Source organism: Argopecten irradians, chromosome 4 (assembly GCF_041381155.1).
Source record: "Argopecten irradians isolate NY chromosome 4, Ai_NY, whole genome shotgun sequence".
Classification (NCBI taxonomy): Eukaryota; Metazoa; Mollusca; class Bivalvia; order Pectinida; family Pectinidae; genus Argopecten; species Argopecten irradians.
In genome coordinates this window covers 20,591,052-20,735,230 of record NC_091137.1, presented here as the reverse complement: position 1 = coordinate 20,735,230, position 144,179 = coordinate 20,591,052, and the positions used below count along the sequence as shown (strand labels likewise).

The 144,179-nt window shown below is 36.1% G+C and overlaps 4 protein-coding genes across 4 annotated transcripts; 1 reads left to right on the top strand and 3 right to left on the bottom strand.

Moving 5' to 3' along the window:
- Nucleotides 1–1,258: 1,258 nt before the first annotated feature.
- LOC138320909 (protein GPR107-like) lies at nt 1,259–23,566 on the bottom strand. Its single transcript, XM_069264213.1, has 15 exons — nt 23,417–23,566; nt 19,180–19,302; nt 17,233–17,283; nt 16,979–17,082; nt 15,812–16,322; nt 14,113–14,214; nt 13,853–13,986; nt 13,553–13,628; nt 11,541–11,614; nt 11,133–11,250; nt 10,712–10,842; nt 6,735–6,828; nt 5,771–5,818; nt 5,040–5,200; nt 1,259–3,665 (listed from the first exon to the last, which is right to left on the bottom strand). Exons 1-15 carry the CDS (start codon nt 23,561–23,563, stop codon nt 3,563–3,565), a joined length of 1,977 nt encoding a protein of 658 aa, XP_069120314.1. The 5' UTR covers nt 23,564–23,566; the 3' UTR covers nt 1,259–3,562.
- Nucleotides 23,567–28,782: 5,216 nt separating this feature from the next.
- On the bottom strand, nt 28,783–43,903 carry LOC138322156 (peroxidase-like). The gene is made up of 14 exons (XM_069266207.1): nt 43,612–43,903; nt 40,627–40,756; nt 39,358–39,578; nt 39,009–39,191; nt 38,098–38,149; nt 36,998–37,101; nt 36,692–36,799; nt 33,517–33,606; nt 32,458–32,950; nt 31,888–32,115; nt 31,283–31,452; nt 30,479–30,581; nt 29,352–29,419; nt 28,783–28,993 (listed from the first exon to the last, which is right to left on the bottom strand). The coding sequence occupies exons 1-14, from the start codon at nt 43,901–43,903 to the stop codon at nt 28,983–28,985; spliced, it is 2,253 nt and encodes a 750-aa protein (XP_069122308.1). The 3' UTR covers nt 28,783–28,982.
- A 42,589-nt stretch (nt 43,904–86,492) lies between these two features.
- On the bottom strand, nt 86,493–108,539 carry LOC138320907 (uncharacterized). Its single transcript, XM_069264210.1, has 9 exons — nt 108,468–108,539; nt 106,488–106,535; nt 104,122–105,369; nt 103,346–103,538; nt 101,550–101,676; nt 101,236–101,355; nt 97,837–97,924; nt 95,696–95,831; nt 86,493–91,282 (listed from the first exon to the last, which is right to left on the bottom strand). Exons 2-9 carry the CDS (start codon nt 106,509–106,511, stop codon nt 90,243–90,245), a joined length of 2,976 nt encoding a protein of 991 aa, XP_069120311.1. The 5' UTR covers nt 106,512–106,535; nt 108,468–108,539; the 3' UTR covers nt 86,493–90,242.
- Nucleotides 108,540–108,732: 193 nt separating this feature from the next.
- Nucleotides 108,733–142,666, top strand: LOC138320906 (integrator complex subunit 5-like). The gene is made up of 22 exons (XM_069264209.1): nt 108,733–108,811; nt 117,786–117,996; nt 118,861–118,964; nt 119,351–119,505; nt 119,791–119,883; nt 122,800–123,001; nt 123,538–123,655; nt 124,117–124,192; nt 126,964–127,055; nt 129,822–129,880; nt 130,395–130,531; nt 131,524–131,632; nt 135,648–135,832; nt 136,277–136,473; nt 136,695–136,813; nt 139,371–139,568; nt 140,418–140,683; nt 140,967–141,037; nt 141,291–141,439; nt 141,908–142,012; nt 142,150–142,192; nt 142,502–142,666. The coding sequence occupies exons 1-22, from the start codon at nt 108,770–108,772 to the stop codon at nt 142,594–142,596; spliced, it is 2,826 nt and encodes a 941-aa protein (XP_069120310.1). The 5' UTR covers nt 108,733–108,769; the 3' UTR covers nt 142,597–142,666.
- The last annotated feature ends 1,513 nt before the right edge of the window (nt 142,667–144,179 follow it).

Below are 144,179 nucleotides of genomic sequence, written 5' to 3'. Positions count from 1 at the left end.
GGAAAGTCTCATTTAAAAAAAGTCCATTATAAGTGCCTTTTGAAAAGTACTTGTAACAAGCCTAATTGTCAAAATCAAAGTTGGCTACCTGTCAGCTATTGTTTTTCCTTGGATCGAAAATGGAATATACAAGGTACACAACTTCAAATTTTAGGAAGAAATACATATAACTTAACTTAGTTTAACTTAGTTTATTCTGAACGCAGACACGGTATGTGCCTTATATTCAGATCGTAGTGCATACTCATTTATACAAATGACATAATAAAGTTTCTCTTCTGTTTCTTACGGTCAAATTTACTTGTGTTCTATGACCATCAATATCTTTATATAAATGAGGGCTACTAGGACTTTTTACTTTTTTTTTCCCAAAGTCATTGTTTTACATTTGTCTGGGTGGAACTTCAACAGCCATTTATCTGACCAATATTGAAGATTGTCTAGGTCTTAGTTGGAGATTTCCTTTCACCCTGGTGTCCTTGTACACTTATGTATCATCAGAAAACAGTAGCGCATTGGAATCAACAATATTTAATGTAAGTCATTTATATACAAAACAAATAACAACAGTCCAAGTACACTGCCTTGTGGTATCCTGCTAGTGTCTGGCTTCAATTTAGATGTGTAACCATTTACAGTAACTTGCTGTCTTCTATTAAACAGAGTCTTCTATCCATCTTACTAAATCAATTGAAAACCCATATGATTTCAATTTGCTTTCAATGTGGAAAAGTGTCAAAAGCCTTCATGAAGTCAAGATATATTACCTCAATACCTTCATCAATTATTTTTGTCCATTCATCCATGATTTTCAGGAGCTGGAGTTCTGTGGACCTGCCTTTAACAAATCAAAATTACTGTCTGCTTAAAAGATTGTTCTTCATGAGATGATCCATCACGCGATTTCATATAAAACCTGTCATTTGTTATCTCCCCCTCGAATGAAAGGAAACATTTAAGCTTCTTTCATATGTTATAGTTCAGACCATTATTTCTAAACTGTTAGTCAAGGATATACTTAGTGGCCTAAAACCAATGTGTAAGTGCACATGTACCAATTGATATGTCAAAAGTGATCTTGACCTAACCGTCAAAGGGCAGATTATTACAGTAATTTATAGTTTGTGCCATTATATTTCTGAAGCACCAAAGATATGATTAAGAAACGAGATACCTGCACACACCTATAAGCTAATAAGGGGAGACAATTGCTTTTGTTTTGGTTAGTTTGAAACAAATGCTTACCACACAAGAGTAATAACCATTTGATACATTTTATTACATAAAACAAATTACATGTATTTACATGTATTACAGATTATCGCATTCAGTCATATACAGTTTGGTAAGATACTTCATTTTCAGTACGTTAGAGTAAAATTTGGTCCATTCTCTCAATCATTATTCTCTAATAATTCTCTCAAATTTTCTCTCGCTCTTCCCATCAGTATTTGGTCTATATAATACTGAGTTATCTGCCCCTTCGTATCTAAGCAAAGCATAGTAACTTAAAAGTACGAATGAGGCTTTTAGCGTACGTACACTTTTCGATGTTGACATAAGATTTCTGCTATATAGACAAATCTCATACAGTAGCATTAACTCAATCAAATATATCATAAATACAATGAATCATCACAAACACTTTAACTTGTACATAATACTTGTATGTCTACATACAATAATGTTATCACATTCAATCACATTACTAACTCATGTATACAATTATTGTATTTCCATCACATATCTAATAGCATCAATCATCTTATTATAATAATAAAATTGTTTTTCTAATTATCATTAATTAATGTAACAAAAAATAGATGAAATGTATTATGATTCATTAAGTTACATACAATGTATATTAATTGGCTTTATCAACAAATGCTTCCTTTATGATTTATTTGTCACTACTTTCCTATTCCTAAAAACTTCCTGATTTGACTAGAAAGCCTTCAATAAACGATACCCGAGTCATCGATATACATAGGGTGATCGGGTGGTGTAGTGGTTAAGCCACTCGCCTTTCACCTAGCCGGCCGGGGTTCGATCCCCGGCACGGACGTGAAAAGGTTAGGGGTCACCTGCCCAATCACGTGGGTTTTCTCCGGGCACTCAGGTTTCCTCCCACACTAAGATCCCTCGCGCGCTTACATCCGGGCCATCGAGAGTGATTTACATAAGTTGTATAGCTTGTTTCGTAATCGATGTAAAATAAATAAAGTTTATATTTATATCGATATACATAATGTACATACAGTACTTGTAGAATAAATTTCCAAATTTTCAACTCTGCATGCACACAATAAGACGCACAGATTTAATATTGATAGCCTAAAATTAAGATAGATTATCAGACAAGTACTGGAGCTCTATATATACCACTTAATAATATACCATTTAAATTTAATTTCAAGTAACAGTGGTAAAAAAAAATAATAATTTGATTTGCTGCAGTTTCCTACCTATACAGAGTACACTGAACTACATGCAATGTTTATAACTAGTTCTCTATAATCACCATTAATACTACACAAAGGTTTAATTCATACATATTTATTCAAATGTATTAATATCCAATAATTTACAAAAAAGTTAATCTTATAATTGACCCAGTTAAAAGTAAATTCAACTGGCATTTCCACCATTTTCCACCACGGTTCTATGGATTTGGTTTTATACTACTAACAGCCAGAGTTATTTAAGGATGTGCCAGGTTTAGATGGTGGAGTACCCCTAAGAAAAAACACTGATCAGTAAGTTGTGGAGGTCTTGTGGTGATATGTCAGGAAATCTTAGCCATCGCGACCCAGGTAATATGGAAGCATGATGCATAATTTTACATTGTATCTGGAGTCAGAAATTATTTGAAATGTGAAGCACTTATTGTTTTATATATAATTGACTTCAGATATTCTTTTCATTCAAAAAATTGTTTACTCATTCATTCAGTCTGTCATTCACGCATTCACACTGATTTATTTATCCATTCAAAACTCTAGGTCATTACACACAAGCAAGCATAAAGACAATGCACATTCCCGCTATCCCTCTATACAGATCTCCCACTCTGTCCAGACATCACAGTTGGCTGATACAAGACAAACACACTGAAGATACATCGGATTTGTTCCTGTCCACAGAGAAAGGCTATACAAGGAGACTCATATCACAGTATGGTCTCAAACCATTATTTCCCCATGATATATCAATAAATTAACAACATTTACATAATCCCAAATGGGGAAAAGCTGCACCAGAGAATCATCTATATGGAAATATAAAAGTCTTCTCTAGGTACACAAGTACATTGTATGTCTTTAACAGCAGACATATATAAATCATCATCTCCTTTGTCAGAGATTTCTCACTGTTTTCAGATTCAATACTTAATTTATCTCTCTTTTTTTTTAAAAATACAGTTTACAACTGATTTTTCATTGCAATGCATTTATGACAGTTCAACCAATCTCTTGCAGCTTCAGTTCAGTAAAATACACATTTAGGAAATCTCTTATTTGGAGTCGGGGTTCTAATAGTACCCAGGACCGGGATCGGGGTTCTAATCATACTCATGGCTACTTTCTCGTTGTTTAGGCTGAGTACTAGATTCTTCTTTCTGATTTACTCGTTTTACTGTGTCCAGGGCAGCAGACTCTGTTACTCTGTTAAAACAGTATGAATATGTAAACTCTATTATTCAAGTAGATATAGATATAGCATTTAAAATAAAATCCAGGAGTAAGATTTGAAGCAAGGTTTTTGGAAAAAAATTTTGCACATGATGAATCACCATGACTATAGTCAATCCTAATTCTTGGCCTGAGAGGACCTAACAAGAGGCTCAGAAGCACAGGGACCTGGCACGATTTTTTTTTAACTAACAGTATACATATATATATTATAGTATCGAGGGTATGAACTCGATGGCCGAAAAAAAACGGACCTAATTTTTTTAAAACCGTTCTATAATTATTTTAAAAAATCTGTTCTATACAACATTGGCCAAGTACGGATATCTTACCTTGTGACGGTTAAAGTAAGTGAGCTACACAATGTTTAAATGGAGTTCATCTACAAAGTACAGGTCATGAAACACTCCAAAGGAGATTGTGGATGGAACACAGTTATGGGTACAACTGTTTACCACCACAAGCGTAGATTTTGTGATTTTGGCTTGGTTAATGAGGTACCCATTAGAGCCGCGAGACGACATTTCGACTGGACAGGGAGATGTCTACCTGGCATATTTTTCATAAATTTCCCCATTCATCAAGCCATAACTTTGTCAATATTTGGCCAATTTTGTTCATCAAGCACTCAATGGAAAGATAAATTATTTCTCTTTAAGGTAAGATATCCGTCAATGTTGTATAGAACCCATTCATTAAAATAATCACGGTTTAAAAAAAATAGGTCCGTTTCTCTCGACCGCCGAGTTCATACCCTTGATACTATAATATATATATACTATTGGTTAAAAAATTTCGTGCCAGGTCCCTGTGCTCAGAAGGCATGTATGTTCATCTGGCTTTTCAAAACCAGAAATGTTATACAAGAGAATATTTATTTCATACAAGACTCAAAAGTATTCGCTATATTCCCTCTTTTGGGCTCCACCCCTCTGGCCCTGAGAGGTACACACCATAATTAATTCAAAATTGGTTCCCTTTCTCTCCTCCAGCATCAGAGAGGTCAGTCACCATTTATACCAAATCTGATCTCCTTCTTCCAAAAATGTTTGACAAAAGGTTATAATCCATTCAGTGCATATGACTAGCAGTGAATTAAAGGAGTTGTCTTTACATGTACTTCCCTTTTTATGCCCAACCCCTATGGCCCCTGGGGTCCAGAGTCATTGTTTAAGCAAACTTTGATTTCCCTCCTAAAAACAATTCTGACAAAGTATTGTTGAAATCCATTCAGTAATTCATGTCTAGTAGCAATTTAAAAGAAATGTTGAAAGTTGGACAGACGACAGATGAGGCCCCAAGACATAAGCTTAGAAGCCCTCCTTGCCAGGTGAGGTATAAACTTACACTTCGTCCATCTCCAGCTCGTCATCACTGTCCTGGGGCACCTGTAGGTATGGGTTATTGGACGCCGGGCGGAACTTACAACCAGTCACTATGAAAAACAGGAAGGAGGTTGTCTCCCGGAACAGGTCATAAACCCACTCATATTGGAATGGTACAGTAATCTACAAAATCAACATATATCTATACAGTAGTAGTCTCAACAGTATGGAGATCCAATACAAAACTAAAGTCTTTTTATATCTAATTTTGGTATTTATGGGTGATAGAGATACAAATGTAAAAGAAATGCTATTATCTATATGATTTACTTTTTAAAGATAAACTATTAAAAATAAATCTTTCTTGATGACATATACAATCAAATTATCATCCATATGATATTTATAAACATTTTTAATATATGCGTTTGAAGTAAACATACCTTTACAAGATAAGCTATTATCTGTACAAAGACAAAGTAAACCTACCTTTACAAGATATGCTATTAACTGTACAAGATAAACCTACCTTTACAAGATAAGCTATTATCTGTACAAAGTAAACCTACCTTTATAAGATATGCTATTATCTGTACAAAGTAAACCTACCTTTACAAGATATGCTATTAACTGTACAAGATATGCTATTATTAACTGTACAAGATAAACCTACCTTTACAAGATAAGCTATTATCTGTACAAAGTAAACCTACCTTTATAAGATATGCTATTAACTGTACAAAGTATTCCTACCTTTATAAGATATGCTATTATCCGTGTGAAGTAAATGTAACACACCACCTGTAATTGCAGAGAAGAGATTATTAAATTCATATCTTGAGATTTTATGAAACTAGACCCTAAGTACCAAATTTTGCTGACCAAGTCTTACGAAAATTAAAATAAAATTAAAATTAAGACACTTCTATGGCTCTTTTCATTAAATCTCAATTGACATCAATACTGATTTCAGAACTTATATACCGGTACACGTACTTCCATTCAAATCTGTCAATAATACAAACACTCTGATATCCCATGTACTTCTAACAAGAGGCCCAGAGGGCCTGTATCGCTCACCTGGTTTGTAATGCCAAGTAATATTCTGAATACAGGTTCATTGTTTCTCTTCTAAAGGAATTTAAATATTTTACCTCTATTTCCACTATCAGGCCCGCCCCTCCTGACCCTGGGGGGTTAGAGCCAAAATTTCAACAAACTCTATTACCCTTTCCCCAAGGATGTGTCAAGCCAAATTTGGTTACAATCCATGCAGAACTCTATGACTAGTAGCGATTTAAAGGAATTACCTCTATTTCTCCTATTGGGCCCGCCCCTCCTGCCCCTTGAAGGTCAGAGCCAAAATTTATACAAACTCTATTCCCCTTCCCCAAAGAATGTTTCAGGCCAAATTTGGTTACAATCCATGCAAAACTCTATGACTAGTAGTAATTTAAAGGAAATGTTGATGGATGCACGAAGAACCAGGTGAGCTAAAAAAAAAATAACTATGTACTCTGAAATGTGTGGGAAAAAAAGTTTCTGGTTTTTCTAGTATCATAGGCTTTAACAGTTAGTAGTTATTGTTTACAAACATAACATTTGATATCTGTTACATTGTTACAAAAGAAGAGTGGTAGACATAATTACAACAAACGTCCTCTCTTTACATGTACATTAAGTGAGAGAGTTAGTGGATGAGTTTATGTTAACTTACCATGATATAAAACTGTCTAAATAACTTAAGTTTTTGTAGACTGATGGCGGCTTTGCCATCTGTTCTAGCACTTTGCTGCAGGTGACGTATAGACCTGAAAATAAGAACAGAAGTCTAAACTGATGTTAATAAACCTCATTATCATGGACAGGAAATAAAATGTTATGTATGAATTATGAAAGCAAAAATACAAAATAAAAGGGATGAAGAGAGCATCACATGACAGGAGGTGAATGATGACAATGAGTGTGACCTTAACCTTACAAAATAACAAGGATGAAGAGAGCATCACATGACAGGAGGTGAATGATGACAATGAGTGTGACCTTAACCTTACAAAATAACAAGGATGAGGAGAGCATCACATGACAGGAGGTGAATGATGACAATGAGTGTGACCTTAACCTTACAAAATAACAAGGATGAAGAGAGCATCACATGACAGGAGGTGAATGATGACAATGAGTGTGTGACCTTAACCTTACAAAATAACAAGGATGAAGAGAGCATCACATGACAGGAGGTGAATGATGACAATGAGTGTGACCTTAACCTTACAAAATAACAAGGATGAAGAGAGCATCACATGACAGGAGGTGAATGATGACAATGAGTGTGACCTTAACCTTACAAAATAACAAGGATGAAGAGAGCATCACATGACAGGAGATGAATGATGACAATGTGTGTGACCTTAACCTTACAAAATAACAAGGATGAAGAGAGCATCACATGACAGGAGGATGAATGATGACAATGAGTGTGACCTTAACCTTACAAAATAACAAGGATGAGGAGAGCATCACATGACAGGAGTGAATGATGACAATGAGTGTGACCTTAACCTTACAAAATAACAAGGATGAAGAGAGCATCACATGACAGGAGATGAATGATGACAATGAGTGTGACCTTAACCTTACAAAATAACAAGGATGAAGAGAGCATCACATGACAGGAGATGAATGATGACAATGAGTGTGACCTTAACCTTACAAAATAACAAGGATGAAGAGAGCATCACATGACAGGAGGTGATGAATGATGACAATGTGTGTGACCTTAACCTTACAAAATAACAAGGATGAAGAGAGCATCACATGACAGGAGGTGAATGATGCAATGAGTGTGTGTACCTAACCTTACAATAACAAGTATAAGGAGCATACATGACAGGAGGGAAGAGACAGAGTTACTTAGGGGCAAAATAACAAGGATGAGGAGAGCAACACAAAATGACAAGGTGAAGATGCATCACATGCAATGAGTGTGACCTTACCTTACAAAATAACAAGGATGAGGAGCATCACATGACAGGAGGTGATGATGCAATGAGTGTGACCTTAACTTACAAAATAAAAGGATGAGAGACATCACATGACAGGAGGTGAATGATGTCAATGAGTGTGACCTTAACCTTACAAAATAACAAGGATGATCACATGACAGGAGGTGAATGATGACAATGAGTGTGACCTTAACCTTACAAAATAACAAGGATGAGAGAGCATCACATGACAGAGGTGAATGATGCCAATGAGTGTGACCTTAACCTTACAAAATAACAAGGATGAGGAGAGCATCACATGACAGGAGGTGAATGATGACAATGAGTGTGACCTTAACCTTACAAAATAACAAGGATGAGGAGAGCATCACATGACAGGAGGTGAATGATGACAATGAGTGTGACCTTAACCTTACAAAATAACAAGGATGAAGAGAGCATCACATGACAGGAGGTGAATGATGCCAATGAGTGTGACCTTAACCTTACAAAATAACAAGGATGAAGAGAGCATCACATGACAGGAGGTGAATGATGACAATGAGTGTGACCTTAACCTTACAAAATAACAAGGATGAGGAGAGCATCACATGACAGGAGGTGAATGATGACAATGAGTGTGACCTTAACCTTACAAAATAACAAGGATGAGGAGAGCATCACATGACAGGAGGTGAATGATGACAATGAGTGTGACCTTAACCTTACAAAATAACAAGGATGATGAGAGAGCATCACATGACAGGAGGTGAATGATGACAATGAGTGTGACCTTAACCTTACAAAATAACAAGGATGAGGAGAGCATCACATGACAGGAGGTGAATGATGACAATGAGTGTGACCTTAACCTTACAAAATACAAGGATGAGAGAGCATCACATGACAGGAGGTGAATGATGAAATGAGTGTGACCTTAACCTTACAAAATAACAAGGATGAAGAGAGCATCACATGACAGGAGGTGAATGATGACAATGAGTGTGACCTTAACCTTACAAAATAACAAGGATGAGGAGAGCATCACATGACAGGAGGTGAATGATGACAATGAGTGTGACCTTAACCTTACAAAATAACAAGGATGAAGAGAGCATCACATGACAGGAGGTGAATGATGACAATGAGTGTGACCTTAACCTTACAAAATAACAAGGATGAGGAGAGCATCACATGACAGGAGGTGAATGATGACAATGAGTGTGACCTTAACCTTACAAAATAACAAGGATGAGGAGAGCATCACATGACAGGAGGTGAATGATGACAATGAGTGTGACCTTAACCTTACAAAATAACAAGGATGAGGAGAGCATCACATGACAGGAGGTGAATGATGACAATGAGTGTGACCTTAACCTTACAAAATAACAAGGATGAAGAGAGCATCACATGACAGGAGGTGAATGATGCCAATGAGTGTGACCTTAACCTTACAAAATAACAAGGATGAAGAGAGCATCACATGACAGGAGGTGAATGATGACAATGAGTGTGACCTTAACCTTACAAAATAACAAGGATGAAGAGAGCATCACATGACAGGAGGTGAATGATGACAATGAGTGTGACCTTGGACCTTACCTTAACTTACAAATAACAAGGATGAAGAGAGCATCACATGACAGGAGGTGAATGATGACAATGAGTGTGACCTTAACCTTACAAAATAACAAGGATGAAGAGAGCATCACATGACAGGAGGTGAATGATGTCAATGAGTGTGACCTTAACCTTACAAAATAACAAGGATGAAGAGAGCATCACATGACAGGAGGTGAATGATGTCAATGAGTGTGACCTTAACCTTACAAAATAACAAGGATGAAGAGAGCATCACATGACAGGAGGTGAATGATGACAATGAGTGTGACCTTAACCTTACAAAATAACAAGGATGAGGAGAGCATCACATGACAGGAGGTGAATGATGACAATGAGTGTGACCTTAACCTTACAAAATAACAAGGATGAGGAGAGCATCACATGACAGGAGGTGAATGATGACAATGAGTGTGACCTTAACCTTACAAAATAACAAGGATGAGGGAGAGCATCACATGACAGGAGGTGAATGATGACAATGAGTGTGACCTTAACCTTACAAAATAACAAGGATGAGGAGAGCATCACATGACAGGAGGTGAATGATGACAATGAGTGTGACCTTAACCTTACAAAATAACAAGGATGAGGAGAGCATCACATGACAGGAGGTGAATGATGACAATGAGTGTGACCTTAACCTTACAAAATAACAAGGATGAGGAGAGCATCACATGACAGGAGGTGAATGATGACAATGAGTGTGACCTTAACCTTACAAAATAACAAGGATGAGGAGAGCATCACATGACAGGAGGTGAATGATGACAATGAGTGTGACCTTAACCTTACAAAATAACAAGGATGAGGAGAGCATCACATGACAGGAGGTGAATGATGACAATGAGTGTGACCTTAACCTTACAAAATAACAAGGATGAAGAGAGCATCACATGACAGGAGGTGAATGATGACAATGAGTGTGACCTTAACCTTACAAAATAACAAGGATGAAGAGAGCATCACATGACAGGAGGTGAATGATGACAATGAGAGTGACCTTAACCTTACAAAATAAAAGGGATGAAGAGAGCATCACATGACAGGAGGTGAATGATGAAAGTGGGTATGACCTTGACCTTACCACACAACAGGGAAGAGGATAGCACCACAACACAGCAGGTCGATGATGATGAACACTTCCTTCCACATGGTGTAAACAGATTGACCCTCCTGACTCTCCTCTACTATGATGAAGGCTACGTTATCCAGAACCTACAAAACATTACAGTGATACTAAAACAACTGTCAGAAGATTGCAGCAGTGACCAATTACTACACATACATTGTATGTACTACTACTCAGTAAAAACAAGTCTGCTGGAATTCTTGTCTGTATATATAGAGAGCGACTGTAGAGGCTAAAGTGGTCAGTACTTTTTTTAATTGTTTTTTATTTTACAGTTATTATCCAGTGTTATACACAGGTCCATTGTGAGATTAACACTATAAGAACCATTTTGCTCTGTACTGACGGTCTACATTGATGTACATACTATACATACCTGTAGTGGTAAGATGATAAGAAACAGCTTCTTTTCTTTGACAGACAAGATGTGTTTGACAAAAGCCCAGCCTGCCCCGATGAGTAAGATGGTGGAGAAGAGCAGAGCCCCTTTGGTCCTTTAAATAGAGATATATTTTAAACCAAATTCATCAGTGAATACTAAAGTTTCAGAAGTCAAAATAACTTGTACATGTCTAATAATAACTTATAGTAAAGTAAGTAAAATATGGTAATGTTCCCCAGGCCTACTTTATTTTGAGGTTAATATGACAGGAATAATATGAATAGTTAATCTTGACAGAAATATCCAGGTCGAATCAACAAACTTAGACATGGCAATTTTTATGGCCACTGTATGTTTGAAGAGACATTCACCAAACAAAGCCATCACTATACATGTACTTACAGATAGACAATGTAGTAGAGAACTGCCCAAGCTTCTCTATGAAATCCTTCCACGGAGATAAAATGGCTGTTGATCTAGAAAATAATAATGTTAATACATGTACAGCTTATTTTATAGAAACTTACTGTCATAATAACTTCACATGGACATGAAATATGTTTCATTCCAAAATATTTGATTAAATCAAGAAGGTTTAAACAGTAGAAATGTTTCTTATACAACAGCCTATTGTAAACCACGAAGATTTAACTACGATTGGGCAGCAGGAGCAGCAAAGCCAATCATATGGATTAAGGTATGATTTTTCTTTATACACCACATACCACACACTTATTATTTCATCAAGAAAATAACTGAACAGATACCGACTTACTACATCATACTGTAAAGGATAGTAAGCAGGACAGCCTATTGAAAACTAACATATTTTTGTGTGCAATATAATTTAGCATATTCTATAAGCTAATAGAAATCATGAAAATCCTGGAATGTGAAGCATTAATACAGTACAACTGCATGACTCTAAATAAAATAGTGAAACTAAATCACTGTGAAAACATGAAATTAAGTTGACCTGATAAAAGATTGGTGTACAGTATATATTCTTATTTAACTGATAGTATAGTGCTATCTTATTGAATCATACTGAATCAAGGAAAGCTAGTAAGACAGCCTATTTACTCCTTTTTACTGAAAATATCTTACTGAATTGTACTATTCATACTATAAAGCAGGCCAGATCAACTGATCACATGATACTGACAAATGATGTTTTAATCAAATATTATGATTAACAAGTGTAGTAACCACCAATTACATAGTCTAGGTGAAGACCCTAATCCTTGTCCACAGGGTTTAGTATAGAAACAATCCAGATGTACATTTCTTTTCAATTATTTAGCAAAAGAACTTGGAAACGTAACAGACTTGGTATTAATAGTTTTATCCAATGAACGATTTACATTTTGAAAACTTTTGAAAAAAAACAAAAAAATGAAAACAATCCTTGTCCACAAAAAAAAATAGTTTCTATCCGCTTTGATGTCACACAGCCCGGGGATACTATCCTACTTTCTAGATTGTGATTTGTCAGACCAATCAGTGAACACCTGAAAAAATAGTTTCTTACAACAGGGGGCGGGGATTGTGATTTGTCAAAATCTTGATGTATGAATTTTCTAACCTTCTATCAATTACAATCAGAATTTAGAAACATATGTTTCTGGTACAAATAACCATAGTTATGACGTGAAAGGTCCATGCGTGTTTTATAGATATATAAAAAATCCTGTAACCTGAATATATAAATATTTTTAAGCATCAATTTTAATATCTAGGTGTCAAGTAGTATAAAACGTATTCATACATGTAGAAAAAGACAAACATAAAACTAATTTGTTCATAAATTAATGAAAGATGAGTAATTAATGTAGGCTTTCTACATTTGTATACGTAATGGTCGTTGATCTATATGTGATTACCTTATTCGAATACAACATTGTAAAAAAGAACTATCTTAACTAGACCCTAAACAGAAAATTATCATAGCGAAACTCGATGATTTGCATCACAAACACTTGAAACAGTGCTTTTTCAATATTTACAGCAATTCATTTTGGCTTACATATATTCTATCTCAACGATCTCATGTGTTTAAAGAAACAGAGTAATAGAGATGTGAAGTTTCAGATAACATGTGTTTTAAAATAATGGTATAATTCATAATATAATTTTATTGAAATTGATAGTTTATATAGCTGTTCATGATAGCTAGCCAAATATGCTTGTGGTAAGTCCCAAACAATGCTAATATTCATTAATAAATATTTCGGTCAAACTCCATCTACTCGAAATATAATATGCTGATCAAATGTTTGCTATCAATCTTGTAATGATCACTGATTGGCAAACCAATCAAAAAGGTTTTACCACCGAGCAGTGTGGAACATCAAAGGGATAGAAACTATTTATAGGTTTTGCTAAATAATAAGCAGTATCGCTATAATACTTACCGAACGAAACAGACATGAAAGACTCTTCACCATGATCACAGACAACATGAGGTAATGGATCTTGTACACATCATCACTGGAAAAAACCAGATATTTATCAAATGATCACAAAAATCAATAGATATTTTTAATTAACTACACTGAATATTTGTAAAACATTACATTTCAGATACATCATTGGCAATTCTTCTTCAAATGGTATTAAAATGCTATCAAGTCATGAGATTTCATTCCTGAATGTAAATATCTGAAGTTCTTTTTTTACCATGTCCCCTGTTTTACCCCTACAAGTATACGTACCTGCCCCTCTTCAGAATTGTTGACCAGACAATGGCTGTCAGAACGTATAAAACAAAGAGACCAAAGAAGAGTTTAGGTATGGGCACCTCTCCAGCAGATAGGTAGTTGTTTGCATTAGCTTCTGTGATCTTCAGCTGTAGCAAAGAGAAATTCATTAATTTGTTATGGTGTTAGTGCCATCGTGTTACACGTGTAGTACAGAACATTCCAAGTTATACAATTGATCTAAAGTAAAGCATCTGAAAGATTGTGTTACTGACCATCAGATGGACATCGGTCAACTCCTTTGGGTAGTTGTAACAGTTGTGGAAATACAGGTTGTACAGACCTTCCTCCTCCTCTGTATCTATAGCAACACCAAACTGTCAAATAAAATACAGAAAATCAACAGTACATACACCAACAATACTTTCAAACTTCCCTAAACCAATATTAATCATGGTCGGTGCATAGAATATCGGCCGGTTTAGGGAGAGTTCTGTTTAGAGAAGTGAACCGAATATCGATCATTACGATCGGGATTTTATTGATCGTAAGTCGTTTTCTACACTACACTGTACTGCCTAGTGTTCGTTATAACTGACCAATATTAATTTTTAATGTAACTGTTATCACAAAAGAGAAAATCATACGATTAAAAGGAATGGATTACAACAATCTTGACTTTGTTACTGCTTATAAATGTAGTTAGCTGTGTGAATATTCTTGGGGATGTTCTCGTCTGAACTAACCTACATACAGCCGAACGCTTCCGGTTACGTCAAGAATCAAATTAAATATGGTCTAATTACACGATGATCAGTCGATGCCGGGCATTATATGACAAAACAATACATTGCTTCGGCTTCTTTATACAGATAATTTACGTTATCCGACAACTAGGTAGCCTACATAAGTAAATAAATAACCTGTGTGAGACTCTCAAAATTGAATACGAAACTTTCTGTTTATTACTAGCTCTGCTTGTTTTCCTACAGTAAACAAACTGCCAGTGCACATGGTAGACCTTCGTTAAATATCTTAACAATAGACATGATTAAATAATTACACCACCATCTCTGGTATAATTACCGTGTACATATACCTATAGCCTTCACACCTGTATACATGCCCCAGGACATGGCATACAACTATTGATACAGGTACGTGTGTATTTCACAGTCGGTTGATCAGACCTCAATGCCAAGTATCAGTGTCGCTCAGGTAAGGCCAGTTTTCAGAAGTGTATTTTAGTTACATTTGACTATTCCGATCTCAAAATCAATCCAGTATTCGGAATTGGAAGGGATCAGTTTTGGGAAGTTTTATTTAAATTCATTCTGTACAAGACATCCATGTTTGGTTTCTAGAGGTGATCGGTTTTGAGAAGGTTCGGTTTCTCGAAGTTACACTGTAGCATACAGTCTCCATACATAATGGCTTCATAAAACTTTCCTACTGGGCCTCCTTTTAACGGGACACTACATAACAGCGAAGAATTGGTATTTCTTAAAATGGAGCCACAATTTATACTTTTATCCTGGAGCCAGCATCAGATTTGTCACAATTCATCACTACATAGTTCTCATACCTTTTGTTGTATTTGGCATTAATTGAAGGCAGAAGTTGCATGTAATTTACAATATCACCATATGTGGCAATGTTACTGATCTATTACTGAGCAAAAGTTTATCTGAAAAACAAACCTATTTGTAAAATATTGACATCTTTGACATTTTTTGATGTAAGAGTGACCTTGATACTAGGAACTTTTTAACCTCTGCAAAAAAAATAAATTCATTGAAAAAATCTAATACAAGGCCAAGTTTCTGAAAGATTAGTTGTCTAAATTCTGAGTGAAAGATGATATGCTGGTAGCATTTCTGTGCTGTATCCTAAGCCAAAATCAGACATGCATATACTATAAATATATTTCTTTCACATTATCATTAGTCAGTCATTACAAGTTAAAATCCTTACAAAGGCAGTATATTCTCCATCCTTTTTCTTGTACATCTTGATTTTCTTCTGCACTGCCACTGACCCGCTCTTAGCTGTTGTATTATCTGTGTGATCTGTTGCGGCAGATCTCGCAGGACCCTGTGTATCAGTGGCAACTGGTTTCACTGATTCCTGTGTATCAATTGAAGCTGGTTTCGCAGGTCCCTTTGCATCAATTGAAGCTGGGGTCACAGGTTCCTGTGTATCTGTTGATCCCTGTTTCATCTCTTCTTTGTTTTCTTTTGAGACAGCCTTTACATCCTCTTTAGGCTTGGGTGTAGGACTACTACTTGGTAAGCTACTTAAGGTGCTTGATGAGGGTGGAGGTCCAGCATCCCGTTTAGTCTTAGTACCAACAAGATGCTGGTCTCCCAGGCGGACCTTAGGCTCACTAGACATTACAGAAGGCTCTAGTCGACTGTTGATGAGATCTGCATTGTCTGTGATTAACAGTGTCTCAATTCCTTTCCCTCTCCTTACTAAGGTCATCCTACAGAAAATAAATCATATTAGACTTTGATTTACCATCTCTAAATACGTGGAGTCATATACCGTAAAGCCGGATATTTTAGGATGGTAAAAAAAAATCCTAATTTTTAATATAAACTGGTAAAATCAAATTTTGAGGAATCAAAATTTAACAATTTTACTACAAGAGTATAATATAATTCATCTACTGTACTTATTATTATTTCACTGATCAATTATTTTCACAACCATGTTAATTTCATGCCAAACTGCGAAAAATATATAGTGTGAAAATAGCAATCTAAGCTTTACAATATTGAGATATCTACCAGATGTTTCTGATTTTAGTAACACTCGGATTTTAGTAACACATTGAGGTCACAATTATTACCAGCAGATTTCTTGTTTTCAGGGTCAACTAATATGATTCTGCTTTAAAACTTGAATTGGCATATATGGTTCTGTTAAGTCAGTAAAACACGCAAGCTAGCCATGGTCAGACAAGGGATCCATACTGATCTGGTCATATACCTCAACAAAAAATATTTTATTCTCCAAAACCTTTCTGTTACTCCTATCATCACAGTTACAATATAAAATTAATTCTTCACATTAACTGTACAGGCTAAAACCATCTTACACATCAAAGCATTAGGCTAAAACCATCTGTAAACTTACTCAAGTTTCCTGAAGTTCATCTTTAAGAAGACGATGGAGACGGAGCTGTCGGTGTAATCCTTGGACGGTGGTGATTTCAGGATACATTTTCCCTGGTTATCTTCCTGTAAAACAGAAACAAGATCTGACATAACATTTCCTTCCTGTAGAGGAGCATAAGGCTGTGCTCAAGTGATTATATTGTGTTGTTTTTCTAACATCATTTCTCACTATGAACTTTGTATAAATAACTTTTTTTATTTGATAATACATACCATGTAACTTGAAATGCCTTTGCTGCCACTCTTGTCTAGAGTAAACCCAAACTGAAACATTTCCATTAGACAATGATATACGTCAACCATAAAGAAATGTCTTCAAAAGTGATTCATTTAGTGTTTATGTTCATGGATTTTGATTTCAGGATCATGTCAGGATCATTTTCAATTTCTTTCAACAAATTTTATTTCAAACAAGAGGCCCAAGGGCCTTTAAATATAGGAACTTAATTATACATAGTGTCATGGTTGTCATCTTCGATTTGGGATCAACCAGAGATGTAACAATACTTTGTCTGGACCATGTCAGGATCATTTCATGCAAGTTTCAGCCAAATCCCTTCGGTAGAACTTGAGAATAAGTTCAAAATGTGTTTTCAAGATGGCGGCTGTGACGGCCATCTTGGATTTCGGATTGACCCGAAAAATAACAACACTTTGTCTGGACCATGTCAGGATCATTTCATGCAAGTTTCAGCGAAATTGCACCGGTAGAACTTGAGAAGAAGTTCAAAATGTGTTTTCAAGATGGAGACTGTGGCGGCCATCTTGGATTTCAGATCGACCCGAAAAATAACAACACTTTGTCGGGACCATGTCAGGATCATTTCATGCAAGTTTCAGCCAAATCGCACTGGTAGAACTTGAGAAGAAGTTCAAAATGTGTTTTCAAGATGGCGGCTGTGGCGGCCATCTTGGATTTCGGATCGACCCGAAAAATAACAAGACTTTGTCGGGACCATGTCAGGATCATTTCATGCAAGTTTCAGCGAAATCGCACTGGTAGAACTTGAGAAAGTTCAAAATGTGTTTTCAAGATGGCGCCTGTGGCGGCCATCTTGGATTTCGGATCGACCCGAATAATAACAACACTTTGTAGGGACCATGTCAGGATCATTTCATGCAAGTTTCAGCCAAATCGCACCGGTAGAACTTGAGAAGAAGTTTAAAATGTGTTTTCAAGATGGCGGCTGTGGCGGCCATCTTGGATTTCGGATCGACCCGAAAAATAACAACACTTTGTCGGGACCATGTCAGGATCATTTCATGCAAGTTTCAGCCAAATCGCACCGGTAGAACTTGAGAAGAAGTTCAAAATGTGTTTTCAAGATGGCGCCTGTGGCGGCCATCTTGGATTTCGGATCGACCCGAAAAATAACAACACTTTGTCGGGACCATGTCAGGATCATTTCATGCAAGTTTCAGCCAAATCGCACCGGTAGAACTTGAGAAGAAGTTTAAAATGTGTTTTCAAGATGGCGGCTGTGGCGGCCATCTTGGATTTCGGATCGACCCGAAAAATAACAACACTTTGTCGGGACCATGTCAGGATCATTTCATGCAAGTTTCAGCCAAATCGCACCGGTAGAACTTGAGAAGAAGTTCAAAATGTGTTTTCAAGATGGCGCCTGTGGCGGCCATCTTGGATTTCGGATCGACCCGAAAAATAACAACACTTTGTCGGGACCATGTCAGGATCATTTCATGCAAGTTTCAGCCAAATCGCACCGGTAGAACTTGAGAAGAAGTTTAAAATGTGTTTTCAAGATGGCGGCTGTGGCGGCCATCTTGGATTTCGGATCGACCCGAAAAATAACAACACTTTGTCGGGACCATCTCAGGATCATTTCAGGTAAGTTTCAGCTCAATCCCACTGGTCAAACTTGAGAAGAAGTTCAAAATGTGAAAAGTTAACGCACGGCGGACGGCGCACGGCGGACGGCGCACGGCGCACGGCGGCGGCGCACGGCGCACGGCGACGGCGCACGACGACGGACGAAACATGATGACTATAGGTCATCCTGACCCTTCGGGTCAGATGACCTAATAAATCTTATTTCATAAAATGTTTTCTGTGCATATGAATATCTGAAAATAAATAAATCAATTTAAAATTGAAATTTTGAATCAAATTGATGCATTGAATCTTGTACGAATAGTTACCACCGCATCTTTGTAATCAAAATCATCAGGTCTAACAACAGCAAATGCAGTCATATTGACAACCAAAGTTCCTTTCTTCAGGAACCCGAAAGTACTTAGGGGTATCTCTCGACGATCATCTGCCTAAAATGTTATAAAATCAAGAATAAATTATACACAGTCTATATATATATATACTTAGCATATATAGCTCAGAATATATTATGTCATAGATATGCTTCATAATCTTTCAATACTGAGTATGCAGAATTGTTGGGTTTTTTTTCCGCGAGTCTGCTAATTCTGACTTACAGCTTGTATACAGTACGTGTGAGCTACAAACAGTTCACAATTGTCTCACATAGAATCATCTTGTAGTTTACCTAGGCCTTCACATTTTAACTTAACATTCCTTGATCTTCCATACTTGTTCTTGTTGATATAGTTTGCTTTAGCTGATACTGCATTAATTGTGTCAATGATTATATGGGGGAATATATGCACAAGTCAACATATCTAGATATTTTGTCAAGACCAAGCAATATAATTCCAAAGGAAATTGTGATATCAGCAGCAATTTTGTATGATTTTAAAAATTCAGTCAAAATTAATAACTCAAATATTTTGATCATACATTTCCAAATACAACAAAGTATTGAGGCCTAAGGTATTAAAAATTTTGACAAGCCCCGCAGGAATATTAAAAGTGCAGAACACATTTAGATAAACCGATACCCCGGTACTCAAAAATATGTTTTTATCACTGATAGTGAACTGTTTCACTATCAGCAGGTGCCTCAAAACATTCATTATATCCATGTCTGTTATAAAGGAGAGAAGAAAATGTAGCAGACAGGATGGGGTTCAAACCCAAATTTCCAAACACTAGACTGGCCCCAAGATCAAAAACAGTCGTATTTTTATAGACTTAGCAAATCACAGATGATGTTACAAAAAGGTTGTGATTTTTGATTGGCTAAGCAAAATTTTAAGTCTGAGACTGTTTCATGATCCTGGAATCAGATGCTCTACCGATAAAGCTCATGTATGCAGCCATATAATAACTCTTGTGGCATGACAAGATTGGATGTAATATTGAAAACCAATGCCTAATTTGTGTCTATGAAAAATTTCCTTCCATTTTTGATCTATGACTTCATAAATCCAAAATATATTGAAAATAATTCTTAAATAGACAGGACTCAGGAAACGTCATCAGGATATGCTTTGAAATTATATAATTATTGTGAGTAGTTTTAGATGACCACAGTTGAATTATTTCTTTCTGTCATATATATACATGACTGGCTGACCAGTCGATATATTCTATCAATGAAATTATACAATGATATTGCTAAACACAAAACATACATAAAAACATCCATTGTTGAAGAATGTTACAGATTAGGCCTATGTAGGTTACAATGGATGATTGATAACAGGAAAGCTACAGGGTAATTGCCCTTTAAATTGTTTTTAAAACACAATGAAAATTTCAATGACAGGAAAAGTCTACTTACCATAATTTAATCTCTGGAAAAAATGTACATACAGCTATATATATGGTTATAATCCTATATTTATATGTACAAAATGTATATAACTGTGTCTCAGGTTTTGCCTTTTTCAATTCAAATTAAATATTCAACACTAAAGATTTATTTAGCCAGTGAGTGGTGGACGTGTGGAACTCCTTAAAGTGAATAGTCGGGCAAAGAAAACCAGTTTAAATGCGTTCATTGGCCTTCCAAAAGTTCTCACATATTAATACGACGGCCAAGTTCTGCTTACGTTTCCCAGTTCTGACCATTAAAGTAAAGGAAAGTTGAAAGCATTGAAAGCGAGGTTGCATGCAAATGTAACCACGGTCATAGTCAGCCGGGAGGACGTTTTAGGATTCCTATAATTTAAATTAATTTCTTCGCACGCAGACAGATTTTGGCGAGAGATTTTATTTTTCTATTTCATAAGAAATTATACTGGATACATTCACACCATTTTTACCGACTTTAGCCATCCTTGCCAGACTGTTCACTTTACCATGCATGCTAAACATGAAGCCCCATCCTAATAACACTTTCTAAGTTGCCAAGGTACACTTTACCATTATTTTTTCCCCCTAGTTTTTTATATGGCACAACCAGACAGTAACCAGTTACAAGAACAATTAAGATGTGCATTAATTACAATGTAACTGCAGTCAACTAACTGATGGTTTCTATAAGAAAAGGTAACAGGTAAAATACATCTTTAAACCTTGGCCCTTGGCAGTTCTAAGATGATCAACTAATCTGCCAAGTAAATCTTAATTTATCTATTTCTTTTCAATTAAGGCTTAAATTTGCCAAATAGAAATAACTTATACAAATATAACCTGTTTATTATTATTAATTCACAATTTATTATCTTTAATAAATTGTGATTTTGTCGCATATGTCATAAAATTGGACCAAGTACTGTGTGTAGATCATTGGTGACCCAGTAGCTCAGTCGGTAGAGCATTTGGCTCTAGTGTTTGGAGCTCCCAGGTTCAATCCCAGTCTGGCTGCTACATTATTCCAACATTGTTAGACTAGAGGTATAGCATGATGAGACACATTTGAAACATTACCTTGTGTCTATAACCTCCAACTTCTGATTGGAAATCTAGATTTACCCTATGCTGACGGTTACATTATTGAAGTTGGGATCGTTGCTATATAAAACATTTACCTCTTCCTCTTTTTCATAAATAAACAAATGTTTTGCCCAAATCAGCTGTGAAATGCATCTAAACCAAATATTTACAACTCCTAACGCAAGCTTTCATGACCCAGACTAATCATCATGCATGCAGGGTGATAATGATGTGTGCAGTAAACAGATAAACAAATTGCAAAGCCACTGAAACACTTAATTTGATCTGCCTTCACTTTAACTTGTATTCTGTCTACTTGAATTCACATTTTTGTTTTTTGCAGTAACCAAACCACCATATTTAAAACTAGGAAAATTTTTTTACTGAAAATACCATTTTATTATGGAAGCTTCAAATTATGGTTCTACTATACAAAGGGTATAATCAATACCTAAATTGTAAATATACATTAATGTTATCTTGGTTAGAGCTAAAAAAATTACAGTATCACATTTTTCTTTCAGCCTTTATCTGATGTTGCTTTTTAGCATCAAAGAAATTTTTTATGCTTTCAGAAATAAGAGTCAACAATCAGCAAAATAATGTCTGATAAACTTAAAGAAACCGCTGATCGGTCGATTCCATTATGTTATGGAAAGCTACTTCATTTTCTTCTCTGCTGTTAAAAATTGGCAAGCTTGTCACCCCTGCTTCAAGCATTAGGAGTATGCATAGCAGAGGATATGCAAAATTGTGAATTATTGTGTCTTCAGTGGATGAAGATTTGAAGAAAGTAGGGAAGAATATAGCGGAATTGGACTGGGTAGATTATCTGTGACCATGTAGATCATGATCAGTCGGTAGAGTATTTGGCTATAGTGTTAGGAGGTACCAGGTTTGATTCCTAGTTTGGCTGCTGCATTTTCTCCTCTCCTGTTACACATATTAACTTTTCTGTAATGCAATTATTGTGTCTTCAGTGAAAGATTTGAAGAAAGTAGGGAAGGATATAGGGGAATTGAACTGGATCGATTATCGGTGACCATGTATAACTCAGTCGGTAGAGCATTTGGCTAGTATTTGGTGGTCCCAGGTTTGATTCCTGGTTTGGCTGCTGCATATTCTCCTCTCCTGTTACACATTTAAATTTTCCAAAATCCAAAGACAGACACCATCCCGAAAGTGGTAAAAAAACTGTTTAACTGAAATCATAGAAGTCAGTAACGCAATCAAATTTAATTGGTTGGATCACAGGCGTCTGCGTCTGGTTTGAAAACAAATATAAGAGCCTACCCCTACTATATAGTAGGGGTAGGACATTTCATTTGTTCAAACCCAGATGCAGACTCCTGTGGTTGGATACTTCGATCATAGAATTAATTCTCACAACTTTGAGGGGGCTGTTCCCAAGATCAATTCAGAAATAGTAACTTCAAAAAATTATCAACATGGCAAACAATTGCCATGTGTGCTGCAGTCAAAAATTGTCATTTTTTTTAGTATTTTATGTTATTTTTGTTTCAAAACTGTCATGGACAAGATCAGAAATTAATTCGTTAACGAAACCGGGGATATTCCCAATTAATCACAAATCCTTTTAAACAAAAAGCAAATCGGTGTTATTGAAATTCAAAATATCACCTTCAAATCCAAGTCAAAAATACGCCCATGAGATGGCGATATAAATAGTGTTATGACAAGCACAAGTGTCAACATCACTCTCTTCGTGTCCATGTTGACGACTGCATTACTTTTACTGATGTCATACAGAATATGATTGGTCAGCATTGAAATTAACGACCAATCAACGTTCCTTTAACAAAATATAGGGGACATAACTCCTTTGATAAGGAGGTATTTGTGGGTAACACTCAATAATTGGCTTAACACTTTTTTGAGTTTTTTACATATTACTTATCAGAAGTGTGCGGAATTTCATGACAAACCGCATTGTATTTATTAATCAGAATATAGTTTGTTCGTTCTTTGTAGATTATGAGTTGTACAAAATCTTTTTAAAAGTACGTCAGTAGTCAGTACTTAGTGCGTTGCTATAAAAAGAAATATGCGACTCAATCCGAATAAAATACGTTTTAAGAATTTTCATACATTGTGCAAAACAATTTTTTTTCAACCATGCGGATATATTTATTGTATTTATATATTCATGAGTCATCCATTTATTAATTTGGTTGGGGTTTTTTATATACATTTTCGCAATCATAATTTTGAAGAATTTGTTACTGTATAGATCTACACTACATGATGCGTGACAAAAGGGATTCTTATTCTTATGAAAAGATTTTTTCGTTTTTGTGTGTGTTTTTTATGTCTTTTTTAAATCTACTTTTCGCAATTATTACTTGAAATAAATGTTTTTTGGAGAATTATAAATAATTTTTTATGTTATATTTTCTGTGTTAATTAGACATATATGCACACGATTAAACACCAATTATTGTTCAAATGATGAATATCATTTATGCTCTGTCGGCGGTGGAGCATCTTTAAGGCTTAGTTCAAAAAAATCATTTCTATGATAATAACAAGCAAATTCGTGCAATTTCCGTCCCCCGCTTTCAGGACATATTGTAGGTAAATATTATTGAGGTAAGGTTTAACCTTGGTTGAAACATAAAAAAATAAACTGAAGTCTTATTCAGAAGGAAGACATTTAACTTTGTTACCATTTAACTTTGTTACCAAGTTTGAAGAAAATCGGTTAATATTTATTACAGTTATTGTACGGAAGTGGCAGAAAATGACTTTTTTCCCCCATTAAATCAAAGGGCCATAACTCTGCTAATTAAGATCTGCCAAAAATGGCGATCAAACTTGGCTAAGCGTTTAACTTTGTTACCAAGTTTTATCAATATTAGTTTTAACATTTGTTAGTTATTACACACAAACTGCAGAAAAATGACATTTGTAGTAAATTAAAGGGCCATAACTCTGGTAAATAACATCCACTGAAAAAGTTGATCGAACCTGGCCAGGCACTTAAGGAATTCAACCTTGTTACCAAGTTTGAAAAAAAACGGTAAATATTTATTACAATTATTGTACGGAAGTGACAGAAACTAACTTTTTTTTTTTTAATTTAAGCAAAGGGCCATAACTCCGCTAAATAGGGTCCGTTGAAAGTCGCGATCGAACTTGGCCGAGCCCTTAAGGTATTTAACCATAAACCAAGTTTGAAGAAAATCGGATTACATTTGTTACACTTATTGAACGGAAACGAAGTGCCACAGACAGACGGACAACCCCAAATTATATCCCCGGTTTCGAAGAAAGCGGGGGATAATAAACAACTTTATCTATTGAGGATGAATTTATATGTTAAGCCAAAGCCTTAAATCTACAACGCACATGGTCTTCCAGTAATGTTGTAGTAAATTAAATGATTTAATGAAAGATAGAGACACAGTTATTTTTACATTTGTGATGTTGGTTTTTTTTAGAATATCATGGTCTATTATCTGCTATCAGAAAATACCTGACTCTGAAAAATGTAAAATTGAATATATGATGAGGAATGTAAAAGGCTCAGCATTACTCTTAATGGGAAGACTTAGTTCAGTTGAATAATTTGAAATGGGTTGATATTTATAAAATTTCCTTTACAGTAACAAACAAAAATCTAAGCTTCATTGGTTGAGAATGAATATGTTTGTTTGGAAAACAAAATGAATACAAAAATACTCACACGACGGCATATTGCTTAGTAATGTAAATGATAGCAGGGAACCACAAAATATACTAGGTAAAAATTGTTTTCGATTACAGTTTTATAATACTGACGTAATTTCAAAGAACTTTGTTAGTTATCATTGTCATACCCAGTTTTAGATGAATGTGTTTGTTATTTGTGGGTGGGGTAGAATCTAGGGGGTATTTTTTACCAGGATAGAAATTGTAATTTTTAATCATCCCAAGTCGAACAACATCAGATTGTCAAATACACGTATAGTTCTTGGACAAAATTTACCCACTGTCTGTTCAATCCAGAATTTGACAATTCTAAGCCATGTCCTTATGTACAGTATTGTCAGTTTGAAGTGTTTCTTGTAGATATTTGGTAAAGGTACAAGAAATAATCAGCTTGGAGAGCTGCTACCAAATCTAAAGTTTGTTTCCGTTTATTTCTATGTCAAGACGAACAGAAGGAATGAAGTTTGATCCATTCTTGAAGCAAGTTTTGATTATTTTGACTTCTCGTCCATAATTTGATATTTCTTTCGTGGCTTGCAGGTATTAGTGTACGGCTAGCTAGCTACTTATGTAGAGCTAGTGATAGGCCTATACCCAATTGTATTGATTGTAAGATAACTTAATTTGGGATATCGTTCTCTTCGTCGTAAATCATTTTCTTCTTTCTGGGCTGGACTGTCTCTGGTCGGTTCAAACGCAAGAGGAAAATATCTTTGGTTGCTGACTGCATAAACAACTGTAAAATGCCATATTAACAGCTATATATATAAATAGTCGGGTGTCCCAGGACAGTGTTTGCAATCTGAACGTTGCGTTTAGTGCCTGTTTATGTGTTATGTTCGAATTGCGTCTCCTGTAATGATGGAAACATTCACTTTCTGTTTATAGTGATATTTCCATGCTGCGAAAGACACCGAACAACAAAGCCCGTCACACTACACCGAGAAAAGGCGAACCAGTCGTCCCACTCACTTTGTATTGATCGATAGGCAGAAACAGAATCTAAATAGACTGGAGGACAGAACCAAAAAAAGGAGCGAACGCTCTATTTCAGATTAAAAAAAGAAAGGAGCGAAAACTCTTCTTCAGATAAAAAAGACTGTTCGTGGCGATAGAAAAGATGCAATTCCTAAAGCCACCTTAACGATCATGCTGTGAGGCAGCAATTTCACTTCCAACGCCCCTACCTGCAAGACTGATGATATAGTTTCAATCTGCTTATCTTCAATACGCTTACTTACGCTATGAAGCGTATATACGGTAAGCATTTAATACAGTATACATGTACATGGTCAACATATCCTTGAAAATAATAAATCTTTTAATTCGTACGGTTGAATAACAGAAACACAAACATAAAGATATTGGCAACTTCGTCAATTTTACGATAGGCAGATGTACGGTGCGTGTATGTGCCTATGGGGGTTTTCCAAATATGTTTCTTAAGAGATACACAAAGGAGGATAACTTTGATATGTTGTTAACAAAATACTTATTTTCAAACGGTTTGGGCAAAAGTATGGAAGAAAATCTAATACTTTGATTGATATATTAATAAAAGAAATACTTTCGGTTTTGAATGTATAATTTTCGGAAAAAAGTAAAATGTTTTAATAGAAAAAACGGTCATATCAGACAATAAGGCAATGTTAAACTTTATATTTGTGTTTAAACTAATAGAAGTAGTAGCTAGTAGTTAGCGACGAAAATGCCTATAAACCGGGGGTATCTCTGCCGTCAGCTAAGGCAATAAAGGAGTTCCTTTGTATGTATACATATATGTTTCTGTGAATAACAAAAAAAGTCAGCATTGGATTTAAAGTAATTTTAATCAATTTGGATATTGCACACTGAAATTCGCCTCTTGAATGATCTAACAATTATAGTCAATTTGTTGCAAAATCTTTTATTTTACTTTTCTGGAGCTCTCACAAACCACAATTCCCATGTAACGTGTCGATGAAAAGCACTGATTTATCACAAGGGTTCCTTTACCAGACGACTCTTGTGTTTGTTTACACAATACATTGCTTAGAGAAAAGAATTTTTATAAATCGACTGTCCACATGCTTTCTTTTTTCTGCTTTACTCGAAATGTCAAATTAAACGAATCTATTAGTATTTAATATTTGAGAATCTCCATTGCGAATTTCTCTGGTGGCACAGAAGTAGTACAACATCATAAAATGGTGTTTGTGTTCGTCACAAAAATAATTACATTGTATAGATACAAAGTCACCCACTGAGATTTTATTTGTAACGTATTGTAATATATCTTCTTTTATATAAATGCCTCGATTAAGATCGTAGTTTGAATTAAAAACCATACTATGTTTTCATATTAACACATCTTAAAGTTGCTCCACCGCTGACAAATGGTAATTTTTTCACTATAAAAAACAGCAGACGATTTAGTATTTCTCTTCAGTTACAAAAGTTACTTACTTTACACTATTACCACCTTTGAAAAGTTTGAGCTTCTAATAATAATTAATTGATCCCGAAAAAAGTCCGTGGCACTATATCCTATATGGAATGAAGAACTGATTACGCATGCACCAAATGCAAAACAAATTATTTTATATTATTTGTTAATTAGACATATATATAAACGATTAAACACCAATTATTGTTCCAATGATAAATACCCTTTATACTCTGTAGGCGGTGGAGCATCTTTAAACAAAAGATTTTAAAATCATTCACTAGATATTTAATTTGAAATAATTTCCATTCTCACTAGAAGGCGGTGCACATCGGAATCCCTCGTCTTCTTCAATGCCCTAGGGTAAGTGTTCCGTTTGGTTTGTTGTATGACATAGTTTTAGTCAGTCTTTAATATTTTGAGTAGGAAATTTTCTACCAGATTCACCGGTCCAAAAATGACACCAAGAGATTTATCTAGAAACAGGTTGCGACTTGATCAAAATATCCCAGTGTAACTTTCTCAATAACTTCACACCGATTGACATTTAGCGTATGTAGACCTTATACTATTAATGATACTTGTAATATTGATTATTTAACGGATATTTATTTATGATTATGACATTGTATCGAATATCACTATGGGCAACGTAAATGTCTAGCAGTGAACATAGCAATATTTGAAGCTAACCTATTTGAAAAGTTTCCGATTTTACGATATTCATTACATCTGGACAAAAAGATTAGTGCTTGATGTGGTTCAAAACGCACAATCAAAAAAAATTTTTTAAATAGCTATGATATTTTACGACAGATTGAACATAATTTCATCTTTAATGACTATCCGATATATTATAATTTGTGAAGAAAACTTATTTACAGATTTTCAATACACGTCATTAGCCCTAACTGTATCTCTATTGACTAGAAAGTGTTCCATTAAGTCACCAAAACTGGGAAATATAATACGGCAAATAGATAAAAAAAATAATAACAATAGTAAAAGTAATATTTTTCACAGAGAATTTAATAAAACGGCCAAAACGAAAATCTTCGGAAATATCGCTGATTATGTATAACCTGAAAAACGAAATCACAAAGAATATAACCATGATTAATGTAAAACAATAATGTAAATTAAGGTAATAACAATATATTGCCAAGATAATTGTGAAATAATGAAAATTGTTGTAATTATGATTGTGAAATTAACAATTACATATTGCTATACATAATTATAGTTAAATCAACAATGAAATATTGCTATAATTATACTGATATTACTATATAATGACATTATTGAAACAATTACATTTGATAGTAAGCCGTGAACAAAACGATATTTTCTAGCCATGAATATAACCATACTTGAAGTTAACCTGATTTGATTAATTATTACTTTACATCTTGACAGAATAATTCGTTCATTTAAACTTACATTGATTCATATCTATCCATAATGACAGGTCGACATCCGGTATTTTTGAGCAGTCTATACGTTGATTACTGTAAATGGAAGTTTAGTATAATAAACACAGCATACGAACGACAATCTGTTAAGTTATAATTTATCATACAAAATGTACAAAAGGGTCTTGTTTTTAAAGCGTAGAGAGAGTGTAAAATTAGACAGATTGTAAGAGTGGTAGATACGTTAAATAGTCCCCAACACACTTACACAGACAGTCGCACAACATCACACAAAACCTCCGTGTATAATGTTCTTCGAAATATGCAATATATAAGTTCTGACAAGTAGAATACACGAGAAGTGCCATTTTGTTCGAGTACGTGACACATTTACTAATACATTGTAGTAATCATGTTTGATATGGACACTTTAAAATATTCTATATCCGCGATTTATTCAGATTGCTCTTTTTCTATACATCGATAGACCAAATCACATTCAAACCTAAATGGAATTCAATAGGTTTAACAAACTACAGTATTTACACTGAACGTGTCTGTAAAATTCATAGCGAGTTTAAAGTGAATAGTCGGGCAAAGAAAACCAGTCTAAATGCGTTCATTGGCCTTCCAAAAGTTCTCACATATTAATACGACGGCCAAGTTCTGCTTAGTTTCCCAGTTCTGACCATTAAAGTAAAGGAAAGTTGAAAGCATTGAAAGCGAGGCTGCGTGTAAATGTAACCACGGACATAGTCAGCCGGGAGGACGTATTAGGATTCCTATACTTTAAATTAATTTCTTCGTACGCAGACAGATTTTGGCGAGAGATTTTATTTTTCCATTTCATAAGAAATCATACTGGATACATTCACACCATTTTTACCGACTTTAGCCATCCTTGCCCGACTGTTCACTTTAAAACACAAAAACGTAGTGAAGTGCAATAAACATGCTCTTGCGCGCAATGAAATTTTGAGTGGTGAATACACTAAAATAAAATCGCCATGGAAACGTTTCAACTAATGATAAATTGTCTTTAACTGTAAATAGCCGAATTCAATTGCCGAGAAAAAAGATGATTTGTACAATTTACAAAGAAAAAAAAAAAAAGTTCTAATAAAATACGTACTGAACAGTTATCGTTTTACTTACTTTGCGCTGACTGTTCGGAATGCCCTTGGCTGCATCTTGGTAACTTCTATGTTGTTACATATAACCTTTGAGAGACTATATTTTCTGATCTCATTCAGTTGGTCTGCAATCAATAGGATAATTATAATATAATATTAATGATATGGTCTGCAATCAATAGGATAATTATAATATAATATAAATGATATGGTCTGCAATCAATAGGATAATTATAATATAATATAAATGATATGGTCTGCAATCAATAGGATAATTATAAATGATATATATTGTATTAATTAGGGTTGTTACTTTAACAACCACCCATCGACTAGCTAGACTCAATAATATAAAGCCAAATATGGAACAAATATAACTACTAAATAGAGTGTCAGGAGTATATCTATTAAATGGCATGAACAATTTAACAATTATACAAAGCTTAAAGTAACAGTAAAAGTAGAATGTCGGCGGGGGATGGGGGGAGGGGGGGGGGGGTGTTTAAAAAACTTGCCTTTGGTTCAGCTCATATATACAGAAATGTATTGATTAAATTACATTGTATATATTTTTACAAAAAGTCGTCCGTAGGCTTTTTAGATTATCATGTTAATGGGGGTATTTTCAGTCATATACGTTTTATTTTTGGTCTTGTTTTATTTATTTCTTGTTGGCATTTCTTGAAGTGCCAATACGCAAACAAACTGTGCCTACGAGCAAAAACGCAAACAAACTGTGCCTACGAGCAAAAGCGCCAACACATCAAAGAAATTAGAAAAATTAAAGTAAATAATATACCGAAAAATGATAATATGATTATATTACCTGGGTTTAAGCCACGCTTGCCGAGATTGTTTTCGTACCAGAAACGATCTCCTATCTTCACCTGTTGGAACTGATATGCAATGATACAGGCAAATGTTGGACCGACGATTCCGCCTTTTATTGATGTCTCCGACATGGCTCCAGCGTACAAGTCAATGTCGTCTGGATGTCTGACGGAGATAACGATATATGCAAGTTAAATCATCAGTATATTTAGGATGAGAACAGATATTTTTGTTTAACGTCCTACTACAATTTTGAAAGTCAGGTTAACGTAAACAGGTTTAGAAGGCGGAGAAAAAACTGGTAAAATGGTGGAACATTTATTGTCCACCTCAATCCACAAGGATATCTTTTACGTGTAGTATGGCTGATTGATATATGAAAACACTAAAGAACACTTCTTCATTACACTAGGTAATGTCTTAAGTGAAACTTTCACCATGAGCGAGTATATGGCGCCCGGAGATGGAGAGATAGTGGTTAACCATAACGGCGAAACATCTTTACCACCTGGCACAAGGCAAAAGTTAAAATAAGGACATACAGTACTATTTTAAAATAGGGATAAACAAACGTTTGTGATATTTCTAAACAGTACATACTTGTAGACGCTTTTTAGTGCCGCAGCGGCTGATGAAGTGTGATGTTTAAGGCCGCCAGTGACTCCGGCTTGGAACGTCTTGGCCTGAGGCAGGTGGCACCATTCCCGCCAAACATTATATGGCGGAATGCCATGGTCTCGTCCTCTATTTACATTAATGGCGGGAAGGTCCATAGCGTTACCTTTTGGGTCGGGGAATAGCTTGTTCCGAATTCCTGTTTCAAAAAACCTGCAATTCGATACAAGAGTAAATATGTTATTACACATTTGTGATGTTTGTTATGTCAAATTGACTTTACTAAAATGTATGGTTACCATGCCGAAACTAGCAAAGAATGTATGACAAAATTAATGTCAGCTAAAAGCTTTGATACAAAATCAACTAATATCCGCGGTAATCGAGACATTTCTACAATATAGAATGCGGAAACAAAATTTAAGTTTTCTTTTGCCGTGGGTAGAATGAAACCATAAAAACAATGATATTTCTAGGAATATTTCATGTTATACAATTACAGGAATTTGGATTGCAAATGAAATTGTAAATTCTTTGAAACTCTACAACGTTTACCTATCGCTCTTTGTTGCCCTGGCGTTGCTAAGCCAACGAAGGACGCCCTCACCACCTTTTCCTTTCATATCTTCACACATATGAGGGCGATGGAATGTCTTTTCGATAGGTACTGTGTTAGTGGGTACGTGTGATGGGCTATATTGGGCCTGTATGTTGGTGATCTGAGAATGACCAAAGCGGAAGGCGGCGACTCCAAACACATTAGCCACCGTAGCATCTGCAGTGTCTGTGTACAAGTAACTATAACCCGTGGGACGCAGAGTCAGTTGAAACCAATCCAAATAGGTCGAATTTAAGATAATCGGCAGATACTCGTTGTACACAATGTGCTGCATCATTGCGATGACGATCTTCCTGCCTTCATAAAATAGCCTATCGTCGTCCCAGGAAGGGTTATGACTGGCCAGGATTTTCACGACACGATTGTGTTCCCGCACCCAAAGCAAATGTACCGCTCCTAAGTTTGGTACAACGTTGACTCGTTTGTCCCCTGGAATAAAACAAAGTGTGATTACTGTCAATACAGTAGAAAACTTCCATACTCACTAAACATGGGGGACATACTTGAGGCCAGAACCAGTCACCTCTTTGATAGACTATCTGTTATTACAAACCAACGACCTGCTTTTAATATGTTTTAATTAATAATAGAATACTCCCTTATTAGTTAAATTGCTTTTTGACCTTCTGCGTCCAGACTTTAGACAGGCCAACATTATTAATTCGACGATGTTGTAATTAGCTTACCTGCGTCATGACTTTAGACAGATCAACCTTAGTGATTCAACGATGCTGCAATTAGCTTACCTAAGTCCTGACATTAGACAGACCAATCTTAATGATTCGACGATGTTGCAGTTAGCTTACCTGCGTCCTGATAGTAGACAGACCAACCTAAGTGGTGATTTGTCGGTGTTGTAGTTAGCTTACCTGCGTCCTGATAGTAGACAGACCAACCTAAGTGGTGATTTGTCGGTGTTGTAGTTAGCTTACCTGCGTCCTGATAGTAGACAGACCAACCTAAGTGGTGATTTGTCGGTGTTGTAGTTAGCTTACCTGCGTCCTGGCAGTAGTCCTCCTTGACGTCTTTGAAACATTTGTTTTTACCTTCCGGAAGTCGGTTATAAACGTCAACTTTAAGCAACCCTATAATGAATATGAAAATAGGCAATCTTATTTCTACAAAGATTAACATTGAAGAACTAGTTTAGATAAGCTCCTGTGAGTGGATAACATTTTCAGTCCAACAGGCCTAACCGTCATATTTCAAATCACAATTATATTTTACATAACTATACGGATGCAATCTTCAATTATCCGTGATGAAGATAATAGCGACGGTTTTGTGATAAGTTTTCATAATATTTACACTCCATTCCATATTCAAAATACAAATGTAAAGCTAAACAAGACAGCATGTTCTGATTTATTTTGACTGGTAAGTCCGGCTTTATTAACAAGTAGTGCACCCTGAATTCCATTTCCTTCCGTTAACAGTTCTTGTTACCGCTATTTCTCAAAAAGAATTGAGGGACCTGTCGTAGATATCATATGTAGGTTTCCCTATGACTCGTCTTGTGCATATTGCATTTTGGGACCGATCGGTCGACAAGATGGCCGACAGGCAGCCATCTTGGATTTTGATAGTTGAAGTTTGATATCACTATTTCTCAGAAAGTTCTGAAGGGATCCGTCTCAAATTTCATATTTAGGTTCCACTAGAAACCTAGTTGTCCATATTGCATTTAGGACCGATTTATCAATTTTATATCAAAGATGTTGGATTTTGATCATTGAAGTTTGTTACAAACCATTCAAGGCTGACATAGCGAAACAATCGTGTCCAATGCTAGGAAATAGATACGAGATCTAAGTGTTAAGTGTTAGGACATACTTCAGATACGAGAATTACGTGTTCAGTGTAAGGACATACTTCAGATACAAGATCTAAGTGTCCAGTGCTAGGACATACTTCAGATACGAGATCTACGTGTTCAGTGCTAGGACATACTTTAGATACGAGATCTAAGTGTTCAGTGCTAGGACATTCTTCAGATACGAGATCTACGTGTTCAGTGCTAGAACATGCTTCAGATACGAGATCTACGTGTTCAGTGCTAGGACATACTTAAGATACGAGATCTAAGTGTTCAGTGCTAGGACATGCTTCAGATACGAGATCTAAGTGTTCAGTGCTAGGACATACTTTAGATACGAGATCTAAGTGTTCAGTGCTAGGACATTCTTCAGATACGAGATCCACGTGTTCAGTGCTAAAAGATGTTTTAGGTACATTAATTTTATATCAAAGATGTTGGATTTTGATCATTGAAATTTATTACAAACCATTCAAGGCTGACATAGGGAAACAATCGTGTCCAATGCTAGGAAATAGATACGAGATCTAAGTGTTAAGTGTTAGGACATACTTCAGATACGAGAATTACGTGTTCAGTGCTAGGACATACTTCAGATACGAGATCTACGTGTTCAGTGCTAGGACATGCTTCAGATACGAGATCTAAGTGTTCAGTGCTAGGACATGCTTCAGATACGAGATCTAAGTGTTCAGTGCTAGGACATACTTTAGATACGAGATCTAAGTGTTCAGTGCTAGGACATTCTTCAGATACGAGATCTACGTGTTCAGTGCTAGAACATGCTTCAGATACGAGATCTAAGTGTTCAGTGCTAGGACATACTTAAGATACGAGATCTAAGTGTTCAGTGCTAGGACATGCTTCAGATACGAGATCTAAGTGTTCAGTGCTAGGACATACTTTAGATACGAGATCTAAGTGTTCAGTGCTAGGACATTCTTCAGATACGAGATCTATGTGTTCAGTGCTAAAAGATGTTTTAGGTACATGATGTACGTTGTCATTACCAGCAGGTGCGTAGAGCTACCATAGACCCTCGTTCTCCCGCGTATTCATTTCATTTTCCTGCTCATTTTAGAATTAATAATGATTAGTATGGGTGCGTTTATACAATGATAATACTAAAATATTTAGAAATCGTGAATAAGCAAATTCATCACAAAATCTAAAATTTTAACGCAGATCGCCAACATGTCTCCCAAGAGTATCTGATATTCCGTTCAGATTAATTACTCGAGAAAATTAAAGACATACTAATATATACATTATGTATAGTCCATTTTAAAGAACTGTTTTAGAAACTTCAAGTTAATTTCCAAACAATCGTCCTCCTGAGGAAGTGTTCGGAAGTAAAGGTGGTCCGATGGCCCGAGGCTAGAGAGAATTATGTCGGCCTATGTAAAATCTTATGTATAGCCTATGCAGTTTTGACATGTTGTTGCAAGTGGCAAGCCAAACCAGCTGATGACTGAGCTGGTGTCAATTTCAATTGGGATGCAAATTTTCTTGTAGTCTGCATCCGTGGACACGTCACGATGTCAGTTTTTAGCAAATTCCTACAAATCACGGAACTTTGTAATCGAAATGAAAAATAGCAGAACTGACAGGTGAGGCTGTTGGGTGAAAAATGCAATCGGCGACCAAGTTTGATGTTAGGATAGTGAAAGGCTGCCGCTCATTAATTAACGCCTCATTCACATAATGCTGTAAGTGTTTGTGCTTTCCACGTGATCTTCTTTCACCATGGTAATAATATGCATGCTTATAAGAGGGAGAAATCATCTATTTTAAACAGTATAAATGTCTCTTCTTTTACAAATTTTCGGCCTTTTGGCCACCCTCGGGTATATACAAACAAAACCCATTTTGAACTTCAGAACTTCAAGAGCAGGGTGTTGCCCTATGTCCATCACTTTTTGTAAGTAATAAGCACCTTTTCAAAGATATTCCATATCTTATGTAAATTAAGGGACCTTTGATTCGGTTTATGTGGTATTATCCATATAGTATTATCCATATACATGTACGTATTTGATATATGCACCAATATTACACTTTTGTGTATTGTTTTCTCATTGATATATACATACTATGAATATCCATTGTTCATGTAGAATAATTCAATTGTTTTCATTTCGAAAGATTCAATTCCATATATTTTCAAGACGAAATGAAACAATTTCGATCTCAGATTACTAGAAAATCGTCAGAGAGGATTCATTAATTGCTTTTGTTCCGAGGGCGAGGGTTTGCCTGTATTCGGCACGGAATGATATAATCATTGCCTCCATATTGTTGATACCCTGGCTTGGACATACTTTAGATACGAAATCTTGCTCTTGAAAACTAACCTCGTTTCTTCACGCCATCTCGCAGTTCCATCATCTTCTTTTTCGTTGACCCGTATACGTTAGAGGCATCCACATATGACGTCACTTCGTTCAGCTGATCACGGTAACCTAAGAGAAGAAGGATACTGCACTTTGATCCCCGAGTTTATCATAATGCTACATTATACAATAAACATGTATAATACTAGTATATGAAAAAATTACATTTGTCAATAACCACATCCTGTATACACCAAATAAACTTTGGAAACTGACGGCGTTTGATACCAATACTACGTCAAATAGTTTATAATTTATTAGTCATACCCCGGAGGTTGTCATCGACGGCAGCGGAGGAACGGACAAAGTTCATACAAGTCTCTTTGATGTGAGGGTCACCAGAGGGCACAATAATAGGAAAACACTCTGGTCTGTCAAACACAACAAATAACAAACAATGAGGTAAAGATGGAAAACAGCAAGATAGTATGTTTTTGTAGTGTAAAAAATAAAAAAGTTTTTTTTATTAAAATAGTAAAAAGTATGTTTTGTAGTGTAAATGTTGATATGAGGTCGACCAAAATCAATTTATGTTTTCTTTAAATCCGGATTTTTTTTAAGACCGATCAAGAACATAACCTTGCTTGTGTTGTTGAACTAAGAACAAATAAAGATGGCAGAAACATTGAAGAATATGTTCAATATGGAAGAAAATTGTTTTAAGTCAAGTGAGATACCATTGCACCGTTTTTGACCCAGTACCACTTATTTATCTGTGGGTCTCTGTCGATAGATGATAGACCCAAAAATGCCGTTGAGCAGACTGTGATTAAGTGGTTTACTGATGAATTCAAGCGCCATTTATAATAAGGGCTGTGTACAACCTTGTACTGGATAAATTGCAAGAACCCTCGTCAACTTTAAAGAATTCTCTAACTGGCAAGGGTAAAGGAATATTCCTAACTTAAGACTTTGTGAATGATTTAAAGTTGAACAATTCATTATCCAATGAAGGTTCTTGAAACTGGGGCCTGATGAACACTCGCATATATTTTTCTGGTACATATACTTGTCTAATCAAGATAGTCAACGAGAAATTAATACTAGTATGATTAGATGTGAATGAATGGGTAGGCGCCATATTTGTTCCCGCTGTTATCGCCTAAAAGGTGGTGTGGTATTTGATCTGAGAACATGTTCTCCTGCTTTGTTCTATCATTAGGACGACAGAAAAGTTAGCACAAAGACACCCCAGTGTTTGCAAATTATCGTTCTGATATCGATTAATAGATATAGTTTGCCGGATTTGCATAATATTTGTAATTGTAACATCTGTCACATATGAAGTAATCACGGAAACTAGATTATCGAATAAAATGGGTCATATAAAAATGCCTTCGGCACTTGGATTTGTGTAACGCTCTTACCGTTTGGCTGTAGCGGCGGTGGCACAGCAGTTGATTCCCACGCCGCCTTCACCTACAAAAAACGCCCAAATAAAACATCCAAGCATGTCAACATTTCAAAATAATCTGGTACATATCAATATTACATTGGTTTCAAATTTTAGTGGATAAAAGATTGATATGGTGTTAAGGTATGACCACTGGCGTAAATGTAAAGTAAAATATAACGACTTGATATTTTGCTCATCATAACATTTGAAAAAAGAGAAGTGTTCAGGGAATGAACAGAACTAAACCTTGCGGACGATTAGTTATTTTGGTATAAACAGGATTCATTTGAATTGCTGCAAAATACTTAATTGATTTAATCAGGTAACCGCAATGACAACATTTATTGATGATGTATTTATGCATATTTCGGCAAAAGTCTACATCGAATGGTGCGTAACTTTACACCACTACATTGTGTACCACTAGAATCAATCTGATTCGTTAAATAGAGGATTTGAGAACATCCCATAGAGGGTCATGTTCGGATGACCTTTCTACCACGTGTGCTTCAGATCACATACATTTTCTACACATTGCTACGCCAATTGATAACGCCATTTCGTCCCAGTATACATATACTTTTAGCTTTGTTGTGCTCTTTGGGCGAGATGACCAAGTACACGAGAATAATTCGGACAGCTTTTTCAAACTATTTCGTTCCCAGTCAAGATTCTGGCAGTGCAATTTTGATTGGCCATTACCAAAGGTCATCTTGACGTGACCTCTAATGGAATGTTGTCAGATCCTCTTATCAAACGTAGTGATAATAAGGATCTGGATTTTAATCAGATTGCACTAGAATTTGCTAAGTTCATAACAACAAAACCGCGATAACAGAAATCGAAAAGGAACTTGAAGTGCACCAGGTGACATTTACTAACCTTTGATGACCGGAGTGAAAATAAAGTCGTGGTCAAGGAACTGACCAAAGGACATGTGCATAGACGTAATATCCGATGATAATGCGGAGGTTGGACCTGCATTGAACACATGGTTACTGACCACACGTGGACTCGGTAGGCTGTATTTGGCAACGGACGACTGACTCCGTGGAGCGCCGATACCTAAAACACAGCAGAGCAAGGGATATTTTGGAAAGTTTTCTAATAATGAACATTTTTAAAGGTTGTATTGTGCTTTAAAATTTAATAAGAAAAAGAAAAAGAAAATTTAAAGTAAATCTTAATACAACAAGATATTAGCTTTATGACGAAGAGAGCTATGGCATACCGTCTTGGTATTCAGGCCGCGAGTAACGTTTCTGGGCCCTTATTGACATGCCCCATCTGGGATGTTTGAGGTTGTTACAGGATCCGTCTATAGTTCTGAACCTTGAGTTAGGATCACATACAGGGATGGACTGCTGTGTAGTACAGTACTTGTTTAATAACGCCTTCAACGCAGTCTGCCAGCTACTATTGTACAACAACTGGTCAACGTTGGTCTTGGTTCTGAAATGAAGATTTTAAAAATGTGATTTAATATCCTAACTGTGGTGGAGTCTGCATCCGCTTATTGGTACTGGGCCAATCAAGGGTCTTACAGGGGAGTTTGTGTTCATCAACTAGTTTAGGTTTCATCAATGTTAAAGAATTCCATAAAAAACCATTCTAGGTATCAAAAACAGGAGCAGACGATTAAGTATTTTTTCTTCAGTTACAAAAGTAACTTTCTTTGCACCATTAACACCATTGAAAAGTTTGAGCTTCTTATTTTGTTAAAAATAATTAAGTGTATCTCGAAAAAATCCGTGACACTATGTCCGAAATAGAATGCAGTACTGATTGCGCATTCTTCGAAAGCAAAATAGATTATTTTAAATTATTTGTTTTTGTGTTAATTATACATATATATACAAATTGTTCAAATGATGGGTATCACTTATGCTCCTTCGGCTGTGGAGCATCTTTAAGGAAAAGATATCCTTTCATTTCATTCCTATGGATAATTCAAAATCCAGTAATTTCTTCATGTTAAGGATATATATGACAGAATAGGCAAATTTTATTAGAATGTCAAAACAAAGCAACGGTACTTAACCTCCACTACGTGTCTCTCTGAATTGGTGTGTTTGCACATAAACAAACGATAACACACAAAGTGAGTCGTTAATAACAATAACATTTAGTGACTAAAAAACGGCCAAAAACACTTATGGGTAACTAAAATGCTGGAACAGTGGAAGTATTGCTGGACAACTAAATTTGCTTGAACATGCCTGGTATTATTGAGTAACTAAAACAGCCAAAGAACTGAATGTAATGGATAAGCGTCGCAAAATGCATGTATATACATAGATATCTAAAATTGCTTGAACGGTTAAGTACTTATTGATTGATATAAAAGAGTTGTTGAGAATTAAAAATTACTTCTAATGACAAGTTATCGGGTGACCTCAACGGTCTATATACTAATAATTTGACGACAAAAAATAACAATGAAATAAGAATGGTATTATATATATGATTGATAATGAATGACAATGTTTGTGGTACGTACATTCTCTGTATCTCATACACCAATAACAACTCAAGATAGGCACATTTATTCATGCTGCCAGATATGGCCGAGGGAGCGGCGAACATGTCCAACTGAGTAGAGTACTTTTGGTCGTCATTGGAATCCACACCTGTAACACAGGAGCAGGACAGGAAGGTTATATATACTGTAGTGGTGCGTGATAGGACGGTTATATTACTGTAGGGGGGCGTGACAGGAAGGTTATATATTCTGTAGGGGGCGTGACAGGAAGGTTATATATACTGTAGGGGGCGTGAGAGGAAGGTTATATATACTGTAGGGGGCGTGACAGGAAGGTTATATATACTGTAGGGGGCGTGAGAGGAAGGTTATATATACTGTAGGGGGCGTACAGGAAGGTTATATATTACTGTAGGGGGCGTGACAGGAAGGTTATATTTACTGTATTGGATGTGACAAGAATGTTATATATACTGTGGGGGGCGTGACAGGAAGGTTACTTATACTGTAGGGGTCATGACAGGAAGGTTATGTTTACTGTAGGGGGCGTGACAGGAACTTTATATTTACTGTAAGGGGCTTGACAGGAAGGTTATATATACTGTAAGGGGCTTGACAGGAAGGTTATATTTACTGTAGGGGGCTTGACAGGAAGGTTATATATACTGTAAGGAGCTTGACAGGAAGGTTATATTTACTGTAGGGGGTGTGACAGGAAGGTTATATATACTGTAGGGGGTGTGACAGGAAGGTTATATATACTGTAAGGGGCTTGACAGGAAGGTTATATTTACTGTAGGGGGCTTGACAGGAAGGTTATATATACTGTAAGGAGCTTGACAGGAAGGTTATATTTACTGTAGGGGGCGTGACAGGAAGGTTATATATACTGTAGGGGGCGTGACAGGAAGGTTATATATACTGTAGGGGGCGTGACAGGAAGGTAATATATACTGTAGGGAGCGTGACAGGAAGGTTATGTATACTGTAAGGGGCGTGACAGGAAGGTTATATTTACTGAATTGGGCGTGACAGGAAGGTTATATTTACTGTAGGGGGCGTGACAGGAAGGTTATATTTACTGTAGGGGGCGTTATAGGAAGGTTATAAATGCTGAAAGGAAGTGACAGGAAGGTTATATTGACGGTAGGGGGCGTGTCAGGAAGGTTATATTTAATCTAAGGAGCTTGACAGGAAGGTTTTATTTACTGTAGGGGGTGTGACAGGAAGGTTATATATACTGTAGGGGGGTGACAGGAAGGTTATAATATTGTAATGGCTTGACAGGAAGGTCATATTTACTGTAGGGGGCTTGACAGGAAGGTTATATATACTGTAAGGAGCTTGACAGGAAGGTGGTCATATTTACTGTAGGGGGCGTGACAGGAAGGTTAATATATACTGTAGGGGGCGTGACAGGAAGGTTCAATATATTACTGTAGGGGGCGTGACAGGAAGGTGGTCAATATGTTACTGTAAGGGGCGTGACAGGAAGGTGGTCAATATTTACTGTAAGGAGCTTGACAGGAAGGTGTAGGGGGCGTGACAGGAAGGTTATATATTTACTGTAGGAGCTTGACAGGAAGGTTCATATTTACTGTAAGGGGCATCACAGGAAGGTGGTCATATTTTACTGTAATTGGGCGTGGCAGAAAGGTGTTATATTTCCTGTAGGGGCATGAAAGGGAGGTTATAAATTTACTGTAAGGACGTGACAGGAAGGTGGTCATATACTACTGTAGGGGGCATGACAGGAAGGTTATATTTACCAAGGGGGCGTGACAAGAAGGTGGTTAATATTACGGTGTAGGGGGCGTGACAGGAATGTGGTCAATATTACTGTAGGGGACGTGACAGGAAGGTGGTCAATATTTAATGTAAAGGGCATTACAAGAAGGTGGTCAATATTTACTGTTAGGGTCCGTGACAGGAATGTGGTCAATATTTAATGTAGGGGGCGCGACAGGAAGGTGGTCAATATTTAATGTAAGGGGCATTACAAGAAGGTGGTCAATATTTAATGTAGGGGGCGTAACAGGAATGTGGTCAATATTTACTGCAAGGGGTATGGCAAGGAAGGTGGTTAATATTTACTGTAAGGGGGCATGACAGGAAGGTGGTCAATATTTACTGTAAGGGGCATCACAGGAAGGTGGTCAATATTTACTGTAATTGGCATCACAGGAAGGTGGTCAATATTTATTGTAAGTTGGCATGGCGAGAAGGTGGTGTTTAATATTTACTGTAAGGGACATGACAGGAGGAAGGTGGTCAATATTTACTGCAAGAAGCATGACAAGAAGGTGGTCAATATTTACTATAAGGGTCATGGCAGGAAGGTGGTCAATACTTACTGGAGGGGCATGACAGAAAGGTGGTCAATATTTACTGTAAGGGTCATGACAGGGCATGACAGGAAGGTGGTCAATATTTACTGGAGGGCATGACAGGAAGGTGGTCAATATTTACTGTAAGGGGCATGACAGAAAAATGACCAATATTTGCTGTAAGAGGCATGACAGGAAGGTGGTCAATATACACTGGAGGGGCATGACAGGAAGGTGGTCAATAAAAAAAATGCGTTTTGTGATATTTCTCACCAGCTCTATATTATTGTTTAAAGTTGATAGAACGGAGATATGTCAGAGTCGATTAAGTTACGGTTGGAATAATTTTAAACACTTCAAAATGTTATATTTGACAATGCTTTGTTTATTGGAATAAACGTGTACCTATATTTCCGAAGAGAAAATGAAGAAAAGCGACTATAAGAGTCGTTATGATTGTAGTCTATCGTATGAATGACGAAACCTGTTGTGTGGATTTACAAAACAAAAAAAAAACAACAAAAAAACTCCATGCATTATTGTGAATTATTCACGAAGCATGTGCAAAATAACACCAGAGACCGGGATTTTTTTAACACGGTTAACTATCTAAGATGTCAAGAGATAGACACGTGGACAATGCGGTACCATGCGACCTGGATTGTCCATAACATACCTGTCTGGTAAAACGCAAGGTTTTGTTGAATGTCCTGGTTGAGGGCTTTTGTTCCCACCATGACAGCTGTGTGCAGCGTTGTCTCCATGGAGCCGCCGTATACCGTAATGGTACTAGTGGATGTCATCGAGGTTGAGATTGTTTGACGCTTAGTCCGAGACAGTTCAACATCGTCTTCTATTTCGTACGTATTTGATATGTCATCTTCACGCTTCTGTCTGGATTGTTCTACCTTCTGGGCATGTATTACTACGCTCATCAATAGCAGAATCACAGTCAATATCTGAGCCATTTTACCTGTAAAACGACGACACTTTAAACAGAGTTTCATTGACTTTGTGAAAAATGCCTCATATGTTTCATTTCTATGTCAACAGATCCCTTTTCATCGATGAATCAACGTATCGCTAAGCAGTTTTGGTCTTTTAAATGATGAGGAGTGCAGGAATCGCATCTGACGCGACTTTTCTCGTAGTGTGAACCAACATCATCCTGAATACCACTTTATACAGACTTTCAGTTGAGTTATCGCTATAGACGATAGTCACTTTTGACCTTTGAACCTCTTTGAGGCAGGCTTAGAACGACTGGCCGATCATAGAGTAACACTATAGAAGAAGACACAACACGAATATACCACAGTCTTCCAAAACCACACACTCCATACACGCTACCGCCGCATACAAATGTAAATGGGAAGCCGTCCTTCCATGACCCTGGCTGTTAATTGGACGTTTTATTTAATCAAACATACAAAGCTAGATTCTGTTCCTTGACTGAGACATAAAACAGTGTAGTTAAGTGTTAGTTACTATAATGTATTCAGATTTCGGGAACTTATTAGAGGACACAACCTAATTATATCATAATCATACCCAAATTCTACAAGCATTAAACCATGAATCGACTACCCAGTACAAATTTGGCTTTAACAATTTGTTTTATCCCAACATGTCTCAAACTACTAGCAGTATTACCTTTTAAATCAAAATTGTCAAACATTATTTCAACTATTAGATCAACATTACATATTATATCAAAATTACAAAAAAATAGTTATGTACAATATCTGCTGGTGAATATGACGATCTATCGACTTTTCTTTGTATAGATTGGCTTGTTTTTGTCATTTGAAATGTATTCTAATGGTGCGTATTCTGATCTGACAATTAATAAAACCAATTATTTAATATGAATTGTGTACAGTGTATAAGATTTTATTCTTAAACGTGTGATAATAACTGAAAGCAGGCAACGATATAATTCTGTTGTCAATGATTAAGCAGATATTGTCAAATAAGAGTATCTTTTAGCATATACCACGGTCTATAATCTGTATTTCAGAATTCCTCAAGTCCTATGTAACCTTGTTTATCCTAAGGTTCGTCTCCAGCAGCTGGCGCCAGACTTGTTGAATCGCGTTTGAACAGGTACACAGCGACGTTCACGCATCTACTTACCATCTTTTGACAATGGTGTCGTGTGGGTCATTACAAGGGGATAACACGACTTACAAGGGTCTAAAATCCACTACTGACGGGCCAAGCGTCAATAACACCCTAATCCCCAAACCAGGGAGATGTTGATCCATCTCGTACAAGTCTAGAGATCAATAGACCTAAGGGGGATGGTGATGTCGCGATAGTAGTGCGAGATTATTGACAAATAGTCCTACTGTAGCTGAATGGGTCGCTTTAATTATATAGGGGCTGAGAGTGGGTGTTCTGGATAGGCTTAAGTGAGTTAGCACTTCATTTTTTATTATGTATGTTGGCAAGGCTACCAATTATCACATAAACACACACATAATGTACTTGCTAACTAAATATTTGTAAGTCAATCTTGCTTCAAGTAATGTCATTGTGCCTAAAATTTACTTGATCAACCCATAAAGGAAAAACTATGGTGCTTCTAGATAGAAGAAGAAAAGCCATGACTTAAGTTTGAAGTTTGATGAATAAGTATATATATAGTAGATTGAATTATAAGTTCCTTGTATTATGGAGATATAACACAAAACATGAAATTAATGCACGCATAAACAATGTAAACCGGCAACCCTTAATACCTTCGTTGTTTTAGTGGAGTAGCCCTCCAACTTAGGGAAGCGAGTTCGAAACAATTAAACGGATCAGTCAATACTGACGATAGGTCGGTAGTTTTTCTCCATGTACTCTTAGCTCCATCTTTTAAACCTGACACAATTTTGTTTAAATGTGTCGCATAATTTCCGTTTGTCATAATAGTTAAAGTACCGTCGCAAAAGTAGCACGGAAAACGGTTAACAAAAATTGGTTCTCCAACTTATTTTTTTCAAGCGATGGTAACATTAGGTTGTCTCTAAGATCTGATTATACTACAATATTATCATTAACAAATAAAAACTCCAAAATGTTTATCAAAATAGTTAAATGGTCGATTTTTAAAAGTTCATATACGTGTATTTCTTTTGATATGATATTATTTTAAGTAAGATATATACTTTTTTTGTTATAATCTTTCAATGCTGTATATACCATTCAAATGCTTGGCGATTACGCAAATCCTTCCAGTTGGTCTAATATTTAAGCAAAAACGGAGAATAATGGAAAAAAATTATTATCACAAATGTATGTTAATGACGTTGGTATGAATGGACATTAACATTTTCTATTACACCGGTTAAGTGCAAACATATCTCGTTTACATCAGAACATTTTCTATTACACCGGTTAAGTGCAAACATATCTCGTTTACATCAGAACATTTTCTATTACACCGGTTAAGTGCAAACATATCTCGTTTACATCAGAACATTTTCTATTACACCGGTTAAGTGCAAACATATCTCGTTTACATCAGAACATTTTCTATTACACCGGTTAAGTGCAAACATATCTCGTTTACATCAGATTCTGATCTCATTCATATGCATGTACATAATAATCATAGAAAGAAATTCGTTCGAGATCTCATTGAAAGAAAGCAAATTTGGTTGAAATCGGACAATAAATGCTTAAGTTATCGCACGGAGACCGTTTTCCGGACGCCGACGTCGACATATATAGTAATACCTAAGAGTCGCCCTTGTGTTGCATGCGACACAAAAACGGGAAGTATATAGCGTATGACAAAGCTTGTCGACAACAAGTAATTCTACGACTGATGCCTTTAAAAATAAGTTAAATTTGAAATGCACTCCTTGAATTCTTTAATCTTAATGTTGTATTCTGATCATAAAAATAAACCCATTAGTTCTTTCTGTCAAACAAACCGGGCATTCAAGATATTTCAATACAGCCTATTTCAAGATGAAATCGTTAGTGAATGCCATGAAGTTAACTTATGATTCGAGTCGTTAAATATTATGGTACGCAGTGAGCAATCTCTCCCAGGATGCATTGCGGTCCCCACAATTTCGATTTCAATTGAAATGGTGGGGCCGGAATGAACTCTGGGAGAGATTTCTCACTGAGTGGAAGCTGTATCTTACAGGTTTCTTCCATATCAACTGCCACCAGGTGATGTAAAGACCTATCTGAATCGACGTTTAACTTACCGTAGATTAATGGTGTCAGTCTCCAAAGATATTTTTTTTTATAATTATAAATTAGTAGCACATAACAAAACTTTTCGCCCTTGTTAACTTATTTCGAATGATGGAAATACTTCAATATTTTTGGCTAAAATTTGCTCTTTTCCTATGTGAATGAAGATTAGGAAAAGTGAGGAAAACTCGAAAATGAACCAAAATGTCATAGTTTGGTTTGTAAAACCAATCTACACTAATTATACTTATAACTTTACTAAGAGTCACTTCCTTTGTTTTACCTCCCCTTCTTCCTTGTCTTGCACTCTGTTTTTGAAGTTTAATATCAACAAGGACATTATTTTGTCCGAATGTGAAATATATGGTGATCTTTTCTTTAGTTTATAAAATACATAAAAGAAATAGCAGAAAATAAGAGCGTTTGTAATGCAATGCACTTTAATGTCACAATATGAATTTATACCAGCATAGAATATCAATATAAAATAATATTTCTAGGAATCTAAGAATACCATTTTAAGAGCAATTTTCTTGATGATGCGTGTCTTTATCACAGTGTTATAGTACAATTTTAATATTTTTTCTCAATTATTCCTATAAAGCGTTAAATGACGTTTTAATGTTTGTAATGTATTAAATAAAACTCCTTGAACCCGGTGGCCATTTTGTATATTTTCAGTAAACAGGGATATTTTGCGTGTGTCTTTTGATAATTTTTTTATCATGCCCTTATGTACGTTCATGCCAAAGGGGACATTTCATCATGAGTTAAAGTCAAAAGTCATTTAACCTTCCAACTAATTTAAAAAAGGAATTGACAAATAATGCGTGATTTCAAAGTTAGCTTACCCGGTGTTAGCCGCCCAGAAGCTATCTCAGCTGCCTGCTTACTGATGCCGAGCTCTGGGGTAAGAGCACAGTTTATTGGTGGGCACAGATGGGACTTATCCAGATAATCTGTACTGATTACAGGTAAATCTTACAGCGACAGGTGCATCGCTTGTTAACTGACCAACGTCAGGACTGTAGGAGTGGTACTAACACACTTTCTGGTCCCTCGGTACTGACAAAAACAACAACACCATGAACAATTGATAACATTCAGGCACAAGTTGAATAGAAAATCAAAGTTTTTTTTGTTTTTGTTTTTTTTTTTTTTTTTTTTTTTTTTTTGTTCAAGATGTTGACTAAAGTTAAATGTGCCTTAACTGAACAACAATTCTGTTATTTTTTCTTCGGTAATCTATTGAAAATCATCAGTTTATATGAATCAGGCTTTGAAAATCATTTAAATGAACAGAACAATAAGTATCATGCCTTATAAACATTAGTTACAACACAAAATGTATGCACTGTAAAGTCTTGTTTTTATGCCTTGTGTATGTTTAGATGAAAACATACCTGCATAATTCTGATTACTGATAACACTGTATAAATGAGACATGAAATACCACAATGGTATGACGGTATATACTCATTAAATGTACTGAAGATGTTAATAATGATGATTTTTTTATTTTTGACGTTTTTAGCCTGTGTAAATCTCAAAATGTTGGTTATGTTTGGTGATGATTCGTGAGTATGGAAATTACGCCACATATAACTTAACTTGTTAGATTTCAAAATATGTTTTCAAGATAAAGTTCTTCCTTCTGATCAGGATCATGTTTTCGAAGTTTCAGCTAAATCCCATGTACTAGAAAAACTGTAGAACATGTTCAAAATGTGTTTTCAAGATGGCGGCCGTGGTACAACAGCACATTAATGTACATGCCATGAAACGTACTATTGGAAGTTTACTTGATCTAGCAATTATTTAAACGTACACATTTATTTATAATCTGCTGACAATATGGATTTGTACATCACTGGATATCATTATTACGTTTGATTCATCCAAAATATAAGTAGATGATGTTTTATTGACGGATATTATGATGATGTATAGCATCTCTATTGTATGTGTATTTCAGTCTTTTTAATTTACAGTTACATTCAGTGGTGAATGAATGAATGAATGGTGGTTGTTACGTTAAAAATGTCATTTTCTTCGACATAACTTATGCCGTCTTGACATCATTTAATTAAATATATCGTCGTTTGAATATCGACATCACAACTTGTATTATTTTAGTCGTAAACAAGAAACGTCGATCTAGATGTGATGTTGACAAACTGAAGTCGATGTTGACTACGAACACAGTAATTTATTGTTATATTTCATTCGAAAATATAAAATGTTTGAGATGCGGAACTCAGCCAAAATGTTACATCGATAAGGTCTAGTGTATATGTATCTTTATAAACAGAACCACAACCACCCCAAGCACAATGACAATATGTTTATGTGTACATAAATGGTTTTACATTTTCGGATAACAAATAAGAGAGATGCTACAGTTACATTGTACTCAACTTCGACTCATCGAGGTGTCACTGTAACTGTACCAGGTAAGAGAGATGGTACAGTTACAATGTACTCAACATCGACTAATCGAGGTGTCACTATAACTGTACCAGGTAAGAGAGATGGTAGAGTTACAATGTACTCAACATCGACTAATCGAGGTGTCACTGTAACTGTAGGTACAGTGACACTTTGATTAGTCGAAGTGGGGACTTTCGTAAAAAAAGTTCGACTCATCACAAATTGTAGAAATTGGCAGACGTTTAGAAAGGGCACTTACTTTGGTTGATATTGTCACTCACAAGTTTTCCAGTTTAAGGATTTTTTGTTCTAATTACATAATTAATGGAACTGCTACAATAAAATCAACTGAACGGATCACTGCCTATTGTGTGAAACATACATGTGCATTGAACGGATCACTGCCTAAGACAGAACGTGGCGAATTATTAAACTACACTTTTTGATAAATATATATGAAAAGTTCAACACAGTTTCTAAACTAGAACGAACATACGTTCCCGGTCTATAATGCTTTCCGAACGATACTTAATCGTCCTTTTGTGTGCTAGTGGAGCAGTGAGTCAAATTCAAATGCTTTATTTGCATTAAGTTTTTCAAATTAATTGCACAAATATAAGAATATTATGCAAATATAACTGGCATACATACAGGACACTCCACATCAGGGTGTTACACCGATCTGATATTTTGTTCTCTATCAAAAACATGAGCAGACGAAGTTACAAACGTTACTTATATTGCACCATTACCACCATTGAAAAGTTTGGGCTTCTTATTTTACTTCAATATAAAAATATCTAAAATAATTATTTGCGATGCTCTTTATGGAATAAAGTACTAAATGCGCTCTACCAAAAGCAAAACAAGTTACTTTTTATTATTTTATGTTAATTTGACTTGTATTTATATGATTAAACACTAATTATTATTCAAACGACTAGCATCGTTTATGCTTTGTCGGCGGTGGAGCATCTTAAAGCAGTAGAGAATTGACAACATCATTAAAGTAAGGATTAAGTGTTTGCATTATATATATATTTACTCCGCAGATTCAATGTTTGATAATGCAGAAGGTTTTTTTCCAATATTATCCTTTTTATGTTTTCTTTCTAATTTCTCGGTAACTTGACAAATAAATGGAATTCATCTTCAGTATCACGATGAGAGTCACAAAACTTACAAACCCGTTCACTTCTAGCTACATTTGAATAACGTCCAGATTCAATACACATAGACTAGTATGTACCGAAAAGCTTATTTTTGTCTATAAAATACGATTTTTATTTAGGATAGACTTTGTAAAATAGGTTTGTAAAACAACTTGATTCGATATAAATGACATTTATAAGAGTTTTCTAATATAGATGACATTTCATGAAAAGCTATATCATTATTTCTTGTTTAATTATTGGTAAAATATTTTCACATCCGTACTTAAGAACACACATGTCTAGTCATCAACACAGAAATATAAAATCCACAAAAAGAACCATACAGTAATATTACTCAAGATTGTCGAGTTTTCATATGGCACTTACAGGGACAATTCAGTTGAAGAGTACATTAAAATTTTCATATAAACAAACTAGTTTTACTGAAAATTAATTAAGTTGGTTTTCCTTTGATATGCCAGAAAAGCGAAGTGTAGAGAAATGTATGTGTAATGTTCAAACTCGCTTGCTATCCACCATTACACATTGTGGTCGGGCGTATTGTATGCCGAACCCTGGCCGTTGCCAGTGAAGTAGCGAATTTTTTGTCTAGAACTACTCAAATCGCTCTTAGAGTAGTTTATTTACGTTAAAAGGTGCATATTCATGTTTAGATATAATTTCACCAAATCCTCGGTAGTAATATATTGCATTTGATTAACGTAGGTGACTTTGGCTCGGTTATTGGTACAGCATACATCTTATACCTACTTAATCGTATTTCGCATCAACGATTTGGAATTTCAACGGTTTAAATCAAAATACTTAACAATTTCGTGGAATTTTTCAATATTTTTTGTTATAGGTTCCATAAGGAATATAGAACAATACATTGATGTAATATTTTGCTTCGTGGTTATGTAACAGAATAGCCTCATTTAATTTCATATCTGGTCCATGGTTTAAGGGAGTCAGTGGATCGCATACCAAAGGTACGCAACAGTAATGTATTTTAATATCTATTGGTAATATAATTATAGTTCTTATTTAAATTTCATAATTAAGTCATTGTATGCAGTGTAAGCAATCTGTTGTCTTTGTATGGACATCTAAATGTTTTTAGAGACTGCGGCTTATTCGTGTTGAAAAACTGGAACTGTTGCCATTTTATAACGCTATTTCCTTGACGCATGTAGCCAAAAGACATAGAACAACACTTCTAATCCGAAAACATGCTGACAACAGGCGAGCATATAGATAGCCCATGATGTGTCTCAGCCAGGAGACAGAACATCATAAATCTGCTATTTTAACTATATATATCTTAAGATAAAACTTCACTGATGCAATAATGAAAAGGTTTGAAAATAAGTATTGTTTTCTTAATTATACATTGCCAGTAAAGTTGTAGTATTTGTTGATGTTTCTAAAAATAGATCTTCCAACAGTTTTATGTTCAGATTTTTCTCAAATTTCAATCACCATTTGTTGACATAATAGTCCAAATAATAAACAAATGTTTTTGGAGAACTGGAAGTGGGTGTAAAAATGAGGCCTTCAAATTTCGCCACTTTTTAGTTTCAAGTCTAGAATTTCAAATTACACATTTTCAACCAAAATTTGCAGAATTGCATACTTTTGAGAATATAAAATCGTTTTAAGAAATTGGACATTAATTGAATTTGATGTAGTTTTTGATCAAAGAGAGAACTTGGGTGTACTCCTTGGGAGGGCAATATTAAATCATCAAAAGCACAGGCCCCTGGGCCCTTTGAATTTTAAAGGTATCTTTCAGGTTCTTTGTCATAGTATTACAAAAGGTACCTGGCTTTTGTTAAATTGGTTCGTGGACAAAATCAATGGTAGCTGTAAGAGGTCCTTTATTCACATTTAACGCCCTTGCAATGAATATACATCTTTCTTGTAATTATATGTTAATGCAACTGCTGCGATAAAATCAAATGAACGGATCACCGCTATGTGCATTGAACGGATCATTGCTTAAGATGGGATTCGGCGAATTATTAAAGTACACTTTATTTATATAATATGTATGTCTCTCTCCAAAATAGAATAAGTACGGAACCCCCTGACTGACATACCCCAAAGCGATTTCGTTCTAGCGAAATACTATTTTGTTTTATTGAAATGTTATTTCGTTTTAATGAAATACTATTTCGTTTTATCGAAAAAATAATTCGTTTTAACGAAATAATATTTCTATTTATCAACATACTATTTCGTTTCATCGAAATGTTATTTCGTTTTATCGAGATACCATTTCGTTTTATCGAGATACCATTTCTTTTTATCGAAACGTTATTTCGTTTCAAAGAAATATAATATTTTATTTCTTTTTAAAGAAACACTACATGTACTTTGTTTTATCGAAATGCTATTTCGTTTTATCGAAATGTTATTTCATTTTAACTAAATATTTTAATTGGTTTAAACGAAATAATAATGCTAGGTATTATTACATAACCATTTTAGTATAATCAGGTATGAATCAGAGGGTCAAAAAGCTGACGACTTATATAAAAAATCGAGGAGTGATTAGAGAACTCGTATACCACAAACAAATAACTAAAATTTGTGTATACGATAAATCTAAAACCCCTACCAGTTCATACTAAGTCAGGGAGATATCGCGCACCCCTGAATGATAAACACACCTTTGAAAGTGATATTGTACCCCATCCCCATTGACTCTGTTATGTTTGTAAAAAATACATAAATTTATTTTAATGTAAACAGACGTACCTGGCAGCTACCAAACAAGGAATTCGAACTCGCGACACATTCTTACTATAAAATTTTATAGAAAGATTTTCCCCATTTCATACTTAAAGATGCTCCCCCGCCGACAGAGCATAAATGATTTTCATCATTCGAACAATCATTGGTGTTTAATCGTGTATGTATATGCCTAATGAACACAAAAACATCATAAAATGATTTATTTCGCCTTTGGTGAATGCGGAATCATTACTTCATTCTATATAAGATATAGTGCCATGGAATTTTTTCGGAATGCAATTAATTATTTTTCATGTTTTTAACTTGAAGTAAAATTAGAAGCTCTAACTTTTCAATGGTGGTAATGATGCAAAGTAAGTAACTTTTGTAACTGAAGAAAAATACTAAATCGTCTGGTCCTATTTTTGATAGTGAAAAAAAAAACATTTGTCAGCGGTGGAGCAACTTTAATTTGCTCCATTTTATTCTACATAACATATCCAAAACAGAAAGAAAATCGTCAAGCCGTTAACGAAATATTGACATAAGTTCAAATCCGGAAGAGAGGTCATAGCGACCAAATTGTATTATTCACCAACATGAAAATGCTAATATCACACCTTCAACCCATACCCTACAATATGGTGAAACGTTCATTGGCATACTTCTTACCATTTCGGAGATCCTTTTATACAAATATATATAGAAAAGACACACAGAGAGCAAAAACAATGGGTCTTTTCACCCATTGCTAGGGAGATAGATATTCATTTACAATAACATAAGAGCCACTTTGAAAGAAAAGAAAAAGAAAAAAAGAACAAATTGGTCACCTTTTTGATGAAGTTATCATACAGAAATCCCACAGAAACTATAACAATACTCCTATGTGTTAGTTTTCAATATATTTGAACATTCTGAAATCCATTTAATTACAAAATACCATATTCTATATTGATGCTATTTTGTTTTTTGTTTAATGAAGGTCAAAATGAAAATAAGTGACTTGGTTTGTAGTAATTGTGATACTCCATCTTACCTAGGATGACTCCAAACAAATGTTTAATGCCTTATTATAAAGGAGATAATGTTTAGACAAGACAATGAATGATAACATTGATGACGGATGGACCAATAGAAGAACATGCCATATAAACTTCAATTCTTTTATGACACTCAGATACACATTGTGTATAACAAGAGGTCATACATATATGATTCAATTTTAGGGAATTACAGGCAAAATTAAAAGCATTATTCGTATAAAGATTCAAACATTTACTAACAAAATTCAGTGTTTCGTAACATTTTGTCCAACCAATTGTTTCACCTTTAAAATTGGTGACAAAAGAGATATTACAATACATGTATTGAGTGTAGCAATAATTGATTTATTCAAATGTGTATATATAAATACACTAGAAAAATACATATATCTTAGATAATGATCACACGTTAATGAACTGCTGCAATAAAATCAACTGAACGGATCACTGCTATGTGCATTGAATGGATTACTGCCTAAGATGAGATTTTGCGAACTACTAAAGTACATTTATTTATAAGTATATGTATCTCTCCCAAATAGAACAAGGGATCGGAATATCAAATATTGCTTATATTTAGCTTATATTGCAGAGCCATTTAGTATCGTCAAATTAATTTTCAAGCGAAGAGATAGAATGTGTAAACTAGCTTATATCTGAAATATAGAAAGTATTACGTGATGATAAGAGAAAGAAGGAACCAGCCCCTACACCAAATATGTAAACATTCTACAATAGATATTGTTTTAATTGTGCAAAAATTGAAGATGAATATCATTTTATCTTGGAATGTCCTATCTATGTAGATATTAGATCAAAACTGTTTAAAAAGAAATTTTGGTTTAGGACTAATATGACTTAATTTATAGATCTCTTGACTTCAGAAAATAGTAGCATTGTTAAAAATTTAGGAGCTGGTTCTAGATTTTGTAGATTTTTTTTATACCTTACGTAAGGTCTGGTTCTAGATATTGTTGAATGTTTACATATCTTGTGTAGGGTCTGGTTGTTCTAGTATTGTAAAATGTTTACCTATCTGATGTAGGGGCTTGTTCTAGATATTGTAGAATGTTAACATATATGGTGTAGGGGCTTGTTCTAGATATTGTAGAATGTTAACATATATGGTGTAGGGGCTTGTTCTAGATATTGTAGAATGTTTATATATATGGTGTAGGGTCTTGGTCTAGATATTGTAGAATGTTAACATATATGGTGTAGGGGCTTGTTCTAGATATTGTAGAATGTTAACATATATGGTGTAGGGGCTTGTTCTACACCATATATGTTAACATTCTACAATATCTAGAACTAGCCCCTACACCATATATGTTAACATTGTACAGTATCTAGAACTAGGCCCTACACCAGATATGTAAATTTTTTACAATATCTAGAATCAGCCCCTACACCATATATGTAAACATTCTACAATATCTAGAACAAGCCCCTACACCATATATGTTAACATTCTACAATATCTAGAACAAGCCCCTACACCATATATGTTAACATTCTACAATATCTAGAACAAGCCCCTACACCACATATGTTAACATTCTACAATATCTAGAACTAGCCCCTACACCAGATATGTAAACATTCTACAATATCTAGAACAAGCCCCTACACCATATATGTTAACATTCTACAATATCTAGAACAAGCCCCTACACCAGATATGTAAACATTCTACAATATCTAGAACTAGCCCCTACACCATATATGTAAACATTCTACAATATCTAGAATCAGCCCCTACACCATATATGTAAACATTCTACAATATCTAGAACAAGCCCCTACACCATATATGTTAACATTCTACAATATCTAGAACAAGCCCCTACACCATATATGTTAACATTCTACAATATCTAGAACTAGCCCCTACACCACATATGTTAACATTGTACAGTATCTAGAACCAGCCCCTACACCAGATATGTAATTTTTTTACAATATGTAGAATCAGCCCCTACACCAGGTATGTAAACATTCTACAATATCTAGAACTAGCCCCTACACCACATATGTTAACATTCTACAATATCTAGAACTAGCCCCTACACCAGATATGTATTTTTTTTACAATATGTAGAATCAGCCCCTACACCAGGTATGTAAACATTCTACAATATCTAGAACTAGCCCCTACACCACATATGTTAACATTGTACAATATCTAGAACTAGCCCCTACACCAGATATGTAATTTTTTTACAATATGTAGAATCAGCCCCTACACCAGGTATGTAAACATTCTACAATATCTAGAACTAGCCCCTACACCACATATGTTAACATTGTACAGTATCTAGAACTAGCCCCTACACCAGATATGTAAATTTTTTACAATATGTAGAATCAGCCCCTACACCAGGTATGTAAACATTCTACAATATCTAGAACTAGCCCCTACACCAGATATGTAATTTTTTTACAATATGTAGAATCAGCCCCTACACCAGGTATGTAAACATTCTACAATATCTAGAACTAGCCCCTACACCAGATATGTAATTTTTTTACAATATGTAGAATCAGCCCCTACACCAGATATGTAAACATTCTACAATATCTAGAACTAGCCCCTGCACCACATATGTAAACATTCTACAAAATCTACAGTATGGTGGTTTACAGAAAATTGTTATACCAATATTATCGATAGGATTATTGTGTAAGATATATTATTCATCTATATATGATATTCATTTGATAATATACTTGCACAAAGTGTACGATTCGGCTATAAATGGGACTTAAGCCTCCAGACTAAATTTTCTTTATTGGTTTCCTATAGTTCCATGCTTACAGATGTATGTATATATCATTTTTACATAAAATCAAACAAACGATCATTAGAAAAATTATCTTACCGCTCACGAGACGTCAATTTCACATTATGTAAAATTTCTATGCATTATTTCTATGAAAATCCTGCCATGTGTATATGTAATCCAAATGGTATCGATCATATCTGACAGTGACTTAAATCTTGTATACATTGTCTATGATAGGTAAATATAAAACTGACTAAATAACATGCATACGAAGTTGTAACTGAGACCTTTTAAAAATCACCGTCTTTCATCTCAAACATTTTATTTTTACGAATGCAATATAACGATAAATTGCTGTACTCTTAGACAACATCGACTACATTTCAACTTTTTCCTTCGACAAAACCGCCAGATAGATACTTTAATCCTGAAATAAGCGGTGAAAACATTTGCTTAGTTGACATTTCATTTCGTTTTTCTTTATTTAGATTTGTGTTTTACTACATGTTGTCTAATTCAAAATAAATGGCGCCATCATGTTTGTATGTGGAAGTATGATTGATATAATATTGAGTATTATATGTTTAATTGGAAAATAAAAGAAATACAAAAATAAGCATGTAAGTTTAAGTTATAAGTGATTTATATTGTCACCTTTACTTTCATAAATTTCAGAAATCTTGAAGACAAATTACACTTAACAAATGGACACACCCTGTTAATATAAAAGACCTTGAGAGAAATTCCTTGTTGGTGAAAAGCTCGTCAAATTGTCCAATTTCTAGTTCTTATGTAGTTATACAGGCTTTATCATGTTTTGTCGTTTTACTGACTAACTATATCATTATGTTTATAATGCAGAGATTACAACACAAGCGCAATTGAGATTCTTTTTTAATACAAAAAAACCCCGATTAGGTTAATAATATTTTACTTGTTACCAAATTATGTACTTAGTCATATATTTCCCGTGTAGATCTACATCCATGTATTGTATATGTTTTCCTTGAGATTTATAAACTCTTTGGCATTAATTCTGTCATATTCTGGTAATAGGTATCAATATTAAACATACAATTTCTCAGTATAAAAACCTACATATTATATGAATCAATTAACGAAAGAACTAAATTACTATATTACAGCACTATTATATATCAGTTTCCGACTTTCTAATTCAAAAGGGAAAATGTGGAAAAATCAAGTACATTTACTTGTAAGTTTTGCGTGCAGTAGATCTACATGTATATAATGATATCTTAATAAATAGTTTCACAGCGCTACAGCTAGTGTATTGGGGAAATAGCTCTAATGTAGTCTGTGAAAATGGATATACTGATTTATAACAGTCGGGTGCGGAGCGGCGAAATATCCAATTCTACACTTCCAAACCTAGGCCAAAAGTGAATACAAAATGATAATATACAAAAAATACAGGAAAAAACATGTAAACAGTACTCAGTCTAAATGTGATATGCAATAGTCGCTAATTAACTGACGCAAGCGTTACCGGCATTGGGAAGTGCTAAGAAGGATTAGCTAAAAGAAACTCAGATAAATATGTTAAAACAATATATCACTATAAAGTTGGTTAAAATATATAAAATGAAACTTTGTAATTTACTTCTAAACTTAGAAGAATAAGTATGTTCAAGTAGATTTAAACAAATAGATAATGTCCGAATATTAACCTATTATAAACCGCGTGACAGTTTGCTTCCTCCTTTGATAAGACACGTCCTCGTGTCACATATTACCTACGATGACAAATGTGGTCTAAATGACCTACAGTCCAGTACCTTCTTGAGTGCTGCACCTTATGACAAGGGTGGTCTAAATGTCCTACAGTCCAGTCCCTTCTTGAGTGCTGCACCTTATGACAAGTGTGGTCTAAATGTCCTACAGTCCAGTACCATCTTGAGTGCTGCACCTTATGACAAGTGTGGTCTAAATGTCCTACAGTCCAGTACCTTCTTGAGTGCTGCACCTTATGACAAGTGTGGTCTAAATGTCCTACAGTCCAGTACCTTCTTGAGTGCTGCACCTTATGACAAGTGTGGTCTAAATGTCCTACAGTCCAGTACCTTCTTGAGTGCTGCAACTTATGACAAGTGTGGTCTACATGTCCTACAGTCCAGTACCTTCTTGAGTGCTGCACCTTATGACAAGTGTGGTCTAAATGTCCTACAGTCCAGTACCTTCTTGAGTGCTGCACCTTATGACAAGTGTGGTCTAAATGTCCTACAGTCCAGTACCTTCTTGAGTGCTGCACCTTATGACAAGTGTGGTCTAAATGTCCTACAGTCCAGTACCTTCTTGAGTGCTGCACCTTATGACAAGTGTGGTCTAAATGTCCTACAGTCCAGTACCTTCTTGAGTGCTGCACCTTATGACAAGTGTGGTCTAAATGTCCTACAGTCCAGTACCTTCTTGAGTGCTGCACCTTATGACAAGTGTGGTCTAAATGTCCTACAGTCCAGTACCTTCTTGAGTGCTGCACCTTATGACAAGTGTGGTCTAAATGTCCTACAGTCCAGTACCTTCTTGAGTGCTGCACCTTATGACAAGTGTGGTCTAAATGTCCTACAGTCCAGTACCTTCTTGAGTGCTGCACCTTATGACAAGTGTGGTCTAAATGTCCTACAGTCCAGTACCTTCTTGAGTGCTGCACCTTATGACAAGTGTGGTCTAAATGTCCTACAGTCCAGTACCTTCTTGAGTGCTGCACCTTATGACAAGTGTGGTCTAAATGTCCTACAGTCCAGTACCTTCTTGAGTGCTGCACCTTATGACAAGTGTGGTCTAAATGTCCTACAGTCCAGTACCTTCTTGAGTGCTGCACCTTATGACAAGTGTGGTCTAAATGTCCTACAGTCCAGTACCCTTCTTGAGTGCTGCACCTTATGACAAGTGTGGTCTAAATGTCCTACAGTCCAGTACCTTCTTGAGTGCTGCACCTTATGACAAGTGTGGTCTAAATGTCCTACAGTCCAGTACCTTCTTGAGTGCTGCACCTTATGACAAGTGTGGTCTAAATGTCCTACAGTCCAGTACCTTCTTGAGTGCTGCACCTTATGACAAGTGTGGTCTAAATGTCCTACAGTCCAGTACCTTCTTGAGTGCTGCACCTTATGACAAGTGTGGTCTAAATGTCCTACAGTCCAGTACCTTCTTGAGTGCTGCACCTTATGACAAGTGTGGTCTAAATGTCCTACAGTCCAGTACCTTCTTGAGTGCTGCACCTTATGACAAGTGTGGTCTAAATGTCCTACAGTCCAGTACCTTCTTGAGTGCTGCACCTTATGACAAGTGTGGTCTAAATGTCCTACAGTCCAGTACCTTCTTGAGTGCTGCACCTTATGACAAGTGTGGTCTAAATGTCCTACAGTCCAGTACCTTCTTGAGTGCTGCACCTTATGACAAGTGTGGTCTAAATGTCCTACAGTCCAGTACCTTCTTGAGTGCTGCACCTTATGACAAGTGTGGTCTAAATGTCCTACAGTCCAGTACCTTCTGAGTGCTGCACCTTATGACAAGTGTGGTCTAAATGTCCTACAGTCCAGTACCTTCTTGAGTGCTGCACCTTATGACAAGTGTGGTCTAAATGTCCTACAGTCCAGTACCTTCTTGAGTGCTGCACCTTATGACAAGTGTGGTCTAAATGTCCTACAGTCATCCTGTCCTCACTATGACAGTACCCAGTCTTGAGTGCTGCACCTTATGACAAGTGTGGTCTAAATGTCCTACAGTCCAGTACCTCTTGAGTGCTGCACCTATGACAAGTGTGGTCTAATGTCCTACAGTCCAGTACCTTCTTGAGTGCTGCACCTTATGACAAGTGTGGTCTAAATGCCTACAGTCAGTGTGCTGCACCTTATAAATGTGGCTAATGTCTACAGTCCAGTACCTTCTTGAGTGCTGCACCTTATGACAAGTGTGGTCTAAATGTCCTACAGTCCAGTACCTTCTTGAGTGCTGCACCTTATGACAAGTGTGGTCTAAATGTCCTACAGTCCAGTACCTTCTTGAGTGCTGCACCTTATGACAAGTGTGGTCTAAATGTCCTACAGTCCAGTACCTTCTTGAGTGCTGCACCTTATGACAAGTGTGGTCTAAATGTCCTACAGTCCAGTACCTTCTTGAGTGCTGCACCTTATTGACAAGTGTGGTCTAAATGTCCTACAGTCCAGTACCTTCTTGAGTGCTGCACCTTATGACAAGTGTGGTCTAAATGTCCTACAGTCCAGTACCTTCTTGAGTGCTGCACCTTATGACAAGTGTGGTCTAAATGTCCTACAGTCCAGTACCTTCTTGAGTGCTGCACCTAATGACAAGTGTGGTCTAAATGTCCTACAGTCCAGTACCCTTTTGAGTGCTGCACCTTATGACAAGTGTGGTCTAAATGTCCTACAGTCCAGTACTTTCTTGAGTGCTGCACCTTTGGTGATGCCAAGTGAAGTGGTATCACAACCACTTAATGCGTGTATAACAGGCAGAACCTCACAAGCATCGGATCCAAGAACAGTTTTTGTCTTCTGTAAATCCCATACTTTGATTTTTCCTCTGGGGATGTGATCTGATCTGAAGTACAAAAACATAGATGTGGTCAAATCAATATGGAAGAGGGGTAATACCAGAAGATCGGTGTCTTCTCCCAGCAAAACAGTTGGTTTTGACAGTGCCGAAGATACAGCAGTTTGTGAAATCAACACATCAGCGTCAGATGCTGCCCTTTTGGTTGCATTCCGTTTTCAGACATCCTTCAGCTCAAAAGATTGATGAAGCTAATTTTATTGGCATTATTTCTAAAAACACGTCTTCCTTCGTTCTAAACGGAGTGTTTTCCGTTCACCTGAGTACCAATGTCTATTCGTGATCGTCTCAGATGAATTGCGTCTTTCGTATCTGGACCTGATGAATAACCGTCAAATACCACGTTGCAATCATCATGGGCGTACTTGATGCAGTCGATGTATTTTTGGCAGATGTGCCCGAAAGTCGAGCTATTTTCCACTGCATCCGATGATGAAGTGACCCGATTTCGATATTGCATCCAATAAAGATGATTTTTGAGTAATTCTCATCATACCAGATGGTTCAAATATTGAACTTGGAAAGCCACACAGTTCAAAGGTAAATATTTCAGATCTATCATCTTTGAATTTGTCAGCAGCTGCCATAAATCTCAGGAACAACAGTTGAGGATCTATTGATGTACTTTCATCTCTACTTGAAAGAGACAGTCTCGTTCATTCTAATGGCTTGAGTCCTTCTCTTAAAGGTAAAATCAGCAACACTAACGTTGTTCATGGAGTCTTAAATTACCGTTCCTATTTCTTTTGCGATGTCGACATTAACTTTTGAGTCTGCAGTAACACCAGTTTCGATATTCCTCAGCTTTCCGTCTTCGATGAATGGATCACTTACAGAAATGAAATTGGAAAGCTTGGATATATCTGTGCAGTCGCACATTTTCCTTGACACGCTCTCTTCTTTTTACTGATCACTGGTTTGGAAATTTATCGATGTTAGCTCCTGCATTTCTAAGTTCATTTCTGCACAGTCTGGCATCGCTAAGATCCATTTAGCCTTCTGACTCTCTGCCATGCCTGTGCCTCTTGTTAAACCACCAGACGTTTTGATGCTTCTCATGGGGATCTATGGCTAAATCTGACGAAAGGCCGCACTAGTACTTATCAGATCTTCTGATGACATGGTATCCACGATCTAAGAAAGAATATACTTCGGGGTGATATTCTGGGAGAGCGTTCATGTCTTGCAGATATATCCTAACTGCTTTTGCATACAGGTTGTGGTCAGCAGCTGCAAGATATGGGAGCATTTCTTTCAATGATTGTAAATGTAGCTTCCAATTTCCTGTTCTTTCTGCTCTAATTACATCTCTAAGGATCTGTACCATATCCATGAATTGGAACCACAGGTTTGACGTTCTGAAGCCTTTTTGTGATATCCTGAACTCGTCAATTTTTGAATTGATATTGACGATGGCGTTACTGGCACATACCTCCTAGATTGACATCGTACCATTCATAAGAGCATCTAAAAGATTCATGGCCTCTGATAGCTCATTTCCCGTGGTTTCTGACTCTGAGATTGACTGCATTGTTCCTTCCGCTCGTTGAAGAAAGATTCTGGATTTCCAGGAATGTGTAGGTTGTATATCTTTGACAGCATATTAGCAGTAATGCATTGTCTGTGAGAAAAAAAAACTCTGACCGCTCTAGCGATGGCTTTTCCGGTAAGCATGTGGGATACTGCTGTTGGAGCATATACTGTTTCTAGAAGTTCGGATCAGGTGACCAACGCTACCAATTAAACTCATCTCCGCATGGAAGCCACCTAGTCGCAATATAATTGACTTCAGTCGACTGTTCGTGGGTTCACCCTCAGTAATGGTTTTCGCTTTCAAATATAAAGGCTGGTCGAACGTTATCATGGGAGTCACATTCTTTTTCAGTGCTTCTTTGCAAATAAAGTGGAGGGTCTAGTTTATGCACGTTGGATCACTTGGATTCATGTCTATGAGAGGCAGAAAGGTTACTGATGATTTCCCTGGAAAATCGCATTCCAGCGCTTAATGCATCGTAGCCGCAGGCCGCGTAGAGCGAAGCTAGCTCTAATATGAATTTAAGGCAAAACCTCAGAAGAGCACAGATACATATAAAAGATTATAACATCATAAGTTTATATTGTCTTTATTTTTCTACGAGATTAACAATAAAATATTTCACTGACATGCACATACTATCGATAGTTAGAAAGAATTCAAAATAATCCAAATGAAATACTTCAATATACTTCAATCTTGTTTTTATCAGATGCAGATGCTATCAAAAATACGCGCGAATCTGTGCCGTCATCTTTGGCGTCAGATTTTGTGACGTCACTGCTGACGGTGCCGTGCGTTTGAGAACATACACATTATATATTGGACCAGTACATTTATTGCGTTGTTCTTGTTTATATGTTAATTAGAACTACTTACAGTAATTTTAAAACGTATACTGATAACACATTTAGTCTAGTACAGAAATTTCAAATCTCGTCGTGCTGATAACGAGAATTAAAGCATGGCTGCCTACACGGAGGCGCGAGACTTTTCCCGCACACGTGTTATGGTTAATAGAGCTTCGCTTTACGCGGCCGAAGGCCGCGCAGAGAGCTGCGCTCTTACTTACCATTTTATGCATAACACAAAGAACCAGATAAGACTTAAGATATTTATTAAGATAGCCCGAAGACTATAAACCACAAATGATACAAAATAATATTAAAAACTTTGGCGTATATGGGGCTACTCACTCAGTACAAACATATAAAACTAACGCAGTACACAAACTTAACTCTGCTTATGAACAGAGAAGCAAGGTGCGTAGTACCAAGATAGTAGCTTGACTCTGATCTAGGAGAATAAAATAGCTAGACTCGATAAACCCTATAGAAGCAGAAATAGACTCGTTAAATCAGAGAAGCAATAGCAAGATAAGACTGCCGCATGCATCTGTGAGAAACCACTTGACTCAGAAGATTGACTCTTACTTAAGAAGTGATTTGACTCCAGACTACAAGCGATAACTGTGAGAAACCACTTGACTCAGAAGATCGACTCTTACTTAAAGAAGTGGTTTGACTCCAGACTACAAGCGATAACTGTGAGAAACCACTTGACTCAGAAGATTGACTCTTACTTAAAGAAGTGGTTTGACTCCAGACTGCCTAGGGCATGCAATTACTTAACTAATACAAATAGTTAAATAAATGTTGAAGTTATATTCTAATGAATGGCGATTGGGGTAAAAAATTCCCCTGAATTTAAAAAGCTTAAAACCTAAAAAACCCTACTAGAGAGAGTAGCCCAACTTAAAAGTAATGTGAATAGGAGCAAGATAATTAAAATTGTGCTAGTAGAAACAAAGAAAAAGAAAATAACATGTACAAGAAGATCACGTATATATACATAGAGAGATATGGGGGAAACAAACCAAGGTGCAGCTGGGGATGGTGGGTGGGTAAGGCAATCTTGTTGTGGACTGACCACTTCAGCAAAAGACTGGAAACTGAAGCTGACCAATACTCACACCCCTCTAGGACGTAATTGCCGATTGGTCAATTACTCTAAACCCCTGCTCATTTGCATACAAGATACACACATACCATCGGCTAAAATACAGCTTGATAAACTAATGACTATCTGACTAATTACAACCTACATGATCACATGCTACATTAAAACTTCAAATGCAAATGTAAAATATAATTCATGCAAATAAAACTTAAGCAAGAAGAAAGAATGGCTGACACAAAAGTTATGCATAAACAAAAATTTAATTAAAATTAAATTATCATTTTATGCATAACACAAAGAACCAGATAAGACTTAAGATATTTATTAAGATAGCCCGAAGACTATAAACCACAAATGATACAAAATAATATTAAAAACTTTGGCGTATATGGGGCTACTCACTCAGTACAAACATATAAAACTAACGCAGTACACAAACTTAACTCTGCTTATGAACAGAGAAGCAAGGTGCGTAGTACCAAGATAGTAGCTTGACTCTGATCTAGGAGAATAAAATAGCTAGACTCGATAAACCCTATAGAAGCAGAAATAGACTCGTTAAATCAGAGAAGCAATAGCAAGATAAGACTGCCGCATGCATCTGTGAGAAACCACTTGACTCAGAAGATTGACTCTTACTTAAGAAGTGATTTGACTCCAGACTACAAGCGATAACTGTGAGAAACCACTTGACTCAGAAGATCGACTCTTACTTAAAGAAGTGGTTTGACTCCAGACTACAAGCGATAACTGTGAGAAACCACTTGACTCAGAAGATTGACTCTTACTTAAAGAAGTGGTTTGACTCCAGACTGCCTAGGGCATGCAATTACTTAACTAATACAAATAGTTAAATAAATGTTGAAGTTATATTCTAATGAATGGCGATTGGGGTAAAAAATTCCCCTGAATTTAAAAAGCCAAAAATGAACGAATGGTTGTATGAGTGAGAACCCCAAAGCCATATACAAAATATAAGTATAAAAAGAAAAACAAATACCAACTATATTTGTTTTGAGAAGATACAGATAATATTAAAAAGACATATTATCCTGAGCAGTTTTAATGGAAATAGGATCGATATGAATATAACGAGTATAGCAATCTGAAGACCACCGACCTAAAGATTGAATTAAATGATCTTGAACTCCTGCAGCAGCTGCGGATGAGGCTGCGCCAATCCTGATCTTGAACTCCTGCAGCAGCTGCGGATGAGGCTGCGCCAATCCTGAAGGAATGGCCATTAAAATTTGAACTATCAACACCTATACGAGAAAGGATATCGTTGAGATATCCAAGGAAAGTATGTCGTAACAAAGGTTTGGAGGTGAATTCCATGTTAACAAACAAGGGAGACAACGGGGAAGCACCTTGTCTCTGACGATAACTCAAATACTCAAGCATAGAATGCACAGGGTGCAAAACTTCATTATCAAAAATCTTAATAGCTACACCCTTACCAAAGGGGTCTGATTTTGATGAACGTAATAATAGAGTGAACCAAGATTTGTCGTCAGAGATGATGACGTCACAAACGCGTAAATATACTTTTTCACTGTTTTTCCTACAAGTAAATTCACCACATCTTAAAAAACCATAAAAAGCTGTCTGAAAAATACAACGCAACATCAAATCTATAAATGGCGAAAACAAGCCGCCGTCACATAAAAGCATTTGGCACAAATGCTGTAGCAATTTAAAGGTAATAGGCAATCTGGTAGCAGAGTCATTAGTTTGAGATTTCTTGATACCGCGCAAGATGTAACTCAAGCGCAAGGTGTTAGCAAGTGGATCGCCATGATTGTCCTTAATGTAGAAAAAACGAATACCTGAAAGGTACAATTTAATAGTATCAAACTTCAAACGAAGATGCTTTTGGCAATAAGTCACAAATAAAATCAGTGTGTCTTCGTTGATACTAGGGAGGGTATTCTTTGCGCACTGAATACCACGCATGAGAAGGGAAGTTAGTAAACAGTTCAACCCTGACTTGTAAGTAGATTGAGTCTTGTCACTTATAGCGATGTTCCAAAGACCATCGACTGCACTGTTCAGTTCATCATCAGAGAAGACACATGAAGACACGGTACTGGGAGTAGATCTGCATGCGGCGCCAAATTCCTGAATCTGTCCATCTGAAAACGAGATATAGCGTCAGCAATGTCATTTTGTTTTCCAGGAATATGCATGGCATGAACAATGAAATTGTGAACAGCTGAATGGTAAGTCAACCTGCGCATAAGTTTCATGATGGTGGGCACTTTAGATCTACCTTTTGTAATTATTTCAACTGTAGCTTGATTGTCACAATGAAATAGAATTCTTTTCCTATTCCAGAGATGTCCCCAAAGCACACACGCCATGACAATGGGATACAGTTCATATAAAGCCATAGAAATGTCTCTAATTTTCAGCTCAATGGGGAAGTAACCCTGAAACCACTTGTTACAAAGAATGCCACCGAACCCATCAGTGGTAGCATCTGTATAAAGATGCAGATCAGCAGCTAGGGTGATTCGATCATCCAGGAAGAACGAAGTACCATTCCATTGTTTTAAGAATTCTGACCACATGTTTAAATCTGAGCGACATGCATTGGTAATTTTAATACGGTAATAAAGTTCGCGCACAGAAGTAGATAGTGATATAAGATGTGAAACAAAGGAGCGACCAGGCCGGACGCATCGACTAGCAAAGTTCATGTGACCAAGGAGACTAAGAAGCTCGCGTTTTGTACAAGATTTCTTGTCTTTAAAAGAATCCACAATCTCTATAATTCGCTCAACCTTTTCCTGAGGGAGACGCGATTCGCATAGAACAGTGTCTAAGAAAACTCCCAGGTATTCAAGCGAAGTACAAGGTCCCACAGTTTTATGGGCACCTAACGGTATATTCAAATTCTTGAACATCGAAATGAAACGTTTCATAGTTTCTGTTGCTTGAACGTGGCGTGGCTCTATCACAAGAAAATCATCTAGGAGGTGTAGAATATTATTTATCCCATAATTATTCTTAGCTATCCAGACTACAGCTTGAGAGAGGCCGTCAAACAATTTCGGACTTGATCGACTACCGAAGACAAGTCTAGTGAAAAAGAAAAACTGCCCATTCCATTGAATCCCATGATAGGGCCAAAGGTCTTGTTTAATCGGTAAAAGTTTGAACGCATCCGTGATATCTGTTTTCATCAACCAAGAATCAGGGCCACACTTTTTGATCATAGCGATAGCGTCGTCGACTGTAACGTACTTTAAGGAACACATAATCTTGTCAATTAAACTATTTAGGCTCGGGTTGTCAGGGTCCTGATGCGGTGCTGATAAATCCACGATTAAACGTTTTTTCTTTGAATACTTGTGTTCAGCTAGACCGATGGGATTGATCCTGTACCTCGAGAAAGGGATGGAATCGAAAGGTCCGAGCAAATATCCTTTATCCATTTCTTTTTTCAGTAAAAGAGTAACACTGCTAGGGTCTTTAGTAGCTGATCTCAGATTTTTACAAACAATGTTATTAGTAGGTAATGACTCAAGACCTGTGTCGAAACCATTTACCAAACCACTTAAAAGATGATCAACGAAAGCTTTATCTGGATGGTTAGTTAACTCGGTTTCTAAGGCTCTGATGTCAATAGGAGTAGAAACCCCACTGTGTGAAGGAGATGTTATCTTTTCTTCTTTTGAATCTGGCTGCTGTCTAAAGGGCAGGCGGGTTTAGGGTGATTTTCCTTACATGTCAAACATACATGTGAGAAAGTGCATAAATTTGAATTACAACCAAATTTCCCATTGAAGTTGTTACATATTTCCCGTCCTTCATGTATTAATCGAGGGCGGCCCTTAGAATCAAGAGTTGAGCTCTTGGACGACTTAGCTGATGGATTGAATGAAGGCTTTGACACCATCTTATCCGTAGATGACAATGGGCAAAAGTTTGTAGTATGCAATGTGCTGAGGCACAAATTACACGAGGCAGGAACCTGATTCGCGAAGATGTTGCAGAAAAGTGTGTTATCACGCACTGACCAGTCTATTTTCTTGTTGTTGTACCTTAAATGTGAGGCTGCTCTTAAGGAAAATTGGCGATGGTATTCGTAGAACGCCGATGAACTGTATCTGGTACCCATGTCTACAATGTCTCTTTCATATAAGTCGAGCTCAACGCGTCGGTGAGGGTGTACTGAACACATTACTTGTTTGAAAATACCGAAGGCCAGTATAAATTCACTCAATGATAGAGTCCTATTAAGGCGAGCATCGGATTTGTCGTTGTTGACACTACTCTGATCACTTTGTCCTGTGAAATATGGTATCAGGAGGGCAGCGAGATTAACGTCTCTGCCTGAAATGATTTGTTGACGTAGTGAAGGCGATACGGTTTCTACTAGGGGTAATGATTCTGAAGTATAACCAAAACGAGAGCGAGTAAAAGTAGGCTCACCTTCTGCAGTAGACTCTCGTATGAAACTACGATAAGCCGAGTCTAGCGTGAATTCTGTAGTTGGTACAACCTCACTTGGCCTAACAATAGGACCATCTCTCGCTGCTGCTCCGGTCCCCGTAGCTGTGGCAGCAGGTGGATTGTTGGTAGTAACCCTGTTGATTTGGTTTTCTAGCCGAGTATACCCATCTTGTAGTGTGGCGACACTCTCGGATAAAGTTGAGACCATGTTGATTAATCTATCTGTCGCTTCACTTCCGGCCTGTCGGCCATGTTGTCCCGATGCATCATGGGATGCCGCACCTTGACTTGGTAAATTATGGGATGTAGGTCTAGCCTCGTTTCCCCTGGCTATTTTTAGTTTACGTACTAGCACCATACGTTTGTCATTGTTCCTAAATTCCACATTGTTTTTTCGCAATTCTTCGCGTAGACGTGTTAAGGTCCAGTTTTCAATTAAATCTGGATCGTAAGGAGCGGGCCGAGAGTTCTGTCGTCGCTTGGGCGCCATGATGCCTTACGCAATGTTTACAAACAAAACACACACACACGATGACCTTCCAACTCGGAAGTAGAAGTAGTTCGATTTCTCCAAGTTGTTCGGTGGTAAAGATTTGCTAACTGATCGTCACACTGGCATCTTAGTATAAATGTCCCACAAAAATCCTGTTGATTCAAGCATACATAATTATCCCTGACGAACTCCCGATCGTGAGAACAAAGGAATGGAACTTCTGTAGTGAAAAGTAATTCCCCTGGACTTCGTAACGCAGATTTTTCTCTTGCAAACTATTACTCCGTAGTCCGTAAATTGGCACTGCTCGTAAACATGAGTTTGTCTTTAAAGATTTAGAGTTTGATGAGAGAATATAAGGCAATCTTGTTGTGGACTGACCACTTCAGCAAAAGACTGGAAACTGAAGCTGACCAATACTCACACCCCTCTAGGACGTAATTGCCGATTGGTCAATTACTCTAAACCCCTGCTCATTTGCATACAAGATACACACATACCATCGGCTAAAATACAGCTTGATAAACTAATGACTATCTGACTAATTACAACCTACATGATCACATGCTACATTAAAACTTCAAATGCAAATGTAAAATATAATTCATGCAAATAAAACTTAAGCAAGAAGAAAGAATGGCTGACACAAAAGTTATGCATAAACAAAAATTTAATTAAAATTAAATTATCATAACACGTGTGTGAGCATATAGATTCCAATACATTCCAGTACCCCTGGGACTTTGAAATTGTGTCTCGCGGGAAAAGTCTCGCGCCTCCATGTAGGTAGCTATGTTTTAATTCTCGTTATCAGCACGACGAGATTTGAAATTTCTTTTTTCACGGTCAGGCTTTCATACTTTTTTTATTGCAAATAAACTCTCATTCCGTTTAGCCTCTATTTTCCCGTATTTTTGTTTTTACTTATATTCACTGAGTTAAATGCCATCATACATAATATAAATTCATCTCTTTGTGCTTTTTGTCACAAACTTAAGAATATTTTTGCCGAGAAACTATTGAATTCAAATGACAGCGTGAAACCAAAGATACTATTCATGACAGTCAGCGGCTACTTGGGCCGGGGGTGCACGGGGCGATAGCCCCCTGCTCAGGGTCCAGGGGCGAAGCCCCGGTAGGGGGTAGGGGGGGGGGGCGAAACTCCCCAGAAGCTGACGGGATATTGTTACAATGTAATAACTATTTTACCTCTTTGGTAACTATTAACGTGTTTATATATGAATGGTTAAATGGAGGTCACGATATTAAGGTTTATAACTATGCGAAAATGATACACAAAATTAGAACAGTGGTATTTTTGTATTGTCTACACTGTATAATCAGTCTCCCCTGAACAGGGCTCGAGCAAAAAACACGGATTTTGGCTGTGAAAAATAAAATAGTAAGCAATGGCTGAATTTTGAATTATTTTAACTTAGGACGTAATTTTGGCAAATATTTTTAACAAAATTAAGATTAAGTTCACGTGTTTAGTTTGGTTACGACAGCAAGTCAAAGACCACTGCCAAAATGGTGGAAATTGCGTAAGACCAGTCCCCGAACACGTGAATAAAAATGAAACATTATATTTATGACAAGATTTCTACCTATTCTGGTCTATTTGGATATTTTTTTTTTCTAAAAATCAACAACAACAAACATTTTCTAAATCCACAAACTGAACTTCATATTCGACAGAAAACAAAGCCAACTATTTCGTACATCATGGGTTTACACGCGTTTTAAGGCGCTGGAAGTGAACCAAAATGAAAAAACCCCACTTTTTTCCATTACTAAGGCGATAAAACATGTTGTAAGTGCTATTTTTGAGATGTTTTGCTATCATTTAACATAAATAATTGTTTTAAGAATATTTCTAACTTTCATGCGATGTTGTTTATTTTGGTGATCGTAACTGTTTGCCGATTCAAAATCCACATTTCCTGGAGGGATCTAATATTTTCTTCGACATAATTCCAACATAACCACATTTAACACTGTGGCCATTTCGAAGGTATTTTTTCATTTAGTTGGTTGTTCCCTATATTACAGACTGACCAATCAATTCCTGGTAAGTTCAACTCTCCAAATAGTATTTTGCAGCTGTACTTCATTTCTGTTGTTTTTAACAATATTGCACACATTTTTTGGAAATTTTCATCCGTCGCATTTGGACCTCTGTACAAGGAACCAACTTGTACATTATCCTTGGTGTTGATATCCATTTCACACTAAAAATGTTCATCAAATTCAATGCTGGTGATCTGGGAATATTTAAGACTAAATTTTACATACAAGGCCATTCCTCTTCCGGGCTATAATATTTGTCATATTTTGTGATAGCATTTCATATTCCTCCATATTATATTCAGAAAGTTCAATTTCTCTTTTACAATTCTTTGGTTTAACTTCAGAAATAGCTATTATATCTGGGTTTTCTCGAGTAATTAATTTCCTTAACTCATGTAATTTATGTTGGGTCAAAGTATCTGCCTTTGTAAAAATAATGTTTAGAAGATTGCGTATATTTGTGTACAGCAAGTCTAATCTTTCCGCACTTCCTTCGTTTTTATTGTCCGCATATCCCATGGTGGGCCGCGAACAACGTATTTCCTTTCAACGACTTTTCACTGCGCGATTTTGCCTCCATGACTTTTTCCTTTAATAACTCTCTTTCTTCCTGTGTCAAGTCATGAGTGACACTGATATAATCAATGCTCCCGTCAGAATTTTTAAGTTGCTCATGAACAAATTCTTAACTTGATAATCCTTAAAGATTACTTTAACTGGCCTCTTATTTCCTATTCCGCTGTCCCTTTGTTCTCTTTTGCCAAGTCTCGTGTTTTTTCTCGCGTTATCTTTCGTAGTTCTCATGATATCACAGAGGCGATTCACAAATGATTCATCCTCATGTTTCCTTGTTTCCGCATTCTCATCCTCGATACTCCAGGGGTTCCGATCACTTACGATCTCTACTATCATTAAGGTCTTGGCAAAGTGTTTTGCCAGATCTCTCACATATCTTGACAAAAAAACATAAATAATTTGCACAATTCTGTTTCTGTTCGGCAAGGTACTTTGCCAACAGGATAAGTGCTATATCCAGTATTGGAATTCGGAAAAACGATTGCCAACTTAATTAATAGGTTTCGGTAAGGTATTTTGCCAAATCTGTATAATTATTGTTTTCTTGTCAAGATTCATAACGATCAACACTAGTTCAATACACATATCTTGGAATCATTAAGGTCTCGGCAAAGTGTTTTGCCAGATCTCTCACATATCTTGACAAAAAACATAAATTATTTGCACAATTCTCTCCAGTTTAGCAAGGTACTTTGCCAACAGGATAAGTGCTATATACAGTATTGGAATTCGGCAAAATGATTGCCAACATTATGTGCCAAATATGACGTCATACAACCATGACGTACCCAATGACACAACATTAATATACAGCCAGGAAACAATCTTGGACAGCCTCCCCAGAGGTTGAACGAGCATAGGACGTTACTTTTAAGGAGGCTTTTAGCACAGAAGATACAGTCAACAGTGATACAAAATTTCAGTCATACTCTAATCACCGGTATACGGCACGGCGATTATAACTACAAAGAAATCGACTGGCGCAAATTATCAACAACGGTTTCCGAACATCACCTTGCAACGTATTTCTTGGAAAAAAACCTAAAGATTTATTCTTGTACCAACACGTGTATTTCCCTACAAGATACAGAGAAGGACAAACTGCTAACTGTTTAGACTTAGTTTTTACCAACGAGGAGGGAATGATCGACGACATTACATACATGCCTGGTTTGGGTCTAAGTGATCACTTGTTGTTGAATTTTAAACTCAAATTGTATACATACTCAGAAATGTATAGGTCAGAGAGAAAAAGAACTTCTTCAAGTGAAATTATCATAAAATATGTGAAGATCTACATGACACTGATTGGCATTCATTACTAGCGGGAAATGCTGCTGAGGATTCACGGGAGACTTTTGCTGAAAAAATGTCATCATTAGCAGAACAATACATACCAGTAAGCAAAGTCAACCACGATCGTCCAAAGGAAACTACCCTACTAGATAAGCATGCACGGGATACCATAAACGAAAAAAACCCAGAAAAGATGGAATATACCAACATTGAAAATACCAACATTGCCGAACGACAGAGAATTGTGAAAACTACAACAGATCAAGAAACAAAGCAACATCTTCCATAAGGGCATTTAAATACCACTTTGAAAAAAAAAATCTCGCCAATCAAATAAAAGAAAATCCAAAAGAGTTCTGGAAATATGAAAGGACTAAAATCAAAACAAAACAAACTATAGGTGAATTGGAGGACTCGAATGGTAAAATCTCTAACGGAAACAGAGAAAAGGCTGAACTATTCAATGATTATTTGCCAGTGTCTTTACTGTTGAATTCGATGGAGAACTTCCTCAATTTACTTCCAAACATGTCAACACTACACTGGAAAACATCAATATAACGAAAGAAAAAAATCAAGGCGGCAATCTCTAAGCTCCAACCCAATAAATCCCCTGGTCCGGATATATTCCATCCGAAATTAATGTTGGAAACCTCTAGAAATTCTAGAGCCATTGGAAATCATATTCAATAAATCAATGCAAGAAGGTATATTACCAATGGATTGGAAGAAGGCAATAATAACACCAATATTCAAAAGTGGTTCCAAGAAGCAAAAAGAAAATTACCGGCCTATCAGTTTAACCTCCGTCCCATGCAAAATTCTTCAGCGGATTATAAAAAATGAAATAACAACACACATGGAACAAAAAAACCTTTTCGTGAGCTGTCAACACGGATTTACAAAAGGAAAATCGTATATGACGCAATTGATAGAAGTTGTTGATTACATCACAAAAGAAATGGACAAGGAAAACAACGTTGACGTGATATACCTTGACTTTATTAAAGCGTTTGACAGAGTTCCACATAATCAGATACTACTGAAGATAAAATATTACTCTATAAAAGTGAAAGTCCTACACTGGATTAAACACTTCCTAACTGGAATGCAACAACGAGTTTGCATAAACGGAGAACTGTCTGACCCTCGTGACGTCACAAGCGGCATCCCCCAGGGGAATGTCCTCGGGCCGATTTTGTTCCTGATCTTCATTAACGATATGCCGGAGTTAGTCCACACACTACTAAAATGTTTGCAGACGACGCTAAATTAATTAAAGGTATGGGAAGCAACAGAGACACACTAGAGCTGCAAAATGATGTGAGTAACATCTGTAAGTGGACAGAGACATGAAACATGCAGCTGAATAAAAAAAAAATGCAAGCACGTGTCCATTGGAAACTCAACCGTGCTCGAAAACCACACTTACCACATTGAAACTCCTGGTCATAATGAAGTAATTACCAAATGTAACTCTGAGAAAGATCTTGGTTTGATATTCGATCAACAATTAAAATTCAGCAAACACGTGAGTACCTGTGTTTCGAAGGCAAACAAAATAACGGGATTGATATTTAAAACCTTCACCTATATGAATAGCGAGATGTTTTTGAGTCTCTACAAAACACTCATAAGGCCACATCTGGAACACGCCTCTACTAACTAAAGATCAGGTCATGATTGAAAACGTACAGAGGAGAACAGTGAAAGGCCTGTTCAATCAATCATATGACCAACGGCTCAGAAGTTTAGGATTGCCTAGTCTTCAGTACCGAAGGAAACCATGAGCAACATAGATCTCGTTAATAAAGATACATTATTTACAATGTCGCCCATGACAAAAACAAGAGGACACTCCCAAATTATACTGAAACCAGCGTCCAGACTAAACGTCAAAAAACCAAATTCAGCAGTAGAGTAGTTGACACATGGATTAGTCTGCCAGAAAAAGTGATATCTGCGAATACATTAAATTCATAAAGTCCCGCCTAAACCAACATTTGAGAAATGAGCCAACCAAATTTTTACCTGAATGTTTTTAGTGCTGCCTGATCGGACATCCGATCATAACCAGGATACGTCTCCAGAAGTCTTTCGGCTTATATCGGTGTTAAATTGACATAATTGACATAATGTGTTTTGTTGTTTCCAGACAGACCACAACAGATGTTACTTTTATTAGACTAGGATGAAGTTCGTATTTCTTAATGCGATTACCATGTGTCTGAATTCCAGTGCGCAATGCATGTAGATATATGTGTAGCAATGCATGTGACATGGTCTATAATTCAATACATGTGTTGATTTCACAAACTTCAAAGGCTAAAGGGATGTCCAGAGACGTCAGACGTTGTAATATAGAACACCTGAGCAGTCAGCTGTGGGATTCGACGTCTTTGGGAAGTATTAAAGACATTTTTAATAGATTGGTGTCCATTCCATTTGTCCATAGAGGTAACAACGAATGTTATTTATTACAAAATGCTTTTCCTACATAACATAAATTCTATATTAGGACGAAATGTAGGAAACACCGACATTTGAAGTAGATGTGGATATGAGGAGAATGTGAGCTTTGTGTAAATCTTGTATAAATGTACAACTTTTCGAGTCCAAGTCTCTCTGTCCTTAGGGCTGAATCTGTATCATTCTTTATAGGAATTCATTGTGGTAGAAGAACAGAGCGTTCCTAACAGAAAACCTGTCGCACGAGGCTAAATCTTCCAAATCACACCTCATAGTAAAAGGCTTCGACGGACATTCTTCGCGAGTTGTGGTCTTTCTGGATCGTGGCAGAAATCCAGTTAAGCCCAGAACATCTTAGACACGATTCCTGAGTTTTTTGTCTATACACTGGTCGAAGCTTGCATGTCACTAAAGAATATTTTAAGGTGTTGCATGTCTTCTGGGATATCACAGACTCGACCTACTGGTGTCTTTAACCCCAGTACTGACTAGGCCAGTCTCCTGTATATTGTGGAGCAGGGTTTTATAGATATATTCCGCTTGATCATGATTTCCAGTTACGAGAGCCGATTGGGTTCATTTGGTAGAAGAAAAAGAAAATAAATTTCGAGTATTAATCTTAACTTTCGCGCAACTACGGGAAACTATCGCGTTATTACGGGAAATTATCCTTTTCGCGTAATTACGCGAATTTCTTTTTCTTTTTTTTTAACAAAACGAGCTCAATCGGCTTTATTACAGATAAAGATCATTGTAACAATTGTCGGTCAACGGGGATTGTGGATGTGTTTACGGTATGCCTGCTGTCGATTGGAGAGAAATGACAGATACAAGTCGAGGAAACCATTTATACCGATATTTGATGTAGGAATGCTATATAGGTCCCCAAACGAGGTATTACAAGTATCAATTGCTTAAGAGTTTCCCTATTTCACCAAGTCTCCATATCCATCATTTCCCCCTTTTTCACCTTCTTTCTTCCTCTTCTCTTTCCCTCTCTGTTCACCATATTAGAAGCAACAATGGAAACTAGGTATTAAAACTAGCTAGTTCTCTATTTACTGCTATATATTTATATATATACTAAGGTGACAGATTAATATAAGTACTAAGGTGACAGATTAATATAAGTATTTTATACTTTTTCTGAATCCTTACTTTATAATATATTGTTATTTATGTACTTAATTGAAAATAAAATATGGTTTAAACTAAATGTTCGAATGGACAATGATCGGACAATAATGGAAACTAACTAATTACTCATGTCGTCACCGTGTTTGAAAATACATAACCAGTCTAGCCAACCTTCTAAGTGAACACCATTCCAGTCTGGTCAACTTTCCTATTTTCACACCTTGGTTAGGCTTGGTCACACCCGAGTGAGCACCAGGTAAGTTCCAGGTAAAAAGTGGTCACTTACCTGTATATCTGGTAAGTTTTGAATCAAGATTCAAGATTTTTATTTACTCATGACATTTGTACATCTGCAACAAGAGGTCAAAAGGAACAAAAATAATAATAAAAAATAATAATAAAGAGGGAAATCATAGATGGACACAGTCATCAATAGACAAATTTAGATACATTGAAACTAGCAATTCTATATATTTCCTTATATACATGTAGTTTAAAGAAGCTTGATTACTCTCTGAATAAAACTACTTACTTTACTTAATAGAGCTGTATTGCATATAGTAAACATTCCTTTCATTTTGTGAGAATTATGATTAGTAAAGTAATATCTTGGTATATAAATTTCTCGTAATGCTACAACAGTTTCATTATTACATACATATAGATAGTGGTACTCATCTCCAACACAATTTGAACATAGAGGACATAACCTTTCCTCGCGAGGGATGTTATTCCATCTGCCTGTCTCTATAGGGAATTTTAAATAAGAAGTTCTAAATTTACACAAATATTTACGTTGGTTATGTTTCAGTTTCAAAAGGTATGGTTCAAAATTAAATTGAGACTTAAATAAAGAATACATTTGTCCTCGTGAGGAACTGTCAATTTCATGATACCATTTTTGGATAAATTGATCTTGTAGTCTTTGTTTAATAATTGTTTTAAGATAACTTCTATTAACTGTACAAGATAGTTGAAGTGACCAAATATCATTAAACCCAGTATTATTCAATATATATCTAATATGTAATAACAACCTAGAACTGAATATTGAGTCCTGATGCAACTTATACAATAATTCATACATTGTAGTAGATAATTTCGTTTCCCCCGTTTCGAGTTTATGCCAGAACATAATCATTTTCGTTATTATTTCAATTTCTAAAGGGAACCTGTCCAATTCACCGTATACCATATAAGTTGGTGTACTAATACGGACATTTAAAATCCGTTTACAAAATTGTAAGTGTAATTTTTCTATATCCTTATATTTTCGTAACCCCAGATTTCACATGTCTATCGGTAATGAAACCAGATTTCACATGTCTATCGGTAATGAAACATTTCTAATTTTTGTATACAATGCGTACATTTACTTTTGGCTTTTGTGAAACCAACATTAAAATTTAATATCAATCTAAGATATGTATAGGAGTCCTATGTATCTAAAATCTCCTTATTGAACAAGAAATTAACGTTTCTTCGGCTTTTTCTTTTTTCAAATATTAATACTTTTGTTTTTTGTGTGTTAACTGAAAGTTTCTATTCATTACAATAGTTTTTAAATTCATTTAATGCTTTCTGAAGACCATCGGGTGTTTCAGCCATAAGTACGATGCCATCAGCATATAATATAACAAACAGTTTTACATACAAATCCAGGTTTTGTTCACTTAGTACATTTACTTCATTCAAGGATGGGACATTACGCTGGTCAAGACAATTTTCTAACTCATAGAGATACAGGGGAAACAAAAATGGCGACAAATTTTCCCTTTGTTTTAACCCGACATCACACATGAAGAATTCAGACTTATCATTGCCATTAATTACACAGAATTTAGTATTTTTATACAGATAATAAATTACCTTGAATATTTTCCCACTTATTCTATTATAATGTAGTTTTCTCCACAACCCCGCTCTCCACACAGTATCAAACGCCTTTTTGAAATCAATAAAGGAGCAATATAGCTTTTTCCCCTTCGCGAAATATAAAGAGTGCAGAATAAAAATATTTTCTGTGGTAGAGTACCCTTTTCGGAATCCCGTTTTAGCAGGTGATACAAGATTGATTTTATCGGCCAATTTGGTCAATCTATCATTAACTATAGAAGTAAATACCTTTCCCAAACAAGATACTAGTGTAATCGCTCTATAAATATCTGGGTCCCTAGGGTCCTTTATTTTTATATATTGGTTTAATTATACCTGCAGTCCACTCACGGGGTACACTTCCGGCATTAAGGATTATATTGAATAGATCTGTATATAGAGGCAAAAATATATTTATAGTACTTTTTATGTATTCATTTTGTATTTCGTCAATACCACTAGCTTTATTATTTTTCAAGGTTTTTTCTATAGCGTTTACTATTTCCTCTGCAATTATTTCTGTATCAAGATCTTCAGATAAATTATCCTCATTATCCGGAATAGTAATATCGATATCATCATCTTCATAACTAGCCGAGTTCAAATTTTTGAAGTAATTGTAAAGTTCAGTTATTGGTATTTTACTATAACGCGTTTTTGATTGTCACGATACTTTATTCAGCATATGCCATAAAAACTTTGGACTATTTTTCACAGGATCTCTTTATTTCTTTTCCGTGTTAAATATATATTTTTTGTATGCGTTATTTACTGCCTTTCTATAATTACGACTTCTCCTTTTTAGTTCACTCTTATTCTCAGCATTTTTTAATCTACTGTAATTTTGTTTGGCAGTATGAAATTCTTTACGAATCTGCAGTTCACACTTCTATTATGACCAATGCATTGATTGATGATTGATGGATTTTTTTTGATAATGGAAGAGGGGGCAAATATCTTCTGAATGCTGAATACAAATATTTCATAAAAACCAGAAAGGCAAATCGAGTGTATTCGAGGTGTGTGAGAAGAGATTTAAACTGTAGATCAAAGTTGATAACATTCAATAATATTCCTGTTGGAAATTATGGTCAAATTCATAACCATCAGCCTGACACTATTGGCCTTGCTGCTGATGGATTTGTTGTAAACTTGAAAAAAAAATGCAGAGATGAAATAACACCAGTGCCATCGCTGCATGATGAAGAACTTGGTCTATTGAGAAATAGAGAATTTGAAGGAGACGTCAAGACTTTGATCGAGAAAATTCCAATTTTCGACAGTGTTAAATCAAGTCTTTACAATAACAGAATGAAATCCATTCGATATATCTTCGCTGAGAATGGAAAGAAACATGTGCTGGACAAAGATTTCTTTTGAAGTTATATGTGCCGTAACTGGGCGATAATTTTGACATGCTATTTTTTCATCATTAATTTATCAAAAACATGTTGTTTTTATGCCTTAAATATGTTTTAATGAAAACATACCTGCAGAAGTCACTTTACAATTACTAAAAACATTGTAAAAATGTGTAATGAAATTGTAGACCACAATTTGGCTTCATGGTCTCACCGTATGTACTCATTTCGTTTCACTATTGATGTAAACAAATGATTTTTGACAGTACTGCCAAAAATCATTTTCAGCTCTTATTTGTACATGTGAAATTAAAACCAATGCATTCAAAAGCACTGTAATTTTCAAAAAGTTGGTAATTTTTGGTGATGAATAGCATATTAAAAGCTCATCTTGATTCGTGAGTATGAAAAATACGGCACATATAACTTTAACTGATGAAGTTATAGCAAATGGGAAAAGACTGCTCATTTTCGCTACAGACACAAATTTGGAGCACGTTATTTCGGAGATGAAACATTTTATTCATGTCCTGGCCTGTTCTATCAGCTATATACAATACATGGACAGGTACAGAATAATATTTTCCGTTCATATACGGTCTACTACCCAACAAGACTGAGCAGACTTACAACAGTTTCTTTCGTGCAATTAGCCAATTTTTAACAGACAGAAACCTATTTCAATTCAAAAATGTTTTATTGAAAACAAAAGTGGATAACAGGCAGGTAGTGCCTATATTGATCCTTTCCTGAATCCGGTACAATGGTAGAAACAGAAACCTACATTTAACAGCACAGTTAGCTTTATTTGACTTTGAAGTTGCTGCAAAGAATGCCTTTAAAATGTGTTCCCAGCAGTTCATGTAAAGTCATGTTTTTTCATTACACACAGTGTGTTTGGATAAAAATACAATATTGTGGTCTTGCTGCCAGATACAACCAGAACGATGATGTGAAGACACTAGTTCGTCAAGCTGCTGTTCTGCCTTCGGTTCCAGTGGACCAAGTCGAAAACGTATGGTTCAACGAACTGGAGGATAGCGAGGACCATACACCTGAGGTAAGAATTGTCTATTATAACCAAAAATATGATATTACTATGAAACAGTGTAAACAAATCAATTTTCTAAATTAGAAACAAGATACTTTGTTGTATTTTTACAGATGACCAGATTCAAAGACTATGTCACAGAAACATGGGTAGAAAGTCATGACAAGGAAGCTTGGAATCACTTTGAGAATACTGGTCCAAGAACTACAAACTACAAACCACGTGTAAGATGAATCGTGTGTGTAATGTTCATCCTAACATATACAGCATCATCAAACTTCTTAAATCTATCCAGACTACCAATAAATCTAAGATCATTCAGCTGGAAGCAGGAGCCAGACCACGAAACAAGATGGCCAAGTACCAGCGGATTAATTCTAGACTGCAGGTTTGAAGGACAGGTTTAGGAATGGGGAACTGGATGTGTACGCCTGTGCAGAAGCAGCTTCACATTTACTTCATCTTGAATGAAAAAAATATTGTGCTCATTAACTGTGCTGCTAATAAGGAAACTTTGTTTTATATTTTAATATGTATGTTGTCATATGAATATGATACTTGCTAATATTTTAATATGTAAAACCTAATTTCATTTCTGTGATCATATTCGATTTTAGAATTATATGGTTTTAGAATAATGTTTGTCTAAATTACTATAGCAAATTGCTTAAAAGCCATCCTCGATACTCCAGGGCTTCCGATCACTAGCGATCTCTACACCCCTGGACTATCTCATAGTGAAATTGAAGGCAGTTCAGCCGAAAACATTTGACCAATCACAGGCCAGCAAAGATTTCCTTTGAAGACTACAGAGAGAGCGATGACTAATATCAAAGCCACACAGTCGACCACAGTGTACCGTTATACGCTCTTTTGATGTACATCAAATGACTAAATTACCTGTTCTATTCTGTTGCCTCCAGTTTTACTATGAGATAGTCCAGGGGTGTAGAGATCGTAAGTGATCGGAAGCCCTGGAATATCGAGGATGCTTAAAAGCATATACACGTGCTATTATAATATAAACATAATTTCATTTCTGTGATCAACTTTGGTTTGAATTTTATAGTTTTAGATGAAAATAATATTTGTCTTATCAACAAAAAAATTAATATATTATTATATTCTTACTTAAATTGCATTTAATGTCATTCCTGTGATCATTTTCATTTATGTGGCATTATCATATTCTTAATTAAACTGTGATTATTACAATATACTTGTGAATATTTTTGATAATGTAATATGTTATTAATAATGATAAAAATAAATATTTCATTAACTATGATGTTATGATTTTTTTTCTGGTGTCTTTTGTTGTTTTAGTAAAACACACCTATTCCAACCTGGCCAACCTTTTACCCTGCCTGTTTGACACCTAAAATTCAAAAAGTTAGCTAGACTGGAAGACACCCCATATATACCGTGTTAGTTTTGAAGCTTGAATCAAAAGTGAAGTCTGTGGAAGAAACTCCCAAACGTACTGTCTGATTTCTAGTTTAGCGGGACCAAAGAAATTTTTACATTTGAGCCAACCATTTCATGATGAATGGCTTTGTTAATCGACAGTCGTCCATCCGCATATATTTCTTGTTTCGCTATTTCTTAGTATAATCTAATATTAATTAATAAGAGCTCAAGATCTCTTTCAAACATCAAACGTAGATTCCCCTTGGTTCTGACTGTGTAAAAACTTCACTAAGATTGTGTTTCATGTTTGATGATTATTGGACATGAAGTTTTCGAAAGATCTCCACGTTCCAGTCTCTGATTTCTACAACTAGGGTCGAATCTTGCGAGGTATAGGTTAATTCAAAGTTCCGATAAGATTGCTGTCATACGTAACACCGCCACCATAGTCTCGCTTTCACGACTTTCGTCGGGGCAACTAACACCCGTTTTATAGTGGCTCTAATCACATGTCACTAAGGGTCAAGTTCTGGTGACCTTTATCGTTTTATAAAGGCTCTGATCACATGTCATTAAGGGTCAAGTTCTGGTGACCTTTATCGTTTTATAGAGGCTCTGATCACATGTCATTAAGGGTCAAGTTCTGTTGACCTTTATCGTTTATAGAGGCTCTGATCACATGTTATTAAGGGTCAAGTTCTGGTGACCTTTATCGTTTAGAGGCTCTGATCACATGTCATTAGGGGTCAAGTTCTGGTGACCTTTATTGTTTATAGAGGCTCTGATCACATTTTATTAAGGGTCAAGTTCTGGTGACCTTTATCGTTTTATAGATGCTCTGATCACATGTCATTAAGGGTGAAGTTCTGGTGACCTTTATAGTTTTATAGATAATCTGATCACATTCATTAGGGTCAAGTTCTGGTGACCTTTATCTTTATAGAGGCTCTGATCAATGTATTAAGGGTCAAGTTCTGGTGACCTTTATCGTTTTATAGAGGCTCTGATCACATTTATTAAGGGTCAAGTTCTGGTGACCTTTATCGTTTTATAGATGCTCTGATCACATGTCATTAAGGGTCAAGTTCTGGTGACCTTTATCGTTTTATAAAGGCTCTGATCACATGTATTAAGGGTCAAGTTCTGGTGACCTTTATCGTTTATAGAGGCTCTGATCACATGTCATTAAGGGTCAAGTTCTGGTGACCTTTATCGTTTTATAGAGGCTCTGATCACATGTTATTAAGGGTCAAGTTCTGGTGACCTTTATCGTTTATAGAGGCTCTGATCACATGTGTATTAAGGGTCAAGTTCTGGTGACCTTTATCGTTTATAGAGGCTCTGATCACATGTCATTAAGGGTCAAGTTCTGGTGACCTTTATCGTTTATAGAGGCTCTGATCACATGTTATTAAGGGTCAAGTTCTGGTGACCTTTATCGTTTATAGAGCTCTGATCACATGTCATTAAGGGTCAAGTTCTGGTGACCTTTATCGTTTTATAGAGGCTCTGATCACATGTCATTAAGGGTCAAGTTCTGGTGACCTTTATCGTTTATAGAGGCTCTGATCACATGTTATTAAGGGTCAAGTTCTGGTGACCTTTATCGTTTTATAGAGGCTCTGATCACATGTCATTAAGGGTCAAGTTCTGGTGACCTTTATCGTTTTATAGAGGCTCTGATCACATGTCATTAAGGGTCAAGTTCTGGTGACCTTTATCGTTTTATAGAGGCTCTGATCACATGTCATTAAGGGTCAAGTTCTGGTGACCTTTATCGTTTATAGAGGCTCTGATCACATGTTATTAAGGGTCAAGTTCTGTGACCTTTATTTAAGAGCTCTACAATGTTGCACTGTGACCTTTATCGTTTATAGAGGCTCTGATCACATGTCATTAAGGGTCAGTTCTGGTCCTTTAAGTTCTGGTGACCTTTATCGTTTATAGAGGCTCTGATCACATGTCATTAGGGGTCAAGTTCTGGTGACCTTTATCGTTTATAGAGGCTCTGATCACATGTTATTAAGGGTCAAGTTCTGGTGACCTTTATCGTTTATAGAGGCTCTGATCACATGTTATTAAGGGTCAAGTTCTGGTGACCTTTATCGTTTTATAGATGCTCTGATCACATGTCATTAAGGGTCAAGTTCTGGTGACCTTTATCGTTTTATAGAGGCTCTGATCACATGTTATTAAGGGTCAAGTTCTGGTGACCTTTATCGTTTATAGAGGCTCTGATCACATGTCATTAGGGGTCAAGTTCTGGTGACCTTTATCATTTATAGAGGCTCTGATCACATGTTATTAAGGGTCAAGTTCTGGTGACCTTTATCGTTTATAGAGGCTCTGATCACATGTTATTAAGGGTCAAGTTCTGGTGACCTTTATCGTTTTATAGATGCTCTGATCACATGTCATTAAGGGTCAAGTTCTGGTGACCTTTATCGTTTTATAGAGGCTCTGATCACATGTCATTAAGGGTCAAGTTCTGGTGACCTTTATCGTTTTATAGAGGCTCTGATCACATGTCATTAAGGGTCAAGTTCTGGTGACCTTTATCGTTTTATAGAGGCTCTGATCACATGTTATTAAGGGTCAAGTTCTGGTGACCTTTATTGTTTTATAGAGGCTCTGATCACATGCCATTAAGGGTCACCCATTAAGGGTCAAGTTCTTGTGACCTTTATCGGTTCAAAGAGACTGTGATCAAATGTCATTAAGGGTCAAGTTCTGGTGACCTTTATACTCAAATGCATTATCTCCACCTAGCTACCTACCACTTTTGTGTGTTTTGTTGTATGCGCAAAATGACCACATATACGAAAACGCCTCCGAAAGCACTTGTTAACTATTCATCTCAAACATTTCACTTCTTTGAAAGAAAACAAAACAAAACAAAATTCTAAAAAAATGTTCTGACTTGATTTATTTACAATTTAGCGTCAGTGGCACCATACATAATTTCTTCCAGTCAACTCTAAAGTGAATATTTCTATAGCACATTATTCCTTATGTGTCCTCTCTTTCACATCAGTAACCTTACATACATACAGCTGATCATGAGGTATTCGTAAAAACCAGTTTAAATATTATCAAGGCCATTCATGAATAACAAGGGTCCAATGTAACTTGTCCAATGTAACGAATCGCTAACCTGCTACCAGGTAATCACAGTATATACTATAACATGGAGTAAATAAGATTCTATGTATGACCCCGGTAAATCTTAATATAAATTTTAACTCAATTACACTTCACTGCAACATGCTGTATACCAATGGCCAGTATAGGGTCTCTAGGCCATATTCATTGACAAGAAGTCCTTTTTAGACAGCCTTCTTGACCTCTGTGACCTTAAATAAAGGCAAAGATTCCTTTGAACAAACTTCATAGCCATTCCTACGAGCATATTACAGGCCAAAATAAGATCTCTAGGCATCATAATTAATGACAAGAAGTCATTCAAAGATTTAAGTCTATAAAATCCATGTGATGTTGAATTTTAAAGGTCAGTCATTCATTTGAACAAACTTTGTAGCCCTTTATTCCAGCATGTTACAGGCCAATATCTGGCCCCGATTTCTCGAAACAAAGTAAAAAATGAACTTAAGATGAAATTATTAACATAGATTACATAATAGAAATAACTTAAGTTTTGACTGAAGTTGTTAATTTTGTTTCGAGAAATCGGGGCCAGGTCTCTAGAGGCATCCTAGTTACTGACAAGTACTTTTATGAAAGGTTTTAGCCAATGGTTATCGATAAGAAGTAGTTGAAGGATTTTAGACCTCAGTATCATTGAATGAAGGTCAAGGTCATTAATTTAAACAATTTTTGTAGCCATTAATCTCTGCATCTCCAGGCCTCCTACTTCATGAGAAGTTATTTAACCAAAGGGGAAATCTGACGCCAGACGGACGATGAACACTATGCCACAGCATAAATATATATAAGCTCACATTTCAAAAGGTGCTGGCGTACCAGTTAAAAAGAGAAAGAAAAAAATCAGATCCTAAAAGGATTTTGGCACTGATAATCATATGTCTAAAATCTTATGAGCAATAGAAACAGTTCATAATGAAAATAATGGCACAATTTTTCAATTCTACAGAGATACTAGCAACCATGTAAGATATTGCACTTCATTTATAGACTTCAGTATTAAAACTCTGTATTTGAAGATTCACTTATGTTCACAAATTTTCCCCTTGATTATGATAAAAAGAGTACTGATTTATAAATGTAACCCTTCGAGGCCCACAAGGTTTCTGAAATGAAAATTTAAAATTTTTCTGAAAAACAATTATAAAGTAACATAAGAAAATCAAAATCAATGGCCTTAGACAACATCAAACAAAAATAAATATTAATGGCCTTAGACAGAGTTACAACACCAAACAAATGATTCTCTATGCATGTTAACAATGAAAGTTCATTACGCTGTTTTATTATCTGGCACTGCGATGTACAGTTATTAGGACGACGACAGGAAATAAAATATGACACGCAAAATCAAATTTATTTTAATCGAATTGTTCATAAGGTGATGATAAGTGTTGTATTTGTATTAAAGTTCAGCTTATAACTTTTGCGGCCCTTTAAAATTATCAATTTCGTTTTACATTCCAACTTTGAAAATTAAAAGCCATTTTGGTTTAGAACCTTTAAAGGGACAATTCAGTCTAAGAGAACATTAAAATTTGTATATGTATCGGAAAAAACGCAGTTCTAATGGAAATTAGATCAGTCTGTTTTACTGTGATATGCCTGAAAAGCCCTTGGTGGTGACATGTGGGTAGATGTTCAAACTTGCTCGCTGTCCGCCATTACACATTGTGGTCAAACTTCTTGTATGCTGAGCCCTGTCCCTTGCTCGTAGGGTAATGCAACTGTTGTCTAGAACTGCTCAAATCGCTCTGACATAAGTATGTTTACCTTATTAGGTGAATTATCTTGTCTAAAAACCATTTTATCACCTTCTCAGTGGTTATGTAGTTTATTTGTTTAACGTGCGTGACTTTGGCTCGGGTATGGGTACAGCGTCCATATTGTACATGCTAAATCGTATTGATCAACGATTTGATATTTCAACAATATTAATTAAATACTTAACAATGTTGTGGAATTAGTCAATGTTTTATGTTTTATGTTTCATAAGAAATGTAGAACAATACATTTATGCTATATTTTGCTTCTTGGTTTTGTAAAAGAATTAGCCTAAATGAATTGTCCCTTTAAAGAGGTACAATACAAGATAATTAACCTACGAATGTTCCCTCACAGATGTAATCTGTGATTATTGTACAATTAGTGACAAGTTATCACAGTTTAACAAAAGGCTCATGGCAAAGTACCACATACATCATCTATAGTTGTAACATTGATGGTGGAGAGACAATTAAAATCTACAGTTTTTTTAAAATAATCTTGACTGTCGTATTTAACAGGTTAACACTTTGGTTTTAAAAATTAAAAGCCATTTTGGTTTAGGACCTTTAAAGAAATACAATACAAGGTAACTAAGCTACGAATGTTCCCTCACAGATGTAATCTGTGAATATTGTACAATTTCTATTTAACAGGTTAACCCTAGGGTGGAGGAGAAGTAGCAGTAGAAACTATTCTGGACATGTACTTTAACATGACAATGGCACATGACAATCTAACTCTATTGTTGCAGTGATTCACAGTTGATACAGATTATCAAAGTTTCTCATAGGAAACGTTGCCTGTCCTTAAAAAGTCAATGTTGGTCATAAGCATGGAATAAAGTAAATTTTTTGTATTCAATTAAGAATTCCCATGTGGGCTTTACTACGGTAAAGTATTCACGAATCCAATCACTTAAAATAATACACAGCAAAAGAGTTTCATTCATGGACTGATTTATATCGTAACTTTCTTACAAATGTTGTTTTTTTCTACATCAAATAACTAAATACAGTGTAACTTCCAAAAACTGAACCATCTCAAAACCAATTATCTCTTAAAACCGAACACGAATGTGATGTACGGAATGAATACCTCTTTCTTAATAGTGATTAAAACTTCCCCAAACCGATCCCTCCCAATTCCAAATACCAGACGGATTTTGAGATCGGAATAGTCAAATATAACTAAAATGTACTTCTGAAAACCAGCATTAAGTACCTGAGAGACGCTGATAGCTTGAGGTCTGATCAACCGACCGTGAAATACACATGGTCACCTGTATCCATAGTGGTTGCATGAGAAGGCTATATGTATGTACACAGAAATTATACCTGGGATGGTGGTGTAATTATTATTTCACATAATGACCGGCATGTGACATTCACATGAACAAAAATATTGTTCAGTTATAACAAACACTAGGCACATGTATATGGTTATCATAATGATCGAAATTCGGTTCACTTCTCCAAACCCAACCCTCCCTGACCCGGCCAAAATTCTATGCACCGACCATATTCTGTTAGGGGAAGTTCCACTGTAATGATAAATAAATAAATATTTTACTCAAGACCCCAAGATCATGACACAGTCTAAAATATAAAACTTCTGATTAGTTTCAACCTCACCAATCACATGTTACCTTATAAAAAGTGATGCCAATTTTTATTGGCTACACAAAACTTTGCGTCAAAGAATGTTTCATGATCGTGAAGCCAGAAGTAATTCCTAATTAGTCTGAATCTGATAACACGATGACATCATCGTCGTGTGAATTTGAGGAGCCTGTAATTTGCTTGTTAGGTATAGACACAACGTCCTGCTCCTCCTCCCCCGCCAGGTCTATCACTGTTGTCTTCCTATTCAAAGGCTTCAGAGACAATAATTTCCTAGAGTTCCTGAACATGATTGAGCGCTGTGTTGAGGACAGGTCATAGACAGTGGAGGAAACCTCCCCATTATCACTCCTGTCATTGGTTGAGTGAGTCTCGTGTTTTTTGTTTGAGCGAGGTGATGACTTACATTCCTGATCACTGTGTAAATAAACAGATTTTCCATGGTCTACATCATCACTACCTCCTCTTGTGTCATTCTCCGCTGGCCATCTAAGTTGACGTTTTGCTCCTTCCTTAAGAGAATTTGGCAGAGACGAGCCCTGTTGATTCTCAGTACTGTCTTCGACTATGGATCGTATGTCAGAAATTTGGAGATCATAATCAGAATGAGAAGTTTTTAACACTGGCATATGATCCATGTAGTCCTCTATACTTAATAGAGAGGATTTAGGTTTATCACTACTGTCATAAGCCATAGGCAAGTCTTGAGGTGAGTTAGCCACATCTGGTGATGTAGAGTCGAGAGGATTAGCCACATCGGGTGACATAGAGTCAGGTAAATTAGTCACATCGGGTGACATAGGGTCAGGAGAATTAACTACATATGGTGACCCAAGTTCAGATGAATTAGCCACATCAGGTGACATAGGGTCAGGTGAATTAGGCATATCTGGTGCCATAGGGTCAGGAGAATTAACTACGTATGGGGACCTGGGATTAGGAGAGTTGTCTGAGGATATCTTGTCATTAGAAACTTGATGAGAACCTGAGGAGGAATGTGGAGATGCTGCCTTCCTATCTGTAAATCTTGGAGAATGCCTGAGAGCAGTGTCTGAACTGTCACACACTGATGAAGAGCTGCCATCTGTTGTCTTTCTAGGTGATGTGGAGGTTTTTATAGGTGATGCCGAAGCCTCTTCCTCACTGTCATTAAGAACTGCAACATTAAAAAGGCAAAAATTAAAACTCTTAACGAGGAAGCTAGTTGCTACAAAAAAAAGTTGGTTTAGCCAAATTTTGCTTCAGACATGAAATTTACATATCAACATTTTTTCTATGTTCTGAAATGTGAATATGAAATGTGTCATAAATAGCATTTTGATCATTACAATAAATTTGTATTAATTAGTCCCTCCTAATCTTATCTCATAACACATACAAGGCTGGGCTAATGGATTTGGGTTTAATTATTAAGTACACATGTAAATACATATCTTTCTCTGATATCATCTGGAACAAAAACCATGGGATATATTGTTTTTTACAAAGTTAATAATACTTAGAAATGTTATTTAGATGCCACATTATTTGGTAACAACATTATTTGTTATGTAAATACCTATATTCAGTCATGTAGATAGCTTATTCATATTCAGTCAAGTAGATTTAGCTTATTCATATTCAGTCATGTAGATTTAGTTTATTCATATTCAGTCATGTATCTGGTAAATAGCTTATTCATAATCAGTCGTGTAAATATAGCTTATTTATATTCAGTCATGTATCTGGTAATTTGCTTATTCATAATAAGTCATGTAGATTTAGCTTATTCATTTTAGCTTATTCATATTCAGTCATGATGATTTAGCTTATTCAGACATGTACATGTATAGATAATATAATAGAGCTTCTTCATATTCAGTCATATAGATTAAGTTTATCAATATTTAGTCATGTAGCTTTAGTTTATCAATATTCAGTCACATAAATTAAGTTTATCAATATTTAGTCATGTAGATTTACTTTATCAATATTCAGTCATATATATTTAGTTTATTCATATTAAGTCACGTAGATTTAGCTTATTCAAATTTAGTCATGTACCTGGTAGATAGCCTATTCATATTCAGTCATGTAGATTTTGTTTATTCAAATTCAGTCAAATACATTTATCTGATTCCTGCCAACATGAAATAAAGATGATATTTCACAGCCAACTTTGCAAAGTACCTCATAAACAACAAACATCAAAGCTGGTTGTTAAGTCATAATACTCATTACATCACACTGAGCCAATGACCTTTTACAATTTTGTAAAACCATAACTGTAATTACTGCTTCTATTTCGAATAACATCTTCTGATGCTAATTAAAGGAAAGAAATGACTACTTAAGATGACAATTTATTTTTCAAAAAGAATTTTTAAGGTATTACTATCTATCAATATTAAATAACCTACAGTTAATCTGTAACTTTTCATGCATTATCACATTTGACGCATGCAAATGATTGAAAATGCTTTCAACTGTTAATATCATGTTTGCTTTATATCACTTTTTTGTTTGGCAATTGGAACGCTACATATTTTTTCAAATAGAACACGACATTAAACAGTATCTTCAAAAGTAAGAAAATATATTTGTTTTTGATACATTTTGTATCTCTGAACCCCAAAATACTGGGTACATCAAATTCATATGACCTCAGTAACAGGTCATTGGTAGTAATTTACTACTTTTACACCAGTATGCTATTGGTCAAATATCAGCATCCCCAAATGGTTGCTATCTATTCCAGTGTAAGGTAACTTAGTATTTTCATTTCATAATGACAGCATCTTACAGCTTTCTTTTCAGAATGGCAAAGCAGATATAATAAAAAAAATTTGTGAAACAAAAGTGCCTAGTGGCCTTAATGCGCACTTTGAGTGGTGACTTTTTATGGCCTCTGGATTTCAGGACTAATATCACACATTATAATTTTATCAAACAGTTATAGACCAAAGTACCTAGCCTCCTTCCTCAAAGAGTCCTAGAGATCGACCAAGGCCAATTTGTCCATGAAATCACACTCATACTGAAAATTTATACCAACTTTGACACACAAGATTCATACAAACACATTTCACCAGCATTTTGGCCAACAGACTATGGTCTCGATATTTGACAATTTTACCACAATTTATCAGAATTTCAGGCCAGGTGAGCATTTTTAAACTTGTACAATTTTCGTTTTATTGAGATAAATCTGCCCAAGATTTTACAGATTGTTAAACTCATCAATGACATTTAAGAAAAGGTTTGTGATTGTTTCTTTTTTGTTCTTTTTAATAAAACGTTTAAAATTAGAAACAATTCATTAACTAGTACCACCTCTAAGCCCCTTCAGGTCAGTAATGTCTAAGATGTACATATATACTATATTGTCTGATTTGTTAAAGTAGCGAGTTTTGTGAGACTATACATGTATTATGATCTGTCACAAGCAGGTTATATATGAAACCATGTACGTACAAAAGAAAATACATGTTATTCCAACTTAATGATTTTCGAGGAAAGCAAACACAGTATCCAGTAGTGAGCTCGTCTGTTACACAACTGTCTGAGGACTGATTTTTATTGGTTTCATTTAAAAAGCTGTCTAAATTTTTGATTTCCCTCGTCTTCGGGTCAAGAAATATAAAATGAAACCATAATAACCTGTCCACCCCCTATATAACTAACATTGTCATACTGCAAAAATGTACCATGTTTTTTAAGTTAGCACGGCGGGTTTTGTGAGACTTCACTATATTACCTGTCACAGTTAGGTTATAATGAAGCTGTACATATGTAACTATGGGAGATAACTCCAACTTTATGATTGTCAATGAAAGCATGCATAAATTCCAATAACCAGTTCACCTGTAACACACAGATTTGATTTCGGTTTTGCAATATGACAAATTAGCCTTCACCTTGGAGAATATGAAACCTCTACTTTGAAGTAGGAAATATAAAATCACAAGTTACTATTTGAATATATGACTTCCCTACAACCTCAATAAGTAAACATATTTCCTTCTCATCAAGATATTTTTATCAGTCTTATTTTCACCTGGTAATTTGATAAATAATCCATTAAAATGTTCTTTCCATGCATGTATATAAATACTTTAGTTAACTATTCCCATTCAAGGTGGATTTTGTAAAAGATTGAGCTTTCATTCCGAAGCATATAAATTGTATAAGAATTCAAAATAGATGATGCAGGATGAAAAGAGATAAGAATCTATATGCATTCTTTCAATCGACCTAGATTTGTAATGAAAATAATTTCAATACTAAAATGTCTTTCAAATGCCTCTATATGGAATTGGAATGGGGTGTAGCAGGATTGGACAAAATGGGACAAAATATGTCCCCTCCCATTTCATAGCGTTGACAAATTAAAAAAAAATGCAATAACAAGAGAAATGTCGAAATTCAAAATGACAGCATGCCTTCAAAGCGGTCATACACAACTGATAAGAACGAGGAAATAAAACAAACAGGCCACGAGTTATAGTTAACCTTCCATGGGAAACTTACATCAGATCAGGTGCTGGGTTGAAGGGGATGATCTTTGGATAGAAGAGGCCCATGGAGAACACTTTGACCACCTTTTTTATATTTCAACTCTGGTAAGAAAAATAAGCTTCATGCAATATAAGTACAACTGAACCTCGCTAGCTCAAAGACTGAAGTGTTTTAATGATTTTCATATTAAGTAAAGTACATTGAAAAAATCTGACAAGTTTACCATTGTCCTTGGGCTAATGATTTTGAGGAAAAAATGTTACAATGTAAAAGCTTTTTTGCAACAGTAGGTACAATATAATTCTTTATTATTCAATTACTGCAATTTTAACTTAATTGAGCTTGTTGGTTTTTTGGGTATTGGTGTTAACAACGTCTTCAATTTAATCAGCTGTTAATAAGTTCAACATCCTTTACATGTCGACATCCCATAATACTTCTGACCAAATACCACAAATTGAATCATTTGCATAGTAACACAAATAATATAGGTACTTAAGAGTTAATAACCTTGTCGAAGGTGAAGATTAGTCATTTTAAACTAACATGCTCCCAATCTTACATAAAACAGTCTTCAGTATATACTGTCTGTCTGAGGAGATTTAATTAATTTTAATCATATATATTTGACTCTGAAAAACTGTAAATCATGTCCATAAATTGGATACCACCTAACAGTACACGTTATTCCAATAGATCCTTTATCACCTATGTATAAAATGTATATTGCTAACCCTAACTGTATGTATATAAAGTGGTATACTACTGTCTTGTTTTGCTATATTGAATTGCTATTTATAACATCTAGATCAAGGGCCCATACAATCACCCATTCATTCTGATGTCCATATTGTAACAATGGTTTTAAAAGAAGAATACGCTGAAAAAAAGATTACTTTCACTGAATAGCTTTTATTCAATATATGATAATGATATTGTAAAGTAGAGTCAACCAAGCAGTTGTTGTTTCAGTCATTCAGAAAAAAAAAAATGTTCACAGAGAATAGTTGCAACAGACTTTGCCAAACTAAAGCAGTATGAGTTTAATACCATCAAAAAGAAATAACCGTACTTGCTGTCAATTCTGGCACATCCATTTCTTCTTGATTCTCTTCTTCTTCTTCTTCATCTTCTGACTTTTTGTTTATGTCTTCATTTTCATCTACCGGAGGAGCCTCTTCCTGCCATTTACAGAACTTCTCTAATACCTAACAAACAAATAAAAACAAATTTCATGAGATTTAGTTTTTATTCATTTCTTCATAGTAATAATGACAATGACAATATTCTGCCTATTGTAATATTCTTGACACACTATGTTGTGATACTTTGGTTTTATTAGTTTAACGTCCTATTAAAAGCCAGGGTCATTTATGCATATGCCAGGTTTGTTGGTGTAGAAAAACCAGAGTACCAAAAGAAAACCAACAGACCAGTGGTCAGTACCTGACAACTGCCTCCACATGGGATTCAAACTCGCGACTCAAAGGTGAATGCCTTGTGGTAATATCTTGATCACTCAACACTGCGACCCCTAGCTACAATACTTTTAGTCTAATGTGACGCTACCCAAATTGGAACACTTTGTGAAGATAATTGTAACAATTTTCTTTCGTGTGCTTGGATCCAAAGTTTTCTCTTAAATTTTCTCTTAACTTTCCACAAATTGACACCTTCAGTTTTAATTTCATAATTTGCTTACTTGTCAGCAGTGCATATATTTATAAATAGAGAGCTATGAAGCATGCCCTGTCCAGCCCTGTGTTTCAGCATGATCGAGTACTTAAAATGGAACTCCTCCTAAATATGGTTTGATAAAAAATGTCTAGACATAATAAAAGATGTTTGAATTCATTTAAGGAAAGTTTGAGCATTTTCTAGTTTATTTAAGTCATGTATCTGTCAAAAATATTCCAGTAAGAATTGTATTTGTTTTAAAATGTATGCCAGGTGTTTTTAGGGTTGTCGCACAACATCATTTTCCGGATTTTTTTTTTATAATTTCATTATTTTCATGTTTAAATAGAGATAATAAGCAATAGGAAAGAAAATGACACCTAAACTTTGTCACAGTTACTATTCAGCGCCTTATTTTTTGTTCAAGACAGTTATTGTTGGTATAGATTGCAAACTGAAAATTCTGTATCATATATTTAAAAAAATGGTCCATTTTGGGTAGCATTCCAATTTGGGTAGAGTCACGCTAAAGAATAAAGTATATATAGGACCTTAAATGAGTTTTCAATTCATATGAGATTTTATAAAACGAGTCTAAGAAGTTTGATAAAACCATTTTTAACAATTCATGCATATTTTGGAAGGTTACCATGGCAACTACAACTGCAAAATTAGAAATCATTCATAATAGTTGAATCAGGGATATATTAAATATCTAAACTACAAAATTAATCACTAACCGTGCGTTCCATTTGCAGATTTGTACCAGTTGCACTAAAGTGATACGGCATCGCCAAATGGAACGCGTTTGGATTTTTCCATGATGGCGGCACCCATATGAAAAATACGCTTCGAATATAAAAGCTACTATAAGTATTTTCGGATTTAATAATAAAATTGATATAAAAATAAAACCTAAATAGTTTCAGCACACATTGAAATAACAATCCATGTAATTTTATCGGATATAAATACGCTCTGCCTTGTTTTCAACAAAGAAAACATTCCGGTGACAAATGAAGAATCTCGGGTCCGCCATCTTGAATACAAGTGGTACGCTTCTAAAAACGAACCACTTGTATCTGCAAATGGAACGCATGGTAAATAACAGTTTTGAAAATTTGATGGATTTGTAGGCCAAAAAGGGCAAACCATACACAGTCCTTTAAGATACTTTCACCACATAACTACGACAATCTACATTTCAAAGAATTTAACACTAAAATGTGCTGCAAAATCCAGCAGAGGCAGTCCATTTTGTCCTTGAACTCTGAAATCATATTATTTTCCATGATGTCACATTTTTTTTCCCTATCATGACATCACAATGGCCTTCCTTAGAAATCACTCCAGTTTATATTATACCAGTGACATATGCAAAAATATAACAGGGGGGTAATCACAGGGTGATTAGGTAGATTATAAAACCTAATATCAATAGTGTCAAACATGATGTCATACCAGAAACTGATGTGATGATTATATTTTACTTTCAGATGAAATCACTTTAATCAGACATTATACATGGTAACTTACATCATCAAGTTTGCCTTTAGCAACTTTTCTGTTTTGATCCAGTTTCTTCTTTAAGTCAGGATCTTTTAAGGCTGGGTCTTCTCTTACCCTAGAATCAAGGAAATTAATATATCTAAACACTACCTAACAAGTGATGTAAGATAGAGTAATCCCCTCACTCTTTTACAATGCACCAGTGCTCAAGCTCATAGAAGTTTGATGAAAAAGAATTAGTCGAAACAGCTGTTATAGCTGTCAAATCTACATTACTGAAATCAAATGCTTTGCTAACAATTTGGTACAAGAGGCCCAGAGGGCCTGTATCGCTCACCTGGTTTGTTATGCCAAGTAATATTCTGAATACAGGTTCATTGTTTCTTTTCTGAAAGAATTTGAATATTTACCTCTAATTACCCTATTGGGCTCCCTCCATTCATTCTGCTCCAGGGGATCAGAGCCAAAATGTATACAAATTCTGTTCCCCATCCCCAGAGGATGTTTCAGACCTTTGGTTACAATCCATGCAGAACTTTATGACTAGTAGCAAGTTAAAGAATTTACCTCTATGTCCCCTATTGGGCCCGCCCCTCCTGCCCCAAAGGATTCAGAGCCAAAATTTACACCAACTCTAATCCCTTTCCCCCCCATGGATGTTTGTGGCCAAATTTGGTTACAATCCATGCAGAACTCTAGGACAAGTAGCAATATATAGGATTACCTCTATTTCCCCAATTGGGCTGCTTCCCTCCTGCCCCCAGGAGTTCTGAGCCAAAATTTATGCAAACTCTGTCCCCCTTCCCCAAGGATGATTTTGGCCAAATTTAATTACAAGCCATGCAGAACTCTATGACTAGTAGTGATTCATAGGATTTACTACTAATTCCTCTATTGGGCTATGCCCCTCCTGCCCCGGTGGTCAGTGCCAGAATTTATAGAAACTCTGTTCCCCTTCCCCATAGATGTTTTTGGCCAAATTTAATTACAAGCCATGCAGAACACTATGACTAGTAGCGATTTTAACGATTTACCTCTATTTTCCATATTGGGCATAGGCCCTCCTGCTCCAGAGCCAAAATTTACACCAACTCTAATCTTTTTCCTTTATGGATGATTTTGGCCAAATTTGGTTACAATCCATGCAGAACTCTAGGAAAAGTAGCAATTTATTGGATTTACCTCTATTTCCCCAATTAAGCTACACCCTCCTGCCCCCAGGGGTTCTGAGCTAAAATTTATACAAACTCTGTTCCCCTTTGCTAAAGGATGATTTTGGCCAAATCCTTTTTTTTCAATCCATGCAGAACTATATGACTAATAGCAATTTATAGGATTTACCACTAATTCCCCTATTGGGCCATGCCCCTCCTGCCCCAGGGGGCCAGAGCCAAAATTTATAGAAACTCTGTTCCCCTTCCCGAAGGCTCCAAATTTAATTACAAGCCATGCAGAACTCTATGACTAGTAGCGATTCATAGGATTTACTACTAATTCCCCTATTGGGCATAGCCCCTCCTGCCCCCGTGGGGTCAGAGCCAAAATTAATACAAACTCTATTCCCCTTCCTCCTAGGATGGTTTTGGCCAAATATGGTTACAATCCATGCAGAACTCTAGGTCTAGCAGCGATTATAAGGAAATGTTGGCGGATGATGACGGACGCCGCGCCATGACATAAGCCCAAATAATCACTAAAATGATACCATGTACTCAGTACAATATTAAAGGTAGGTTTCGCCCAATGAAATATAAAGAATACAAAATTAAAATTTATTCTGTAAATAGATATAATCTTCAAACCATTTTCAATGCATACAGCAAACAATATTAGTGGTCAGTTGCCTAGCTTGACCAGGAAAATACTCTTCTAATCAAAGTGCCAAGGCCACTCATAGATGCTGTGAATAAAGGACTCAAACAAAGAAATAAAGAAATTGGTATTTCATTAAAATATTGAATTTAGTGTGCAGTGTTGAATTTCAGAGTTTAACCAAATATATTTACGGTATACCGTATTTATGATATTTAAAGTTTTTCAAGAACAATAAGTTGAATAACTTATTTTCCTGAAATAACTGTAATAATTTTTATATCTAAATTATTTCTGAAATAACGATTTCAACACCAATGAAACCGTTCAGAAAACTAACATGGGTTGCTTTGACGACTTTTGACTAATAAATCGTGGCCAGATACTTTTGCCAAATAAAAGGTAAATTAATTCATTATGTATATCACTCAGTTTTCTTTTAAATTCACAAGAACGCTCGCCATTAACATCAAGAAAATGTCATGTAATGTATTGGACTTGAGCAAGTCTTTGTAAGCGGTTGGCAAGATATTATCGTGCAGAACATTTTATCATGAGTTTTGCTTTGCTGACTTTTGACTTATAATAAAACATGGCCATATACTTTTGTCAAGAAAAAGGTACATTATTTGGTTACTTACAACACTTAATTTTTTTTGAATTCATGAGAACACTAACATCAAGAAAACTTCATACAATACATCAGACTTTAGCAAGTCTTCATAAGGTAACCGTACACTATACGGCAATTAAAGCTCATTTATAGATCTATATCATCATTATATTTTGTAAGTTTATGTAGATAAATTTTGTACTTTTTCCCTTTCAATATAACGCAATGTCAATAAACAAAAGACACAACTCCCAATGACAGATCAAGGGAGGAAACATGTACTCAAAACTATTAACATTTACTGCGCAATAATATCATCAGATATAGTTTGTTGACACAACCAACACAAAAAAATTTATAAGCGTTATAAGAACTTTCTTTTGCAGTTAGCTTCCTAACATTTGATTACAATAATCCATCAGTAGCATGAATTACGTAAAATTTAAGTAAACCTACACAATCTAAAATCCACTGAAAGTCTGCCATGGAGGAAGACAGCGAAGAAGGCGTTCTTTGTGATTTTCGGGAGACTTCTGATCTCAAAGTAATACAAATATCATAGAGTCACAACTGAACACTTAAAACATTCCATCCATGGTGTATATATTATGTACAAATTCAATGTCTGTGGTTTTGAATATTAGGGTTTTATTTTTTCATACCATCAAGTATTACGTGAAATGAACAAAACAACTTTTAATTTTCATCGCTGAGTGATTTCATTGTTTTGATGTGCACAGGGGTACTATCCAGTCAGTCTGACATCGTAATAAATCAAGGATTTCCTTCAATTTTGTATTCAAGACACATTTTCTTAATCTTATATGCATGAAGAAACTAAATTGAGGTATTTTTAATATGCTTTTTCATCTTTTCATCTGTTTATCAGGTTTCACTAAAAAATATTCATTTGGTTAGGCGAAACCTACCTTTAACATTATATTACAGATGGACTTTGTTACAAACCAATCTACTTCGTAAGTGTTTTAAGCTCTATGTACCCTTGTTCCTCTGGCAAGTGTCCTAAAGATGTCTTTCTGAGATCACTGATGCGACGTTTCTGAAGCAGATCACCAATATCCTGGAATGCTTCCCTTGCCAATCTGTCGATAGCTGGCCCACTAGTAAACACAAAACAGCATCACACTCTGATAACACAAAATATTCTAAAACTACATAGAAAATAATGAGTGGTACATTATGACCATGTCATTTAAGTCCACTGAAAGAAAAGGATCATGTTTTCTTTTGTCTTGATAGGTTAAACAGTAAAATTCTTATTTTTTTGTTTTTCTGGATGCAAACTTATGCTCACCTTAATCCTAGCTTCTTCTTTTTGCTGGTATCTCGAATCACCTTCTGGACGTCATGAAAATCTGGGAAGATCTTGTGCTTGTTTATAAATCTCTCCAAATTTCGGTTGACTTCAGGATACCTTGTACCTATAATGTATCATTAAGTAGTACAAATGACAAGTAGTCCTCTACCTAAGTAAAATTTACAATGATGTGAAGTACTTCATATGTTATCTCCTGACGAGTAAAATTGCATCCTTTATCTTTAATTCTTACCCTTGTATTACAATCTTCTTTTGATGGGATGACCAGTACTGGACTGGACACCTTTAATACATACCCTTGTAATAGAATCTCCTTTTGATGGGATGACCAGTACTGGACTGGACACCTTTAATACATACCTTTGTAATAGAATCTTCTTTTGATGGGATGACCAGTACTGGACTGGACACCTTTAATACATACCCTTGTAATAGAATCTCCTTTTGATGGGATGACCAGTACTGGACTGGACACCTTTAATACATACCCTTGTAATAGAATCTCCTTTCTATGGGATGACCAGTACTGGACTGGACACCTTTAATACATACTCTTGTAATAGAATCTCCTTTCTATGGGATGACCAGTACTGGACTGGACACCTTTAATACATACCTTTGTAATAGAATCTCCTTTTGATGGGATGACCAGTACTGGACTGGACACCTTTAATACATACCCTTGTAATAGAATCTCCTTTGATGGGATGACCAGTACTGGACTGGACACCTTTAATACATACCCTTGTAATAGAATCTCCTTTTGATGGGACGACCAGTACTGGACTGGACACCTTTAATACATACCCTTGTAATAGAATCTCCTTTTGATGGGATGACCAGTACTGGACTGGACACCTTTAATACATACCCTTGTAATGGAATCTCCTTTGGATGGGACGACCAGTACTGGACTGGACACCTTTAATACATACCCTTGTAATAGAATCTCCTTTTGATGGGACGACCAGTACTGGACTGGACACCTTTAATACATACCCTTGTAATAGAATCTCCTTTTGATGGGACGACCAGTACTGGACTGGACACCTTTAATACATACCCTTGTAATAGAATCTCCTTTTGATGGGACGACCAGTACTGGACTGGACACCTTTAATACATACCCTTGTAATAGAATCTCCTTTCTATGGGACGACCAGTACTGGACTGGACACCTTTAATACATACCCTTGTAATAGAATCTCCTTTTCTGATGGGATGACCAGTACTGGACTGGACACCTTTAATACATACCCTTGTAATAGAATCTCCTTTTGATGGGATGGGATGACCAGTACTGGACTGGACACCTTTAATACATACCCTTGTAATAGAATCTCCTTTTGATGGGATGACCAGTACTGGACTGGACACCTTTAATACATACCCTTGTAATAGAATCTCCTTTTGATGGGATGACCAGTACTGGACTGGACACCTTTAATACATACCCTTGTAATAGAATCTCCTTTTGATGGGATGACCAGTACTGGACTGGACACCTTTAATACATACCCTTGTAATAGAATCTCCTTTTGATGGGACACCAGTACTGGACTGGACACCTTTAATACATACCCTTGTAATAGAATCTCCTTTCATGGGATGACCAGTACTGGACTGGACACCTTTAATACATACCCTTGTAATAGAATCTCCTTTTGATGGGATGACCAGTACTGGACAGGACATCTTTTATACATACCCTTGTAATAGAATCTCCTTTCTATGGGATGACCAGTACTGGACTGGACATCTTTAATACATACCTTTGTAATAGAATCTCTTTTCGATGGGACGCCCAGTACTGGACTCAGCACCTTTCAGTTCACACAGCTTCCTCCAAACCTTAACAAATTTTTGCTGGTAGCGGTCCTCCTGAATGTAAGCAGAATCCTCCTCTCCAAGGGCATCAAGGGACAGGTCAGCATTTTTCAGAAGCTCTATCTTGTTACGAATGTCCTGTTAAATAAGAAATACAAATCAATAGTTATCTTTAAAATCTGTTCTCCACATTCAATGAAAAGAATTCCCCAAATGTATTACATTAGAATTAATAGTATGTTCTTGTTAAATGTAAATTCGATTTTTTTTTTTAATATACAGGTTCTCACTTTGAAATTCAAAACAGTTCTCTGTTTTTCAATACTTATTTCCATCGACCTAGAGGGGGCATTTTCAGGTATGATATTATCAGAACTGAAATAAGTTCTCTGTTTTTCAATACTTATTTCCATCGACCTAGAGGGGGCATTTTCAGGTATGAAATTATCAGAACTGAAATATCATTGAATTAGATATGGACAAGGAAGTAATTCCAACCGTGTGGACGAAACAAAATTGTCAAATTCGAGGCGATCTGCCCCTTTATCAAGACATACAAAATTAGAATTAGATAGATATATATTATTGAATTAGATAGATATATTATTCTATTTGATTTTGGGAATGTTGTTTAATCACCCCTGCCATTTGTTTTAGTAAACCAACAGAAAACACTTCAGCATAATGTTAAATTGACTTTAGATGTCATGAAAGATCTTACCTCCAGTAGATTTTCTAGGCGCCGTATCTGACGTTGGGAGCCCTTTTTCACAGGTTCTGAGGACTCCCTTTCCATTGAGTCTGTAACTGTTGTTGCTGATTCTTCCTGACTATCGGTGCAGACTGTCTCACTTGTGCTGCCTTCTTGTACACCATCTGTAGTCTGGTTATTCCCATTACCTGTTTGGTGAAGTTCTAATGTCTTAATTTCCACACGCTTTGGTTTTTTCCCTTCACCTTCAATATTAGAGGTGATCTCAACATATTCTTTTTTAAGTTCATCACAAATCTTTTCAGTATTTCCACTACAGATCTGTTCTTTAGCCTCTTTTAAACTACTGGATTGTTTAGTATCGTTGTTGTTTGAATGTTCACTTACAAAATTTTCAGCTAAGGAGCCAAACAAAACTTGAGATACTTTTGTTTTTATTTCTTTGATTGATTCTTCTGGTAATAATTCAACACTATCTCCTTCCTCCTCATCGTCGTCATCATCAATTGTGATGCATTCAATTTCATCATTTTTAACGTTGCTGTTAGAGCTGCCTTTAGATTTGTCTATGTTATTTGGTATGTCAGGTAGGACTAGATCTTCCACTGACTTTTCTCCGTCTGATATCTGTACAAGATCATTGAAACAAGATGTACCCAGCAGTTTGTGACCAGTACTTTCCTCCTTGTTTGATTCCAGAGTTTTCAGCTTGTCAGATTCTGTATTGTTACTTTCTCCGTGCTTGGTTGGACTTCTACTCTCCTCTCTGTTTGATTTCCGAGCTTTAACAGTACCCTCTCCCTCACAATGACCATTTAAAACTCCTTGTGGTAATTCTGATTTATCTACATTTTCGCAATTTTGTTTAGAGTGTTTGAGAGATAATTTGTTTACTTTGTTATGTTGTTGCTGAGCTTGACTGAAAATTTCATCAATTTCTACAACACTACAGTCAGTATCATTGGAGCAGACTGATTTTGGACTTGGCGCCTCTGAGCTATCAAAGCCAGTGTCTAAAAGTTTACGCTTCTTTTTTAACTTTCTTTCTGCCTTATTTGATTTTAATTCATTGAGAAAATCTCTCAGATAAACAAATACTCTACTATTGTCACTGTCAATTTTAGCTTGTGTTGCATGTAAACTGTCCTCAAATTTACTTGATTGTATATAGGACTCTGAGCATTCCTTGAACCGCTTCTTTATCAGAAGTGACAAATCAGGAGTGTTTTCTATGTAGCTTTGTATGTGATCCAAAAACTGAAACAGATGAAAATGTATACATGTGTAACGGAGAATTATTGATTCACATAATGAACATATTAGTGTATTAATTACTAGTGTAGTTAATTCTTTAAGACATAGATATATGTAAGTCATGGATTTTAGAGTCAAGAACCCTTCGAATTCCTTGGCAATGTAATTCAGACACTGACTTTAAAATCTGAGAATAATTGCTAGATATTCATTAAAATTTCTAAAGAAAAAATTGACAGCAAATTGTGATAATCCATCGCTGACAAATGGTATTTTTTCTCTATCAAAAACAGGAGCAGACAATTAAGCATTTTTCTTTAATACCACCAGTGAAACGTTTGAGCTGTTAATTTTACTTCAAGATAAAAATATTCAAAATTCTGTGGGACTACATATGTCCTATGAAATGGAATGAAGTACTGATTGTGCATGCACCAAAAGCAAACATATTATTTGATATTATTTTTTGTGTTAATTAGACAATTATATATATATGATTAAACACCAATCAATGCTCTAATGGTGAGTATAGTTTATGCTCTGCCATTGATGGAGCATCTTTAAGTACTGAAGAATCAAGCTGCTATATGTTATTATAAATCACTACATCAGTAACATTAATTACACTAACTAGCATCATGTTTTTGGTTTTATTAATTTAACTTCCTATTAACAGCCAGGGTTATGTAAGGACAGGTTAGGTTTGTTGGTGGAGGAAAGCCAGATATGGAGAGCTGGCTTGTTGTAAAATGTCGGGACATCTTAACCACTCGGCCACAACGGCCCCAATTAGCATCATACAAAGTTATCATTACAGTGCTTATTTTAGCATGATTTGGGGCCAATTTTCGACCCAATTCCTGATGGCAAATCCTCTATTTTTCCTCCTGTTCAAGCCTTAAATTTCCCAAACATTAAGTTTCTTGACAACTATCCAAAAATAAATTGCATGAACTTATTTGTTATGCCTTTTTTCATATTTTTCTCAAATCTTGTTTTTGTTGCACATTTTCCCAAATTAAAAGCCACAGGCCTTATTCCAAAAGCAGTGAGAAAAAGCCCTGCATTATTTAGTAATACTGAGTGTGCATTCATTACCGTACATGTCCAAAAACACCTACATTGTTTAATACTTCTTCAGACATGATAACATTCCACTTTCTTCAAACCTGAAAGTAAATTGACATTATTTTGTTATTTAAATATCTACATGATCAAAAATAAATAGCAAACAAGTGGCCAATGAGTCTTGATGGTCATCTGACTATTGGCACAATACAACATAGTCAAAGAATATAGTAGTGAAAATATTTCGTTAATACAAAAGAATCAAATGCACTAACAAAAATCATTCATAAATATTTCAGAATTTTTGTCACTTGTGACCTTGAATAATGGTCAAGGTCATTAATTTGATCACACTTGGTAACCCTTTATCCCAGCATGCAACAAGCCCAATATCAGACCCCACCCTAGGGCCTAAAATTCTTACACAGTTACAGTTGTAAATCCTTGGTCAGAAATATAAATATGCATCAGCATGTCGTCATTAAGCAGAAGGATGCCATTCTATTTATCTTTCTTCCGGATGGGCTTCATATCAACTGTATGTTCAATCTGGTAACTTTTTATTAATGCCTATTAAATATACTACTACCATAGACTCCCCTGACCAGTGCTCGAACAAAAAACATGGTTTTTGGCTGTTAAAATTAAAATGGTAAGCAATGGTTGATGTTTGTATTATTGTAACTTAGGACAGACTTATGACAACTATTTTCAACAAAATTAAAATGAAGTTCACATGTTGGTTTGTTTACGACAGTGTGTCAGAGATCACTGTCAAAATGGCGGAAATTGCGTATGAAGGGACCAGTCCTCGAACACCCAAATGAAAAAAAGCAAACATTGTATTTATATGACATTTTTTCATTCTATTCAGGTATATTTAGATGTCTTTTTTTCAAAATAGCAATAAAAGTATTTTCTATCTACAACCTGTTCATATTTAACAAAAAACTAAGTCAACTATTTCGTGGGTAATATACCAGAAATCATGGGTTAATACGCGTTTTAACAGGGCAGGAAGTGAACCAAAATTGAGAAAATCATTTTTTTCGTTATTCGAGCCAAAAACATGTTTTAAGTGTTATTTTTCTTTAAGAAGAGAAGTTTTGCTATCATTTTAGCATAATCAAATATTTTTAGAATCATGCGATACTGTTTATTTTGGCGATTGTCAATTTTGTGATTTGTCGTCAAACGTCATCTGCTCATATTCAAATTACGGAACTACTAAGCGAACTTTTCTTATTAACAGAAGAAAACTAATGCAAATACATAAAAGGAGTGATTAAACATTATTTATTATTTTTTAATAATAAAAATAATACTTTGAAGATTAAAAGATATGGAATACAGTCAAAATATCCCCCAAGCGAAGATGAGAACAAGGAATCTTGACGTCACATAACGTCAACAAATGGCGCGAAAATCATAGGATTCGCATACGCAGCACTCCAGGCCTTGAATGGGCACAGAGAAATCCGAAACTTTTGAGTTCATTTCTTTGAGTTTATGCTAGACAATTATTATATCATATAGTTATATAGTTTAAAGTCCGTCCTTTTATTTCTAAATTATGTCTTCTACATGAAATAAAAAATAAAATACACAAGTAGAGCTTAGTTCTTTCCATGCCATGCATGATTCATTCTAGTATTTTTACTATACATATATACATTTAATGTGTAAGTAAAAAGCTCGAATCAAAATCTCATTTAAATCGATATAACACAGAAGATTTTGTCAAAGATATCACCACTTTTTGAAAGTTATAGTCATACCATATCCATTTTTTTCAAAAACAAATTCACAGTGGTTAGTGGTATTGAAGAATAATGGAAAAACTAGGCCTACAGCGTTCCCTGTCAGTTTGTAATTAGCCTGTTCCGAGAAAGCTGACAACACATGAAGTCAACATGTAAAATAAAATTACCTAATTTCGCCAAACGTCAATCTAAAACATCAGATGTATATCAAAGAACGATTGAAATTCTATCCTAAAACACCTGAGATAACACATATCGTTAAATACATACCCGTCGTAGGTTTTTCTGACAACACAAGGCCTGCGCTGGCCCGAGTTAGTTAGTGGTACGCGCGAGGGAAACAACAGGAAGTTAATGCATTTTAAAGAATCACACTGCTCTCGTACAAAAACGAAACAAAATTTTAATAATTTATTGCCTTTTTTCTTAAAAAAAATGTAAAAATACTGACCGATATAATTATTTTATTCTTAAACATAATTGTATGGTAAACATGGCTAGACTCTATTTTAATTTATGTCTTGATATCAGTTTCGTTCCATTTGCATCCTGACAATCGATTGAAAAAAAACATGGCGGCCGCCATCGAAAGCACGGGACGGTCATCGTCGGAGGTTTGTATTTGTTACGTTTTTCATAGAATTTGATATTGTGTAACTGAAATAGAGGATCTTGTTAACTTATCATACTGTTAAACAAAGTGCTTATGTCCAATTTTAGTATTTTTATCATGTTAGTGATAAACTCGCAACATATAAAAGAACATGCATACAAAGCCATAGTCAGACCCAAACTGGAGTACTGCTCCTCCGTATGGGACCCCCACCAGACAAATCAAATCATGCAAATCGAAAAAACACAACGCAGAGCAGCACGCTATACAACAAGCAGATACCACAACACAAGTTCAGTACAAGACATGATGGAAAACCTCAACTGGACCTCACTACAAACACGCAGAACAAGAACACGTTTAATTTTATTTTATAAAATCATACACCATCATGTGGCAATAAAACTATAGTCAAATTCTCAATCTGACAGACTTCAGGACGAGACAATCACATCCATTCACATATAGACATATAGTTGCCACCAAGGACATATTCAAACACTCTTTTTTTCCACACACAATTAAACAATGGAACATCCTACCGGTGGCTACAGTACAAAGCACTACACTAGAGGTCTTCAAGTCACATATCCTAAAAACAGAACTTGAAGACCTAAACCCCACTCCCTAAAAATTTCTTTCATATTTTTATCTTATAACTGTCACTAAAAGAAAATAATAAAAAAAAAAAATAACATGCACCTTCACGATCACTGTAAATAACTTCGCTCTTTTTTTTCCACAATCACGCCTCTGCCAATCCGCACAATATAATCATCGGCATCGATGGATTTGTGTTTCTTATAAGAAGAAGAAGAGTGTAAACTGATCGATGACGGGTCGTTTCACCATAAAATTACAATCACTTTCTTAGATGTTTCACCATAAATATGATTTTTTTACAGCGAAACATCAGTGTTTATTTTACACAGTCAAGAAAAAGCGTTTTTAATTGTATGCATTTGTGCTTTTAATACCCAACATAAAATCGGTCTGATTTTTAAAGGCCTACATGTACCTTTCCGAAACAAAATCAAAATACTGAAGGTACTAAAAGGTGGAGGCTTCATAATATGTTTTTGGTAAAATTGAAGGGATATGGATCAAAGATGTTTAAAACGAAAATTGAAGAACTGGACATACCATGCAGAATAAGTTGATACCCTGGTTAATATGAATTTAAGGCAAAGCCTCAGAAGAGCACAGCTACGTATAAAAATGTAAATATAGTTAGAATTATAACCTCAGAATGAGATTTAAACTGTTTAAACTTGTAGTCCGATCATTGATTTTTAGCAAATGCTATTCTTCAATATTTGTGTCTAACAGTCGTCATATACAGGTCAGAAAGAAATATTCAACTGGATTATTTCATTTTTTTCGATCTTTCTCTTGAGTTCCAATGTGGAAAACTTGGCAACATGCCATGTATAAAAAATGCGGGAGAATATGTGGCATCATCTTTAGCATCAAGCTTCCTGACGTCAAGGCTGACGGTGCCATGCACTTGACAACACACAGACAGTATATCATTTTGACCAGTACATTTATCGTGTCGTTCTTGTCCTTGTGTAGTTATCTAAATATGCTTGCAGTAATTTCAAAGTGTATTCTGGTGATATGTTTTGCCTACAGAGAAAAATTAAAATCTTGTCGTGCTGATAACGAGAATTAAAACATGGCTGCCTGCATGGACGCATGGGACACAATTTCAAAGTCCAAGGGGTACTGGAATGTATTGGATTCTGCTCACACACATGTTATGGTTAGTAGAGCTTCGCTCTACACGGCCTTCGGCCGCGCAGAGAGCTGCGCTCTTATAAGCAATATATTCTATGGTATTCCATAGGAACATCAGTAACATGAATCACTCTTTTTCAAGCGTAGAGTGGGGTACGTAATTTTGCACAGTTTTGGCATTGATTTTAATGAATTTAAATTATTTCATTCCGAATGAAAAAGACTTGACTTACATCGGCAGATGTACAAGTGCTTCACAACAGACGCTTATGTAACCGGATATGTGTAGACGTATCACTGCGCACGGGAGCTGTTATAAACTTGAGATTAAACCTATGGTTGAACATGTTTGGGGACACCTCTCAAATTTTCTTGTTTTTGGAGAAAATAATTATTTTCAAACGTTTCATAGACCAACAACATCATAAACAATGATGAAGTACAGTTCCAATCTTGAAATGACATCAAAACCCAATTATATTTCGAAATGAAAAAGTGACATCACGCCGTCATTTTCGTTACAAAAAATGACTGCTCCTCATTGTAAACAATGTAAACGAGGTCCAGAAAGTCATAGGGTGTCCGCAGAAAATATCTATTTTTCACTTATACTTTATGGATTTTCATATGGTTTTCGTTATATTCTAAAAAGGGATAATTTTTCTACATATTTGTACGTGAGTCAGTTATTTATCTCCCAGAATTATTTTACATCAAGTGGTTTATTTTCTATAAATTTCTTTAGTTAGATAGGCCGTATTATTCCAGTTTCGTTTTTCAAAACAAACTTATCCTGAAAAGTTTAACTAAATATGACAAAATCACAGTGAGAGGCCTCCTTTAGTCACATCATAAACAACAGAGCAAAACTTTCTGACATTTCAAGGAAAATTGCAAAAATCGTCAGGTGTCCGAAATTAAGTACTGTGTGAAATTACGTACCCTCATGATCACTCTATACACATTAAAACTAGTTGAATTGTATAAAATATGTCTTTGGTCAGCATTGTTGTAGGAGGTGAATGGCCGAAATTGTTGAGAAGTTTTGATTACTCTTATTATATTCTGTTACCATTCTACCTATGTCTCTTGTTGACTGGTAGCTATAGCACCTATAGATATAGCTATATAAATATATAATAAAGGTATATATAATCCGATGTCCACCCAAGCTATTCTGTATTGAAGCTATTAATGTCAGTTACTTAAACTTTGTATTCCACTTGTAAAAACTCAGATTTTACACTTCAATTGTATTAGTACATAATGGAAGTAGGCTTTCATTGAAGTGACTCAATATAGGGTAAACAAAAATTAGGAATTTGATACCCATTTTTATTCATCTTCAACAATATCAGGTATTATGTGTAAATTTGGGTTTCCCTATGTAGGGGGCATGTAGAATTATGTTCCAAGAGCTTTTTAGATTTGGCTATCATAACTTTAGCTTAATTCCCTCTCAACAAACTATCAATTTGATGTCCTCCTCCTCATTAGAGCTATAGTCAATCCCCTTCCCTAACATTGTGGTGTCAGCTATGCACCGTAGCGCGATAAGGTGTAGGGGCCAGCTTCAGATGTCAACGATAAGGTGTAGGGGCCAGCTTCAGATGTCAACGATAAGGTGTAGGGGCCAGCTTCAGATGTCAACGCTAGCTATAGAAGCTGAGAAGGCCATTAATCAAATCCACTGTATTTATTCGCAACATTACTGGTAAGTTTGCTATATGGATATTCTACATAAAGGACAGTATATATTTTGTGAGTTTGTATACTTAATCCTGTTGTTACTAGATATAGATCCCATTTACGTTTATATACAATATACCAGAAATTATATTTACTGTTAAGTCTCTGTCATTTATTCCTGTATAAAGCTGACAACGTAATTCAACCCTAACAGATAGTTGGACCCTCCAACCTAGAAACAATGGTAACAGAATGTATATTTACTCGACACACATGTTTCTGACCAATTAATTTCAAAATTGTGACAAATATTCTATCACAAATTCTGTGTACAAAGGCACATCATTAACCATTTCTTACCTGCTTTGTATTTTGACATATCACGCCTGAAAATTGTTTTTAACTTAGAAATACCCAGAACTACATTCTGTCGAGCATGTACACATGAGTGCACAGAAATTTTGGGACAAAAAGTAGATGCGATCCCAGAGGTGGAGACATAGTCTCTACCAATAGTCTCCACCATTAGTCCAACATTGATAGTTTCTTAAGGCCACACCTTATTACGGTCGGGAATCGAGTGGCAATCACACAACCGACAATTGGCCAGGCCTGGCACAACTATCGTTCATTATCCATAAGATATCTGTACAAAATGTCGGGTGAATAGGCCCGTTATAGCCTGGACATGTATGATAATCGGCCGGTTAACATTACATGTTTCGGTCGATGTGCACTGCCTCACCGGCTCCCAAAACATTCTCTTTGGGAACAGACGCTGTACAATTACCACACAGCCTCATTTTAAGCTCACCTGGCCCAAAGGGGAATAGTGTTTGCATAAATTTTGGCTCTGATCCTCCAGGGCAGGAGGTGGGGGGGGACAATAGGGGAAATAGGGGTAAATCCTTTAAATCGCTACTAGTCATAGAGTTCTGTTATGTAACCAAATTTGGCCAAACACATCCTTGGGGGAAGAGGAACAGCGTTTGTATAAATTTTGGCTCTGACCCCCCAGGGGTAGGATGGGCGTGGCCCAATAAAGGAAATAGAATTCGAAGTAAATCCTTTAAATCGCTATATAGCTACTAGTCATAAAGTTCTGCATGGATTGTTATCAAATTTTGCCAGAAGCATCCTAGGGGAAAGGAGAAGAAAGATTGTATAAATTTAGGCTCTGAACCCCCGGACACAGGAGGGGCGTGGCCCAATAGGGGGAAATAGAGGTCAATCGTTTAAATCGCTACTTGTCATAGAGTTCTGCATGGATTGTAACTAAATTTGGCCAAAAACATTCTTGGGGGAAGGGAAACAGGGTTTGTATAGATTTCAGCTCTGACCCCCAGGGGCAGGAGAGGCGGGGCCCAAGAAATGAAATAGAAATAAATCCTCCAAATTGCTACTGGTCATTGAGTTCTACATGGATTCTAACCAAATTTGGCCAGAAACATCCCAGGGGAAAGGAGAACAGAGTTTGTATAAATTTTGGCTCTGACCCCCGAGGGCAGGAGGGGTGTTGCCAAATCGGGGAAATAAAGGTAAATCCTTTAAATTGCTACTAGTCATAGAGTTCAGCATGGATTCTAACCAAATTCGGCCAGAAACATATTTGGGGGAAGGAGAACAGAGTTTGTATAAATTTTGGCTTTGACCCCACCAGGGGGTAGGAGGGGTGGGGCCTGATAGGAATTTAAATATTTAACTTTAATTCCCCCTAGAAAAGAAACAATTAACCTGTATTCAGCATATATATAATATTTGGCATTACAAACCAGGTGAGCGATACCGGCCCTCTAGGCCTCTTCCTATGTAAATGATGTGACAAATATTTTGACCGGTGCAGTCCGATGTCGGGAAAATGGTTAAAACCAACGATGTACTCCCGATTTCTCCTATTCCCGGATATCGCCCGATCTTTGTGACCATATCATTACATTTTAAATTTAAAAGCCATTTGGTAAAGCAAGGATGTAGATGGTGAGGATAAGTCACTCAGGGTTTTGGACAAATACATTGTTTTGACTGATTTTCCTTTGATATCCGCCAGTACAACCTTTGATACATGTAGATTGCGGGTGCGAGGGTTACCGTCTTACTTTCTGAAGCAGGCAGTCATTACATTAAACAATATTTTTTTAGTGAAAAATGCAACATTTTTTCTAAATCTTCTCTCCTTGGTGTTTATTAGTAGTGTAAAGAAAGAGTGACAAATCCTTATTATCACCTATAAATCCTTGGGGAAATGCAGTGGGCCTTTAAAAGTAATTTACTAGAATTTTGAATAAAAAAAAATCCTAAATATTGTTTAATGCAGAAATAAGACTAAGCTTAGGTTAATCAAGGTCTAGATGCAGGGTGGCTTTTGATTAGGGTTGAATATCATTAAGAACGAAACGGTACAATTTCATACCGATACCAATGACATGATGCCGGATTTTATTGATATTGATACTTTTGAAGAAATACACTGGTTGTCATACATAGAAAAAGAAGACTTCATTTGTTTTAACATTGTAATTTATGATATATCATAAGAAAATACACAAGTTTTTGTGCAAACAATGTAGTTTTCATTATAAAACAGAATTGCAAGACTTTAGAAGATCATGTTCTTACACACACTTGTCATTTAGTCAAGATCTAGAGTATTGATACATTTTAAAATGTGTATATACCAGTAATTTCAGTGATTTATGGGACTCGTCTAGATGAGTACTAGACTCATTACTACGGTAATTTCTTTGTACTGGTACTCATCAAAATTTGGAAATTAGTCTTCTGGACTCGCCTTAAATAAATGACGAATTTTTAAAGAGAGTAACAATATCATATTGCTATCAAGTACCGGGATCCAACCCTGCCTTTGATAAAAAAAAGTATCAAAATTGTAATGTGAAATTGCCAATATATCCGATGCTCTGTTAGTCTCGGTGCATGCGCATATATGTGTGTCACAGAAAGTATATCACTTTTTAGCTCACCTGGTCCGAATTCGAAGAACCAAGGTGAGCTTATGCCATACCGTGGGGTCCGGCGTCCGTTGTTTGTCGTCCGTCGTCTGTCCATCCGTAAACAATCGACTTCATCTCCATAACCATGGGTGGGGATTCAAAATTGTACAAATGATGGGACTGACCCCCCGGGGGCCTGAAGGGCGGGTCAAAAGTGTTCAATTTAGCTATTTCCATGTAAACGACTTCTTCTCTGAAACTAAGCATGGGATAGCACTCATAATACAATGGTAGCATCCTTATAGGGTGGGGATTCAAAATTGTACAAATGATGGGGCTGAACCCCTTGGGGCCTGAGGGGGCGGGGTCAAAAGGGGTCAATTTAGCTTTTTAGCCAACCATCAACAGATGGTGGGCTATTCAAATCGCTTTTTGTCCGTGGTCCGTCCGTCCGTTAACAATTCTTGTTACCGCTATTTCTCAGAAAGTACTGAAGGGATGTTTCTCAAATTTCATATGTAGGTTCCTCTATAGGGCCCTAGTTGTGCATATTGTATTTTGGGACCAATCGGTCAACAAAATGGCCGCCAGGCAGCCATCTTGGATTTTGATAGTTAAAGTTTGTTACAGCTATTTCTCAGAAAGCACTGAAGGGATCTGTCTCAAATTGCATGTGCAGGTTCCCCTAGGGGCCAAGTTGTGCATATTGCATTTTAGGACCGATCGGTGAATAAGATGGCCAACAGGTAGCCATCTTGGACTTTGATAGTTGAAGCTTGTTACCACTATTTCTTAGAAAGTACTGAAGGGATCTGTCTCAAATTTCATGTGCAGGTTCCCCTAGGTCCCTGGTTATGCATATTGCATTTTGGTACTGATCGGTGAACAAGATGGCCGACAGGACGCCATCTTGGATTTTGACAATTGAAGTTTTTTTCCGCTATGTCTAAGAATGTACTGAAGGGATCTGTCTCAAATTGTATGTGCAGGTTCTTCTAGGGTTCTAGTTGTGCAAATTGCATTTTAGGACCGATTGGTGAATAAGATGGCCAACAGGTAGCCATCTTGGACTTTGATAGTTGAAGCTTGTTACCAATATTTCTTAGAAAGTACTGAAGGGATCTGTCTCAAATTTCATGTGCAGGTTCCCCTAGGTCCCTGGTTATGTATATTGCATTTTGGTACTGATCGGTGAACAAGATGGCCGACAGGACGCCATCTTGGATTTTGACAATTGAAGTTTTTTTCCGCTATGTCTAAGAATGTACTGAAGGGATCTGTCTCAAATTGTATGTGCAGGTTCTTCTAGGGTTCTAGTTGTGCAAATTGCATTTTAGGACCGATTGGTGAATAAGATGGCCAACAGGTAGATAGCCATCTTGGACTTTGATAATTGAAGTTTGTTACTGTTATATATCTCAGAAAGTAGTCAAAGGATCTTTCTCAAATTTCATGTGTAGTAATATTTAGTAGAAGCTTGAAAAGCAGAGAAAAGATCCCTCTTTCCTTTGTCAGACAAAGATCGTTCTTAGGTGGGCGCCAAGATCCCTCTGGGATCTCTTGTTCCATATAAACGACTTCTCTGAAATTCAGCATGGGATAGCACTCATAATGCAACGGTAGCATCCTTATAGGATGGGGATTCAAAATGTACAAATGATGACTCAAAATTAAACAAATTTTGGAGTCAATTTTGCTAATTTTTCTAATTGTAAGATATACCACTTCTTTTTGATTCAAAGCTTTTCTAATTCTTTATCCTTTTCTTCAATCTTTGAATTTTCAAAACACATTTTTGCAAAGAACCTTAAAGGTCATCATGTAATATAGAAGGCTTAAGTTTATACGCAGCAGTCAGCATTTTGATTGAAAAAATGAATCAAAATACATATAGGTTTTAATGTAAACACTCAGATCTCACCTAGATACACTAAGTATAGATTAAGATATGATACTTAATTGTCAAAGTTGAATATGGACATTGACATTGTTTGAAGGCATTGTCACTTTTCATTTTTCTGGATGTTATATTAATTATTAGTTATTTGTTGTGAAAATCATATGATTTTATTATGATTTATAAGTTCCAACCCAGCTTACAATAATTTTGATATTTGTTGTTCATAATTTGCTCTTACCGTATTCACCGCAATTAGAGCCCCTCCCCTTTTCTGGATAAGGAGTTGAAGTTGTATAGAGTTGGTTTTAACAATGTGTTACAGCATGTGATGCCTCTAACATCAGCACGTTGTCAGTCTTTTACATGTGAATCACAACATAATAATCTACAGTATAGAGAGGAGAGATATGGTTGAGTTTGCAATCTTACGGTTTAATTATGGTTTACTTTCAGTGAACTCAAAGGTTAAAATGCATATATGCATGTTTACTGTAACAGATTAATGTGTCATGAGTACAGAAAAATTTAAAATATGGCTGACCTTTTTTCGTCCACTTCTTACATTTTGGTTCACTAATAAGTGCCCCTTTCTTACAATTTTTTAAGTGCCCTGGGCTCTAAATACGGCAAACATGGTATGTGTCTTAATTATGTATGTGTGACAACTAAAAAACTGTTTTTATATACTCTGGCAGACAATTCTCAATGAAGTGAGGAAATTTCTTAGAGGTGCCAGCAAGGAGCAGTCTATGGGAAGAGAGAGTTACACCAAGTCAGCGCTGTATCTCCTACAAACCCTACCCACCGCCAGATTTGCTGTATTAGAACATCTATGCAGTGTCTTTGATGAAGCAGTCAATGACCATTTGATGAGGCTTTTGTTAAACAACTCGGAAAACCCTGTCGGTAATGCAATAAAACTTTGTTTGATAATACTTAGAATTGAGACAAATTTCATCAAAATAAGAGTAAAAGTACAACAGGGGTTGATACTTACTTATTTTATTCAGTGGGCATTTATTTTTTTCTTTTGGAGAAGTATCCTTAAAAGGTATGAAAGAAAAATATTTGAATATGTATAAGGGTTTATACATCTTAGGTCAAAAATGTGTCTGTATTGATCCAAGCAGATAGAATTAGGAACTATTGATGGTTAGTGGTATAGGGGACTACCACCACTAGTCTTGACAGTTTTGGTAATTCTTTCAATTTTTTGGTGATCTTGGGACACATGGTCACTGAAAGTATTTACCTCAGTCCTCTGTATATATGTAATATATTGTGCCAAATTGATTGATATTGGCACATTTTTACATTTACTTGTCACTTCTTCTATATGAATTAAAACCACCCAAAACGTGACTATTATGACGTCACTAATGTTGACGTGGTGTCGTCAACTGATCACCGTCAAAATGGCTGTTCCATCTCGTGGATTAAATAGTTGTTGATAAACGGTTTTACTGGTCTAGCTTAAACAATGTTAATGCAGAGACCCCAAAATGATTTTATAATGTAAATATAAGTATTGAACTATCTTCCTATGGCATCTATGGTATATATAGATACCAGAGCTTTGCAGACAATCATCTCATAATGTGCTTGTGCGCATTATAAGCGCATTATGAAGATTGTCTGCAAACTTAAAGCTCTAGCATCTATATAGACAATAGATGCCATAGAAAGATAGTTTAATGCTTAAAAATTTCATCACATATAGCTTTGAGTAACAAATTTTATCTTTGGTTAATTGTTACTTTTTACTTGAAGATGAAAGCCATGGCAGTTTGGATGGTGTGATTCAAGACGCCTGTGGTGTTCTGTATAACTTCATAAGGACAGGTCCCCAGGCCTGGGCACCCATCATCTCTAGCGTAAGTCTTTGTAATTATCACATGTATCATCTTGCATATCAAATTACATAGGAAAGTTCATTCTCCGTGGTAAATTAAATAATTCACACCTAAAATTTCATAATGCACTCTTCCAACAATAGAATTAGAAGACTTCATTTGTGTCTGCGGGGGTGATGAGTTGAGAACAGTGGTCAAGTGTAAGGACATTCAGCTATGTGATAGCTGTGTGATTCTGCTATACTGTTGTTATAGCTTGATACCCAGCACTGACATAAAGTGTCACTGTGAAAAACCTTACAACATAAACATTAGTTTGTGAAGCACTTTTAAACAGCTCTGTGGGTGTGATATGATGATGAAATAAGTGAATGTTTAATTCTGTCTTTTTGTTTGCCTGTGTGCAGTGGTCCTTGGAGCTACTTGGTCAGATCAGCCAGAAGTATGCCTCTCATCGAATGGTTCCTCATGCCAACTCTCTCAATGAGCTCCTACAGCTGTGGATGACCTGTACTCCCACCAAGTCTCTCATGGAGGTGGCTACGGAATGTTTCGCAGCAATGTAGGTGTCACAGCGCCTCTACATGTACCATCGTGTACACATCACCATCACTGTAGTGTATGGTTAGTTACAACAGGACTCACGAAGATAACGGTCATTATTCATACATCCCAAACAAATATCCTATTGGGTTAGCTACATATATTATTGTTTACAAATAATTTCTTGACCATCATTCAAGATCATAGGGGACAAATACAATACAAATACTCATGAATGACAAATTTACTGGAAGAAGTTTATGTAGGTAAATGTTTAATAGCTTAACGATTGTTCATGTTACAGGATTCAAGGTGCGCCAGATTCTTGTGTCGATGCTCTCCTGGAGGCTTCGGTTAAATACAGCCCACACTTTGACTGGGTGGTGGCCCACATAGGGTAAGTACAACCACTGCACATTGAGTTGTCCACATTATGTGGAATAAATCCAAATGTTCAAAACCCACACCTGTGTTGGAAAGAGAAACTGAATTCAACGGCTGTGAAACTTAAGGATTCTGAATCACAGACAGACTTTAAAGTTTAGTTAAGATTTAATTTTCAAAGACTACCTGTCCGACATAAACTAAATGTAGTAAAGGTCGACATCAGCATATCTTCATGTACATGCAATGTAGGATTTAACCTTGGATTAGATTTGTTTTTCAAAACATATCAGTCTGACATGAAATACACTTGGAATACAGTTACAGGACATTATCATTTAGTGTAGAGTTCAAAGGCTACGAAGCACTATGACTTTGCAGACCCATTTGTCAAAATCTATCATTCTGATATTCACATGACTTCAAATAGAGTTACCCAGTATAGAACGTTATTAAGACCTCAAGTCATTCATGTTTTGATCATCCAGAATATTTGACTTTGTTGGACCTTGCATCAGTGGAAAAGTTAAACCATTATCAAATACCCCAGTATCATTTTATTTTCCACAACATATCATTTTATTTTCCACTATAAAAGTCTGGTAAACAAGCCGTCTGTAATAAAAATGAAATTATGTCAAAAGTAGTAATCTAGGAGTGAGACAGATAATTACCTGCATTTCTTGTTTTGTCAATTCAGAGAACAGTTTTGTTCTTGTTATGATATCCATTGATTTTATGTTTCCAGATCATGGTTTCCTGATTTTATGTTTTCAGATCATGTTTTCCTGATTTTATGTTTCCAGATCATGTTTTCCTGATTTTATGTTTTCAGATCATCATGTTTTCCTGATTTTATGTTTTCAGATCATGTTTTCCTGATTTTATGTTTCCAGATCATGTTTTCCTGATTTTATGTTTTCAGATCATGTTTTCCTGATTTTATGTTTCCAGATCATGTTTTCCTGATTTTATGTTTTCAGATCATGTTTTCCTGATTTTATGTTTCCAGATCATGTTTTCCTGATTTTATGTTTCCAGATCATGTTTTCCTGATTTTATGTTTCCAGATCATGTTTTCCTGATTTTTAGCCCACCATCATCAGATGGTGGGCTATTAAAATCGCCCTGCGTCCGTGGTCCGTCGTCCATTGTCCGCCGTCTGTCGTCCGTCGTCCGTCCGTAAACAATGCTTGTTATCACTATTTCTTAAAAATTGCTGCAGGGATTTTGTTCAAACTTCACATGGAGGGACCCCTTGGTCCATATTTGTGCCATACAGATTTTGAGGCTGATTGGAAAAACAAGATGGCAGCCAGGCAGCCATCTTTGATTTTGGCAGTTGAAGTTTGTTATCGATATTTCTTGAGAACTACTGAAGGGATTTTGTTCAAACTTCACATGGAGGTTACCCTTGGTCCCTATTTGTGCCATACAGATTTTGAGGCTGATAGGAAAAACAAGATGGCCGCCAGGCAGCCATCTTTGATTTTGGCAGTTGAAGTTTGTTATCGATTTAGAACTACTGAAGGGATTTTGTTCAAACTTCACATGGAGGTTACCCTTGGTCCTAGGTGCCATACAGATTTTGAGGCTGATCGGAAAAACAAGATGGCCGCCAGGCAGCCATCTTTGATTTTGGCAGTTGAATTTGTTAATATTTCTTGAGAACTACTGAAGGGATTTTGTTAAACTTCACATGGAGGTTACCCTTGGTCCCTAGTTGTGCCATATGGTTTTTGAGGCTGATCGGAAAAACAAGATGGCCGCCAGGCAGCCATCTTTGATTTTGGCAGTTGAAAGTTTGTTATCGATATTTCTTGAGAACTACTGAAGGGATTTTGTTCAAACTTCACATGGAGGTTACCCTTGGTCCCTAGTTGTGCCATACAGATTTTGAGGCTGATCGGAAAAACAAGATGGCCGCCAGGCAGCCATCTTTGATTTTTGATTCAAAGTTTGTTATCGCTATTTCTCAGAAAGTATTGAATGGATCTTTCTCAAATTTCACATGTAGGTTCCCCTCGGGCCCTAGTTGTGCATATTGTGATTTGGGTGACCGATTGATCAACAAGATGGCCTCCAAGGAGTCATCTTGGATTTTGATAGTTGAAGTTTGTTACCGCTATTTCTCAAAGATATTTGAATGATCTGTCTCAAATTTTTATGTAGTATCAGGCTTCATTTTGGACAGAGAAGGAGTCATCTGTTTGTATTAGTTGTTATGTATTCTAGTTGGGATCTCAAATTATATGTGGTTCCCTAGGCCTAGTTGTGATTTGATTTGGGATCGGTCAACAAAATTGCTGCCAGGCAGCCATCTTTGTTTTTTATATTCAAAGTTTGTTATCGCTATTTCTCAGAAAGTATTGAATGGATCTTTCTCAAATTTCACATGTAGGTTCCCCTAGGCCCTAGTTGTGCATATTGTGATTTGGGACCAATTGATCAACAAGATGGCCGCAAAGGAGTCATCTTGGATTTTGATAGTTGAAGTTTGTTACTGCTATTTCTCAAAAGGTACTGAAGCGATCTGTCTCAAATTTTATATGTAGTATGTTTGAAAAAAGTTTAAAAAGTAGAGAAAAGATCCATCTTTCCTTTGTCAGATATAGATCATTCTTTGGTGGGCGCCAAGATCCCTCTGGGATCTCTTGTATGTTTTCAGATCATGTTTTCCTGATTTTATGTTTCCAGATCATGTTTTCCTGATTTTATGTTTTCAAATCATGTTTTCCTGATTTTATGTTTTCAGATCATGTTTTCCTGATTTTATGTTTCCAGATCATGTTTTCCTGATTTTATGTTTTCAGATCATGTTTTCCTGATTTTATGTTTCCAGATCATGTTTTCCTGATTTTATGTTTCCAGATCATGTTTTCCTGATTTTTTGTTTCCAGATCATGTTTTCCTGATTTTATGTTGCCAGATCATGTTTTCCTGATACGATTATAACTCGAGTGTTGATGTGTGGTCTAAAAGATTTCTGTCAAAATGGAGGAAAGACAGCAGACTTGGAGATGATGTCGGAGGAAAGGATACCAAAGATGGCGTCTGTTGTTGGCATCCTGGGACACCTTGCTTCCAAACACAGCCAAGAAATACGCCTGGCTCTCATGAAACTGTTTGAGGTAGGCAATTTACTTATTGTTATTACTTTTAGATTGATAGCAGGATGGTCTGCATAAGATCATATCTTGACTTGTATCCATTTCAGTTGTTGGGTAAAAAATACTTTGGAAGAATTGATTGATGGGTAGAAAACTTCTATGTAAGAAAAGTTCTCAAGTTAATTTGTCCAATTGGTTCTGGTATGTCACCCAAGGAAATCTATAAAAAATACATTGAATTTCTGATGTTGTCAGCTTAAATTCCAATAACTAAGAGTGAGATTTGTTTAAATCAAGTTTAGATGCATTGATTGATTTATAGGAGGATTTATAGACTTACTGTAAATATATATAGATGTAAAGAACATGGATATCAAACCAACTTGTGGTAAGCTGGAACATGTCACTATAATACTGGAGTTTGTTTACCTGATTTAGATCTGATGTGATAAAGAATGGGGTGGCTTATGTGATACAATCTCCTCAGAAACTCTGGCTCATACAGATCCTCTGACCGAGTCATGGAGCCTACTGACATCTTGATTTTATTGATACAGGACAGTATACACACACAGAGCGACACATTGAAGGTGACAACTGTTCCGTTCCTTCTGCAGCTGGCCTCCATGTCACCCATGCTTCTCCAAATCCTGACCACCGACCTCATTCAAGGATGTAAGTGTATATTTCTGACAACATATTGATGAAGCATTATATGTAAACTTTACTCAAGTAAATGGGTTGACAGTAACACATTAGGTGTGACACCTTCCCTTTGTTACTGTACTGTAATTTTGACATAGCCCACCATTATACGTGTATAACATATTGCTGCACTGACATTGACCAATTTAGAGTTTGAGTAATACCATGTGACACCCAATTAGTGCCAATGAATAATGAACCAAACTGAAAATACAATTTTATAACCTTATCAATAAGGAAGTTGTACCTACACTTACACAGTCAATATCTTCTGTAAATGAATGGCTTGTCCTACAATGCTTTTTATGCTGAACAGTTTGCATTATGATATTGACACTATAAAATATGAGCTATGGATATTATAATAAGGAAACTCTACTATGACATGAACATTTAGTACTAAGATTAAACACTTTATATTGTATTTTCAGTGACTCCTAATGTACTTAACAAACTCAGCAGCCAGTTTGCTAATTGGAAGGGATCCAATCTCCATGAATATGAAAGGTAGATGTTGGATGGTATCTGTAAGATTGTGATTAAAACATGTCAATTATTATCTGAGGTACGTTAAAGGAGGGGACTTTAACTTTGTATTTGCCCTTCTATCTATCAAAAATTGGTAAATGTGACCTACTCTATGATCATTGACCTACTTTATAAAATAAGCTAGTCTAGTCCCTATATCTCAAACACTACTATCAGTGGGAGAAAATAATCCATTTGTATACATTAAATTCATATACAGTACGACAAATTGGGGAGATGAAAAAGTTTGTATACTCCCTAAAATTTCACACTTTACTCCAATGGGGAGGTGAATAAGTTTGTATGCTCCCTATTATTTCATACATTCCAATGGAGAAGTGAATAAGTTTGTATGTTCCCTATTATTTCATACATTCCAATGGTGCGATGAATTAGTTTGTGTGATCCCTATTGTTTCATACATTACTTCCAATGGGGAGGTGAATAAGTTTGTATGCTTCCTATAGCTATTATTTCATACATTCTAATGGGGAAGTGAATACGTTTGTGTGATCCCTATTGTTTCATACATTACTTCCAATGAGAAAGTGAATAAGTTTGTATGCTCCCTATTATTTCATACATTCCAATGGGGAGGTGAATAAGTTTGTATGATCCCTATTACTTCATACATTACTTCCAATGGGGAAGTGAATAAATTTGTATTCTCCTTATTATTTCATACATTCTGTAATCCAATGGGGAGGTGAACAAGTTTGTGTGATCCCTATTGTTTCATACATTACTTCCAATGGGGAGGTGAATAAGTTTATATGCTCCCTATTATTTCATACATTCCAATGGGGAGGTGAATAAGTTTGTGTGATCCCTATTGTTTCATACATTATTTCCAATGGGGAGTTGAATAAGTTTGTATGCTACCTATTATTTCATACATTCCAATGGGGAGGTGAATAAGTTTGTGTGATCCCTATTGTTTCATACATTACTTCCAATGGGGAGGTGAATAAGTTTGTATGCTTCCTATTATTTCATACATTACTTCCAATGGGAAGGTGAATAAGTTTGTATGCTTCCTATTATTTCATACATTACTTCCAATGGGAAGGTGAATAAGTTTGTATGCTCCCTATAGCTATTATTTCATACATTCTAATGGGGAAGTGAATAAGTTTGTGTGATCCCTATTATTTCATACATTCCAATGGGGAAGTGAATAAGTTTGTATGCTCTTTATTATTTCATACATTCCAATAGGAAGGTGAATAAGTTTGTATGCTCCCTGTTATTTCATACATTCCAATGGGGAGGTGAATAAGTTTGTGTTATCCTTATTGTTTCATACATTACCTCCAATGGGGAAGTGAATAAATTTGTATGCTACCTATTATTTCATACATTACTTCCAATGGGAAGGTGAATAAGTTTGTATGCTCCCTATAGCTATTATTTCATACATTCTAATGGGGAGTGAATAAGTTTGTGTGATCCCTATTATTTCATACATTCCAATGGGGAAGTGAATAAGTTTGTATGCTCCCTATTATTTCATACATTCCAATAGGAAGGTGAATAAGTTTGTATGCTCCCTATTATTTCATACATTCCAATGGGGAGGTGAATAAGTTTGTGTTATTCTTATTGTTTCATACATTACCTCCAATGGGGAAGTGAATAAATTTGTATGCTTCCTATTATTTCATACATTACTTCCAATGGGAAGGTGAATAAGTTTGTATGCTCCCTATTATTTCATACATTACTTCCAATGGGAAGGTGAATAAGTTTGTATGTTCCCTATTATTTCATACATTACTTCCAATGGGAAGGTGAATAAGTTTGTATGTTCCTAATTATTTCATAATTACTTCCAATGGGAAGGTGAATAAGTTTGTGTGATCCCTATTTTTTATACATTACTTCCAATGGGAAGGTGAATAAGTTTGTGTGATCCCTATTTTTCATACATTACTTCCAATGGGAAGGTGAATAAGTTTGTGTGTTTCATCCCTCCATATTTATTTCATACATTACTTCCAATGGGAAGGTGAATAAGTTTGTATGCTCCCTATAGCTATTATTTCATACATTCTAATGGGGAAGTGAATAAGTTTGTGTGATCCCTATTATTTCATACATTCATGGGGAATTACTCCTTAATGGGAAGGTTTGAATAAGTTTAGTTTGTGTTATCCTTATTGTTTCATACATTACCTCCAATGGGAAGTGAATAAATTTGTATGCCCTATTATTTCATACATTACTTCCAATGGGAAGGTGAATAAGTTTGTGCTCCCTATTATTTCATACATTACTTCCAATGGGAAGGTGAATAAGTTTGTGTGATCCCTATTTTTCATACATTACTTCCAATGGGAAGGTGAATAAGTTTGTGTGATCCCTATTTTTTATACATTACTCCCAATGGGAAGGTGAATAAGTTTGTGTGATCCCTATTTTTTATACATTACTCCCAATGGGAAGGTGAATAAGTTTGTGTGATCCCTATTTTTCATAATTACTTCCAATGGGAAGGTGAATAAGTTGTGATCCTATTTTTATACATATCCCATGAGAAGTAAATAAGTTTGTGTGATCCCTATTTTTCATAATTACTCCCAATGGGAAGGTGAATAAGTTTGTGTGAATATTTTTCATATTACTTCATGTGTGATCCCTATTTTTTATACATTACTCCCAATGGGGAGGTGAATATCCTTTATGTACCCTAATTTTCCTAACCTAACATTTTTGTGGGTTATGATTGGCTACGTTGTTTATTTTTACAGTTTCCTTAGTCTTGTTATTCATCTTATCACCATGATCGACGTCGGTTCCTACCAGGTGCTACAGTTCTTCCTTAACATGGCTGATCCTCAAGGTAAGTTGACCATGGCATAATCTGTCAGAATGATTACTTAAGGATTATGTAATTTTTAGCTCACCTGCTCCAAAGTACCAAGTTGAGCTTAGCGATACTGCAGTGTCCATCTGTCAACAATCAACTTCTTCTTAATAACCGTTGGTCAGAATTCACCGAAATTTAACTGGTGGCATCCTTATGGGGCACCAACTGAAAATTGTACAAATGGTTGGGCTGACCCCTCGGAGGCCTGAGGGGCGGTGCCAAAAGTGTCAATTTGGCTATTTCCATATAAACAACTCTTTTTTCGTAATATAAGCATTTGATAGCACTCATATTGCAATGGTAGCATCCTTATGAGGTTGGGATTCAAAATTGTACACATAGTGGGGCTGACCCTACAGGGGCCTGAGGGGCGGGGCCAAAAGGGTCAATCTGGCTATTTATATATAAACGACTACTTCTTTGAAACTAAGCATTGGATAGCACCCATATGGCTTTGGTAACATCCTTATGGGGTGGGGATTCAAAATTATACAAATTGTGGGGCTGACCCCAGGGGGGATGGAGTGGCGGGCTAAAAGGGTCAATTTGGTTATTAGGGATTTCCATTTACAGATGGAAATCCCTATTGTTATTTTTTTTTATTCTTATTTTTCTTCTTTTTTAGGTCACCTGAGACGAAGTCTCAAGTGACCTATTCTAATCGCCTTTTGTCCGTCGTCGTCCGTCGTCAGTCGTGCGTCGTCCGTCGTATGGCGATAAACAATTTACTTTTTCGACTTCTTCTCCAAAACTACTGAACCAAATTTGTTGAAATTTTGCAGAAACCTTCCATAGCCAAAGGTCAACCAAAATTGTGAATTATATGGTCCCAGCCACCCAGGAGCCTGAGGGGTGGGGCTAAAAGGGGTCAAATAGGCTAAAACTTCAAAAATCTTCTTCTGAAATTCCAGAAATGGTAGAATCAATTCTAATCATCTTTTGTCTGTCATCGTCCGTCGTGCATCGTGCGTCGTCCGTCGTATATCCGTAAACAATTTACATTTTTGACTTCTTCTCCAAAACTGTTGAAGCAATTTCAATGAAATTTTGCACAAACCGTCTAAGGCATAAGGCCAATCAAAATTGTGAATTATATGGTCCCCACCCCCCAGGGGGCTGTGGGAGGGGCCAAAAGGGGTAAAATTGAGTAAAATTTCAAAAATCTTCTTCTCTACTCACAGATGTGGTGGAATCAAATACACTTCATAGATAGAAAGGTCTTAAGGTCCTTTACAAAAATTGTGAATTATATGACCCTGGGGTCTCATGTCCCCCCCCCCCCCACTAGGGAGGGGTCAAGTTTACTATAGTTTATACAGGGAAAATACATTTGTGAGCATTATTTGGTCATTTGTACTAGGAAATGAGTCAAATGTTGTCAGAATGATCAGTATGAGAAGGCCATTGAATCCTTTAAACAATTTTTCAACGACTGACCCCCAGGGGCCTGAGGGGTGGGGCCAAAAGGGGTCAAATAGGCTAAAACTTCTAAAAATCTTCTTCTGAAATTCCAGAAATGGTAGAATCAAATACTCTTCATAAATTAAAAGGTCTTGAGGTCCTTTACAAAAATTGTGAATTATATGACCCTGGGGTCTCACGTTCCCCCCTTAGGGAGGGGGTCAAGTTTGCTATAGTTTATATAGGGAAAAGACATTTTTGAGCATTATTTGGTCATTTGTAATAGGAAATAAGTCAAATGTTGTCAGAATTATCAGTATGAGAAGGCCATTGAATCCTATTAACAATTTTTCCACGACTGACCCCCAGGGGCCTGAGAGGTGGGGCCAAAAGGGGGTCGAATAGGCTAAAACTTCAAAAATCTTCTTCTGAAATTCCAGAAATGGTAGAATCAAATACTCTTCATATATTAAAAGGACTTGAGGTCCTTTACAAAAATTGTGAATTATATGACCCTGGGGTCTCACGTTCCCCCCTGGGGAGGGGATAAAGTTTACTATAGTTTATACAGGGAAAAGACATTTTTGAGCATTATTTGGTCATTTGTAATAGGAAATAAGTCAAATGTTGTCAGAATTATCAGTATGAGAAGGCCATTTAATCCTATTAACAATTTTTCCACGACTGACCTCCAGGGGCCTGAGAGGTGGGGCCAAAAGGGGTAAATAGGCTAAAACTTCAAAAATCTGCTTATGATATTCCAGAAATGGCAGAATCAAATACTCTTCATAGATTGAAAGGTCTTGAGGTCCTTTACAAATATTTTGAATTATATGACCCTGGGGTCTAAGGTTCCCCCCTGGGGAGGGGGATCAAGTTTACTTAAGTTTATATAGGGAAAACACATTTATGAGCATTATTTTCTTAATTTTCAATAGGTCAAACTTGATTAGAATTATTACCCTGTGATAGCATCATCATATCCATATTGGTCCTGGTCAACCTCCAGGGGTAGATGGGCGGGGCCAAAAGGGGTCAAAATGACTAAAATAAGAAAAAAAAAATCTTCTGAATTCACAGATTTGATGGAACCAAATACTCTTCATAGATTGAAAAGTCAGTTATAAAATCACTGACTGGTTTCAAGGGCCTGATGGGCCAATATATAGTGTTTTTGTGTCTTTGTTTCATTCTGTATCCGAACTCAGGTGACCGCTAAGGCCCATGGGCCTCTTGCTTTCTTATTTCCACAAATCTTGTTAGCAGGATAACCGCCTATTAGATTGTTCATATTAATTGATTCTTTAAACCTAACCATTTATGCTATTTTGTCCCCAGAGAAGCCAGGAACAGAGATGCCCAATGCAGAAGTGAGACAGACATGTGCTGTACTGTTGGTAAGTGTTTACACAGTATTTTAGGCTAAAGAAGGAATACAAGATTGTTGAAATGATTGACCTTGACCTTTCTTTAAGGTGATGGGGTTCAAAAATAAACTTCTTTTATAAGTAAGAGTTTTCTGAGACCTGATATTGTACTTAATCCCAGTATTAAGCACTGTCCAAAGGGATGAACCAGATACAAGAACTGGTCCGTGATGTGATAAAGAACAGTACCGTAACCCCAACTTAAGGTCACCAGAATGAATTTGCCAAAATATAATAATTTCTCACATGACTTTGACTCCTTCAAAAAACTGTCCTCAAATTTGCCTTTATCAAAATGAAACTGGCCATTTAGAAAAGTGGTCCTTTTAAGTGTATAGAAAAGTGGCCCCAATACATGTTTTACTGTGTTTCATATGACAATATTGGTGGTGATCAATTTATAAAACAATTCTTTGATTTGTTCTTTATATAGATGTAAGTCAATAGCAACTCTCAGTGGTCACTCTTATGTTATTTTTTCCAGAATCGCTTAGTGACTGAACTACAGAGAGCGGTGTTTCATCGCCAGAGAGATGGCAAGAGTGACGTCCCTTTGTTAGCTTCTCTTACTCCACAGGCTATCAATATCACAGACATGTTACTCAACAGTCAGGGACACAGGTAGGTCCTTCATATTACTTAACAGTAAGGGACACAGGTAGGTTGTTCATGTTACTCAACAGACAGGGACACAGGTAGGTCATTCATGTTACTTAACAGACAGGGACACAGGTAGGTCATTCATGTTACTTAACAGTCAGGGACACAGGTAGGTCATTCATGTTACTCAACAGTCAGGGACACAGGTAGGTCATTCATGTTACTTAACAGACAGGGACACAGGTAGGTTGTTCATGTTACTCAACAGACAGAAACACAGGTAGGTCATTCATGTTACTCAACAGACAGGGAAACAGATAGGTCCTTCGTGTTACTTAACAGTCAGGAACACAGGTAGGTACTTCATATTATTTAACAGTCAGGGACACAGGTAGGTTCTTCATGTTACTTAACAGTCAGGGACACAGGTAGGTTGTTCATGTTACTTAACAGACAGGGACACAGGTAGGTCATTCATGTTACTCAACAGACAGGGACACAGGTAGGTCCTTCATATTACTTAACAGTCAGGAACACAGGTAGGTCCTTCATATTACTTAACAGTCAGGGACATAGGTAGGTCCTTCATATTACTTAACAGTCAGGGACACAGGTAGGTTGTTCATGTTACTTAACAGTCAGGGACACAGGTAGATCAGTCATGTTACTCAATTGACAGGGACACAGGTAGGTCCTTCATGGTACTGGACACTCAGGGACTCAGGTAGGTCCTTCATTTTACTCAACAGTCTCAATCATTTGAGAAAAAAGGAATTATGAAGTTACTCTTAAAATGTTCCATTGGATCCTGGTCATATTTTTTACATGTACATTAGTTTGGCATTGATTTTAAATAATTTAGATGAATATGTTAAGTACAGATGAAAAAGGTATTGAAAAATTCGATATTAAATCATGAACCTACAAACCTTTAAAATCATATTTACCAGGGTTGATATTGGACTTTCATTGATGTCTTTCAGAGTTTGATTCCAATGATTTCTCTGTTGTAGGGCAGAATGTCTGGTGAAGCTATTATCTTTCATTGGTTTGTATAACGGAGAGGATTGCACAGCTGAAATCCTGGCATATATCATCACAGAGTCCAAAGAATGGAACCAGGTAATTATATAAGTCCAGCAGTATAATGGAGACAATGCATGACTGTTAAAGTGAACAGTCGGGCAAGGATGGCTAAAGTCGGTAAAAATGGTGTGAATGTATCCAGTACTATTTCTTATGAAATAGAAAAATAAAATCTCTTGTCAAAATCTGTCTGCGTACGAAGAAATTAATTTAAAGTATGGGAATTCTAAAACGTCCTCCCGGCTCACTATGTGTGGTTACATTTCCACGCAGCCTCGCTTTCAATGCTTTCAACTTTTCTTTACTTAAATGGTCAGAACTGGGAAACTAAGCAGAACTTGACCATTGTATTAATATGTGAGAACTTTTGGAAGGCCAATGAACGCATTTAGACTGGTTTTCTTTGCCCGTCTATTCACTTTAAATGTAGTTTGATGGTGGGTGCCATATTCCTACCTATTCCTCCTCTTTTAGGAACACTTTTTAGATAACTTTGAAAGCATTACAGGATTCAGAAACTTGTGAATAAGCATTCTGTAGAAACTTAGATTGAATATATGGTAGAAATATTTATTCATAGGACATACATACACCATGATGACATGGAGAGAATGAAAGTGATAGCATCATTAACATAACTCATCTATTGTCTCCTTGATCATATGTTCCTACTTGAATTAAGTTGATTTGGAATTCCATAGGAGCTTTTGTTCCTTAGAACATTGACACCTTATTAGATAACACCTAGACAGTTGAATAGATCTTCATTTTACCTTCATTGTAACAACACTAGGTACAAATGATCAGAATGCAGACACATGACTTGTGACTGTGACTCAACCATGGACAATAAACCAGCTGTTTCACAACTGCTGTGCTCATTTTCATTTAACTTGTTTGCTTCATTAAAGATATCTTTTCTATAGAATGTGAATATTGAGAGATATTAATTATAATACTGGTTTCATATTAGCATAATAGATTCAAAAACAACTAGAAATTGTCATAGACAATTTGGCAGGCTTAATTTTCACTATATTTAGTTTACAATACCGTCATTGCCAGGTAAGTTAAGAACTAGGTAATGCATGGGTTTTGAAGTTGTAACCAATAAATGACCTTGACTTTCAGCCCTGAATAAAAGTGTTTTAGTGAAGATCCAATTCATATTTCCAAATTCGTTCGAGCAAATGATAACGAGATCGAATGCACCTTAACGTCATCTTGGATTTTGTCATTTGACGTTTCTTATCGCTATTTCTCAGAAAGCACTAAAGGGATATTTCTGAAATTTCACGTGTAGGTTCCCCTTGGTCCCTAGTTATGCATATTGCATTTTGGGACCAATCGGAAAACAACATGGCCGACAGGTGGAGGAAGCAGGGAAAGAAGGAAAAGCAGAGAAAAGATTAGTCTTACAAAGATCCAATAAAGTTCACTCAATGGTGGGCGCCAAGATCCCTCTGGGATCTCTTGTTATAACAAGTTATTATTAGAAAAACATTGCCCTGTAGATTATCTTCAAATAACATAATTGCATGAAAGCTGTAAAACCAATGATAAGTTAGTTATGACAATTTAAACAATTTATTTATGATATGTGTATTTGACCCCTGTGAACTTGAATATGTGTCAAGGTCATTCCTAGTGTCTGACTTTATAGCCCATCCCCTGGACATCTTATATATGAAATATGAGGATCCTAGACCTTACAGAACTTCAGGAGAAAAGTTTTCAAGTTTATTGTTAAAAACAGGACCTTTAACATTTGACTCTTACCGAAAACCGGAAGTTGCCATTTTTTGTAATAACATGTAGAGAGAAAAAGTTTACGCTTTAGATCATCTGCAAAAAATATTACTGGATGAAATCTGTGAAAAGAACTGTTAGTGAGTTATAAGCATTTTTAAATTTTAAGATATAACGTCATAGCGGCCATTTTGTTTTTTTGATGAAGATGAAAATCATATCGAACGTTAGAGAACATTAGAGGGATCTTTTCTATAGCAATTGCAGACTATATTTAGTCATTCAGTTCGACAATATATAATGTTAAACATTTTGGCGGGAATTTAGCAAAGATCAAAGGATTGTTTTTCAAAATGGCATACAGCATTAACCGGAAGTGCTACCGAAAAATAAAAGACACCAAATTCATCAGAATGACATTCTGCATCGATATGTAAAAAGAAATTTCACAAAATCAAAAAAATAAAAATTCGTGAAAATTGACCCCATAGCGAACTTTTTTGTTTGACCTTTAACCTAATTGCTGTAATTGAATAAAAGTTAGTCTTTTATACGATCTACATAAAACATCAAAAATATTTGCTGTATCTTAAACGGTTTTTGAGTTATGGCTGTTTTAAACTTTTTAGGTATGACGTCATGGTGGCCATCTTGGATTTTTGACCTACTTAAAAGTGTTGCAGTCACCCCTTCAATTCATGCCATACAATATAACAATAAGGCCATTGGCATACCTCTTACCATTTTGAAGATCTTTTGGACACAAAAAAAGTGTAGAATAATAATTAACTTACATTATATATAATAATAATAATAAAAATACTGTAAGAGGTATCTTCATAATTTCAATTGTTCTGAAATCAGATCGATTTTTGAAGTGTTCCAGCAAAATTAATGTAGTGTAATTTACTTACTTTTGGAGAAAATCGACTTTTTGTGTCCCTATTTCCCTGATACAAATATTCACTGTTGCCATACTTGGAAGGTCTTTATCACTACAGTGTTTATTACCATTGAACACAAGCGTTTTGACGCCCTTCGTAGGTTAAGTTCATTTACGAATTTAAAGTCAACAAAAAAAAACGGAGCAATATCAAGAAATTGTACAATGCATTTCAGCTCTTATGCCGACATAAGTCGGGCACAGAACTCGATACCATATAATAAGAAAATAATAGTTGCAATAGGAAAATATTACGATGTCAGTAAAAAAATGTTTAATTTCTTTCGTTTGATTCAGTTACTAAATTTGATGACTTGATCCCAAACATTCCAGTGACGTCACTTATAGTGAATGAAACGACAGACAGTCCCGCCAAACAGTGACGTCACAATCACCGGAATGACGTCGCTTACATATTTCCCACGGTGGTAAAAAGGAGTACACACTCATTCGATTTAGTAAATGCATCTTTTCTTGATCATCAAAGTGGCGTTTTGCTTTGAGCGAAATCGCGTAAATAACAGGCAATTTGCTTTCGTTTTGAATACCATCTTCTGTAAGTATAATGAAAAAGTTGCAGGATAAACAGTATACACGGTCACTATCTTACAATACAAGTTTTATTTTGGTGTCGACAGGGAAATCCGAGACGACTCGGCAAAACCTCCTCATCTCACCTCATATTAATTATAGCAAAATAAAAATGTCCAACGTTGGAAATATTGCAAGTACATTAATTATTTACATAAACCAGTAATTAGAATAATCATTTAATTTGCAAATCCCATACCCCGCCTGCAAGGAGAGGTCCTTAGCCTATCGCTACCCACGATGCTATCGATTGTGGTCTTATATTATGTAACTTTTCATGGTATTAAATCTAGATATATCTGTTTTCGACAGTTAAACTTCTATGAACATGTGTAAAGCAAGCAGTCTCAAGTGCTATTCCGAGACCGTAAAATGCAACAAAAACACAGGTTCAGCCAAAACACAGGGGCACGTAAATTATGACAGAAACATTTACTAGTAAAATGATACGTATGTCATTTAAAGGTATTGGAGACCTTTTGATATGCACGTGAATATCATGACGTTCCAAGTGCCTGCCCGTATTACTTTTGTGAAAAATGAATAATACATATATGTTATAAAATTCGGTTAGCTTTTTTATTATCATTATTGTTATATACACTGTATGTGATATTTAACAAAAACACAGGTTTTACCTAAGAAGCCAATGATATATATAATGTAAGTATCGGTTAAATGTAATAATAATAATAAAAAACAGAACAAAAACAATAGGTCTATTCACCACATGGTGTCAGCCCTAATTAACCATTGTTAATTGTACAGTTGAAGCGGTTCCTGGAGCTACAGCTGGTGAAGGAAGTTCGACTTGGGGATATCCTGGGCCGTACCACATGTAAACTGATGGCCTACCTTCAGCCTCCTATTGTGTACTGTCCTCAACGCCTCCTTAAAAATGTCCTAACGCTGCTACAACAGGAGAATAAGGCCAGAGAAAACAAAGTTATACGGTAGGTTGTCTTCTCTTGTTAGAAGGTGTAGGCATGGTTAACAGTACCATATAACTGACACTGGCCAAGGTGATATGTATTTATATTCCTTTCTTGTCAAGTATCTTTTTCATCCTCATGTCTGTCGGTTATGCTATATATATCACAGTATTTGTCCAATAGAATCTCTGTAGAATTACTACTTGTTCTATTTTTGTCTTTGGGTTATGATCAAGGAGAACATATAGTATACCTTGAGGGAATTCATGCAGTTCCTGTGGGATCGAACTGTTCTAATGTTAAGGAAAATGGAAGCTTTTCAATTTTGATTTTTCCAGAAGTAGCATTAAGGCCTTAGGGCCTAAAAATTTTTTTTTATGTTTGTTGTCAACTAGTTGTCATATGAGTTTTAACATATAAATCTCTATAGTTGTAGGCCACTGAAGCCTTTTGTTGTTATTACAGATCAACACTGCTGTTTTACATGCGAGAAAATTGGGAATCACTAATACCACTTTTGTCTCACACTGACCTCACTGTTACCATGAAAACGCTCCAGATTCTGGAGATTGTGGGCCTGACCAGACCAATGTCTAGTGTGTCAGCCATTCGAATGTCCTCTGCCCTTGTTATTGTGTTCTTTAAATCACTGGAATTGACAGGTTAGTCTATATGTCAAATAACTGGTACTGTGTAACATGAAATATTGTATGCATTTTTGTTTGGAGCTTTGGTATAATTACATATAGAAATATTCATGGTAAGCCGATGGAACAAAAGTGACAATAACTTAATATTCATGTGTGTTTTAGCTGAATACATTATAATTCATGATTATATCACTTTGCTGCTTAAGGTTTCTGATATAAAATGTTGTATACAGATGCCCACAAGGCACAGCGGTCAGTACAGGTGTGTAAACAGTGTCTTCTTCAGCTATGCCATCATAGCTTTATCCAGTGTATCCTACTACGCTTCCTTCTGGAGGGAATTACTAACACGGTAAGATTACCTACAGAAGGTAAACTCATTTTCGTTGCCTCGGTAACCAGCTGGTCACTATACCCAAGTTTGCTAAAATGGTCAATAAGGCATAGGTTTGTATCTGTTTTTTTCTCACTTTGTCAATTATTGTAACATATATGAATATTAATTATTTGACACATCATGCTTTAATAACAGTTAGCGTGGAAACAAAATGGAGTAATATTTGGTTGCCATGATCTCAAGGGTAGGGGGGAATTTTAGTTAATTGCTAACAGGGTAATTTATTAGCTCACCTGGTTCGAAGGACCGAGGTGAGCTTATGGGATACCGCAGCGTCCGGCGTCCGGCGTCCGGCATCCGTCCGGCGTCCGTCAACAATCGACTTCTTCTCCATAACCACTGGTCGGATTTCAACAAAATTTGACTGGTAGCATCCTTATGGGCTACTAACTGAAAATTGTACAAATGATGGGGCTGATCCCCCAGGGGCCTGAGGGGCGGGGCCAAAAGGGGTCAATTTGGCTATTTCCATATAAACGACTTCTTCTCTGAAACCAAGCATGGGATAGCACCCATAATGCAATGGTAGCATCCTTATAGGGTGGGGATTCAAAATTGTACAAATGATGGGGCTGACCCCCCGGGGGCCTGAGGGGCGGGGTCAAATGGGGTCAATTTGGCTATTTCCACAAAATCGACTTCTCTCTGAAACTAAGCAGGTCACCATAATTTGGTTAGGGTGGGGATTCAAAATATTTGATGGTGACCCCCGGGGGGCCTGAGGGGGGGTCAAAAGGGGTAATTTGGCTATTTCCATATAACGACTTCTTCTCTGAAACCAAGCATGGGATAGCACCCATAATGCAATGGTAGCATCCTTATAGGGTGGGGATTCAAAATTGTACAAATGATGGGGCTGACCTCCCGGGGGGCCTGAGGGGCGGGGTCAAAAGGGGCCAATTTGGCTATTTCCATATAAACAACTTCTTCTCTGAAACTAAGCATGGTATAGCACCCATAATGCAATGGTAGCATCCTTATAGGGTGGGGATTCAAAATTGTGCAAATGATAGGGCTGACCCCCCGGGGGCTGAGGGGCGGGGCAAAAGGGGCCAATTTGGCTATTTCCATATAAACGACTTCTTCTCTGAAACTAAGCATGGTATAGCACCCATAATGCAATGGTAGCATCCTTATAGGGTGGGGATTCAAAATTGTGCAAATGATAGGGCTGACCCCCCCGGGGGCCTGAGGGGCGGGGTCAAAAGGGGTCAATTTGGCTATTTCCATATAAATGACTTCTTCTCTGCAACTAAGCATGGTATAGCACCCATAATGCAATGGTAGCATCCTTATAGGGTGGGGATTCAAAATTGTGCAAATGATAGGGCTGACCCCGGGGCTGACCCCCGGGGGCCTGAGGGGCGGGGTCAAAAGTGGTCAATTTCCATATAAATGACTTTTTCTCTGCAACTTAACATGGGATTACGCTCATAATGCAATGGTTACATCCTTATAGGGTTTGGATTCAAAATTTTGCAAATGATGGGGCTGACCCCCCGGGGGCCTGAAGGGTGGGGTCAAAAGGGGTTAATTTAGCTATTTCCATATAAACGACTTCTTCTCTGCAACTAAGAATGGAAGAGCACTTATAATGCAATGGTAGCATCCTTATAGGGTTGGGATTTGAAATTGTACAAATGATAGGGCTGACCCCCGGGGCCTTAGACGGCAATAGATGCGAGGTCAAAAAGGTCAATTAGGCTACTACTTTCATATAAATTACTTTGTCTCTGAACCTATGTATTGGATAGCATATTTGTATGGTATCAATAGCATCATTGTATGGTTGTGATTCAAAATTAAACTTTGGGAGTCAATTTTGCTTATTTTTCTAATTGTCAGAGTCTTGTGATAATTACTAACAAAAAACCAGGTGAGCGATACAGGCCCTCTGAGCCTCTTGTCTTATAATAGGATGAAATTATATTCTTACCAACAGGTTTAGGTTACCATATTACCGATAGGATAATATAATCTTATAAGTTTTGCACATATAAGTCATTCAGCTGTTTTAGTACAGTGCTAACATTTCTCAACATTATCTTTTGGCAATAAAGATATATTTTCTTAGGTTATTTCTCAAAGTCAGGATTGAGCTAACTAGACTTCACCCTTTACTGTGGTAATTTAAATGTATGTTCCTCATAACAAATAGGAGGAGGTTAATTCATTATACCTAAAGAAGTAAAGGGGGTGGGTACTGGAATCACTCTGTCCATCTGTCTCTGTAGACACAACTTTGTCCGGCAAACTCCTCCTAAACTACTGGACAGATTTTGATAAAATTTGATACACAGAACCCTGATGTGAAGGGGAGTTATGTAAGTTATATATAAAAGGTGTCTGCAATGTCCTCTATTAAGGGGAGTATAAGTCAGCGACAGTTCTAGTTAACAAGAGGGTAAGATTACTTTTAATCATTAGAAAGTAAAATGATTGCCAATTCTTTGAACTAAGAATTTAATATGGGAGAATAATCAACCTGAATGAGATTCTTGTTATATTGTAGGACACAAGTTTATTGTTTGGTGCTAAGCCATCGTCTGGCGATGAGCATAGGGATCAGAACCCAAAGGTCTCACTTCTGGTGGAGAACAGTAAACATGGTACAACACTTACCTTACCTCGCTCACAGTCCAGTGTGTTCCATGCTGGGGTCATAGGTAGTGGACTGAGGTCAAGGTCATCGGGGACGTGTTTATCACAGGTGAGTTTAATATAATTAAGTCAGAGGTCAAGGGCGTCCTCAGAAATAATGGTTTAGTGAGATAACATATACGCAAGATTTCATATATCACATGATTGCAAATTAGTCTCTGTTTAATACAGTATTTAGCAAAACTACCATTCCCAAAATACCATTCGCTGAAACTGCAGTAATTTCCAATAATTATTGTAACATTTATAAATACTGATATGAGCCCTTATTCAGGTGGTAGAATGTACACTAAATATACACTATACATTGATCATATTCAGGCAGTAAGATGTACTATATGTCCATATTCAGGCAGTAGGATACACGCTATGTCCATATTCAGGCAGTAGGATGTACTATATGTCCATATTCAGGGAGTAGGATGTACTATATGTCCATATTCAGGCAGTAGGATGTACGCTATGTCCATATTCAGGCAGTAGGATGTAGGCTATGTCCATATTCAGGCAGTAGGATGTAGGCTATGTCCATATTCAGGCAGTGCGATGTATGCTATGTCCATTTTCAGGCAGTAGGATGTACTATATGTCCATTTTCAGGCAGTAGGATGTACTATATGTCCATATTCAGGCAGTAGAATGTACACTAAATGTACACCATACACTGATCATATTCAGGCAGTAGGATGTACGCTATGTCCATATTCAGGCAGTAGGATGTACGCTATGTCCATATTCAGGCAGTGGGATGTACGCTATTTCCATATTCAGGCATAGAATGTACTATATGTCCATATTCAGATGGTAGAATGTACACTAAATGTACACTTGTACGCTATGTCCATATTCAGGCAGTAGGATACACACTATGTTTACACTATGCTTGTATATTTGACAGGTACATGTAAAACGTAACAAAAGATGCCTACTGGATATACTACATACCTGCTCAAGACACAACTCTGATAACAATGTTGATGTTACCATGGAAACTGATACCGTCCAATCACATCCATTCCGTGATAAGGTCCGCCCTCTGACCTTGAGTGATGACCTTTGTCGTATGATTGGCAGTCTAATAACAGAACTGACCACTCCAGATGTACTGTATAACAACATCCGATTCTGGCCAGAAGAGGACTCTTTGCGCTTTACTGTAGAACGGTATCTATAAACTCTAACACTGAACCAATAACCTCAATTTGGTTTGTATTCCAATGAATTTTCATGTCCCATTGAAATAAAGAAGACTCCCTAAGTTTTAATTCCCTTCAAAACACTACTTGTCAAAAAGTTGTAAAAGGATTTCTTAAAACCATATTTGGTCAGATACATCCTTGGGGGAAGGAAAAAGGGCTTTCATAAATTTTGGTTCTTGTTCTGATTTATCAGTACAATATATTTTACTGTCTTTATATATTTTATCCTGATATTTTGATGCTTTCAGAGATCTTTATGTTTGGAAAGTGTTTGAAGAAAATCCTGTACTATGGGATGTAATTGAGTTATACTCTGGAAGTAAGTATCATGACTGAAAACCAGAAAGCTATGACAATTTGTTTTGTACAGTTTGATCTTCAACCATTCTACAATTCTACTGGGATTTTTTGTTTTGTATAATATCCTCTATCTGGACCAAAAAGTTTCCGATCAAAGGGCCAGCTATAAAATTGCTGGTTGCAGTTGCACAGGCGTTAATTTGAATGCTGTATATAAGGAATCTTCAAAAATTTGTTATTTTACAAAGTTACATATACATTGTGTGTTACAGACTCCCTTGCAATGTGTCGGTGCTCTCCAGTACTTAAATCTCTGATGGCAGCTCTAATGAACCACTTTGAGTGTTCTCGTCTTCTGCGGGCCTGTGACACACCAAAGCAGAACGAATGTGCTTGTCGTCTGATACACTGCCTGTCGCGGGTAAAATAGCTTTTAATTTGTGTGGATTTATAACCGGAACATTGTACTGTATTGCTTGGTAAAATTAGTTTGTATGTATATTCTGATGAAAGAGTTTTGAGATAAAATTGGAACATTGTTTACTTAGCTTGGTAAAATTAAGTTTGTATCTATATTCTGATAAGAACAATTAGTTATTAAAATCATATTGAAATTTTATTAAATTGACTGATGAAAGATTTTATGAATGTATACTTTGAGGAAAACAGGATAGATCTATGATATTTCAACCCCACCCTTGTCCATCCTGTAACATTCACCATCCTGTCCATATTACTGTACATATGGAGGCAGCAGGGGCATTTGTGTTTTATAAACATTTTTAGGGTTTTTCAAAAACTTTATCAACATCATTTTCACTAACTGAAAACCTATGTATTACTAATGCTTTGTTTACGCAAACACTAGGTTTTTTGTGTGTCTTTGTAGAGTTCACTACTGCCGTATCCTCTGAAGTATGTGTCAGAGTTGTTTGCCCTTGTTTCATCATACGAGGCCTATTTATTACTACTAGCAGTTTGGAAATACATGAAGGTAAACATATTCAGTGTTTTTGAACATTCAAAATGTCCTTCAGAATAGATTATAGAATGTCTGTTAACAAATAACAAAAAGTGAAGTGTGATTGTGATACACTCATGATGTAAAAAAGACACAAATATCTGTTTCAGGAAAACCCTCCAACAGAGGATCCAGAGGAAGCAAAGCGACGGGGTTAGTATTCAGGGTCAGAGTGGTATAATGGCACTGTGATAGTATCCTACATTAGGTCACCTTGCATACTTCTATAAGTCTTAATTAAGATACCAGTAAAACGTTTATCATCGTATGCAAGATTACAAGATGGTCAGTTCCTCAGGACCTTAAAACTCTTGGCCATTCTGAACATTTGAGATTTCAGCTGTGACACTACACAGTATAGAACACTCAGAGACAGAAGTCATAATGTCCTTTTATATACATGAACTATTTATGTTATCTTGAGACCTTTGGCTGTTCATCATTGGTTTTCTGTCTTTTCAGTGTGTGAAACTCGCCATACAGATGTTGTAAGAGCGATTCTCCATAGTAACATAGACAAGATGGGTCACCTCTTCTTCAGATTCTTCAAGGAATGATACCTTACTGATGGAGGCCATGTTGGAACTTTTCTTAGTGTTTACACTTGTTAATAAATTGTTAAATGTACATCAAGAGCTTGTTTTACTTAATTAATGAATGACATTCTGCATTTGCTTATCAGAGTTATCTGCCCCTGCAGGTTGATATTGACAGCAGCGTTGTGATTGCAAGCGTAACATCATACTTTTTAAAATAAAATAATTATATAATGCAAGTTTTGCTTGTATATTGATGACATCACAATATATACCTACCAACAAGGGAGATAACTCTAATATACAAAAACAAAATATTAATGTCCATAAACTTGGAAGTTTTGGTGTTTACATTCTTATCTCTGTATATAACAATCTCGAAGTTACACTGGCATGGCTGGTTATATACTACTGTATACCAAGGAATGTTCATTGATCATTAATGGTAACATTGGCACCACAAATATAAAAACATGGTATTCATTAAGTGCAAAAAAATTAGAATGTTGAACACAAAATTACAACCCTTCCAGAATTTTCTTCTCTTTAACACAGTTTAATAAGTAAAGCCAAACACCAATGTACGTCTGCTTGTATTTATTAGCTCACCTGGTCCGAAGGACCGAGGTGAGCTTATGGGATACCGCAGCGTCCGGCGTCCGGCGTCTGGCGCCAGGGTCCGGTCCGTCCGTCAACAATCGACTTCTTCTCCATAACCACTGGTCGGGATTTCAACAAAATTTGACTGGTAGCATCCTTATGGGCTACTAACTGAAAATTGTACAAATGATGGGGCTGACCCCCCGGGGGCCTGAGGGGCGGGGCCAAAAGGGGTCAATTTGGCTATTTCCATATAAACAACTTCTTCTCTGAAACCAAGCATGGGATAGCACCCATAATGCAATGGTAGCATCCTTATAGGGTGGGGATTCAAAATTGTACAAATGATGGGGCTGACCCCCCGGGGCCTGAGGGGCGGGGTCAAATGGGGTCAATTTGGCTATTTCCATATAAACGACTTCTTCTCTGAAACTAAGCAAGAGATAGCACTCATAATGCAATGGTAGTATCGTTATAGGGTGGGATTCAAAATTGTACAAATGATGGGGCTGACCCCGAGGGGCCTGAGGGCAATTTGGCCCATATAACGACTTCTTCTCTGAAACAAGCATGGTAGCACCCATAAAGCAATGGTAGCATCCTTATATTCAAATTTGGTGGGACCCCCGGGTGAGGGGGGTCATTTGCTTTTCCTAAAAGACAAAATTGTGCAAAATGATGGGGCTGGTGGTCCAAATGGCTGACCCCGGGGGCCTGAGGGGCGGGGTCAAAAGGGGCCAATTTGGCTATTTCCATATAAACGACTTTTTCTCTGAAACTAAGCATGTATAGCACCCATAATACAATGGTAAGCATCCTTTATAGTGTGGGGATTCAAAATTGTGCAAATGATAGGTCCCCCGGGGGCCTGAGGGGGGGGGTCAAAAGGGGTCAATTTGGCTATTTCCATATAAATGACTTCTTCTCTGCAACTAAGCATGGTATAGCACCCATAATGCAATGGAAGCATCCTTATAGGGTGGGGATTCAAAATTGTGCAAATG

Excerpts from the sequence above, each read along its gene's own strand:
- LOC138320909 (XM_069264213.1), bottom strand. The coding sequence starts at position 23,563 with ATGCTGACCAATCATATTCTGTATGACATCAGTAAAAGTAATGCAGTC. Across the intron at positions 5,819-6,734 it reads TTAGACAGTTTTATATCATG|GTGGTGTGTTACATTTACTT; the intron begins GTAAGTTAACAT and ends CTGCAATTACAG. Across the intron at positions 3,666-5,039 it reads GAGCTGGAGATGGACGAAGT|AGTAACAGAGTCTGCTGCCC; the intron begins GTAAGTTTATAC and ends CTGTTTTAACAG.
- LOC138322156 (XM_069266207.1), bottom strand. The coding sequence starts at position 43,903 with ATGGCTCAGATATTGACTGTGATTCTGCTATTGATGAGCGTAGTAATA. Across the intron at positions 36,800-36,997 it reads CGTCGATGACAACCTCCGGG|GTTACCGTGATCAGCTGAAC; the intron begins GTATGACTAATA and ends TTCTTCTCTTAG. Across the intron at positions 30,582-31,282 it reads CAAGCGTGGCTTAAACCCAG|ACCAACTGAATGAGATCAGA; the intron begins GTAATATAATCA and ends TATTGATTGCAG.
- LOC138320907 (XM_069264210.1), bottom strand. The coding sequence starts at position 106,511 with ATGTCTGAAGAAGTATTAAACAAT. Across the intron at positions 105,370-106,487 it reads CTGAAGAAGTATTAAACAAT|TTTTTGGATCACATACAAAG; the intron begins GTAGGTGTTTTT and ends CATCTGTTTCAG. Across the intron at positions 101,677-103,345 it reads AAAGAGATTCTATTACAAAG|GTACAAGGTATCCTGAAGTC; the intron begins GTATGTATTAAA and ends GATACATTATAG.
- LOC138320906 (XM_069264209.1), top strand. The coding sequence starts at position 108,770 with ATGGCGGCCGCCATCGAAAGCACGGGACGGTCATCGTCGGAG. Across the intron at positions 119,884-122,799 it reads TGGGTGGTGGCCCACATAGG|ATCATGTTTTCCTGATACGA; the intron begins GTAAGTACAACC and ends TTATGTTGCCAG. Across the intron at positions 123,002-123,537 it reads CTCTCATGAAACTGTTTGAG|GACAGTATACACACACAGAG; the intron begins GTAGGCAATTTA and ends TTATTGATACAG.